This window comes from Podarcis muralis, chromosome 2, assembly GCF_964188315.1.
Source record: "Podarcis muralis chromosome 2, rPodMur119.hap1.1, whole genome shotgun sequence".
NCBI classification, from domain to species: domain Eukaryota; kingdom Metazoa; phylum Chordata; class Lepidosauria; order Squamata; family Lacertidae; genus Podarcis; species Podarcis muralis.
The window spans coordinates 67,609,472-67,752,986 of NC_135656.1; the positions used below are offsets into that span (position 1 = coordinate 67,609,472).

The 143,515-nt window shown below is 45.5% G+C and overlaps 4 protein-coding genes across 12 annotated transcripts in view; 2 read left to right on the forward strand and 2 right to left on the reverse strand.

Moving 5' to 3' along the window:
- The first annotated feature begins 5,295 nt into the window (after positions 1 to 5,295).
- Positions 5,296 to 23,676, forward strand: FAF2 (Fas associated factor family member 2). The gene is made up of 11 exons (XM_028718426.2): positions 5,296 to 5,416; positions 13,196 to 13,264; positions 13,712 to 13,846; positions 14,786 to 14,862; positions 15,405 to 15,543; positions 16,888 to 16,973; positions 17,066 to 17,157; positions 19,399 to 19,576; positions 20,437 to 20,608; positions 21,988 to 22,131; positions 22,893 to 23,676. Exons 1-11 carry the CDS (start codon positions 5,354 to 5,356, stop codon positions 23,073 to 23,075), a joined length of 1,338 nt encoding a protein of 445 aa, XP_028574259.1. The 5' UTR covers positions 5,296 to 5,353; the 3' UTR covers positions 23,076 to 23,676.
- Positions 23,677 to 27,162: 3,486 nt separating this feature from the next.
- Positions 27,163 to 88,119, reverse strand: RNF44 (ring finger protein 44). 4 transcript variants are annotated; one of them, XM_028718428.2, is made up of 11 exons: positions 87,979 to 88,119; positions 47,136 to 47,317; positions 45,823 to 46,039; positions 43,501 to 43,668; positions 42,983 to 43,156; positions 39,267 to 39,434; positions 38,574 to 38,692; positions 38,254 to 38,341; positions 37,852 to 37,973; positions 34,339 to 34,438; positions 27,163 to 32,006 (listed from the first exon to the last, which is right to left on the reverse strand). In XM_028718428.2, exons 2-11 carry the CDS (start codon positions 47,240 to 47,242, stop codon positions 31,944 to 31,946), a joined length of 1,326 nt encoding a protein of 441 aa, XP_028574261.1. In that variant the 5' UTR covers positions 47,243 to 47,317; positions 87,979 to 88,119; the 3' UTR covers positions 27,163 to 31,943. The 4 variants fall into 4 exon arrangements, with proteins under 4 accessions (XP_028574261.1, XP_028574260.1, XP_028574267.1 ...); XM_028718427.2 differs by lacking the exon at positions 87,979 to 88,119 and adding an exon at positions 67,608 to 67,976; XM_028718434.2 differs by lacking the exon at positions 87,979 to 88,119 and having other exon boundaries at positions 45,823 to 45,945; positions 47,136 to 47,286.
- A 6,796-nt stretch (positions 88,120 to 94,915) lies between these two features.
- CDHR2 (cadherin related family member 2) lies at positions 94,916 to 123,049 on the forward strand. 4 transcript variants are annotated; one of them, XM_028718420.2, is made up of 32 exons: positions 94,917 to 94,996; positions 98,777 to 98,841; positions 99,384 to 99,452; positions 100,490 to 100,629; positions 103,075 to 103,128; positions 103,654 to 103,743; positions 104,510 to 104,599; positions 105,332 to 105,457; positions 106,606 to 106,749; positions 108,691 to 108,766; positions 109,613 to 109,719; positions 109,820 to 110,053; positions 110,743 to 110,898; positions 111,411 to 111,578; positions 111,787 to 111,848; positions 111,977 to 112,217; positions 112,490 to 112,729; positions 113,107 to 113,176; positions 113,909 to 114,523; positions 115,569 to 115,640; positions 116,077 to 116,126; positions 116,617 to 116,768; positions 117,226 to 117,328; positions 117,423 to 117,511; positions 117,829 to 117,912; positions 118,339 to 118,416; positions 119,217 to 119,277; positions 119,663 to 119,787; positions 120,474 to 120,587; positions 121,205 to 121,279; positions 121,611 to 121,686; positions 122,535 to 123,049. In XM_028718420.2, exons 1-32 carry the CDS (start codon positions 94,977 to 94,979, stop codon positions 122,688 to 122,690), a joined length of 4,002 nt encoding a protein of 1,333 aa, XP_028574253.2. In that variant the 5' UTR covers positions 94,917 to 94,976; the 3' UTR covers positions 122,691 to 123,049. The 4 variants fall into 4 exon arrangements, with proteins under 4 accessions (XP_028574258.2, XP_028574253.2, XP_028574255.2 ...); XM_028718422.2 differs by having other exon boundaries at positions 122,538 to 123,049; XM_028718423.2 differs by lacking the exon at positions 103,075 to 103,128.
- Positions 123,050 to 124,707: 1,658 nt separating this feature from the next.
- Positions 124,708 to 143,515, reverse strand: part of GPRIN1 (G protein regulated inducer of neurite outgrowth 1) — a 30,010-nt gene continuing 11,202 nt past the window's right edge. For all 3 annotated transcript variants that reach the window (XM_028718436.2, XM_028718437.2, XM_077924644.1), the window contains exon 2: positions 124,708 to 130,068. In XM_028718436.2, the coding sequence (XP_028574269.2) occupies positions 128,254 to 130,017 (1,764 nt within the window). In that variant the 5' untranslated portion in view covers positions 130,018 to 130,068 and the 3' untranslated portion in view covers positions 124,708 to 128,253. The remainder of the gene's footprint in view (positions 130,069 to 143,515) is intronic.

A 143,515-nucleotide genomic window follows, 5' to 3' on the forward strand; every position in this document is an offset into this window, starting at 1 on the left:
ATGTATAAGGCAGAGACAATATCCTTCAAAGCATCCATCTCACAGTCTTGTTTCAACTCAAAGAACTTTGCACTAGTCTATCTTATTTGTTCATTTCATTTCTATACCACCAGGGCATTGTACACAAAAATCCAATAAAATTGCATCCCATAAAACAGTAAAATCAAAGGCCATAAAATCATGCCCTCACATCATGAACCACTGTTGTAAGTGGGACCATGACCAGGACTTCCCTTGGTGATCTGAAAGCTCAGTCCAGCAGATATTTGGAGAGGTGTTACATTGAGAACTTGGTTCCCAGGATGTCCAGGGCTTCATTCACCAGTATGAACTCCTAAATTGGGTTCAGAAGCTCAATAAGGATCAGTGAAATAGGATCCCCTTTCATAACACCACTCAAAACCCAAGCAACTGGATTCTGCACCAGCTGCAGTTACCAGACCATCTTCAAGGGCATCCCTATGCATTTATACCCCACCTTTCCTCCAAGGAGCTCAAAGTAGTGCACATTGTTCTTCTCCCTCTCCATTTGAACCTCAAGGTCACCCAGCAAGCTTCATGGGGTTTCGAACCCTGGTCACCCAGGTCCTAGTCCAACCCTCTAACCACTACACCACATGGGTGTAATTTGATTTAAAACATTCTTGGTGCTCTTTTCTTCCAAACTGTCCTTGCCTTTGCACTTCACTGCTCAATCAAGGAGGAGAGCAAAGGCAGGTAGCCGTTCTGTAGCCACTCTGGTTGTTGCATTAAGGATGAGAGCAGAGGAATGGAGCCACTGGATAAAAATTGGCTCAGCCAGTTGTTTCCATGTGGGGACATTCCAGCCCAGTGAACTTCACTGCTGCTTATCATCAAGAGTTTAGTGGCAGAAAAACTCAGATATTTGCCTGCCATCCCTCTCCACAAGTCACCTGGCGTGTTAGCATGTAATGTCATGTTTTCTGCAAAGTGGGGAACTGAAAAGGCCTTTTTCTGAGCTTGTTTATTATTTTTGTAAGCAAATGTTGGAATTACATAGATCAGCTTATCGGTGTACATAAATTGTGATGTACAGGACATGTATTGATTTCCCTATGCTTAGTTAGTGAAACCCTCCACAATTGCATCTATAGAGAATCCCACATGCATGGTGTTATTTCTCTGCAGTGTTGGATTGCAACTCAGGCGCTGGTGCTCAGTAATGATATGCTTTCACAAGCCTTAGTATGCATTCCACATCACGGCTCTGAAAGGCATAGCTGGCTACAGGCAAGATTAAATGACAATTGTATGTTACTGACCTCTAGTGGTGGCCTATTTTGTGACACATAAATATTATTAGTGGCAATATACTGTAGGGTTTTGTTTATAACAGGGCCTCTGGAATATCATCGGGCCTCATCTGCTGCCATCTTTCAAGGAACTCTCTAGGTAGTTAATTACTACTAAAGATTAGCTTGTTTTTTTTTAAAAAATGCAGTCAGTCATGTAATTATCAATTCACGTGCTGGACAGCTGGTGAATGGCACCCTTTGATGCCAACACACCATATGTTATGTGTTATATACACATAATACATTTAAAGAAAATTCTCCTACCCCAAGAATCCAGGGAACTGTAGTTTGTTAAGGTGCTGAGAACTGTAGCTCTGTGAAAGGTAAACGATAGTTCCCATGATTCTTTTTTTTTGGGGGGGGGAGGGATGTGCTTTAAATGTAAGCAATCAACATCTGGACAAATTTTCATTAGTTCACAAACCATAAAAATCACTGCATCATCATCATGATAATGACGATAATAATGATCTAAATTAAAAATACTAGAATGTGAAAGGAGACTTCCTAAGCTATAAGAAAATAGAAGTTACAATTTCCAAAATTAGTTGGCCACCAGGCTTCATGGAAATGGCTTTCAATTGGTTTGCCCACTATGAGCCTCTGATTCTCCTATCACTAATATAGGTGCATTTATTTATTTATTGTCTTCTGCCAAATGTTGGCAGGCACAACAGAAGTAACTATGATTTAGTTTAGATTCTTGCATTGCAGGGGGTTACACTAGATGACTCCCAGGGTCCCTTCCAGCTCTACAAGTCTATGATTTTATGAGCTACTCCAAGATCACCTTGACTTGCTTATCAAGATGACTGTCTGGCTTCAGATAAATAAAGGGTACTGATACCAATGGAAGCTTTCTTCCCAATTCAAATAGTAGCTTCAGAGGAGCATGTTTTGTCAATAACATGGCAGGGGAGGAATGGGTTAAACCTTCCCTCTGTATCTGCTGTGATTCAGGTCATTATCACCCTACCCCACACCACTGCTTTTTTAAAAATGTGCACATTACTTGCAAAGATGCATTTAACATCACAAGTCATTTGACCTTAATAGACCAGGAGTGCATAGCCTTAAAATTTCCTAATCTGACTTTTACATTTCTTTTTAACTCAGGAGAACCGCACTGCTACATTAATCATATGAAAATGGTGATTTGAAAGAAAAAGAAAATACGAGCCAGCCCCAATCAAGGTTGTAAAAATTATATATTCAGTACAACGTTCATAAACCTTAGTTATCACAAAAACCCTACCGTTTTTTTAGGCAATGCAAGCAATACAAACATGAAATGCAATGCATGTTAAGTACTTTGTCACATTTTAAATTTAGTATTTCCTTCTAACTTTTTTCCTCTGCATGACCTCTTCTCTCTCTCCTCTCCCTTTTCTCCGTCAGTTTGTTGTTGTTCTGTTTGCTGCTGCTGTTCAGCTTCTGTCTGCTTTCCCCTTTCTGCTGAATTCAACATCAACAGAACACAAAGCTTTCACTCTCTCAGAAACTGACAGCAAGAGTGGCCAGGTGCTCTATGCAAGGGAGCCAATGGGCTGCAAGAGGCATTGATAATCTGGTGCCAACTCACCCACATGTGCCACTGAGTCCAAGGAGAGGAGGAATAATGCAGATATATAGTAGTGCAGCCATCTGTGCCCCTTGGCCAAACTTTAATATTCCCACAAAGAAATGATAAACGCTTGCAAATAAAGGGCATTTGGAATTCTGCCCGGGGGGTTGGGGGGCTACAGTTCAAACTCCTGAGCTCACCTTTCATAACCAGAACTTTAGAAGCTACCCCAAACAGACAGGTAAAATATTGCAGACACTCCAAGTGTCCCTGTTTTCCAGGGCCATCCCTGATTTAGAGAAGCCATCCCAGTTTCTGATTTAATCCTGGAATGTCCCGCTTTTCCTTAGGACGTCCCTATTTTCATTGGAGAAATGTTGGAGGGTATGGAGTTATCTGACCCCTGAGCCGTCTGAAGGCAATCCTGTATAGGGAAGGGGTTTTTTAATGTTTAATTATGTTTTTTATATATGTTGGAAGTCGCTCAGAGTGGCTGGGGCAACCCAGTAAGATGTGTAGGGTATAAAAAGTAAAATTATCATTATTTTCATTGGAGAAATGTTGGAGGGTATGATATTGCTCATATCACAACATATGCTTGCAATAGCAAAGACTTAGGTCCAAGTTTGTTACCATAGGTATAGTGCTGTATCCAATAGTGGCACTGTGTCAGTGGAAAAAGACTTCCACTAATACAACAGGATTTTTCCTTAATCGTCCCCCCACCCCTACAGCAGCTCATACACCCTCAGTGCTGCACCAGTGGGGTTCCACAGGCACAATAGAACTTTCATTACCTCTTCTCCCCCCCCCCTCACTTCAAAAAACTGTTCCAGAGGGCATTCCAACCCTCCAGAGCTAATGTTGAGAGTGGAGTGGGGGGCTAAGGAGACAGGATGGGAGAAGCTCCATTACATGCACCTAAGTCTGGCAGTTTGTACAATCTGAATAATTCAAAGATGAAGAACCTGTGGCCCTTCAGGTGTTGCAGGACTACAACTCCCATCCTTGAGACTTTGGCCTTTGTCCATAATACCTGAAGTTCATGTGAGTCCAGCAGCACCAGGAGACCCACAGGTTCCCCTTTCCTGACATAGCTTCTAAGTGAATAGCTATCCAAGATAACGGTGTTTTCTATTGTGGCACCTAGCTTGGAAACTCCTTCCTTTGGGAAGTTCTCCTACCACCTTTATTCCTAGCAGCACTGTCTTCAAGCTTCGCCATAATGGCATTTCTATCCTTTTGCAAGTGGCTTTAATTTTTTAGTGCCATTTTATCTCTATTTTACTCTGCATTGCTGCGTTATTGTGGATGCAAATCGTTATATTATTGTAAGCCTCCTTGCATATTGTAGCGATAGGTTCTGGCTCAACTTTAAATCTGTTTCCATGCCTACATTATTCAAAATCAACACACTGTTCCGTTAAAAGCAGGCAGTGTTGCACGATTTCCCTTGCAAAACGTATCTGATACGGATGCTATGCGCTGTCACCGCACTAAATGCAAATACCCCTTGCGTTTCGCTCACTGGCAAACAACCATGTGGCTCTTCTGCATCCAGGGTGTAAAATGGAGATTCCAAATTAAACCGGAAGCCAGATGCGGGCGCGTGCAAATGTGACACATGGGTGTGATCACAGACTCGTAGAAATTGGCTTGCGCACACGACGAGCTTCCGAGTTTAGTCTGAAATCCATTTTTATGTCTGCGTTCCACCTGGCACGTGATTTTAAAACTCCCTCCGTCCCCTTTAGCGTAAAGATTCTAAAGCCCAAGCGCAATGTGTCTGTATCGCACTGTGTCTGTGCGTGCATTGCATGATTTGGGCTGGGAGGGAGCAATTTAAGAAGATTGACCTTTTGCTGCTGCTGCTGCAACCTGAGGGGCGTTCGTTTGGTACGGGGTTTTCTTTGGGGTGGTGGTGCGGGGCTGTGAATCCAAACCAGCCTCTTAGCCCCACTTTTATAAACTGCGGTACCAGCAGCGTGCTACATTGCAAGACTGTTGCCAGCTGCTGTTCCCCAACCACATCCCTCCATGCCGCAGCAGGGTAACAGGGAGCATACTTCTAGAATACTTTGAAACTAACACACACGCACACATTTCAGACGAAATTGTAAAGAGAATAAGTTCCTGTCCTCGCTGCTGCCTTTATTGCTGGGTGAGGAGGCTGCTGAAAGTTAGATTTCTCCAAAGTTTGGCAACTATTAACTTTTGTCTCAGAGGAAACAAAAAAAAAAATAAAAAAAATAAAGCCAACGAACCACGCAGCACCAAGAAGGAGCGGAAAATTCTGCATTATAACTCCCGCCTCCACAATCCCCGTGAGCTTCCACTAGCTACTCTAGAGTCTAGACCCTTCTTTTTATTTTACTGTTTGCGGCGGCGGCGCGCGCAGAAAGCGGTCGGAAGTTTCGAATTGTCACGTCACTTCCGCCGAGTGACGCAACTGCGGGTCAGAGGCAGCAGCAAAATGGCGGCTCCGGAGGAGCGGGAGCTGTCGGCGGAACAGACCGAGAAGCTGCTCCAGTTCCAGGTGCTGGACGCGGGCGCGGCCGGTGGAGGGGGGCGCGGCGGGCTGAGCCAGGCCGGCCGCCTGGGCGGGAGGCTGGGCCCCCTCTCCGGCCTCGCGTGGGTCCCCGGCGCGCCGGGCGGCCAAGAGGAGCGGGCGGCGCCGGGGATTGGGGGGCGGAGGAGAGCAGGCTGGCCGGCCTGAGGTTTCTGCTGGGCGGGGGGCGGCGGCGGCGGGGCCAGAGAGCGGGGCGCGGAGGGGGCGCTCGGCGGAAGCGGCCACGGCCTCGGCCTGACCATCGGTGGCCTGATGGCTGCCAGCCTAGGGAGGCCGCCGCCTGGACCTGCCTCCCACCCCCCTGCAACGCGGGTATGGCCGTGGGGTGGGAACCAGCGACGTATAGTCCGTGGGGTCGGCCTGCGGGCAGTTAAGCTTGCTTCGCTGTTTTGTGCTCTTCCGCATCGTACCATTTAAATAAATAATCACCGGCAAATATTATGCATTGTGATGGTTAAGAGCAACAAACAGGAAATGAGTCAGTACACCTGTATGGGGGAGGGACATCCCGGTTGCTAAGCTGATTATTAAAAAGGACCTTCCCTCCCCCCCCCCTCCGCTTTTTTATTTTTAAAGGTTGCTCTACTGAGAGGCGAGGAGAATCCCAATTACGAGCTCCTATAGCGCCCAGTCGAGCATATTTTCTTGGAAATAAATTCCACCGAGTCCAGTGGTCTCCACTGCCAAATATGAATGCATAAGATTCTGCCCTGTCTTAAGAACAGTGAGCAACATTTGCAATTCTTTGTAATTGTTTTTAAAAGAGATTGTTTCCTCCCTCTTCCTGCACTTTAGTATTCCATAGAGAGCCCTAAACTGTCTTGCACCACTTGGCATAAACAATTGAGAGAGTATATTTTGTACTTTCCTAAAATTAGAAAGCACTATGTTGGGGATTCATTCCCATGATGGCTTATAACTTAAACTGTGGTATTTCTTCACACAAGTGGCCTTCTGTTTAGCCAGGGTTGAATGCTTTGATTGCCATTTTGCTCTTTTTAAGTCATGGGCAAGACTGCCTCCCGCACCTTTGTGTTTCTATTAACATTATAACCTTCCATACATGACTGTAGTGGAGAATGCTAATACTGCTCTGACATTTTTAGAATGGTTGCAACTTTTAATTCTCTCACTGCTGACAGAAGTGGGAGGTTCCAGTAAGAATTATTGACGGTGAGTTGAGCATTTCATAAAAAATCCACACACTGTTGTAGGGGAGCTGGATGGAGATGGGGCTGAGGAAGAACAGCAACTACTCTGTCTCCCCTCCCCCAAAGCTCCAATTTCCTCTTGTTGTACCTAATATTTGACATTTCTTTGTTAGGGGTCTTAGTCAATTCTTGTCTTCTGGAGGAGGGTTTTGTGTGTGTGTTTTTTTGCCTTTTGGGAGAGCACATTGGGGTGAAAGCACTCCCTTTATTGTTTTGAATCATCACAATATATTAAAAATTAAATAAAAATGTAATGTTCACTATTTCTTAAATGTACTAACTGCAAGTCTAAAGTACCTATCCCACACATAGCAGTACTCTTCAAACACCCCTCATTCTTCAAAGTTTCCAATCCTTCTTTTCTCTTTGCTTCTAAAGCTGCTAAATTACCTTAATTGTACTACTTTGAAGAGATTATTAGGTTTAAGCCATATTCAGGCATTTGATAAATGCCACATACTTTGCAGTGTGTTTGTTGCATTTTGAATTGCCAGTTGGTAGGTGGCGGCACTTAGAGCCATAGTTGCCTTTGACTGGACTTAATGGTCCAGGGGTCCTTTACCTTACCTTACCTTACCTTTACCTCACCATTGATGTGAGACAGACACCACTGCACTTCACTTTTTTGAGAAAACAAAGTGAGGCAGTTTGGGGTAGAGGAATATAGTACTGAGCCAGTTGCACTTGTGACTGTTCATACTTGTCTGAAATAGTTAAAGGGATGGAGGGAGAACTGAAAATATTGCTATTAGATTACCACTCACTCGGCCCAGAAAAAAATGATACTATGACATTATAATAGGAAATAATAATAAATAAAATAATAGGCAAGTAGGTGCAATTTGTTGTTCAGCTGTTCACCTAGAACAAATGCTGAGCAGGTGACTATACTGCTGATCTGGTGTATATTGAATCTACGTGCATTTGAAATGATGGGAATTTCAAAAATATATGGTTTTGTTAAGACTTCTTTTAGAAACATAAATTGGCTATAATGGGGAGAAGAAAGTGACCATATATGCATTTAGTCTAAAGTAATGCATTTCCAGACCTTCCTTCAGAAATATTTTACAACAGGCGTGGTAACCCTTGAGCCCAGGAGATAAATGTGGCCTCTGTCTCTGACGTCTAGGCCTGCCTAGGCCATACTCCACACTGGCTCTGCTCCCTCCTCAAGTGCTTTTGTCTGGCTAGAATGTGTCCTAAGAATGTCTCTTGGTCGCCCAGATGGAGGTGTGTAGAAACTTCAGGTTTTTTACTTGGCTGGAATGTAGCCTGTTGTACAAAGATAAGATTCACATCTGCTGCCCTGCAGACGTTTGTTCTGGGCCCTGCCCATCGCTGTCATGCAACCTCTGGAAAGCTGCCCCTGAGGGAGTGTGGCCCTTGGGCTGAGAAGATTCTGCACCCTGTATTACAGTCTGCATATCACTGTTATAAGGCTCAGTTTCATGCATAGGTACAGTGTTCCAGATAAATGGAATTTTATTTTCTTTGTACATCCTATGTAGATGCTATTCTTGTCTCTGTGTATTTTCCTCATTGTTTAGAATGGAAGTGGTCAGCTCTGAACCAAACAAGTGTCGGATGGTGACTTGAAAAATATGTAAAACAATACTTAATTAGCTACTATTAAAGTAGAAACTTGGGGAGAACACTGAGAGGTTTGTTTTTTCCTGAATTTTATTTGAATTAAAGGGCTGACAACATTTTCTGTCAAGTCCGGTGTCACACGATGTGGGTGGAGGGAATGAGGCCCACATCTGTGCCTTTCAAAGTGAAAGTACAGACTGGGTCAGCTGTTGGCTAGTCTGATCTGTACCTTCAAAGGTATCCTTCAGTCAGGAGACTGTCCAGCACTGGATTGCCTCCTACCTATGGAGGTGTTGATTGGACTGGCTGACAGCTAGCCATGTATGTATGGTCTGTAGGTTCACCACAAAATTAAAGGATTTGGTGCCCATGGTAATAAGTGCTCTTATTAATAACTGAGAATTAAAACTTGGAACTTTATTGATAATACCATTGTATATCCCATCTGTAACTTAAAGTGAACCTGCAGCTGGTATCCAGAAAAACAACTTCCTTAAATTAACTGAGAAACTTTACCAAATTGTATCTGTCATCTATATCATGTTCAGTCTTTGATTGCTGCACTTGTACAAGAACAAATTCTTAGCCTGGCAAAGGCTTTTGTTCTGTTAGAGTCAGGTGCTCCTCACCTTGGAAACATAATTCTCTGGAATTTGGCACTAGTTTGGGAGTTAACAGCAGAGCTAGTTACAGGCTTCTTGGAAATGTTTCACTTGTATGACATAGAGCAAAACCAGACGTGATGTTAAATGTATGAATGCATTTAGCATGTGTAAGTTTTTACTAAATACCAATTGCAAGCCTGGTCAGGTTTGGGTCCATGGCATATGGGGAAGGTAGGGGAAGACGGACTTGTGGGATTTTCTGTCTCTAATGCTAAAATAACTTGACTGATCTTCGCTTTGCACTGAGCCACGTTGGATCAGGTAGTTCAGTGCCACTAGCTGCTTTGTGTCTACTGTGGGTCCACTCTCATTTCTGCTTGGCTCAGTGGGTCTCTCTAAGCACCTTCTGAATTGCACCTCAAAGCAGTAAATACTCTAGTGTTAGAAATATACATACAAAGGTATTTATTCATCGTCTTTATTAGTAAAATCATTTGTTGGACATTTAACCAGAAAAACCCATCAGAATGAATGGTACAGTTTACCACAAGGGGCATATTCTACTGCGATGTTAAACATTTTCATTTACTGCAAAACTACAGTGGTACCTCGCAAGACGAATGCCTCGCAAGACAAAAAACTCGCAAGACGAAAGGGTTTTTGGTTTTTTGAGTTGCTTCGCAAGACGATTTTCCCTATGGGCTTGCTTCGCAAGACGGAAACGTCTTGCAAGTTTGTTTCCTTTTTCTTAACACTGTTAATACAGTTGCGACTTGACTTCGAGGAGCAACTCATAGAACGCGGTGTGGTAGCCTTTTTTGAGGTTTTTAAAGCTTTTTGAGGTTTTTGAAGCTTTTCCAAAACTTTCCTGACACCGTGCTTCGCAAGACGACAAAAATCGCAAGACGACAAAACTCGTGGAACGAATTAATTTCGTCTTGTGAGGCACCACTGTAAAATGAACAAAAAGCATTATTTCAGGCAATTAAAATGCCTTTTTCGCTGTCCTTTGAAAATAGCTGGTGATATGCCAGTTATTTTCCATGGCTGCTGTAAAGGGGGTCCTGCTGTATGTATGCAAGAGGCCCTTCAAGTCACCAGTGGATAGGCGAAATTGACGACTGGAATTTCAGATGAGAATGCACCCATCAGATTTAGTGATCTGATCTTATAGCCATCTTTAAGCCATGGAATATATTTGCAGGAGTTAGCTAATACAGAATTGTTTCGGATTGCATCTTTACAAACAGTAGTGTGGGAAATGTTCCAGTGCTTCATAAATGTTGTGCAGTTCCATGGTTATAACACTGAAGAGGGCTTCTGGTTCCACTCTGCCTTAATAGAGGCAGCCCCCATGACAGTGGGAGATCATAGGCAAAGGAAAAACAAGGATGATTGAAGGTAAATCATCCTTGCAAATTCCCCCCAGAATTTGTTTCGGTACCTGGCTCTCACTCTGGCATGGAATGTGGGAGGTGCAAAAGCACTTTGTCTGCTGAAAACCCTCCAATGCCGCCATTAAGAAGCAGAGGTTCTCCTGTTAATTAGAGCTTAATTGGTCTAAAGTACAGGTGCATGCTAGAAGAGATGAGATCACAAACTGCAGAACAAACCAACTGCAAGGACTTTAAGGTTTGAATTTGAGATAAGACTTCATCTGATGCAAAAGACGGCGGGTGGGGAGCCTACGGTTTTTTTATTTAAAGTTTTCTTCTCTACAGTTACGATTCAGCAACCTTCCCCTGAATGTTGGTTCAAATTATATTTGTACAAGTGATGATGGAAGAAATTGGATTATAAATATGGTATATAACATCAAATGGAACTGTGTGTAAAAAGGAAAAAGGGAGGGAAGCTCTATTTTGCAACAAGTTTACGATGGAAACTTAGAGCTGACTCTTCCCCATCCTTTATTATCTACGAAGTGAACTGAATAACGCTAAGAGGACTTGGAATTTAATTTAATTGGAAGGATAACTGGCCATATATCTTCAGCTGGAAGAAAGGATGAAAGGAGTTTGTGAGCTGCCAAGGAACTGATAAAGTTCTTTTTTGAGTCATCTGCAGTTTGACAGACCTCTCTTCTTCCCAAGCTGAGAGGAAAAATGGTGAAAACAATTTATTTACTGGGACAGAGCAACTTTTGCAGCTGTTGTTAAAGTTCTCAGTGCAAAACAACGAAGCATGGGACAGAGCGATGGAGAAATTTCTGGAACAACAATTGCATATCAGCTCCACCCTAGGCATGATGCATTACAGCAACAAGTGGGGTGGGGGGGAGACATAACATCTTACAAGGACAAGAAGAAATGCTACAGACAGAATAATTGCCACACACGGGAAGAACAAGGATATAGTTTGAGTTCCTCACTTGAAGCTTTATAAATCATTTAATGTGTCAATACGAATAGAAGTTACTAATATTGCAGTTGTTGTATAAGGGATTATTATTATTATTATTATGACCGGAATGTAATTGAAACTAGTTAGACTTTAGAACGCAGAATTAAAGAAAATCATCAAATCTAGTATGCAGGGGGGGCACTTTAAATAAATTATATAATTCTGTATTTGCATGATTGGTATTAATAATTGTATTATAAATTGGTATTGTTATAATGAGGCTATTATTGGACTGTAATTTAAAACTAATAAAAATAGCATTTTTAAAAAAACACTGAAGAGAACAGCATTAGCAGTTAGTTTTGTGCCTGTTTTTCATTCTGACCTTGAGTAAAGTAGTTACAGATAACTGTGAAAAATGTTATACACACAGACACATTAGTACAAAAGCTGAGATTCCCAGAATGCCAAATTTGGCAGAAGATATACCAGGTTTGACACTTGCATGGCAATCCAGTAGACATGGAAACATGTAGGCTGTTGTCCCCATCTGTTGTAATGGTGGCTCTGAGGAAGAAAGCTTACAAGACACGACAACTGCATTATGTTACACCTATAGGGAGAAAAGAGGGTTTTAAAGAGGGATTCTTGCTAAATTGTGTATAGTTTGAAATGCCCAACCCCCCTATTGAGACCTGTATGAAAACACTGTTGTGTAGAGTTTGTTTTGTCACATAAAGCTGCTACAGTCCTTCACATACTTTTGAACAGAGAAAATTCTGGCATCGAATTTTACTGCATATTGCAGCAGTTCTAGCTGTATGGGAGTGCAAATGAGCTTTTGAACTTCGTAGATTGGTAAGCAGCAGTACCATTTTAAGCACACTGAAAAGGTCAACTGTCAGTCTAGAAATGTGAAGAAGCAGTAGGTGCACATGCCCATTCAGGAATATGTTTCAGAAAGGCATCTAAATTAGTCGAATTTTTAGGGAATGAGCATTGTAAATCCTGTTCCGAGGCTTATTTGTGAGACTTGCTCTGTCAGTGTTGTGAGAGGAAGAATTACGCTCTTCTAAGTATTATGCTGCTAACTAGGAATGTTATAAGAAATTATCTCTGAAGAACTAATTAGGCAATAATTCACTGCTTTGCAGAGCAAAGCTTGTTACTTCACATGTCCAGCACAATTGAAGGTTGAGCAAAGATGAAACAAGACCAGGAATACCAGCCTAACTAGCTGAGTGGAATGCTACAGCCCGAGGGCTTCTGTTGAATTATTTCTGTGTGCCTGCATGCATTCTGTTAGTGCAGTGTGGCATTACATATAGTGGCAATATATCCTTGGTTGAAAGCATACGTACTGTTATTCTGACGATAAATGTAGGAACTCACGTCTGCAAAGAGCAGATTGGAGATGAATCACAATTTGGACAGAGAATGCTAATAAATTAAAAGCTCAAAATAAACTGGAAAAAGAAGTGCTAATGAAAAGAAGTAAAGTGTTTAATCACAGTGCTGTAACTCTAGTCGGACTGTTCTTTAGAAATAAGAGAGCTCAGAGAGGTGAAGGCGAAATCAGAATAATTTTATTCTATTGATTGATTGCACTTATATCCCACCTTTATCTCCAATGAGTTTGAGGTGGTGTACATGGCTCTCCCCTCCGTTATTTAACCCCCGCAACAACCCAGTGAGGTAGTTTAGCCTGAGAGGCAGTGACTAGCTCAGGGTCACCCAATGAGCTTTGTGGCCGAGCCGGAATGTGAATCCTGGTTTCTCAGGTTCTAGTGTGACCAGCTGTCTTGTGGAAAGAGAATCTCAAGACTCACAAAGTTTGATGTTTGCTCCTTTTGTGAGACTGTTTACAAATGCCTTGTTGAATTCTGGTTTCCAAATGGAAGCGGCTTAAATGAGAAACAAAATAAAATTTGATTCAAGGACTGTATTGTTTATTGTTTTGACTTAAGTTCTTCCACCCCATTTCTTGCCCCCAGGACCTGACTGGCATAGAGTCCATGGACCAGTGCCGTCATACACTGGAACAACACAACTGGAACATAGAGGTACTGTCTCACTTGAGGCTTGCTTGCTTGTTACACTTGTTGCTTACCAACAGTAGATGGTATCCAGTGCTTTTTCTCCTCTGACAAAAGGCTCTTTGATCCAATATGCTTCTGTGGCACTTCCCGCTGGAGCAGGGGTGTGGGTGGTTGGGGAAGGTGGATATACAAAAGTTCCTTCCCCATTCAACTGATGGAAGCCTCTGGTCCAGTACTATGTGCCTCTGAAGTCAGGCCAAAGTCAGAGCCACCCCTGAAAAGACCCCTTCTTTTGTTACCATCCTCTGCACCACCCTTGCAGAGGGCACACAAAGAAGGACCTTGGATGAACAATGGGGATCCAGATTCTGCACACACAAAAACCGGATTCTGCAGCCTCTACTGATATTGATTATATTTTCTGTGCGATAGGTAAAATATGCTAACCAGTCCTTGTTACACCCTCCATAGGCAGCTGTTCAAGACCGATTGAATGAGCAAGAGGGTGTCCCAAGTGTCTTCAATCCACCACCTTCTAGACCGCTACAGGTCAACACTGCTGACCACAGGATCTACAGCTATGTTGTTTCAAGGCCGCAACCAAGGGCAAGTTCTATAACTGAGATTAGCTTAACTAGGGAAGCATGTGTTCTTTGTGGTCAGTTCTATGAAACAATAAAGCACCTACAGTGTTACCTCTGGATGCAAACGGGATCTGTTCCGGAGCCTTGTTCACATCCTGAGCAGAATGCGATTCGCCGCTTCTGTGCATGAGCATGACGTCATTTTGAGCGTCTGCGCATGCGCAAGCGGCGAAACCCAGAAGTAACCCAGTCCGTTACTTCCGGGTCGCCACGGAACCTGAAAACGCTCAACCTGAAGCGTCTTTAACCCGAGGTATGACTGTACAAGGAAAATACTTTCCTGCAGGTTTTCTTGGTAATGGAGAGCACAGATGTTACCTTGAATGGGGACCTCTTTTCTGTAAGAGGCTGTGTGGTTACTTTTGTTGTAAAAACAAAAAGCAGAACAGCAAAGGAAGATGATACTTAAAAGCCAAACATTTGGTAATTATTTCAATATGCCTCAAGCTGGGGTGGGGGAAAGGAATAGAAAATCACTTGCTGCTGATGAGAACCAACATCTAGGAATTGTATCTCTGAGGTTAAATAGCAAGACATCTGTTTCCAAATTTGTGCTAAAATATTTCATTAATATAGCTGCTTCAAGATAAAATAAAATTAAGCTGGTACAGTGTTACCTCAGTTTACAAATTTAATCCGTTCCTGAAGTCCATTCTTAAACCAAATCCGTTCTTAAATCGAGGCACGCTTTCCCTAATGAGGCCTCCCGTCGCCGGTGCCCTTCCACCGTTCGGCTTTTGTTCCTAGACCAAGGTAAAGTTCGCAAACCGGAACACTACTTCTGGTTTTGTGGAGTTCATAAACCGAATAGTTCGTTAACAGAGCTGTTCGTAAACCGAGGTACCACTGTACTTCAAAGGAATGGCGTGATAAGGACCTAACTCTCTCTTTGTCATTTCAGGGCTTGTTAGGTTGGGGTTACTATTTGATAATGCTTCCATTCCGATTTACATATTACACATTACTTGATATATTTAGGTAAGTGCACACTTGTTTATGTTTGCATATTGAGTTTATTGAGTTTGCATGTTGAGTTTATTGCTTTATTCTGAAGTTTGCCACTACTCCTTAGTTAAGGTAATATTCTATGGCAGATGTGGGCAGGAGACTAGATACTGGTTTACTTGTAGATTAGTGGCCAATTTCTGAAGGCCCACTTTGTAGTTCTCAGGCATTGATTAGGTCATTTATTTGTTTCTAGTCATTAGATGTTTGCAAAACAAAGTTTAGCAATATAAAATAAAGACAAGTTAGCACTGGAAATCTTGCAAACTTGCTGGGCTCTGGAAATCTTGGTATGGTCTAACAATGTTTCTAAACAAAGGTGTTTACTTGGAATATCACAATTTTGGTATGGTTGGTTTTTGTTAAGAAATCTTTAATATGGGTTTTTGTGTTGTAAATACAGGTGACAGAAACATATATAAATAAACAAATGTAAAACTGAAATCATCCCACTCGTGTTCTGAAGGTGCTAGAATAACCAGTAGCTGATATTTCAATTTTATACTCTTTCCTAGGTTTGCTTTGCGTTTCATACGCCCTGATCCTCGTAGTCGGGTCACTGACCCTGTTGGTGATATTGTTTCATTTATTCATATGTTTGAAGAAAAATTTGGAAGAATACATCCTGTTTTCTACCAGGGAACATACAGTCAGGTTGGTACAAGAGGATGTCACGAGAGTTACGTGGTGTTGTCCTGTCTTGAAGTGGAGATTCTTGGAAGAGTAATCTTGAGTTATCCCTTGAGGCAAAATGTTGCAGACATAGATTAAAATAGTAACCCGAGATATTTAATTGGAAGTTACGTTTTGTTAACTGTTGCCTATGTTACAATGTATTGGAAATGGAATCACTCTGCTAATACAGTAACTTCAGTTTTTCAATGCGTGGTTCTAGTAGTGCTAATAATAGAACAGTCTTCCTTGGGTGAAGACCATATCAAAGACTCACTACTTTGTCTAGCACAGCACAGCTGAAGAAGGAAAGCAAGAGTACAGCCACAGAGCTCCTTATCCAATGAGGAAGGTTTGCTGTGCATGATTTGGCAAAAAAATTAGCACAGTTCTAGTCTTTGTGCACATGCTATGATCTGATGATGATGATGATGATAATAATAATAAATAATTTATTATTTATAATTTATACCCCGCCCATCTGGCTGAGTTTCCCCAGCCACTCTGGGCGGCTCCCAATCAGTGTTAAAAACAGTACAGCGTTACATATTAAAAACTTCCCTGAACAGGGCTGCCTTAAGATGTCTTCTGAATGTCAGGTAATTATTTATCTCTTTGACATCTGATGGGAGGGCGTTCCACAGGGTGGGCGCCACTACCGAGAAGGCCCTCTGTCTGGTTCCCTGTAGCCTCACTTCTCGCAATGAGGGAACCGCCAGAAGGCCCTCGGCGCTGGATCTCTGTGTCCGGGCTGAACGATGGGGGTGGAGACGCTCCTTCAGGTATACAGGACCGAGGCCGTTTAGGGCTTTAAAGGTCAGCACCAACACTTTGAATCGTGCTCGGAAACGTACTGGGAGCCAATGCAGATCTCTCAGAACCGGTGTTATGTGGTCCCGGCGGCCACTCCCAGTCACCAGTCTAGCTGCCGCATTCTGGATTGATTGCAGTTTCCAGGTCACCTTCAAAGGTAGCCCCACGTAGTCCAAGCGTGAGATAACTAGAGCATGCACCACTCTGACGAGACAGTTCGCGGGCAGGTAGGGTCTTAGCCTGCGTACCAGGTGGAGCTGGTAGACAGCTGCCCTGGACACAGAGTTAACCTGCGCCTCCATGGACAGCTGTGAGTCCAAAATGACTCCCAGGCTGCGCACCTGGTCCTTCAGGGGCACAGTTACCCCATTCAAGACCAGGGAATTAGCACAGTTATAGTCTTTGTGTACATGCTATGATCTGATGACCTGGCACTACTTTTGTCACTTGGGCACAGTGCCAAATTGTCCAGATTTCATCTCTCTAAAACATCCTTATGTTTCTTCTCTCAAGGCACTGAATGATGCAAAGAGGGAGCTACGCTTCCTCCTTGTTTACCTTCATGGTGATGACCATCAAGACACTGATGAATTCTGTCGGTAGGTTACTTCAGATTTTGTTTAATTATAAATGGTGGTGTGAGTTCTGGGTGCGATTTCACGTGAGTTAATCTTGTATCCTCTCCAAACAGCAACACCCTTTGTGCGCCTGAAGTGATCGCCCTCATAAATACAAGGATGCTTTTCTGGGCTTGTTCCACAAATAAACCAGAAGGATATAGAGGTATGTGTTTTGATTACAACTCTGCCTTAACGTAACATTTTATAAACACTTGCAGCCCAGTCCTAAGCACCTTTACTTAAGAGTTACGGCCCACTCTAATCAGTGGTGCTTCCTCTATAGAGTAAGTATGCATTGGATTGCAGCCTTGAACTGCAATCTTACATGTTGAAAAGAAATGCTTTTGAACTGGTGGGATATAGTCAAGCAAATATGTTTAGGATCAGGTTGTCAAAATAAGCTGTCGTGTCTGTTTTGTATTTTATTCTGCCCCCTTTTACTATATGGGAAACAAACCATCTACATGAAACAGCTAGGAGGGATTTGCGGATGCCAGTCATTGATATGCTGGAGCCACCCAACTCTACAATGCTCACATGTGAGTTGCTTGTCACTCACATGTTGAAACAGGAGCAGGGCCACATTGTTGGATCTGCCCCCAAAGTTGCATTCCTAGACTATCAACATCTTCAGTGTGGAGGAGGAGCCCTTGCGTTATAAAAGATGGAAGTGCTGTTGCTTATTAGGAAATGAGTGTTGATTATGGAATAGAAATACAGCCCGTCTGAGGCACTCCCATTGAAGAATTGGATTTGTGGCCTGGGTGCGGTGCTGGATGCTCAGGTGGCAGTTGTGGCCAGGAATGCTTTAAGTGGATTAGCCTGATGTTGCAGCTATGCTTGTTTTGGAGAAGGCTGATCTGGCTACTTCACACACAGGATTTAGTCATAGGGAGTTTGGATTACTCCAGCATACTGCACTTGGAGCTGCCTTTGCTGAGTGCTGAGAAACAACAGGAGAATGCTTTAGTGCATAGTGTTAACTGAGGCAAGTGACTGAAACCATGGAGCTCCACTGCGTTGGCTGCTAGTTTGTTTTCAAGTCCATTTCAAAGTGCTGGTTGCTACTTTTAAAAGTCATGTGGATCTTTCCTGGTCACTTGAATCTGGGTTAGCCTTGCTCTGTGTACCTATACTGACTGAAGTATTGCTGGTTGAAAGGGACACAGGGCTTTCTTTGTCAGGGCACCCAGACTCTGGAAATCCCTGTCTTGGGCGACTTGTATGACACTTTTGATGATATTACAACATTGATAATAACCATGTTTTGTAGAATGTTTTGAATTATAACTGAATTGTTTCCCTTCTAAAACGCTGATGTTGTGATTATTGTTGTACTGATTTTAATTATTCCATTATATATTCCTGCATTGCAGGGAGCTCTGGTTGGCAGTACCCATGTGAAACCAGTACTAGTGGGGCTTGCATTTGGCATCAAATTTAAAAGGTGCAGATACAAGCTCCACATGCCAAGCAACCAGAAATGCATCTTAAGCCTCAGGATTCTTCCTTTGCACCCCACATCTGCTTCCCGGTGCCATATATATGTAATCGGGTATGGGACAGGTGGGCATGCCTTGAAGAAAATGCCCTCATATGCCAAATTAGGACCCCTACTAGCCCCGATTGGGCCTGTAAGCTGGAGGTTCCCTGCTGCTGTTACATTAACTTTGTGTCTTAGTTTAATGAGAAACTGGACAGGTAACATGCCATAGTGTGTGGAGGTTCATGGGCAGAAAACTGTTGAATTCTAATTATTCAGTCTGATTTCCCCAATTTCTCATTGAGATGACTCCCTCCTCCCTGCTTGTGAATGCGTTTTCATTTACTAAAGTCAGAACTATTGAGACCATTGCCTTAAGGTTCTGAAGGCTGCCCTGAATTATGATCACTTTCTATGATATTTTCTCTAGTGCCTCCTTCCTGAATTTTGAAAAGGGGTTTCCTTTTGTCTGATGCTGCTGACCATTAAAAACATAGGTTTTCTGTGAAGGTTGTATATATGCCGTTGATACCAGATCTCCAGTGTTAATTTGCTGTTGGACTAGAACCCCAAATGTTGAGAACTGGAGGCCACTTCCTCTTAAAAGTGTAGAAGAACTGTAGAAGCTGAAAGTTGGAATAGTCTTCATGTTGCATTAGGGAGAGGACTACAGCTCAGTGGCAGGGCACATGATTTCCCTCTGGAAGGTCCCAAGTTGAATCCCTGATGCCTGGAGATACAAAGATCTATGATAGCAGGGCTTAGAAAGACAATTCACAAAACCATAGAATGTCACTTCCAGAGTAGACAATAGTGGGCTAGATAAATAGTATGACGGAGTTTAATGCAGCTTCATCTCTTTGTAAATGCCCTACATGGTAAGATTGCAAATGCTGACCATATTGTATGCATTTGTCTTAGTGTCACAGGCTTTGCGTGAGAACACCTACCCATTCCTGGCAATGATCATGCTGAAAGATCGTAGAATGACCGTAGTTGGGAGGTTAGAAGGACTCATCCAACCTGATGACCTCATTAACCAGCTGACATTCATCATGGATGCCAACCAGACATACTTGGTATCTGAGCGCCTGGAAAGGTACTAGGTCAAAAACAAGAGATGCCATCTCCACTCTCCACCTTACAGTACTTAATTAAATCTGTGATTACCTTTTCTGTGGGAAAACTACCAACTGCTCAACCTGACTTAATTATCTGGGCATAGAGTAAAAGAGAAGAAAAATATATATCCCGTAAACTGCAGCTATCTGTTTAATTATATGACTCGTGTTCATATATGTTGCTGGCAGATTGCTAATGTAGGCTATAACAGATTTGAGATAGATTGCAGGCTTTCAACAATAGTGTGTTAGTATTGGATGGGAAGAGATTGCCTCTAGTTCTTAACTCTAGTTGGCATACTGCTGATTTCTGGCACCAGGTTGCTTTGTCACTAAGAAGAAGTGGACTGCTGATGCTGTTCACAGGGAGAGAAGGCTGTCTTCTTCGAGATACTAGCCATGGGGTATTTTTTTCCAGATTCTTGCTTGCGTCGCAAAGCACCTTAGGATTCAGGCATCATAGGTCAGCATGGGCAAGTTCCCAGTAGAGGTCCACAATGGAGGCGCTTGCTGCTCTGTGCTGCTGCCACCTACTTACTCCACTGAGCCAGCAAATGGAACAGGAGGAGCACAAGCTGTTTGAGGGAGAGGGCAAGCAGGAAACTGGTAGAAGCTGCTGCTACTACTTGGTATCAAGAAGGAAAAGGAGCAGCAGCAGCTGCTGTTCCCACATGCGAATAAGAAAATGCTGCTATGCCTAGTTGTAATGCAGAACCACTGGGACAACCCTCCTAGTTAGAAATACATCTTTCCCCTAGTAAAAATCTGAAATTTCTTCAGGCGTTGTTGTAGCAGTTCTTGTCAGGTTGGCACTAATACATTTCCCTTTTTATCTTAGAGAAGAGAGAAACCAAACTCAGGTCCTTAGACAACAACAAGATGAGGCATACCTGGCTTCATTACGGGCTGATCAGGAGAAAGACCGCAAGAAAAAGGAAGAGCGGGAAAAGAAGAAGAGGAAGGAGGAGGAGGTGCAGCAGCAGAAGCTAGCAGAGGAGAGACGGCGGCGGGTGAGAATTGAATGTGTCAATAGCAGTGAATCACAGGTCTCAGGTGCAATTTTCATAATAAGAATAGATGCCTCAGCTATGAATGCAGGTGGGAATGACTGGCTCTTGTAGACGGCCTTATATTACTGCAAATTTAGTACTGGCACTTTGGAAATGGGAGCAGTTACTAGTTTGTGCAAGACCACTCCTAGTTGGTTAGCCTGCATTTCATAGTACAGTATGAGCCAGGATTCAGATCCTGTAAATTAATCCATTAAAATTCTGATCAGTGAACAGTAGTTTATTTTAGAGAATTCAGATCATGTCACACACAATGTTTCTCTCTTTCTCCGCCCCATTAATACAGTTTATTTATACAGTGGTACCTCGAGTTACAAATGCTTCAGGTTACAAACTCCGCTAACCTGGAAGAGTTACCTCGAGTTGAGGACTTTGCCCCAGGATGAGAACAGAAATCGTGTGCCAGTGGCACAGCGGCAGCAAGAGGCCCCATTAGCGAAAGCACACCTCTAGTTAAGAACAGTTTCAGGTTAAGAATGGACCTCCAGAACAAATTAAGTTTGTAACTAGAAGTACAACTGTATTTATTTACAAGTAGCACGGTTACTTGCAGAATAAAGCAACAATGTTTAGTTGCCAGATCCATTTACTAGTTTCCATTCACTTGATGGTTATAATTCAGATCACTTTTTCGTGTGCCTGCATTAGAGTATGAGATTTCAAGTAAGTCTTCCTCTTCTAGAAGTTTCCCATTAATACATATTGTTCTATTTGAAAGAGAAATTATTTTAGAATACGTGCAAAAACAAATGTTTTAATAGGAATAAACTTTGTGTAGAGTTATCAGTTGAAGCTCATTACAGGCACCATTGGGTGGGAGGATGCCCTATATTCGTATTTTCATAATAGGCTTTCCATCATCCCAGGATGCAGTTCTTCACAATTCCCTTCCTTTGGACCAAGGCGCCAGAAACAAGTGTACATACTACACATTCTGCTGGAAGACTGATAAAGCTTTGGGTATAGCCTAGTTAGTCCCAACAGAGAACATCACTCAGCAAGAGTTCAAATGAGTGGTGATTTCTTGAGTGAACTTTTTGACTCCAAATGAATGCCCTAACTGGCTGGGTTATGCCTACTGATGAACGCTCCACACCTTCATGCAAACCTTATAAAGGCTCTTGCCAGAATTCTACACATTGGAATATGACTTGGCAATCTAATTTTGAGGCCCATTTGAGATGAGGCGACAGTAACTATTGATATACTTAGTTCCATTGACTGCTGCTGTGCTGATCTAGTGGCTACAGCTTTATTTGTATCTTGTCATACTGTTGGAGCTGCTGCCATTTATTCATATTTCCATTTTATCCCTGAAGACTCTGCAGGAGGAGAAGGAACGGAAATCTGAATGCCTACCACCAGAGCCGCATCCTGATGACCCAGAAAGTGTCAAGATCGTCTTCAAAATGCCCAATGACTCCAGGGTGGAGAGGCGATTCCATTTTACACAGTCTTTAGCTGTAAGGATGGGGCAAAATTTTGTGGCTGAGAATTATTTGAGAAGCAGAAATTGAGCTCTGAATCTGCTTTAGCAGCTGGCGATTCATACAGATAAAGGAGAGACCCAGTATGCAGAAGTGGAGGAATGGTGGAGCTGAGCAATGCAGTAATATCCTTACCATTTTTGCAAAGCCTCTTCCCTTAACCAATGGTCTACCCTTAAAGAAATACACCCTGGGTGACTCACTTTGCTTTCTAACTTATTAGGGATTCTAATCTGGATCTCCCATATGGAGACTAGGCTCTCTCTATGTTGCATCATGCAGGCCCTTAGGAAGAAGTGGGTTGAACCCAGAGTGTCCCTTCCATGAATATAAGGACTCCTTCAATTCACGCAAGACACCGAGATCCAATGGAGGCTCCTGCTGGAGGAAAGAGGGTGGAGATATTTCTAGTTACCCCTTCCCCTTATAGGCTCCAGCACCTCCCACACTGTTCATCTCCTCCACATTTCCTTCAGCATGAGTGTTCCATGAAAAGTTCTGCTCTTGGGAACAGTGGATATATGAAGAAACTTACTGCTCAAGTAACATTTTATACAAATTAGGTACATTGTGATTGCATGGAGGCCCCCCTCTAAGATGATCATGAAAAAATGGCCATCTTACTGGGTATTCTTTCCAGAAACACAGAAGAGTGTTGCAGTGTGAGCATCTGCTTTCTGCTCTCAGTTGCAAGGCATTCGGTCATTTGGTGAATAACTTGTCTACTACCTCCTTAGGTGATCCATGACTTCCTATTCTCTTTGAAAGAGAGCCCGGAGAAGTTCCAGATTGAGGCCAACTTCCCTCGCCGTGTCCTGCCCTGCCTTCCGACAGAGGAGTGGCCCAACCCACCCACGCTGCAAGAAGCTGGACTCAGCCACACGGAAGTTCTCTTTGTGCAGGACCTCACGGACGATTGACATTTCCCCAAAATACAGAGATGGAAAGAGAAATTCCTACTATAATACAATATTTTTTTTAAAAGACTGCTGCGTACACATGAGGGATCAGAGACTCTGTGGCCTGGGCCAGCCACGCCGTATGTCTGCACTGGCGGGAGAAACTGCACACTCACGCACACGCAACCCCTTTTACATCCAGAGGGCCAATGGGAGGGGCCACGGTTTGCCCTCCCGAGAGAGGGGGAGAAACGGCAGCTCTTGGCAAATATTGCTTTTATTGGAAATAATATACCCCAACATTCTGACATTAGAACACCCGACGTTTTGCCGCTTGTGACAGCTAAAGGACACCGTACCTGTGGGCCAGGTTGTCTTCTGCCCAGGTAGGGGAGGGATGGGCAGAGGGTCTTTTTTTCCCTTCCAGCTTCTCACTCTGTATAAATCTCTTAAATATTTCTTTTGCTTTGTAATGACCAAAGGAGAACGGGGGTAACAGTGGTTTTTGGTTTATTTTGTTTTATAAGGAGCTGGTTGACATTCTTAACCACAGGGGTTCTTCTCCAGGGTTGTTAGCCTGCGTAGTGTAATAAACTCTGCCTCTAGTGTGCCTGTGCTAACACCTCTGACTGTCAAGTGTCTTACTGGCCCAGATGATGGCCTGACCTAACCTGTGCGCATACAGCTTTAGTAGCGAAATTCCCTTGGGTCATGCTGCAGCAGCAATCGGGACTCGATACTGCCTTCCGCACAGCATCTTAGGCTTGCCTTGGCTCACTCTGGAGGAGTGTTTGTGACTGTGCCAGTGAGGGATATGTTTCTTGCAATAGCCACATGAGGTAACTGCAGCAGCGAAGGGAAGGCAGACAGAAAAGTTGAGCTAACTTATAGGACTGCAGACATTTTTGTTGAGTCAAGGTTGTCATTTTGTCAGTGTTAATGGGGATGGTATCTGCCTGCCTTAAGGACACTGCAAGTGTTAAATGATGAGCTGTGTGTTGCAGCTAGAGCCCACAGAGCTCTGAAAGGCAGCCTGCAGATTTGACAGATGCAGGCCTCTCTTAATAACTGCAGCTGTTGCCTGTATTAAGGCAGATTCAGTATTGTTGCCCTTTAGTGCAATGAGATGTTCATGAGGTCAGGAAAGCTGCCTTCTGTAGTCTTTCCAGCTAACAAGGAGTCTCTCAGATGTGTAATTTTCTTAGGCGTATGGAAGTTGAGAGTACAGACTTGCTCATGGAACTCGCTGGGCTCTTTTCTGTTTCCTTGTGATGGAGGAGCCTCCACTTGCTACTGTATATACTGCAGAAAATATTGCCTCCTGCGAATGAGCATCATTTGGAATCCGAGCTGGACTCATGAAATACAGTATTACTCTTATTTGCCAGACTTAGCTTCCCTTCTCTTTTTTTGATTGGGTCAGAAGCAGAAGAATACTAATTTTTCTGTCCTCCTTACTATATGAATCAAGAAAACTCAGTTAAGTAAGGATTATAAAAGGGAGATGAAAAGAACAGTCTTTCTGTTGGGAATACAGGTTCAAGGTGAACCTTGTGTGTGCTCTGTTCTTACACATATTTTTCCATAGGTATTGGTTCATCTGATGGTATTCCCTGCCTAAAGAATTCTCGCTACTCCCAAAAATTCAGATAATTTCTCAGCTATTGGCTTTATGCCTTAAAGTGGTTAGCATGTGAAATTCTTGGATAGAACAGACTGAAGCATAGCCCTGGCCCTCTTCTCTAGAGCATCTGAATGCCTTTTGGGCCTTTATCATAAAGAGAAAGCACAGCAGTGAGTGTGGATTGATGCCATTTTCCGCAGAAAGCAAAAACTTCAGAATGCTTTCACACCCCATAATGAATGATGTGCATAACTTACCCCAACCGCTACGTTATTTGTGAATCTTGCAGTTGCTCAATTCATTTTAAACATGCTGCATTGCATAACTTAATACTAATTACTTATCTAATTAGCAAAATTAGAGCATGAGCAAATATGATTTGGGGGAAAGGCAAATCACCTGCCAGATGTTCTAGTGGGCACTAGTGTTAAAAGATGTGGTTTGCACTGAAAATTTACTGCTTTTACACTAGTATTGCTTTTTGCCAAACTGGAACGAGTTAGTACTGCTGGAGTGAATGCAGGATGTAAAGGTTAGGTAGGTTCATTTTGGTTTGACCACTTGCTATTTTCTAATAGAAAGCTTCCAGCCCACACACACTCTAAGCAAGGGAAGAAAATCAAGTCACAGTTCAGTAAAGACTCTTGCGATACAAGAGTTTTTTGAATGTGCGAATATGGGTGATCCAACAAGCATCGTATCACATAAGCAAGTGTGACACAATGTAGGTGGGCAGGAGATGCAAATCCTACTGAGCTGGCAGTGGCCAACCAAGAAAGATCTTGGGAGTTAGAGTGAATGGCTCAATCAAAAATTGACCCAGTGGACAGCAAATGCAAGAACTGCCACTGATAGAGCATCTGATTTACAATGCAGCAGGTAGGGTTGGAAAAGACTCTGGCCCAGAGGGTTGCTTCCAATCAGTGTAGACAATTATGACTTGGTGTAAGGCTGCTTTTTGTGTTCCCTAAAACAGACCTATGCTATATTCTGCCTTCATGGTCAGTATTCCATGGTATACCAATTGCTGGGAATCTCAGTTGAGTCTGCTGGGGTTGGGCCAATGCCCCATCTAGCCTTCTATCCTGCTCTTACAGTGGCCAATCAGATGCCTGTGGAGAAACCCATGAGCAGGACAAGAGCACACTCCCAGCCTGCAGTTTCCAGCCAAAAGCATTCCTGCCTCTGTCCATGGAGGGAGAACATCGCCATTGTTGCAAGTAGCCATTGATAGCTTAATCCATAATTTGTCTAAACCTTTCTTTAAAGCCACCCCAAGTTGCTGGCCGTCCCTGCCTCCTGTGGGAGTGAGCTCCACAGTTTTAACTGTGCAGAAACCCTTCCTTTTATCTGTCCTGAATCTTCCAATATTCAGCTTCATTGGTTGTCCACAAGTTCTAGTGTTACGAACAATGGAGAAAAACCATTTTCTCTAGCCACCACCTCCAGTTATTTGGAGTTTGAGTGAAACATGGAGAGTCCTTAATGTAGCATGTTTAGCTTTAAAAACAAAACTGAATAGTAGATCACCTTGTTGCACTCTGTCTCCCACAATGGCTAAGCAGACGTCTCCAGAAAGTCTACAAGGAGACATATGCTCTGAATCTGGAGGTCTCCAATAGTAGTAATCACTACTTAACCACTGGTAGACCTCTCTGTGAATTTGTCCAAACATCAGTCATGCTTTTTAAAACAAAAAAACACAAGTGCTAACCATGACATTTAACAAACCACTGACACACTGAAAGCAAATCTGCAAACTACCATGGGCATTGGAAAACACTTACTTTGTTTGCCGAGAGCAAGTTGCTCCAGGTATCACTGGTGGCAGAGTAGACAGTATATTTTTAAAATGCTAACATTCCACTTCTTAGCTTGGGCTTGGTTCCTTGTGTCACAGAGCTGCAGCAGATAGGAACTACAACCCACACATCATAGAAGCTGTATTAGTTGAAAGCAAGGGGTGACACTACCCACATCAATCACCGAGAAGCTGGTGGGAATGCTAAACATGCTGCAACTTAAAAAGGTTGTGTCATTGTTCCATAACCAAAATTAAGATGGATGCTGAAGTTAATGTTTCAGGGGCACAGTAACTTCCCTGAAGCTGGCGAGGGAAAATTCATGTGCCTTCATAGCACATTCACTTTTTTATATTTTACTGTGGCACTGATAAGAGCATAAAGCAAATGAACGCATATTTTCTTTACAGCATTTTATCCTTCTGACTACTTTTTGATAAGAATGTGAGCTGGGGTCTAGGCCATGGCTCTTTTGGATGTGGGAAACTGCATTTCAAACCATTGCTCCATTCTACGAAGTCTCCAATTCTAACTCAGTTCAAAAGTTGGGGGTGAGGATGCCATTCATAGCTCCTTGGAGGAGGGTCAGGATACCTCTAATATTACTATTAGAAGACAAACAACAACCACCACCTTCCTGAGAGCACTGCCTCCACCAAGAGAAGAGACTGGCCTGCCCTCGTTGGTATACATCATACATTTATTAGTGAATATCCCTCTCAAAATCAGCCACAACATTAAAAAAAATAATGATTGCACTACTTGGTCAAGCAGAACTAGCAACTTTCATTTTAAAAAAAGTACAAATCTGTTAAAAATTTCAATCAGTATAATACACATATATATAATACAACATACTAGTTATGTTAAATGCTACAAACCAATATGATTCCAATGGAATGGAAAAAAAACAAACACTTTTTTAGAGATTTAAGAACCTTTTTTCTTCTCTATATATTAGCCTTTTTTTTCAAATACATACATGGGAAAAATGAGGTAACTGTAAAATGTGCAAGTAACAGAGCAAAAAAAAATTATATATATATATTTATAATATATATATAATATATATATATATAAACTTTCTAACACAGAACAAATGCCCTGGTGCCCTACAGGGAGGCTCCTCTCCTTGTAGGGTGAAGCTGAGCTATCCCTCTGGAGGGCACGGGACTGGTAAAAAAGAACAGTAAACAGTCCACTATCCCACCACAGGAAATCATTGGTAAACAGTGGCATCTACAGCGCAATCAGCAATCACAAACATCCTAAATAAATGTTTTAGTAATTTTTTTTGTTGTTTTTTGTTTTAAAATGATAATTTTTAGCTGCTCATTGGAATAAATTCTGCAGCACACGAGCTTGTGAGCTTTCGAGTCGCCACCAGAAGAACCGTAAGGCTTTTCTACCCTCCCCAACCCCAAGTCATCTTTCTGGGGGGCGCGGGGGGAAAAAACCCGAGATAGCAGGGGGGGAGGAGAAGAGAGCGTTTTTAAAACAGATGGGCACCGGCACTATTCTGATTGGCTATAAATATAGAAACACCTGTGGTTTTTATATACAGTAAAGACCTTTGGTTATTTGTGTCGCATGAAATAAGTTGTTATTGTTTTTCCTTCTTTAAAAAAGCTGTGAAACGAGGAGAAAGGCTGGGGGGGGGGGAGAGCGGAGGAGGTGGGTCTGACACAAGGCACTGGCTTGACATGTGAGGGAGAGGGGAGAACTGAGTGGTCACAGAAGGACAGGTACTCAAAAGGGGCTGCTGGTGTCTGTGCAGTTTTATATGGCAAGTGGCCCATTCCTTTGTGTGTGCGCACGCAGGCGCATGGGCCGAGACCTGGCTTAGATGTCCGACTGTGGCTATTCTAACCCTCTGGAAAAGTGGGCTGAGAAGGAAGAGATTTAAATTATTTGACCTGATCCAAATGACTTCGCCGTTTTAACCTGCATTATCAGCCAAAGTGCAAAGAAGGGGCTGAGCTGAGCCAGGTGGGGACTTAAAAAACATTCAATTCATCAGAAATTCGGGTGATTAAAAAGAAAGCTCCGGCCTGCCCAGAGCTCAACAGGTTCCTAACGGACTGATCTACCTGCAGGCTAGTTGCTCCTGCCAAAACAAGAGATTGCTACCCAGCTGTAGTTAAGCAGAAAATGCACCTTGCTACATCCTGTCTGTGTGGCTCGGCGTCTTTCTGCAGGACTTTGAAGATCATCCCTGGACTGGTAACGGAATAAAAGGTCCACGAGACAAAACGAAAGCAGGTTCTCAGGTCCCCAACCTCCTAGCTCCCCAGAGGACTTCCTGAATTCAAGTGGCTCCAGAACTCCAGCATCTGGGGTCGGGGTGGGGGGAGAGATTAGCTGTAAGCACCAATGGCAAAAGGCCTGGTGGCCCCAGCTACACCTAAAAAGACTTTCCCCTGCTTCAGAGGTAAGTATTGCTGAGAGCTCAGGAAAACAACGCAGACAGCTAGACTGCTCCTGCCCACTGTTTTAAGAGAGGCTACTTCCCCTCTCCAGCCACCATCTGAGCTCGGAGCACCCCACAGAAAAGAGCCAGGTTGGAAGAATCTAGCTTTCCTTCACAAACGCTGCTCCAAGGTTGGCCCAGACCAATCTGAGTAATGGGCCCATGGTTTGTTCCACCCGCTCCGCTCATGAGTGCCCCTCTGGCATTTGTGTGGCTGGGAGAATGGGATTTTGTTGGGGGGGGGGGGTTAGTTTTGTGGGAAGAGGCTCCAGTTTATGGATAAAGGCCCTGGGATGCTGGATGAGCAGGAAAAGCATGGCCCGCTCTCATCTGCTGCCATCCATTCCAAAAGGGGGTTGGGTACATGCCAGACCTCAGCTGGCAATTAAAGGCAGCAGGAATCAATGAACCCAGCTGGGGAGAAGATGGAGAATATGCAGGGGGGAAAGAGAGCTCCACCTTGTGGACGGTGGAGGAAGTTGAATTTTGAGGGAGCCACACTTGCCAGATACATCCCACTAGCTGATACAGGGACAAGGTTCATGTGCCGGGAAAAGATGCAGAGAGGGAAGGGGGCGATGGCACAGCAAGGAGCATGTCAGCGGGTGCAACTTCACCCACCTCTGCAGCACCATGAAAGAGAAGATGCACCTAACGAAACCCTCTCCTTTCTGAGGCCGCTACTAACCGCTCCCCCCACCGCCTGCCAACACTGACCCTTGCAAGCCTACCTCGAGGTTCAGTCCTGTATGTGCCCCCCCTCCCACAGCTGCCTCCTCCTGGCCCAACCAGGTTTCAAACCCATCTCTAATCTGGAGGGGGTGGGGTAGGGGGGAAGGGGAGGGAGAAATGCCCTGAAAAGCGTTGACGGTCCTTGTGAGGCGTTGCGGACATGTGCAGTACAGTGCATGGCAGTAATCAGCTGAGCACAAAGAACTCCCTCTTTAACCCCCCCACCCCATCACCCCCACAGCTGGCTAGAGAGTTAGCCAATACCAAGTTCCAAGCTGGTCATAACATGCATGCATAATTTGTGAACATTTACATTAGGTTTCATCATCCTCTCCGAGTCCTTCTTGCCAGGCTTCCGAACACAAACCAACTACATGGCGAGGGCTTCTCTCTCTCTCTCTCTCTCGGCTCCATGGTATAATCATGCAAAACAACTTTTATTTTTTTTAATATATATTTTTTTAAACGATCACAGGTTTCTGTAACAGGGTGGCAGGTCGGTTGCTTTCTTGCTTCAAACCAGCAGGTGCTTTTTTTTTAGGTAGGATTAGTGTGTGTGTGCACGCACACACGCAACACACACACACACGTGCACAGAGAGACAGGAAGGCACACAACTCGCATGTATGCTCGTCATGGCGAAACAGCCCACCCCACCCCACCCCACGGTGCCTGACCCAGAGCACAAGCATCAGGCCATGCAGGGGGCGGGAAACAACACTCCGTTGGGGGTGGCAGAAGGGGGGCCAAACTTCACTTGGGGCCCCCGGAAGGGGGGGAAGGGGGAAGGAGGAGAGAGAAATGGTCGAGCGAGTGGAAAAGGGAATGGAAACGTCTGCCTGGTCCTACGCAGAAAGGAAAGAAAGCTGATGCAGCAGTGCATCTTGGAGGGAGGAGCGGTTTTCGCCAGATGGGCTTTTCTCCATGATAGCTAGTGCAAGGGTAGACAACAACAAGATTAATAAATAATTCCCCATCTGCTCGCTGCCCAGGATCCTACCGCAGAGAGCTTCGCAGCGGCCCCGGCAGCTTTCAGGGGCTTAGCCTGGGGTCAGCACAGAAAAGCGGGCAGGATTTACAGTGGGACTAAAGGCTTCTGCTTCAGTCGGCTGAGCATCTCCCTCTTCCCTGCAGAAGGAAAACAGGGAGAGAGGGAGGCAGAGAAACACACGTGCCCTCCCCTGAGATATGGGGGAAACAGTGGCACAAACCTGATTTGTATATTTAGGAAGGGGGGGGGGGGTTGGATTTCATGGAGATGGGTGCTGAGAAAGAAAGGGGACCCCAAGGAAAAGAACTGAGGTGCAGAAGGGAAGAGAAGTAATTGTCAGCTCTAGCTAGAGAACATGATTCTGAAGACGGGCCTCGCAAAGAGAGCCTCCACCTTACAGATGTATGAAGCAGAGCCAGCTGCTTCACCACGAGGATTCTCACTCACTCAACTCACGCTTTCCTCCACGTCTTCTGAGGGGGAAATGGGTCTCCACACGCCCCTCTGCAATGAGAAGGGGAGCTGAGTGGGATGGGATATTGCTGGGCCTTGCGCAGGCCTGTTTCGCTCCACCACCACCACCCTGCTACGGAGCCCTGAATGCCGCCCAGCATCCCTGGCATGTAGGAAGGGCAAGATGGGGTGTGTGTGTGTGTAAGGAAAAGCCAGAAGAGGCAGCCCTGGGCCATGATTTGTGTGTGGGCAACCCCAAATGGTTCCGGGAAGGCTATGGGCCGCCCCTCATCAGTGCTGCAACCAACCACTTCCACTGCCTGCCACGCGACAACACTGTGCTTTGGGGGGCAAGTGGTTGGGGGGGTGGGATTGAAGCAGGCACTTCCTCCCCCATCTTTGAGCTGCTCTGCTTTTGAAGGCCCCGATCTGGTGGCGCCAGAAGTGGGGGTGGGAGGGGGACTAAAAATACCTGGGTCAGACAGCCACAACAAAACCAAAACAAGGAAAGGAGAACCAAAACGAAAGGAATGCCAGAACACCTGGAGAGTAAAATGGCGCAAGGATGGAGTCTCTTTGGAGTGCGGAGCACATGGGGAGGCCTCCCCCTAGCGAAGCGTGACACCGCGGAGCTGGCTCTGTCACCAGGCCCAGTCCATGCCACGGAGGGGTAAGGGTAGGGGGGTGTCATACATTGCTTATATTCTCACCACATCCCAGGAGAGTCCCCAGAGGCTTAAGCGTACAGGCTGGGCCAAGCCCCTGGGCCAAGGTCCGTATCCTGGAGTGAATTTGTGCAGCAGTGCGTTGACGAGCCTCACTCAGCCTCCCGGTGCACTTCTGAGGCGTCCGCCCGGCAGATTGGGCATGTGCGGTTTGCCTGCAATGACCAATGGCAGGATCAGGAAAGAGGGACGTGGCTTTAAGGTCAACCACACCCACTAGGAAACGTTTCTGCTTAAACAATCAGCAGCAGCAGCAGCAGCCTGTATCCATTTATCTGAGACCTGTTGCTCGTTGTAGGTTTGGCACTCTCTCCTAAACTAATGAACAACTAATGTTCAAGATGAACAGCTAATGAATGAAGGAATGGACTTCTCAAGGTATCAACTGGCACTGGACAAGGACAAGAAACTGGGCTCTATCTCGGACACAGGTGGGGAACCTTTTTGGGCTCCAAGGACCCCATGCCTTCATGAGCAACCTTCCAAGGGCCACATGCCAGCCGTGGGCCGGGCCAAAGGCCAAAGTGGCCAGAGCAACAGATGCAATTCTCACCTTTGTACAGCAGGCTACATTCTGGCCTTCCAAAACTTAGGTCTTCCTACACAGATCTCTCCATCCAAGGTGACAACAGGCATTATCTTAATGCAAGGATGGAGTCCACGCAGGCAAAAAGCACCTGCGCAGCAGGGCTGGCGAGAGGCATGGCTTGGGGAGAGAGGGCGTGGTCAAAGGGGGAATCATGAGGGCTGGTTGGCTGAATTTGGCTCCACAAATCTGAGGTTGCCCACCCCTGCTCCAGGGGAACAAGGTAGTTAAGAGCGAACCTCCTCTTCCAGAAGCCCTCCAGTCCAAACCTTTCCTTCTGACATAATTTCCTTTGGATCAGAAGCTAGGTAAAAAGCAGGAGGCTGACGGCAGGAATAAACAGGAAGGTTTCAAAACAGAGACAAGATATGGAGTGCTCCTAGGATTTGCACTGAGACCAATGTTACTTAATTTGTTCATGAATAATCTGGATTCAGCTGAGAAATAAAGTGGCCAAGTTTGTGGTTGACAACAGATTATTTAAGTTGGTGGAAGCCCATAAACTCCCAATAAAATTATGAATGAGATTCAATATAAGTAAAGTCAAGTAATGGTGGTGGTATGGCCACATTTGGAATACTATACACCACTTTGGTCACTCATTCTCAAAAAGGGTCTCATAGGGCTGCAAAAGGTGAGAAGTTAACAAGTGAAATTTACAGAATTGTGCAGCCACAAGATGTGGCAGTGGCCCAGGTGACTTCAAGAGGGCACAGGACAAAATTAATGGGAAATAAGTATATCAATGGCTAATTACGTGTGATGGTTCAAACAGAATCTCTAGGCGTGCCTCTGAATACTAAGGGAAAGAAAAAGAAAAAAGGCACTTTCTTTTGCACCCCATTTGAGGGCTTTCTAGGGCTATCTGGCAGACCACTGCTGGAAACAGAATGCTAAACTCAAAGGACCCACTGTCTGATCCACTAGACCTTTTCTTAAGTTTAAGGCCCTGCATACCTGAAGGAGCCTCTTCACTCCCATCATTCAGCCTGGACACCAAGGTCCAGCTCTGAGGGCCTTCTGGCAGCTCCCTCACTATGAGAAGTGAAGTTACAGAGAACCAGGCAGAGGGACTTCTTGGAAGTGGCACCCATCCTCTGGAATATCCTCCCATCAGAAGTCAAGGAGATAACTATGTAACTTTCAGAAGACTTCTGAAGGCAGCACTGTATCAGGAGGTTTTAAGTGTCTGATGCTTCATTATGTTTTTATATGAGTTTGGAAGCCGCTCAGATGCGTGGGGTATTAATAATAAAATTATTATTATTATTATTATTATTATTATTATTATTATTATTATTATTGATTTTCCCCACTCCCATATTTAAATTAGGATTCTGAGTCGCCTTACAGGTGCACAAAAATCATTGAACAGTCATTGAATTTGCACATAATAAAAGCCAGAGTCTCTACTTAAAGGATTTGCCTGCAATTTACCCACAATGTTGAATGGAGATTAGAGGCAGTGGTTGAATCCCAGATTTCACTCCTGCTGACAGAAGGGGGCGGAGGTGACTTTTTCCAAGTCACTCTTCCAAGTGCCCTCCAGAAAAACTGCTCCAGAGGGGTGCGAAACTTCCCCAGAACAGCAGGGGAGACTTCCATGGCCAGGAAGAGCCCTGCCACTCCTGCAAAGTCTCATCCCGCACCAAGCCCCCTTCCCCTTCACGGTGCAGTTGCAGTCAACAGCCAGTAGAGAGCGCTGTCAAAGCTGATTCCAAAGCTCTGGGTCTCTTAGATCGCTTGCACAAAGGCCCATTCCCCCCCTGTATGCCCGCCCCCCACTTGATGATTATGCACTTCCGAATATGCTCCTTGCCGATTAAGCCGCAGCATCCCGGACAGAATAATCTTTTAATGCAATGGTTCCCCAGTGATAGAGCAAGAGCAGCAGATGTTACCTTTAACCATTTGTCGATGCACTTAGCGTGGAACTCGTGGTTGCAGGGCAGAACTCGCAGCAGCTGCCTGACTTCGAAGTCGCTGAAGCACACAACACACCTGGGGAAGGGAGGGAGAAGGACCCAGTCAGTGCAGTGTCAGAAGAAGGACAAAGGAGCAGCACACCAATAGCTATCCACGGTCTTCAAGCACCGCAGGGTCCAGTTTCCCCACAGGGGCAAGATTCTCTGCAGGCCCACAGGAAGCTGCCTGATGCTGAGTCAGATCTACAGTGATGGGCACATGCTGTGCAGGGTTTCAGGCAGGATTCTCTCCCAGACCCACCTGGAGATGCTGAGGACCCACAACCGTCTGTCTAGGAAGCAGAGGCTCTGCCACTGAGCTTCAGACCTCCCACTCTTTGGGAGCAGTGTCTGCCACTGTTTCCAGCAGAATCTTATTTAGGTGCCCAATACATACTTCCAGGTGACACTGCATGATCACGCTAGGAAAAGGATTTCACCGCTCAACTCGATTGTACATATCAGTAAGGGTTGTTGTCTTCCACTGACAATTCACAGATCTGCTACAATCTGAACTCACTCCTCAAGAAGCCCTTCTATTCCTAAAGGTGGACAGATGTACTGCCCCTTCAAAAGCAGACCAAAAAAAAAAACACCAAAAAAACCAACACCACCAATGACTGGGTGAGAGTTCAGTTCCTCCTCACGTTCAGCTGCATATTATTATGAGTAGTAGTATACCGCCCTCGAGTTCCAGAAAAACATCTACTTCTCCTTCACTGACTATGCAAAAGCCTTTGACTGTGTCGACCACAGCAAACTATGGCAAGTTCTGAAAGAAATGGGAGTGCCTGATCACCTCATCCTGAGAAATCTCTATGTGGGACAAGAAGCTACAGTTAGAAGTGGATATGGAACAACTGATTGGTTCAAAATTGGGAAAGGAGTACGACAAGGCTGAATATTGTCTCCCTGCTTATTTAACTTATATGCAGAATTCGAAAGGCTGGGCTGGATGAATACCAAGCCGGAATTAAGATTGCCGGAAGAAATATCAACAGCCTCAGATATGCTGATGACACAACCTTGATGGCAGAAAGTGAGGAGGAATTAAAGAACCCTTTAATGAGGGTGAAAGAGGAGAGCACAAAATATGGTCTGAAGCTCAACATCAAAAAACTAAGATCATGGCCACTGGTCCCATAGCCTCCTGGCAAATAGAAGGGGAAGAAATGGAGGCAGTGAGAGATTTTACTTTCTTGGGTTCCATGATCACTGCAGATGGTGACAGCAGCCATGAAATTAAAAGACGCCTGCTTCTTGGGAGAAAAGCAATGACAAACCTAGACAGCATCTTAAAAAGCAGAGACATCACCTTGCCAACAAAGGTCCGTATAGTTAAAGCTATGGTTTTCCCAGAAGTGATGTATGGAAGTGAGAGCTGAACCATAAAGGGGGCTGGTGGCTGAAGAATTGATGCTTTTGAATTATGGTGCTGGAGGAGACTCTTGAGAGTCCCATGGACTGCAAGAAGATCAAACCTCTCCATTCTTAAGGAATTCAGCCCTGAGTGCTCACTGGAAGGACAGATACTGAAGCTGAGGCTCCAATACTTTGGCCACCTCATGAGAAGAGAAGACTCCCTGGAAAAGACCCTGATGTTGGGAAAGATGGAGGGCACAAGGAGAAGGGGACGACAGAGGACGAGATGGTTGGTCGAAGCTACCAACATGAGTTTGACCAAACTGCGGGAGGCAGTGGAAGACAGGAGTGCCTGGCATGCTCTGGTCCATGGGGTCACGAAGAGTCGGACACGACTAAATGACTAAACAACAACAAGATACCACCCTTCATCCAAATATCCCAACAGAAAAAAACAAAATGCATAATAAAATAAAAACAAACCAATAACCTTCCTTCTACAAACACATGTAAAAAGTCATAGAACAGCCAAACGCTTGGTTGAAGAGAAACATTTTCACCCGGCACCTAAAGATGTTTAATGAAGGCACCAAGAGAGCCACCCTGGGGAGAGAATTCCACAAACAGGGAGCCACTGCAGAAAAGGCCTGTTCTTGTGTTGCCACCCTCTGGGCCTCTTGTGGGGGAAGCACATGAGAAAGGGCCTCAGATTATGATTGCAGAATCTGGAGCAGTTCATATGGGTAGAGTTGGTTCTTGAAATACTGCGGTCATGAGCCATTTAAGGCTTTATAGGTCAGAACCAGCACTTTGAATTGGGAAACTAATTGGCAGCGAGTGCTGTTGGGCCAGGATTGGTGTAATATGCTCAAACTGTCTTGCCCCAATAAGCAACCACAATCAGTGCAGATTTTGGCCAAGACCTCCCCACCCCCATGCTTTGAGCAGGGGTTGGGGTTTTTGAATAGTCTTTCCCACTCTCAGGTATTTCTCATGGTTATTCATTTAAATGGTCCCCTTTTTTATTAACCCCACTACCACCAATCTATTATTCTTTCATACTTCAAAGACCACTCTGAATGAAAGGGGCCTTTGATTAGCAGAAGGTCAAAGCAATACTTGCAAATCAGGATTGTATATATTCTTCTCCTCTTGTGTTTTTAAATTGTTTTCAGTTGTTTCGATTCGGTGTTTTTGATATGGTAACTTTCTAAATATGATTTATAACTGACTGAGCTGTTTTATTAGCTGTAATTCTTTTTTTAATGCATATTGTGAGCTGCCCTGGGTCCTGCGCTATGAGAAAGGTGGGATAGAATGAAATAAAAAGAACAGATAGGAAGGTCACAAGGACCAGTCAATCAGCCCTCTGCACAGCTCGCTTGCCCTGGAAACAGGAAGAACCAGTTGCTCATGAGTTGGATTCGGTTTGGAAGTCTGTACGTATATCAAGAAAGAAAAGAAAGAAAAAAGGGTGAGTGCAACCCCCTCCCCACAACACATTTTAAGGTTAAATAATAATAAAAAGGGGCAAGCGTAGATCAACAACAGGCGTACAACTCAAGCTTCACTGTATGTTCCATAGGAGAGTCAACATGAATTATTTTATTTATCAATGTGACATCCCACTAAGTCATACACAGAGCAGCCCAACGGAAATCAATGGGCTGAAGTCCACTTCTTCCAGTGGATCCACTCATACTATGACTTAGTCGGGTATCACCCTAGAGTTGTTTATATTCCACCCTTTCACCGCAGTTGCATTGCTCAGAGAGACTTACAATCGTATGCAAAATGATTCCGAAGGAAACTCTTTCCCCAACTACTAGGAAAGGGACAACTAAAGATTGGGTCCCTGCAATATGAGCAGGAGACAGGCAGAACTCCCTGCTGCCACTCACATAAAGTGGCAATGACCACCTGTGTTCTAAATCCTGTGTATCTAGTACTAGTTACACCACCATCATCATTCCCCCTCTCTCTTTCACTCACACACAGAAACACTCATGCCTGCTATCCCAATTCAGCTGTGCTGCCTTCTATTCCCCATCTAGGACTCCACTGGAGGCCCTTTCTCCCAACACTTACAAGGTTTGCTCCGACTGATGGCTTTCTGGGTTGAAGCGGTAGGACGGAAGGTGTTCGATGTCTGCTTTGGTGAGTCCCCGGGGTTTGGCCTCTCCTAGCCTCTCGGCCAGGTTCAGTAATGCCTAGTGGAAGATTTTAAAAAAGAACATACATACACAGCTGATCAGCTTCCTTCTGGGCTCCAATCAGGCTTCCTCCTACACCCTGAAACCCGCTCTTTTCTTTCAACAGTACGTTCACCACAGGACGGTTCCTTCTCCTAGCACTGCTGCCACTTGACCCCATCACACGGCAAACCCTACCATCTTCCTGTTCCACCATGCAGTGAGGGTACCACTAACCAGCTGCTCTAGAGCCTTCCTGCCATTCCGATGCCCCCTAGGGAGAGGGAGGCCAACCTACCTCATAGTTTTCCATCTCCACATCATCCACATCCAAGTCCAAACTTATTGTAGGCCCCACAGCTGTTGGTGACACAGGAAGCATTGATCTAAAGTTCAAAGGCAGAGGGGAGTAGTCAACAGGAGCAGAAAATCGCACAGGCACACAAACCAAGGCGTTTTGAATGAGTACATGGGTAGGAAAAGGAGGCAAGTCCATATTCCCACCAAGGGGTCACGCTGAAAGAAAGGCAAGGCCCTCAGCCCTAGACCCCAGCAGCAAAGAGGAGGCTTCTTCCTCAAGCAGCACTTCCTCCCTCTGTTTGATCAATGGATACTCACAGGAAGTATGGCAGGAAGCTTGGGTAGTATGGAGGCGGCGGTGGGGGCGGAGGTGGCAGTGGCTGCTGCAATCTGTATCGCTGGGTGTTCAGTCGCCGGGGCATCATGTGTGGATATGGCTGTTGGAAACACCGGGAGGTGAGTCAGTTTGCTGCGTACTGAGATGGTGCTGACTAATCCCTAGGCAGTATATCCCCCATACCAAACAGGACACAAATAAAAATCTGCAGCTAGGAAAACAGAAACATTCTGCACCAAGAAAGGATGAATTCTGCAGCATGAAACATTATCAATCGCTGCAGATCTTCAAAGCCGCCTTATACAGGTTGTCTGTCTCCCCACGGAACAACGGCACACACATGCACAAGTATTTCTTACACGAGTGGGGGAGTTAAGAGCTGCAAATGCAAAAGGAGAGCTCCCAAACTGTGAAGAGTCATCCTTTCGTGAAAGGGCATCTACCCACCCACAGAGGCTACTGAAAAGGGCTAGCCAACTCTGGAGAAAGACCTTGACCCCTGGTCACTCGTTTTGCACCTCACAGTGTACAAAGGGTCCTCAGATGGTCAGCCCTGCTGAAGCACAGAGTTCCATTATTCCTGAGCAAACGAAGGACCCTCTTTAAAGAGGCCCTTTCCCCCTCAGGGGGGTCCAGTGCTTGAGGCCTCATTGCTATGATCCCAGAACACTCACCACGCCAAAGGGCAGTTCCTGGTGCAGTGGGTCATGGGTGTGTGGAAGGTAATGTAGTGGCACAGAAGGAGACAGTGCAGGAGTATGGTGGGAAGGAGAATAGGAGAAGCCTCCGATAGAGTGCTGTTCACCCCGGAGCTCCACCTCATTGTCTATCCTCTGCAGTGGCTGTGGAGAAAGCAGACAATATACAGGGCTAACTAGAAATGCTGCCATTCTTACTCAGGATAGTACAGAACAGGGTGGTCCAAGGTGCAGCCCTCAAGGCCTTTTTGGCAGCCCTCAGCCACACAAGAACCGCCTCCCCTGCCCTTGCACTGCCTTCCCAAAGCTGGGTAAGCGAGGCACTAAGCTTTGGAAAGAGGTGGGAGGGCTCTAGGACCTTGCCAGAACCCCACACTTCCTTCCCAAAGGCAGAGCAAGGGTGGGGGTGGGGAGAAGCATCCTATTTTTGCCTTGTTCCCCCCACGCAACAAGATTTTGTTCAGCATTCTGTATCTTGAATTCAAGTCCTGGAAGACCTGCTCCCTGTCCCGCAGGCCTTTTCCCACCGGGCCTAGGCAGGTGGAGCCCTGATGGACTCCAGCTACAAAAAGCTGAGGCTGCAGAACAATCTTAGGCTGCAGTGTTGTTTGAGAGGGTTTGTTGCACATTAATTGATGTTAATGTTCTGTAACTTCATTTTGGATCTTATGATTTATGTGACCATTGTTCCATTTTGGTTGTATATTTTTGATGTCGTGTTTATTGTTTATTACTATTTATCTATGTCTGCAGCTATGTAATTTTTTGTATGTTGTAAGCCACCTTAAGTATGGATTTAACTTTGGAAAGGTAGCATACAAATAAAATGACTGATTGATTGACTGATTGAATGAATGGACACTGGGAGAAAGTTCACAGCTCAGTTCAGTGGCAGAACACAGGCTATGCTTTCAAGAGCCCAGTGTGGCCCCCCAGCATCTCCAGGGAGTGTGGGGGAAAGAGGCCCTTCTGGAACCTGAGAAAGCTGCTGGCAGTGAGCGTGTAGACAACACTGGGCTACAAGGACTGAGGGCAGCATCCTATTGTAATTTTAAGATGACTACTGCCCCATCCAAAACCCTACATCAAATCCCTACTTTTGTAGTGTACACCAGACATGCTCAAACCACTAAGCCCTACTATTACTGCCACAGACCCTCTTTCATAACGATGCCCGCTCTTTTAGACCAATACTAAATCCTTGGCACTGCTCCCTCTGGCAGCAAGTTCCTAATGCTGACTACAGTACATGAAAAGGCATAGTGCATAGTGCACAGAGTCCCATACTCCTCCTAACTAGTAGCATCGCTGGGAACTGTTGCTCCAAATCTGTCATCTCCATTTCATTTAGTCACCCTCCTTTCCTTGCTTCCTCTTCAAAGAGAAGACGCTGAAGGATGGAACCCAAATTATACAGGCAGAAAATATAGGAAGGGTACAGAAGTCACCCAGGGCGGGAGTGTGTGCGTAACAGTGTAGCCTGTAAAAATCTATCCCAACACATGTAGGGCTCATATAAGTTTGTATGGATTCATCTGATCTGCATTAAATCTGCCAAACATATCAGAAGGCCAGACAGGTAACAGACCTCAAGCTTCCAATGCCCTGAAGAAGTTCTGGCCAGCCCTGCTCAGCTCAGGGCTCACTGGTTAGTTCTGGGGGTTGCTGCCTCAACTTCAGTTACCCATTTAAAAAATAGGAAGATTAACAGCCAGCCTCACAGGGTTCATTGTGTTGCATGTTGGGAGGATGGAATTGTGATGTAAGGCATTCTGGACACTGAACAGTTTATAGCAATGTATTATTTCAATCATATATCACCTTGAGCATTCTTATTAAAAATAGAAATGCAAATCATAAATACTGCAAGAAAAATGTGCATGTTAATGTTTTTATTTATTGAATTCATATACTGCCCTATAACTGGAGGTCTCACAGAATAAAATCAAAATATAAAACCACAAAATACATAATCAAAATAAAAACAACCCAATAACCTCCTCCTCAAAAAACAAAACAAAAAAACCCCTCACATTTAAAAAGCGCATAGAATGTCAATCAACTCAACCAAAGGCCTGGTTAAAAAGGAACGATTTTGCTTGGTTCCTAAAGGTGTATAATGAAGGCGCCAGGTGAACTTCTCTGGGGAGAGCATTCCACAGATGGGGAGCCACTGCAGAGAAGGACCTCTCAAGGAGGAGGCACACAAAGAAGGGCCTCAGAAGATGATCTCAGGGTCCAGGTAGAAAGAGGCGGTCCTTGAGATAATGCGATTCTGAGCCGTTTAAGGCTTTATAGGTCAAAACCAGCACTTTGAATTGGACCCGGAAACTAATTGGTAGCCAGTGCAGTCGGACCAAGATCGGTTTAATATGCTCAAACCATCTTGCTCCAGTGAGCAACCTGGCCACTGAATTCTGCACTAGCTGAAGTTTCCAAACCTCTTCAGAGGCAGCCTTACGTATAGCACATTGCAGTAATCTAACCTTGAGGTTACCAGAGCATATACAACAGTAGTTAGGCTATCCCTGTCCAGATAGGGGCATAGCTGAGACACCAGCTGAAGCTGATGAAAGGCACTCTGGGCCACTGAGGCCACCTGAGCCTCGAGCGACAGCAAAGGATCCAGGATTACGCCCAAGATATGAACCTGCCGCTTCAGGGGCAGCATAACCCCATCAAGAGCAGGCAACCACCCAGCCATCTGGTTGCAGTGCCAGGTCCAATCAGCTGCAGGTGATCAGTGGCAGCAAGGGACCGCTCCTTACCCCAACTCTTTATGCAGAACCCCCTCTTTGTTCCACCTAGTCACAACAGATGTGGCATATGGATGGAACTGCTGCCACAGAGGCACTAAGTACCGTCACTCCACGCTGTCCTACATGGTACATACTGAGCAAGGTCATGTGTGTGCTGATGTGTGCAGCCCAGGCTTGGCTTTGCAGCTAGCCTGAGCCAGACAGGATTCTAGGCAATTGACTGTGATACATTGGATACAGTGAAAAGGAGACCTGTCCATCATACAGACAACCTACCTTCAGTGTTCGAAATTAGCCAGGGACATTTTAAACCTGGCTTCCAGCCACTTACAACCAAGTACAATCAACATGAGTTTCAGGAAGCAAAATGCTTTTTCTGTGTAGCCTGAGCAGGAGCAGACACCATTAAGAAAAGGAGGTCGTCATAGGCCAATATGTATATGGACTGTCCCTGGATCAAGGGATTTTTCTTCTTTAAGTTCTCAAAGCTCTTAACCTAACTCAAGGTTGTCATCTGAACTAGTCAGATGTTTAACTGCTAATCAATTACAGCCAGCCCATTGTTTGTGGGGGGGGAAAGAAGACTTTGGAGCCGTCTTGCCCCAAAATGGCAACCAGATGTTCGGTTTTGGCAAATGAAACCTTGGTTTAAGGAGCCATTTGGCACCTAGCTTATATATGTGAGTTTCTACCATTGCCTACCTACCTCTGATGACCACTGGAAACCAGGTACAGTTCTCTCTTGTTACAACGGCAGTCCTTTGAAGACTGAAACCCAAGTCTTCAACTGTACGCTACGCTGGAGAACTGAGATCGCACCAGCTTTGATATCCCTCAGAAGAACAGAGCTGAGAGCATGGAGTGGGGATAGGACCCAGACATCCCTCCCTTCCCCCCGCCAAGCCCACCCTCCTGCCACCCCAAACAACTTACCATGCGAGGGTGCTGGGGTTGGAGTGGGACAAACTGGCTGAGGGGAGCCATGTGTGGAGGCTGGTGTGGCGGCACAGGCGGTGGAGGGTGCAGGATGTAATGGTCGCTGGAAATGAGCGGCGGGAACGTTTGGTAGGAGACAGGGAGCTGCTGCATGGCACAGGCCTGGATCAGCTATAAGAAGGGAGGGAGGGAAGGGAAGGGAAGGGAAGAGAGTCACCACTGAGAGTCACCATGAGAAGGCTACAACCAACTTGAAAGGCAGCTGACGTCGGTCTGGCTATAGAACAGGGTGGGGAGAATCCCATGAGCAGCAGGCTATATCCTCTCCTCTAAGATCGGCAGGAAACCTACGGGCCTTAAGCAGAATGTCAATATATCCTAGCCTCTTTTTATAGGTAAAAAAACCAGCCTGGCTGATCAGGTATCAAACCCAAACAGGCAATACCCCCCTCATGGCAAATCAGAGAACAAGACATTTAACCTTCGCTGCTCTCTCCCCATACCAAGAGACTCACGGGGGGTGGGAGGCAGCAGAGTGGGTAGTGCTGTCCGCTGAACATCACTGAGCATGCTGGGAGCTGCTGCGCACTGCAACCTGGGATGTGCTGGCCGGTGTGAATGGGGAAGCCTTGTGTGGTTACTGTGGTCACCGTGTAGGAGAGAGGGATGGCTCCCTGATGCACCTGGAGGAAAGAGAGCAGGAGCGGCAGAATCAAAAGTCACACCTCCTCACATGGGGATGTTCCCTCTGCCTTAGATAACCCCTCGCCTGCCACTGCCACCACCCAAGAGCCCACGGCTAAAGTATGCCGAAGAAAGATGCAAGATTCAGATAACCACAAAGTAGAAATTGATGAAATACAATTCATAAGATTAGTGTTCCAAATCTACAGCAAACCCACAACTTATGCACATTTAACTTGTGCACATTCAGCTCCACACACGTGGCAAAAAAATAAAATAAAAATTGAAATGGAGGCAGAGTTGTGAGAAAAATGGCTTTGACAATCCCACCCACCATTTAACCCAATGTAGTTTGACCATATGCAATTTTGGCTTTAGGCGTGATCGCTGTAACACAACCCCCACAGAAGTTGTGGGCTTACTGTACAAGCATGTCCAAGAATTTAAGAGTTGGGATGACACGCTCTCTGAAAGAACACTTCCCAGGCTGCTATGTGTAAGTTCTGGAGATCAAGGATGAGTTATATAGTACTCAGCTTCCTCTAGGAACCAGCACTGCAGCTGACAGACACTTGCAGCTTCTCCCTTGAATAACTTTCCCATTATGGCTCTCGGGGCGTGAGGGCAAAACTTTCTGTAGGTCACAGAATTAATATTTGAACCTATGACTAGCTCATTTCATCTCCCACTGGGAAGCTGCAGGACTCTGTACAATATATGAATTTCTAAAGCTCTGCATTCAAACTGACTCTCGGTGAAAATTTCCTGAGGTGAATCTAGTGACCCAACTACCCATCAAGCGTCTGGAATCCTCCAGGGCTTCTTTTAAGAAACAGTTAGATCTTGAACGCTTTTCCACATACTTTCAATTGTATTTTATCAATTACTATTTTGTGCCTTGAAATATATACATTCTGTTTACGACTTATCCTAAGTGGTTTACTTCTCCTGGTTCCAAGTCCCTCATTTTGGGATATGCGACATGCACAGAAAACTGGCATTTTTGACCCTCTGGTCTCCCGAAAGGTTGTGCGAGCTCCCAAACTGAGACATAACCCTCACACCGGGGGACAGATCTACAGTTTGTTTATTGCCTTTGATGAAACGATATCCTGAGTTTTATTTTCATTTTATTTTGCAGATGGTTAGCAATGCAATTTTATTTTATTTTTATATTGCACAGTGCAATGTGGAGAAGGATTTGTTATTTGAAAATGAATTGGGTTCAGTCTGCGCACCTGAAGGCCTCCTTCCTTCTTTCACTAGAAGATGTGTCATCACGTTGTTCCACCAGCCGAAAAGGGTCCCAAGTTGGGGTGTTCAATCCTTAGCCCACCTATTTTGCTTGTGATGGGTGGTTTTCAGATATATGTTATATATAGATAGAATGGAAGGGAGAACAGTGCTATTGTGTCCGTCCGTCCCCAGCAAATGGCCTGTAAAAAAGTCTTCCACAGCCACTGAAGTTTCGTTTTGTGGGAAGTCTGCAGGAACCCCATTGCAGGGACTTGCACTCCGTATTTGCTAGACACACCAGTCCAACCTATTTTGGATCTTACAGCCAAAAGCAGCACATGGTACAAAATCAAATTTCAATATGACAGAACGTTCATGTCCTTGGGTTTGGTTGCTTTGTCAGTCAGGAAATGGAAGTTCTGGTGGAGAGCAACATGGAGAGCAGGAGTAGCTAAGCTGTAGCCCTCCAAACTCTCATCAGTACCAGCCAGCATTGGCCAAGGTTGATGGGAGCTGTAGGCCACCAACACATGGGAGGCCACAGGTGAGGTACCCTGATGCAGAAAGATGTTGTTTCTCTGTGCTCAGGCTAGCAAGGAAGGTGCCAGCTTTTTGCTGAATACTGTTGGGAGTGGGCACCCGCTGCCAGGCACTCTACTGGCCTGGATACAGCTGTGCCAATCTCCACTGACAAAAACGGAGTATATCCAGCACACAATAGCCTTCCACTTCAGTGGCGGAAAAGTGAAGGGAGCAGATGTGCTTGCCCTGACCAGGTCTGCTGGTCCTGGTCAGCTTGGGATCTAGGCAAATCCCAGCCACAGTTTCTCCATTGGTGGGACAAGATTCCAGCCCTTGGAATCCGCAGAGTTTTGAGCCATCTACCCCCCCAACCCCTCCCCAGGCCTCATCCTTACCTGCTCATGGAGATCCACCATGAATGGATGCTGGTGGGGTGGGTGTGCAGCCGGGTGAAGCATTCGTGGTGGCGTATTGGCCAGAACGTACGCCGGGTGCTCATCTACAGGGGTGTGTGGCTGCTGGAAAAAAGCCGGGTGCAAGTAGTTCTCATCCTGGGCTAGGAGAGTTTGCAGAGGTCGCTCGCGTCGGCCCCAGTGGTGCCGGGAAGAAGGGCTGTGGAGCCAGTTGTGGGGAGAGAAATATAGAGGGGTGACCCCAGGGGCCAGCCAATTATCTGCACTGAGCTCTCAGCTACAAATTCACCCATTTTATTGTATGTGATTTGTTTTGTTTTAACAGCAGGGTTAGGCCAGAACAGCAACACAAGGGAGCAACTGTTGGTGGAGCAAAAAAAACTAGGACACAAGTTCAGTCATAACACTGAATACAGAGACATAACATGGAACAAAGCCTTGAGTGGGTTCCTTTGAGCGGAAAGCTAAGAGATAAGATAGAATCTAAATATATATTATTTTATTATTACTGCTGCATTCTTTCCAGGACTCTGGTTTGACCAAACCCTTCAGCATACAAAGTGAATCTGTTCTTCCCAGTATCTCAGGCAGGGCTGGGAAACCTGTGGTCCTCCGGATAATGTCCAGAGTAGCTGAGGCTGATAGGAGTTGGAGATCAGCAATATTGGGGGAGACAGGAATAGGATAAGGTGTCACATCTCAAAGAGCCTCCCAAACATGGCAGGTTCCCAGCATCTGGAGCAAAGCTAGCTTAATATAAGGCAAGTAAATTAATCCTAAAATCATTAAAACACAGGCTTGCTATGGAGGCCTTTCAACTGATGGTTCAACACCTTTCCGCTGGTAATCCTGGTCTTTCCTTCTGCACCTGCATCCTGGATGTGCATTGCAACACAGATGGCTACCTGGACTCTGGATGAGAGCAAAGCTTTAAGTTTGCTCAGGCAGTATCTGGATTAATTTTGTTCAGATACCTACACAAACACCTTGCATGTAAACAAGCTGTGCGTGTCAACGGGATAACACCAGATGGACAGTGCAAGGTTTTCTTCTCATTTAACTTCATATGAGAGGAAGATGGGAGCTGGCGGGTAAAGCAAATATGCTCCAGAAAATGTTGGCTTACATTAATATGGATTGCACTTTTGCTTTCAGAATTGCATAGGGAACCTTTTGGAAATTAGAGGGGACCACTTTCGCTATCCGCTTACATACAGGGAGACTCTGGCTTTTCCAGCGCTTGCCCTAAGAAACCTCCAGGTGATCTGCACAGTGAAAGAGAGGAAGAGTCGTACCTTCTCCTGAGGTGTGCTGGGCTGTCACAGCTTCCCCCTGAGAATCGTCGCTGGTCAAAGGGGACAGAAGGAGGCCGCCTATTCACTGCCAGTTCCCATGGTCGCATTGGGGACGTTGGCAAGGCAGGAGGGGGTGCTGGATCTCAGACTCCAAACACGACAGCACCCCGGTTCTTTGGGATCTGTAGAAAGTGGAGAAACAGCCAGTGAGCTGGAGCTTGGAGGCAAGGAGAGGCGTCAAGCAGTTTCAGTTCATGGCAACAGTCTCCGGATCAGTCGTGCCAACGCTAGGAGGCTACAGCACATCGGCAAGTGGTGGGGGAAATGCTTCATTAATTCAGCCACAGACCAGGCCTCTTCCCTAATTACATCTCCTCCCACAATGCACATGAGGTGCTCTCTCCGAATGTCTACTTCCTCTGCTCAGACCCCTTCCACCAGCCTCTACCAGTATCTCTCCATGTATCGAATTCTACCCCTGCCTCCAGGGCAGCAGAGGGTCTCCCTTAATCCCCACCACAGCTCTGTGAAGCAGGCTAGGCTGAGACACACTGACCAGTGAGCTTTGTGGCTGAGTGGGCATGTGGCGGATTTGCCTTTTGGCTCTGAAGCACCAAGTTCAAATGCTCTCACCACTACACCACACGGGGACACGCCTCTTCCAGGAGAGAATGTTTTGTGAATCGGACGCTGACCGAGAGGCATGCAAATGTATGGCATATTTTGAGGGGAGGGTTAATATGGAGAAGTGTTGCTCCCCCCCCCCCCAAACAAGCACAGGCCACTATTGCCAACCAAGTGCCAATCTATGCCTCTCTAATGGCGGAAGCAATCTCAGAAAACCACACGGCTCACAGCCGAGCCTGTTCCCAAAGGTGGGAAGAGGGGGCAAGACAGAGCAGAGCTCAAAGGCTCTGATGACAGAGCGGTGTGCGCATAAAGTAGCTGTGATGAAAGACCAACCCCCCCCCCATGGGAACTGCTCCTCGGCACAAGCTTTGTACTTTCCTGCCCCCATCTCATCAACGGCATCAATTTCATCACCATTAGTGGAAAGGCTGCACGTCCTATTAAGCACACAGCTGGCAAATGACCCAAACAGAGCAAGGAGATGCCCCCAACTGCAATGCTTCTGCGAACAGATGACTTTGTAACAAATCCCCGGAATTAAAACACAGCTGTGGTGCTTTTCTACGGGGTCCAGGCCTTGGCATGGGTGGACAGCGTAATACCAAGGTGTCTTGAGCACTGAGCACCACGGGCTGTGTGAGCAGCCCCAAGTCTCTTCAGAGAAAGAAATGTCGCTGGGCAGAGTTCTGTTCCCTTACAGTACCCTTGTTATTTTATTCATTCCCATGGAACACACCATGAGCAGCCAGAACTATGGACAGCGGGGAACCAAGCCTGTTTTGCAGAAGCCACCGGCAGGCTGGATGTGGGCAAACAAGGTGAAACACAGCCGGGACAAGGAAGCCTAGTGGTCCTGGGGCTTGATCTGGACAGGGCTGAACTCCCCTTTAAAAATCAGCTTCACTGTTTGAGAGTGCTCCAGGCCTCAGCTTCGATCCTGGATGGTCCATATAGTGGCTCTGGCCATAAGTGATTCTGCTCCACTTCAGCAGATGCCAGACCTGTCCAAAGTTAAGCATACAGTAGTAGTACCCATTAATACTGGATTGCTGGCACACACTTTTACACGGGGCTGCCTTTGAAGACCACTAAAAATAATAAAATAAAATTCTACCAGAATGCTGCCGAAGGAATTTTGAGCAGTATCAGGTTTTAGGGTCACATTACTAACAGCCTAGTACAATTTCATTCTGTGCCATCAGGTAGGGACAAACACACTCCAAAAGTATGGGGTGTGTGGAAGTCAGTTAGTCTCCCACAACTCCTTATTCCAGGTATTCCTTAAATGTGGGTGTTGCAGGACACGCACTCCTTAATTTAGGGAGCAATCTATGCTTTAATTTTTATGGCTTTGGGGAGCAATTCTACCCCTAACTGGAATGACTGAGAAGGCAAAAAAACAAAAACAAAAAACAACAACCCCAAAACACTCACTCTAGGAATAAAAGTAAACTCAAAACTGATGCTCAATGTTTTTGATATTTAACTCAGAACCTATTCTGTCCATTTTGTGGGGGAAATAACAGATGAAAAGACTGTGGGCAACATCTAAGTAAGTAGATGTGCTAGCCCAAGTATTTCCACTTGTGCCATGGAAAGTCTCCCTCTCTTCTCTACACGTTTCCCTAAATATGTTATGGGGCTTCCACTAACCCTGTGATAGATTTGGAGAGGGCACAGGGGTGGGAGAAGTTCTGTTGCACATGTGGGAATCCTTGCACGAATGCAGGCATAGGCAAACTCGGCCCCCCAGATGTTTTGGGACTACAACTCCCATCATCCCTAGCTAACAGGACCAGGGGTCAGGGATGATGGGAGTTGTAGTCCCAAAGCATCTGGAGGGCCGAGTTTGCCTATGCCTGCACTAGCAGATCTATTTAGTTGGATATTGCTCAATATGTTGTCTATTTTCATGTAATAGACAAATCACTCCCTTCCCTTAACAGTACCACAAATGGTAGCAGGGGTCAACAGTACCCCAAAGGCATGGGGAGGACGAAATTTGCCAGAAAACCCCCCACAGATGACACTGACTGAACCCATACAACTGCAAACAGGCCTGAGAAGTGAGCTAAAGTGGCACAGTGGTCACAGAGTTTTGGACAAGGACTGGGGAGATCCAAGTCCGCCTCCCCTTCCTCTCACTGGGTGTCCTTAAGCCAGCCACAATCTCTCAACCTAACCTACCTCACAAGGTTGTTTGCCAAGATAAAAGGGAAGAACCATACATGCTGCCTGGAGCTCCTTGGAGAGACGGGATGCAATTAAAATAAGCATCAACAAAACACTAGGATTAGGAAGTCACACAGGGCAGCAATTTGAAAAACAGCAACAGGGTTACCCTAGTCTAAGCTTCAGGAGAAAGTCCCTTTGCCAAATACAGACACACATATATAGACTCAAACCCAGCTACAAGGTAGGCAAGGTGAAGAAAAACGTATGGCAAAGTGATTGATGGCAGACACCGGCTCCCAGCATTGTGGAGGCAGTGGACTGGACTGTTCCCCTAACACTGAATGTAGCCGCCATATTAACCAGGAAGGCAGGTTATAGTAGTCTTATCAGAAAAAAATCTAGTTTGATTTGACTCTACAGCATGGGTGCAGTTGTTCTGATCCCATACTTCCACAGGGAACGAAAGGTAAAAAGCCTTGTGTCCCCCCCCACCCCCACAAGCCTGTCACATCTTCGCAGACCTTCTCCCAGCTGAGCAACGTAGTGCCACTGCATCCCTCAGAGTCATTTCTGATCAGCATATGGAGCAAGTCGGTGCCCTCAATCTTTCAGTGCTGCTGTCAGTGCCCTCAATCTTCCAGTGTCCCCTAATCTTCAGCAATTTGAGCTCGGCAACCTCATCATCTCCTTAATGAGTGCAGGCATGGCCCCAGCCAGGTCCCGAAATTCAGAGCTCCGTGCCCATACCGGGGGTCACACTCATTTGCTGAATATATACATACATATACATGCACACACTGAACTGTACTTTCCTTCCAGCCCTGATTGCCATAGAAACCTCCACGCCCAAGGTTTACCAAGCATATGGATGTTATAAAAAGCAAGCTCTTCCAATGGGTCTGCAGCCCCAAACCCCCTGCTGATCATCTCCCTATGATGCTTGCTAATCAGCTTTATTTGCAAACACACACCTAAGAGTCAGACGAAAATGAAAACATTTCTCAAGTGTCCCTGGTCATGGCTTCACATGGCCAGAGTTTTTATTTGCCTAGCAAAAACAACCTTCATAGGAGGGTGAGGGACGGTGGAGGGAAGTCACAAGGGTGTTTTAATATTTGTAACCTAAGGTGGTAGTGTAATATGAATTTTGTTTTGTGTCTATGTTTTTGTTTGTAAATAAAATTTTCTAATTAAAAAGGAAAAAAAATCTTCATCATTTTCTTAACATCTCTTCACTCTTAACCCCCTTTCTTAGCCAGAAAACTCCTACTGCCTACTGCATGGATGGAGGGTGGGGGTGGGGGGAGACAGAAGAGAGAGCGCTAAATACAGACAACTTGTTAAACACCTGGCTTTATTGTTTAATAAAGTAATGCTAAGTGAGTGTTGGCTGGGCTGCAGCACACTGCAGGCTCCCAAAGTGCATTTGAATTTGTGTGAATTGTGTATTTGTATTTTCCCCCCTGGCTCTTTTTGTTCAAAAATGTCTCCCAAACACTGTAATCCTCTATTTACCTTGGCAGTGACTAAGTTTATGGTCCAACTTCTTTAACCCTGGTCTTGCAGCTTTCAGAATATGCCCACTGGTAGAAAACCTTTCCCTGTTGAGGGCATTATTCTCTCAGGGGGTCATCTGCCGTTAGTGGGAAAGGTTCAAGTGAGTGGGGCACCCTTTCCCCCTCCTTGCCAGTCACACTGAGTTAGGCCAAGGGGAAAGGCACATGAGGCCACAAAAGAGCCTAGTGCGCTAGTTCCTGCTTTCAATATACCATATGGACTACCACTAGATACAAATGCTCTGGTTTTGTTAAGATGGCAAAAGGAAGTAAGGTAAAAGGTAAAGGTACCCCTGCCCGTACTGGCCAGTCTTGCCAGACTCTAGGTTTGTGCGCTTATCTCACTCTATAGGCCGGGAGCCAGCGCTGTCCGCAGACACTTCCGGGTCACGTGGCCAGCGTGACAAGCTGCATCTGGTGAGCCAGCGCAGCACACGGAACGCCTTTTACCTTCCCACTGGTAAGCGGCCCCTATTTATCTACTTGCACCAGAAGGTGCTTTCGAACTGCTAGGTTGGCAGGCGCTGGGACCGAACGACGGGAGCGCACCCCGCCGTGGGGATTCGAACCGCCGACCTTTTGATCGGCAAGTTCTAGGCGCTGAGGCTTTAACCCACAGTGCCACCCAATATTCATTAACTTGTACCACTTGTTTTAAATTTCTGTATTTGAGTTGGTCTGTTTGTGCTATATATTAATAAAAACCCTGCTGAAAAAAAACTGTGGCCCTTAGGTCATAGATTCCCCATCCCACCCATCTAAATCAGTTAGCTGCAAATTGCTTTTCAGACCACAACACATGCCGTGGTAAAGCTATTTTCTTTCTTTTCTTCTTATGGAACTCTTACCAGTGTTGATGCTAGAATCTTCCTGCTTCTTTAATGAACTGATGAATTGATTTTATAATGAATTGACTGCGGTGTCTCTCCCTGAGACGTGTTTTGGGGTTATGCATGGTTTATTATTATTATTATTATTATTATTATTATTATTATTATTATTATTATTGTTAATTTCTGATTGAAGTGTATTGTATTTTTATGTGCTGTAACCTGTGCTGGGACCTTCTTGTGAAGGACATCTTAAGAAATTTAACAAACTAATAGCAGCAGCAGCAGCAGCAGCAACAACAACAACAACAACAACAACAACAACAACAACAACAACAACAACAACAACAACAACAACATCATCATCATCATCATCATCATCATATTGCCACTCTTCAGTCCATGATTCTGAAGGGAGCATCACAGGAAGTGTTTATAAAAGATAAATGAGGTCGTATAGGCAAGATTTACAGTGCAATGCTGTAGACTGAATAACAAGCCTGTCAGATACTTGAGGTTGTGTGTGGACCTCCAGTTCGGCCACTATTATGATATGTTGGCAGCAAAGTGCCTTGACCACATTCTCCAACAGGCATTCCATGACTGAAGGCCATCCCCCGTTTCTTTCTACATGCAAAATCTGAACTGTCTTACAAAAAGTCCAGGCTGTTTGTCCATTGACTCCAATATGGCGAACTCTAACTGGCCATGGTTTTCTAAGGTCTCCAAGCAGAGGGAGGTGTCTCCCATCACTAGTTACCTGATCGTTTTAACTAGAGGTGCCAGGGACCGAACACCCAAGGGATATTCCATGCAAAACATGGGCTCTACCACCAAACTATGGCCCCATACTCCTGGGCTCTGCTTTCTGCCTAGCTGATCAGGTGGCAAAGAGTACCTATAGCCAGCTGAGGTTGGTGTGCCAGCCATGCCCACTGTTGAGGGAAGACCTGGCCACAGAAAGAGATTATTTATTAAAATAATTCATATATACTAGTTAATGCAGTAGCTTCTAAGCAGTGTGCAATGGGAGACATCATATATCACACACTTAACTAAGTTCAGAGAAAATTCACTTAAAATGTCTGCATATTTTAATGTAAGTCTTCACATGCCTTCATTAGATTCAGGTTGGATTACCGCAACACATCCTACATGGGGCTACCTTTGAAAAGTCTCTGGAAACCCCAGCTGGTCCAGAATGCACCTGAAAGGATGTCAGTGGGTGCTCAGGTAGCTCAGTTGGTTTGGGTGTGGTGCTGACAATGCCAAGGTTGCAGGTTTGATCCCCAAAAGGGACAGCTGCATATTCTTGCATTGCCGGAGGTTGGACCAAATGATCCTTGAGGTCCCTTCCGATGCTGTGATTCTATGAGCTATCCTGTTCTATGTCCATGGCATCATTTACACGGCTGCACTCCTTAGCAATACACTTCTAGGCATAATTCAAAGTGTTGGTGATTACCTTTAAAGCTCTAAATGCTTAGGTCTCAGGAACCCCTCTTTCCATATCATTCTGCCCGTTCCCTTTTCTGTGTCCCACCTAGGCTGGACACAGGGATGAGAGGAGAGGCCCTCTTTGTGGCTGCACTTAAGATTATGGAACAAACACTTTGCCCTGTGAAGCATGGATGGCCCACTCCCTTGCTCCCCCCTCTTAAAATAACTTCTTAATGTTGCTATTTAGTAATATAAAAAGGAAATGATGAATTTTAAAAAGCCATAATGAGGAGCAGATAGCATGTAATGCAACCGAAGTACTGAAAGTAGCCTGAGCATGGCATGCAAATGGTGTGAGGGTAATCCCAAGCAATCATTTCAGAAGGACAGATGAATGTGTATTGGTGTATTTGAGAGACACAAATGTTGTGCACAGGGATGGATCTAAGCTAAGCCAATCAAACTTGGTTCCCATTAGTTCCCTTGCTGTTTTTCCTCAGTTACGTAAGACAGTTTTGCTCTGCCAGGTCTTTGTTGTGTGTGGCAGATAATACAACGGCTGTTCCCGTCTCCTTGATTTATTCTTTTTTAATATTGCTTTTATTAAACAGCAATTTCAAATGTTGTAAACTGCCGAGCGGAACATTTGCACCAGAAGAAGAGGACATTAAATATCTAACTTGATCCCCACCCCCCATCACAGGGATTTGAGAGTGCACAAGAGGAAGTACGTCCTAGTGCATAAGTACTGGCATCAAGCAAGGGCAGCCAAAGTTGTGCCACCCAGATGTTGCTGGACTAAAACTCCCAGCATCCCCAGCCAACATAGCCAATGGTCATAGATGATAGATGCGCAACATTGGAGGGCACCATGTTAGCAATATATGGATTAAGACAAAGACACTGCCCCAAAATAACAAAAATAATAATCACAAGAATAATTCTGCTTTCTTTATTTTACATCTGTAAAAAGTGGAATGGCATAAACCTCCTATGTGTTACAGAGCACTAGGTTTATAGATTTAAAAAAGCAATCTGCACATATTATAAGGAAAAGACAGCACCCACCTCTCTCAAACAATGAGGATCATCTGCATCTTGTTGAAAAATCTCATGCCAACAGCCTTTAGCATAGCATCCCTATATATTAATCATACATACATCTCACTAATTATGCAAGGCTATGTGAGCATCACCATCTGCCCCAACAACAATGCCCACATGAGAAGCATGATTCACCCCCAGAGGCTCAAACCACAGGGGACAGAGCCACACACAAATCTCACTCAAGAATGATTTTCAAAGCCTTCAAGAGATAGCAGCAGAAATCACCATCATCCTCTCTGGAAAAAGAGGTAGTCTACAATTACCTACAAGTTGCTGTTGGACTGCAGCTCCCACCAGTCCCAACCAACATGGTTGTGTCAAGGATGATGGGAACTGGAATCCAACAACATATGGAGGGTAGCATATTGGCCAACCCAGCAGTCATGAGGATGGCAAGTTTATAGAAGAATACATGTTCCTTAGAATAAGCTGAAGGTGCTACTGTCCATCTAGCTTCAGAGAGAAGGACCTCTCCTTGACATTTGTTGAAGGAAAAAACAGGAATGCAGGAGACAGTTGGCTCACACATCTCAGAAAAAAACCAAGGAGTATCTTAAAAGCAGAGACACCCACTTCAACCCATCTCGCAAGCAAACAGCTCTTTAAACCCTCCTTATGGATATCTCTTGTACACTACAATATAGCTTCCTGGATCATGCATGATTAGTTTTGAAGGTTTCTGGCACCACAGGTCCTCTACCCACTGTAGTTAGACTGCTGCTGAAATCAGTCACAACATGCCAAGCTACACCCTTCCACAAGCAAATGGGGTTATTACAGTGTAGGAAGCATGGTGTATAAATTCAGGAAAATAAATATATGACATTTCACCAGAGAACAGGGGCTGGGAACCTTTTTCAGACATAAGGTTGCATTCCTTTGTTTGTGACCTTCTGGGGGGCCAGAATGTTTGTGGCATGGGAAACAAAGGCAAAAGCAAGCAGAGCAATGGAGGCAGCTATTAACTTTTGTGCACATCCAGCCACGCAAAAGTCTACACCACACCTCTTCATCTTCCGTCCAGGCAAGCAAGTGGCCTCATCACAGCTGCTCAGGAACACATTCCAGCCAGGCAAAAGCCCTCAAGGAGAGTGCAGAATGGGGCAGAGGAGAGGGTGAGGCCTTGGGAGAGTCTCAAGGGCCAAAGAGAAAGGCTTGGAGGCTGCACCTGCCCCCCCCCTCTGGCCTGAGGCTCCCCACCTCTACCATAAACACATCCATGAATTTCCACCTCTTTCTCCCATTTCTCCCACATATGAACATCCATGTTCATTGCTCACTACCTTCTGCAGGATATGAAGGTTTCCCTAAAGGAGCTCCTCTCATAACACTACTGGTCTCTCAAAGCCAAGTTATATTGCAGCCCCCAATACAACACACACAGAGAGAAATGGCAACCAGGGCAGGCATTCTTTTACACACACTTCTGAAGAAGTGTGCGTGCACACGAAAGCTCATACAAATAACTAACTTAGTTGGTGTCTAAGGTGTTACTGGAAGGATTTTTTTTTTAAATTATTTTTCTTATTTTGTTTTGTTTCAACTACGGCAGACCAACACTGCTACCTACCTAGAACTATGGAAGGCACCACATTGAGCCACATGAAATGGAAGTCCATCAACCTCACCAAGAAACTTGAACAGGTACAGACTGACATCTTCTTTCTGATGAAATGCAAGAACCTGGACATTATACCTAACGGTCTTAGAATTAAAAACCCTCTACAATCCACTTATCCTACATATCTGAAGAAGTGTGCATGCACACGAAAGCTCATACCAATAATTAACTTAGCTGGTCTCTAAGGTGCTACTAGAAGGATTTTATTTATTTTATGTTATTTCGACACACACACACACACACACACACACACACACCCTGACTCAGGTGCCCCAACTTCGTAAAACTATGGATCTGTTATTCTATTCTATTACTGATCAATTATACCCCAATCTAAAAAAAAAAAAAAATAAATTATACCCCAATCTTACCTCTGTTGGTTAAGAATATAAGACGATCCCTTTTGGATGAGGTCAAACACCCATCTAGTCCAACATTCTGTTCTCCCAGTGGCCAACCAGATGTCTATGGAAGTCCTCAAGCAGAGATTGTGCAACATTGTTCTCCCCACCTGCAACTAGTATTCAGAGGAAGGTGCTCTTCTATAATTATTCTGCTGCTGGCAACTGGGGACAGGGTCTCTAATAGGCAGCAGAAGGCTTGGAATGCCCCTCTTAACGCCAACCTCTTGTGGATCATTTTTTTCATCCCCCTAATGCTTAGGACAGCTATCTCGTACCAACTGCTATGTCTGCACAGCATTACAAAAACAGGACAATACTCAGGTGTTGCAGCAAGCTCAGGCCAACATCTCATACATGCCAGTGGAAAAACACAAGGTACCAACCTTTTCAGTACCTTCCTGGAACAGATTACAGTATTATAGCTGAGAGTTTGTGATGTTAAAGGTCCCACATGAATGCTCTGTAACAACGCACTAAACTCAAGGAGGCCAATGCAGTTATAATAGAGTTGGGGAAAGTGATTTGAAATGACCACTTGTCTAAAAGACAGAGGCTATAAAAGTTCGCCCAGTTATCCAACCTAGACCTTCTGGTTCAGCTGGAACACACAAGCAAGACAAGCAGCATATGGAGATGATGGCCTGTCTTGCTGATCAGCGTTGTCCCAGCCATCTGTCTGCAGCCACCTGTTGTCTTCTTGACTTATTGAATAAGAACATGCTTTTTGTGGGGGGGGGGGGTGCATCCTACACAGATCTGTGCTGTCTCTAGGACAGCAGGACAGCAGTCAACAACCACAGGGCTGAACAATCAGAGAAAGAAATATTTATTTGCTAAAAACAAACCCTGAGATCACAATCCTGCTCTTAACAAGGGAGCTGCAAACGGTTGTAGAAAGAGCATGTGAGCAGCAACAGCAGCAGCAGTTACGTTATTCATCCTTCCAGGGCAAATTCCACATTACCTTGAAAACTTGAGCATCAACTTAAAGTTTTCATACAACCCTGCAAATTTTCCGGCTTTGGATCCAATCAAACGTGGTACCTTTCCAGACCAGCTTTTTGGAATGGAAACTGAGGCACATGTTGACCATGTTCAGATAATAAGCCAAGATACAATTGTGCCTTTTGCCCAGGCATACACTTTGCCACATGAGCAAACCAAGTGGAAGTCTTCAATCAGCCATGCTTTCTTCTTTCCTCCAAATTGGGAAATGATGGTTGTTCACTAAGAAATAAGCCAGGATATTAAAACGTGGTTTGAAGGTGCCTTAATATCTTGACTTCTTCTGAAGCTGGCAACCAGTTTACCAGTCTGGGTGAAACAAAAAAACTATGAGTGGAATTCAACATAGGGCTAAGTGGGGTATATACAAAGGGAATGAAGACCACTCACAGTGGGGTTCTTCCCCCTTCTCTTCCTTCCTGTGACCCCTAAACCTGTTGTGGTGGTTTCCCCGGTCTTTGAGATCTGATTTTTCTTTGGGGGGGGGGAGCCCCACTGCTTAGTTGAATGTCACTCTCTGTTTAAATAGAGGTTTCCTGGTTTACCTGTAGAGGGTTTATGCTTGAGCAAAAGACCTTTTCATACCTCAGGCTAATAATGCCAGTGACCAATTATTGTCTAAAAGTAGTCAGAATTACACTTCTTTTGAAGCAACCACACTACTACCTTGTTTCTAGATGCAATTCAAGGCACTGGTTTTGCCTCCAAAGCCCCAAATGGTTTGGGTCCTAGTTACCACAGGGAGTGCCTCTTCTTACTTTTTGCCTTCCCAAAATTTGGGATCACCCAATGGGTCATATACACGAATACTACTTTGTATGGAAACAAGGTATTTTTCTGCACTCTCCATCACAATGTCCATGCCTCCCACTCTGACAATGTCCATGCAGTTCTACTTTGTTATGCCTTTAATACTTCTTTGCCTTCCTCTTAATAAAAATTAATTTCAAGATGACTTACAAATTAGAAATGCATTCAACACCCAACCAAAAACAATTCCCTCAGAGAATTAACCTTGTTCTTGCTGCACTGCGTTTCTTTTAGTTTTTATATCATTTCTGGTTTCTTTTCAATCGGCAATTTAATAGTTTTATCAGTTGGTTTTATTCATTTAAGTAAGATTTACAGAATGCTTCATCAAAAAAAATATCCAAGCGGTTTACATAAAATAACATTAAATGTTTATTTTAAAATGCAGGTAAAAGTCACAGATTTATTTTTTTTAAAAGCATGCATAATAAAGTTACATGTCTGGGCAGGCTTACTGAAACAATTAAATTTTTTGGCAGTCTACTAAAATACAACAGTGAGGGCATATCTATATTCAATACATCTTTGTACATTATATTTGTATACAATATATGTAATGTATTTGCAGAGAAAATACTTAAATGTATATTGCACACCACTGTGGGAACATGAGTTGGAAAGGTCTCTTCAAAATTATTTAAATAAATTGAACAAAAATGCCTCATTTCCATTCCTAGCTTGTGCTGGACAATCCTGTACATATGAGGCTGTCCTGTACCAAGTCAGACCTTTGGTCCATCAATTTCAGTCTGGTCCACACCACGGATGAGGAACCTCAGGCCTGAGGGGCCAAATGCAGTTCCGTAGGCCTCTCTACCTGGTCTGGGCTACATGCCTCACAGGACCTACTTCGTACCCTGCGTGTTTCTGCTTGGCTGAAGTCCTGGAATTTTGATGATGACACTTGCTTGACTAGATGGGAGACAAGGAGGGAGTGTGAATGTGTTCAGAAGCTAGCCTACTGTACAAAGGTGCATTTGGCACCTTCATCATACAGCTTCCTGTGAATGCTGAAGATGCATGCTTTTTACTCTGACTTTTCACACTTCAGGTGTGTATTTCTAGGGCCCATCTTATTTATGGTTTAAAAATATATTTTTTAATATTGTGTTTTAATGCTGTGAACTGCCCTGGGACCTTAGGCTGAAGGGCAGGTAATTAATAATAATATTTTATTTTTAAATATTATAGTAGTAATAATGATAATGATAATAATAATAATAATAATAATAATAATAATAATAATAATAATAATAATATAATTTACATCCAATACTCTGCCCAGTTTTGTCTCTAGCTCCATCCAACACTGGAATGTGGCCCTCAGAAGATTGTACTAAAAGGTTTAACAGTCTTTCAATGTTTCAGGCAGGGCTCTCTACCTTCTACATGGGAAGCAGATGTTGTACCACTGAGCTCCAACCCTTCTCCCGTCTATTCAGCACCAAGTCCACCCGAGTTACATTGGACTTACTCCCAAATAAGTGCTATAGGACAGGGGTCAGCAACGTTCTTCAGCCGTGGGCTGGTCCACCGTCCCTCAGACCATGTGGTGGGCCGGACTATATTTTGAAAAATAAAAATGAATGAATTTCTATGCCCCACAAATAACCCAGAGATGCATTTTAAATAAAAGGACACATTCTACTCATATAAAAACACACTGATTCCTGGACTGTCCGCGGGCCGGATTGAGAAGGCGATTGGGCCGCATCCGGCCCCTGGGCCTTAGGTTGCCTACCCCTGCTATAGGATCACAATTTGCATCTCCCTACTCAGGTCAATGAGGCTCGTGGCAATAGGGAACTGAATTCTTTCCCCTCTGTGCAGGGTTCAAAATTAGCAGGGAGCGAGGTGCATTTTGCGCCTGACTAATACTTAAGGATTACTGAAATGTATGTGCTTTGAAGCCTCAAAGTACATGTTAAGGATAGACAATATGTTAAGGAGTTTAACAATAAAGAGTAGAGTGTTTTTAAAACTGAAGTATGGTACCAATATTTTTATTGTAAATACCAAATTAAACATGTATTAACAATTTCTGCTAAAAATGTGATATTAACAATGTGCCACTTATGTGTATTGTGTATTTACTCAAGCTTATCAAAACAATAAATAAAAAGTGTTGCTGACACACACCCCTAGTGGTGACTAGACATTCTGTTTTGGCACCCACAACCCAGGTCCCAGGAGTCATTCTAGCTTTTCTATCCCAGTTTCTAACACCGCCTCTGTGACTTCAGCCCCAACAATGCCAATCTGTGGTATGAAGTGCTGTACTGTAAAGTGAAATATCCCACTAGGGTCTGCGACATTCAATTCTAATAGCTGGTTAACTCCGCTTGATAGTTATTTTCCTCTTCTGAGCTCAGATACACCCACAACTGAGTCATTTCACAGAATTCAGAGATGGTCTTAGACATTTTTGCATTTTGTGGGGTGGATGGTGGGGGAGAAAATGGCCTGAAAATGCTCTTTTGCTGATTGAAACAACTGTTCCCACATTGCTTTAAGTGCAAAAGCCATAGTAGAAAGCAAATACCAACTTGCTTAGCCCAGTTGGGCTAAGGTAGGATCTGAGGTAGGATTGATCATCACATTATTTCAGGACTAACATGGACACCAAAAGTGGTGCAGAATGGATCTCTTTGTTAACTGCCCCTGTCTATTATTTGCCTTTGCTTGTAACTGTTTGCACCTTTTATTCCTCATTCCAGTTTTTCCAGATTCAATCACTATTTCTCGCTCTGTCTTAAATTACAGGCTTGGACATCTAGAACAGAAAGCAATTTTTACAGAAGACAAACTTCTGCTGTTGCTTGGGAGAAGCCAGTTGAAACCATTCAAAATTTAAAAGGAGGCCCTTTGAAAATGCATCTGATGTGCTTCATGCATCTCTCTTGAAAGTGAAACATATCACAAACACCCTGCATTTTCTGCCTTACACTTCTGAGGCTTCCTGTTCCACTTGCTTCAGTGGTGCAATGCAATAACCTGGGGTCAGCTCTACGGTGCTGTGTGTGCTTTCCAGAAAACTTTGAATTGGGAAATTAGGATAATTTACTCAGGGTAGTTTTCAGTTTGTGTTCTAAGGTAACATGCTTATTATACCCGCATTTAGCAAATTGGAATTGCCGTGCTTGTCTAACATTTATTTGCAACTCACATCCATTCATGCTTATGAATGAACTTATTAAATGGAAAATTTTCTGCAAAAATTTAGTGGTACCGCGCGTTACATATGCTTCAGGTTACAGACGCTTCAGGTTACAGACTCCACTAACCCAGAAATACAGTGATACCTCAGGTTAAGTACTTAATTTGTTCTGCAGGTCTGTTCTTAACCTGAAACTGCTCTTAACCTGAAGCACCCCTTTAGCTAATGGGGCCTCCTGCTGCTGCTGCGCCGCCAGAGCACGATTTCTGTTCTCATCCTGAAGCAAAGTTCTTAACCCGAGGAACTATTTCTGGGTTAGCAGAGTCTGTAACCTGAAGCTTATGTAACCTGAAGCATATGTAACCTGAGGTACCACTGTAGTACCTTGGGTTAAGAACTTTGCTTCAGGATGAGAACAGAAATCGTGCAGCGGTGGCGCAGCGGCAGCAGGAGGCCCCATTAGCTAAAGTGGTGCTTCAGGTTAAGAACAGTTTCAGGTTAAGAACGGACCTCCGGAACGAATTAAGTACTTAACCCGAGGTACCACTGTATTAAGCACTGGAAAATGTTCTAGAACGTTTTTACACCATATCACTGACTCTACATATCGCATTTACAGTCTCAACATATCGGTTTGCACACATCCAAACACACGTTTGTCTTCCATGTAATCAAAATAGTCATTTCTTCCATGTTCATATTTGATTCCATGTGCAAAGTCGGGGTTGCATGTACAGCAATCTTATAAATAAGTCAACAATGGTTACTTGCCCACAACTATTTTTTATAGTCTGAGTGTCCAGACAGCATTTGCAATCTATCAACATCCTGAAACAAAAAACAACCAATTATCTTTGATTTTGCAAAAGCCTTCCTACCTAAGAGGCTCTTACTTGCCACAGGCAAGCAAGCAAGTGGCTATTTGCAAACTTAGTTTATATCGGTCGCTATCCAAACAGGCTATCGTGGCTCAGAAAAAAAGTTTAAACGCCCATTTTAACAAAAATACTATTATCAACCCATGATGAAACTGCTGCCTGCATTTTTGCTTGAATGACATGAAGACTTCGTTTAATGGAAATCAAGAACTAAAATTCTAGAGCCTGGAAAGCCAAATTTCCCTGACTTCAAAACAAATAGAATCAATTGTCCAAATAATACATTCCACGCAAATGTTATTGGATTATCCAGTTTAATACATCAAACGGCAACTCCATTTAGTATCAGAGGAAAGGGTAACAGGATGAGATATTGTCATACTCAACCCTAACTGCAAATAGCACAACAGAGAAAAAACAGAAACTTCCTTCCAGTTCTAATGTACAGGTGAGGAGACAGCAGGAGAAAAGGCTATTTATGACAGGGATTCTTAGAGAACTCTGTAGGGTGGAAAAGTTGCCCACCATGACATGCCACTTTTATTTCCACCAAAAAGCTGTCCATCAAGTGCATCTCCCAGACACACTCAAAGTCTTTTAACAAATATCAGTCTTCAATTTTATAAACATCTCTCAGTACTCACAAGGAATAGGTAAAGGACCCCTGGACAGTTAAATCCACTCAAATTTGACTATGGGGTGCGGCGCTCACCTTTGCTTTTCAGGCCGAGGGAGCTGGCGTTTATCCGCAGACAGCTTTGACTAAACCACTTCTGGGTGACGAGTGCCAGAGTGCACAGAAACGCCATTTACCTTCCTGCTGCAGCAGTACCTATTTATCTACTTGCACTGGTATGTTTTCAAACTGCTAGGCTGGCAGGAGCTGGGACAAAGCAACAGGAGCTCACCCCGCAGATCCGAACTACTAACCTTACGATCAGCAAGCCCAGGAGGCTCAGTGCTTTAGACCACAGCGCCACATGAGTCCCTAAACACAAGGAGTAAAACTGTTTCAATGCTGGGGAAAATCTGCCACTAGAAAGAAGGAAAAAAAAACAAAGAAAAAGACGCAGTGAGGCCATGCAGTCCCATGGCAGCAGATAACCAATGTTTTTCTCTTTGCTGCAAGTGAGGGTTGACAACAGGAATTCTATAGACATTGCTGTCTGTAGCTGCTTTGGGGATTGGAATACACTACTAGCATAAGGAGGCTTCTTTCAACGACACACTGAGCAGCAAGGGTGTGAAGAGTGGCAATGAGACACACTAACAGAGGTTGCTGTTCAGCTTTTTGTCCCTTTGCTGTGAGGAGGGGCAAAAAAGGGGGCAAAAACGGCAATTCTGGTATTGCCCCCCCCCCAAGGCACATCTAGAGTTTAAGGTCACTCTTCTCTACCATATCCAGTGGTCCCTCTGTGGCTGACTCATGGAGAATCCCACTGGCTTGAGACTGATCAACAGAACCAGAAGCAAGGAAGCAGCACTTTTATCACCACAACCATCCACTCTTCTGCTTCTCCCAATAGCACATCAGAAGCCATCTTTAATGATTCTACTCCACCTAACAATCTGCCAATTCATCTAAATATTCCTTGGCTGGCCATTGCCATAAAAGCTTCCCACTATTTCAAATGGAGTTAACTGACATAATAAGAACAAGATTTGCACTGATCAGCATTGTCCACAAAAGCATGGTCAACACTAAGTCAACTAGTGAGATTCTTCACAATAATGTCATGGGGCAACTATATACAATATTGAGTGGAGCACAGAAACTTCAGGAGGCTTCCTGAGTTGGAAGCGAGAGGACTAAGGATTCTGCCTCGCTTTGCCTACACTTCCAAAGGGACCAAGTTAACTTAAATACTTTTCTTCTAACACATTAATTGTGCATTTTCTCCACCATGTTACTACTCATCTAGCAATGATGTTCTCCGGCTCCAGACAACCAGTTCCCTTCACTGTAACCTCTCTGAATGTAGCACATTCCTCACATGCTTTTATATCACCAATAGTGAACATGAACACTTATAATATCCCTATGCCTAAGGGTATGGCTATTCATACCCAGAACAGAAAACCTGCTTTGTATGATGTGTCGTTTTAAATTTTTTTTACTGGACCTCATGATTGCAGATACACTTCTAGATATGCCAATAAATTTTCAACAGATGTTAATAACAACTTATCGAAGGTATTCAGTCGCTCTATTCCTTGCACAATTCAATGCCTCCCTGGCACATGCCACTTGTGCTTCACCAGCCTACATCTTACTCCTAACAAAACAAAAATCCAAAGTAGCAAAAAAACAAAAAACATTTAAAATAGTTATTATGTAAGTTGATGCATGCAAAATCCTGTACATTTATATCATATCTTCTAACAAACAGGTTTGAGCTGGGCAGAATTTGGGCCTCCTTAGTTTGGCTCCCCCTCCAAAAAAAATCCAAGTCCTAACTTTGGCTTCTCAGCTCTCGCTCTCTCTCTCTCTCCTTCCGTCTCACATCACAATGCAAACAGATTCTTCCATGATGAACCAAGGATCTTCGCTTCTGCCACCTGCAGAAACCTCCCACTTTAATCTGATCTACTTCCAAAAGTTAGCCAAAAATGTCTTTGCTTCCTGAGTATGTTTTCTATGCCCACTTCTGCTTTCAACACACTCCTTGAGTGCCAGTGTGGTGTAGTAGTTAAGAGCGGTAGTCTCGTAATCTGGGGAACCGGGTTCGCGTCTCTGCTCCTCCACATGCAGCTGCTGGGTGACCTTGGGCTAGTCACACTTCTTTGAAGTCTCTCAGCCCCACTCACCTCACAGAGTGTTTGTTGTGGGGGAGGAAGGGAAAGGAGATTGTTAGCCGCTTTGAGACTCCTGAAGGGGAGTGAAAGGCGGGATATCAAATCCAAACTCCTCCTCCTCCTCCTCTTCTTCTTCTTCTTCTTTTCTTTGTAGAACAGATGGGGGTGGAAAGAGCTACGGTGGTTAAAGTGTATTGACCAGGGTCTAGGAGAGCTGGTCTCAAATTCCCACTTATCAGTGAAGCTCATGGGCGACCTTGGGCCAGTCATTTTCTCTACATGTAACCTACTTCACAGGGTGGTTGAGAGGATAAGCATGAAATGCCGTTTCAGTGCTCACAGGGCAACAGCAGACACAACAAGCTTTGGGGGCACTATTCTGAGTGGGAATTGAGAGAGGTCCCTAAGCTCCCTTCTTATCTAAGAAGCAAAATTGTGAAAGGAACAAATACACTCTGAAATAAGGCCTAAGAAAACTGCCCTATCATTGCACACACCACCAGCAGGGAGACTGTGGCAGCAATACTCCTTTAAACACTCACAAGTAAGGAAGCCATGGGACAGGACTCCTTAAAAAGAAAAATACAAGAAAAGGAGAAAACCCAACCTTTTACTATGCACATGAGATAAACGGGAACATCATCAGAAAGCCAGTTCGAGTTTTAACTACTGCCCTCAAAGTACTAGGAAGCGTATTCAGGCAAGCCTAGAATTAATAGTTCCTGCTTCTTTTGCACCACTGCTCACTTTCATTCTCCACTTCACCTTCAGGAACTTGTTCTTAGAGCACAGACACCGGATCATCATTATCAGACACAATGGGGATCCAGAACAAACGGGCCACTTTTCCGTTTGGAATATTGTCATTTCCCCAGACAGCTGCCAACTCCTGTTCAGAACACATTCAGCACTTTAATTACCGCACTGCTATTACTGGGCTTACTCCAGACCGCTGGACAGAACACAGGCGAGGCAATGCAGTTTATTTTAATCCGCGGGTATTGTACATTTTCCTCTCTCCTCTGTACCCTCCACCCCTTGCTTTGCTCTGCCTTTTGCAAAAACACACCCACTTACCCACCCAAAATCATTTTAATGTGCTTTGGCCTTTGTAATTCTTGGTATCGAGACCCCAAAGGGAACAATTCCCCTCCCGCTTGGAGGACCTAACAATTGGGAATCGATCCGTTTGTGCCAAGGTTGGGGATCTGTAACTTTAAGAGCAGCGAGATCACAGGCCATGTGCTCCGTGCGAAACAAAAGCAATAACAAAGAGAGCGGAGGAAGCCTCGTCCTCCGGCCTGCCCCAGCCAAAACGGAAAAACAACGGGAAGGACAAGCAAGAGGAGCGAGGGAGAGGAGCACACACAAAGCCCCAATCCTACCCCCTGGTAGCAGATCCCAAGAAGGAGCCCCCCCCCCCCGCAAGTCCCGCAGAAAGAAATCAACCTCCTCGCCGCTATCAGACAAAGGCATCAACAACATCGGAAAGGAGCAGCACGTGTCACTGAAGCAGGAGAGGCTGCTGCCCTCCTCCTCCCCGCCTCAGCTGAACTCCCAGCAAGCCAGCACCCCTTACCTCGGAGTCACAATCGCCTCTTCCTTAGCCAGGAGGAAAAAAGACAGAGGAAACCGGGCCTTTGAGAGGGTGAGCGGGCTTAGGGGCTATTTCGCTATGAGGAACAAGGAAGGTGCCGCTCACCTTCTGCAAGGAAGGGGAGAGGACGATCTTAGTTGCACCCCCCTCCCCCGTCGCTGCAGGTGCAACACACCATCAAAAGCGAGGAAATGCCCCGGGCTGTGTTGGTGTTGGAGGGAAGCCGCAGTTTGCAATACTGGCCCACCCATGCCTCCCCACCCCCCGGAATTGCCGAGCAGCACCCGGACTGGCTTTTTATTTATTGAGTGTGGCTTAAGAGGACTTGACCCTCCGAAGCTTTGCAGCTCAACTGTCCAAGCTGCACGACCACCACCCCCTTCTTCTCTTTCTCTCCCCACACCCCATGCACCGCCAGCTTGCGGCTGAATGCATGCAATCACACCCCTCCGCCCCCGGGACCTACCTGCTCGGGGTGCAAATGCACCTAAATCACACACACCCCTCTTCTTCTTTTTTGTCTGTTCGTGGGCGCCTGCTCTGGGCTCTGGGCCCGCGCCCCCTCCCCCGCCGCCGCGGCTGTTTCCGGTCGCTTCTTTTGTTTTCTTCTACGCTCGGGGCGAGCGGCGACCCTCCCTGAGCTCCCAGCTGAGCCGGGCGAGGTAGGAAGAGGGTGCCCCTGGCCCCAGGGTCTCTGGCCCTTTAAGAACCGCCCGCGCCGCCAGGGTGTAACAAACGGCGCATTTTATTCACAACATTCGGAGCTGGGAGAGAAGAGAGAGGGAAGAAGAGCGCGCACGCGCGCCGGCCTCCAGCAAGCTGAGGGCGGGAGCGCGGGCCCGGGTTACGGACACGTGACCAGGCGCGCCGCCGCGCCTCCCTCCCCAGCCACAGGCCATCTTTGCGCAGCCGCGCTGCTGTCGCCGGAATCAGCTGCACGCGGCAGCAGCGGGACCTGCAGCTTGAAGAGGAGGTGTTAGGATGGAGCCATGGCAACTGGGGACGGATCCTGGAACACGTTTGGGATACGGTGTGCCCAAGGTGGGGGCGGGGGCCAGGGAGGGCAGAGCAAGGAAATTCACGGTGCAACTTTGTAATAAAGAAAGGAAAGGTGGTGGAACAGGGGTGGGCTTTGGTAATATGGCGAGGAACTGTGGCCCACAAAAGTTTAAACCACGATAAATGTCCTAGTCTTCTAAGATGCCACAAGACTGTTATACTTCCATAAGAGGCACAGTGCTCACTATCAACCACGCACTAGAGCAGCAAGCTCTAAAGATCGCAGCTCCTAGGGAATCATTGCATTGGCACTCTGCTACCACGTCTTCCTTGAAGCAGAAAAGCAACAGCGGCAACAAGGTAAGGTGTTACAACTCGGGTAGTCCCAGAAAGAGGAGGAGAATCAGGAGGGATCAGTTGCATAAACAGTGCATGCAGCCATCAGATTGCTTTCTGATATAATGTTCCTCTGAGCAAGTGTAGTAAGCCTCCCTCACAATAAAGATGCTAGTTATCCTTGCAGGCCAGAAAGCATTATTTCCCAGTGGCCCAAGTACTTTTTTTGTTAGCAGCAAGAACCCATTCCTACCTAGGCTTGGTTAGTACCCTTTGGGCTTCGTCCCCCCTCCCCCAGCCAATTGCTTATACCTAATGGGCTGAGCCAGCCCCAATCTACACAACAACACAATGCATGTCTGGGGACAAGAGGGTGCACTCCAGCATTAGAGTTGAAACAATTCTCAGAGGGGTAGTCATGTTAGTTTGCTGCAGCAAAAGCAGCAAATATTTGTATGGCTCCATAAAGACTTCTAAGAAAATGTCATGGCATAACGATTTGTAAGCTGAAATTGACATATTATGCATAAAGTGTAATCCTCAGTTGCAGGTATATGCCCACATGCTTGTAAGAAGGAAGAATTAAGCAGCGGGGTCAGGAGGAGATGAAATGCAAGAAATATTGATAGTGGTACTTCAATCAGAACAAGGGTTGATGCAAAATAAGCACAGTGCTGTTAAAAGAGATGTGATATGTGGTGAAAAAAATCATATTGACAGTGCTGATACACTACATGGGTACACTACACAGTGGGTGACATCCAGCAGTTGTTACACCTAAGAGTAGGTCTGCTGATTGATGAGTACTACTTAGATATCACTCAGTGATTGTTGCCTACAAGCACCCCTGCAGGATGCTCCTCTTTTGCATGAGAAATAGTAGAAAGGAGCACCCCAGATTTTATTTGCTGCTGAAAGGAAAGCAACCACTTTGCAAGCATTCTTGGTAGGCAGCACACATATTTGCATACTTGAGAGTAAGCTCACTAACTTCGCTTATTTTTCAGTAAACACATGGGATTTGGCTTAATAAAATTTGAGCAGAGGGTGTTTTTTTTTAAACCCTCTTATTTGAGAAATCAGATTTACAAGGGTGACTTGAAAGTACTTTTCATTTGCTCTTAGTATTACACGCACTTCTCTAGGGCAGTAGAACTAACATATATGAGGCAGGAGAAAAGTTGAAAAGGTTGGTGAAGGGTGGCAAAACAGCATTAGGTTACTTTGAACGGGGGGGGGGGGAGCAACAACCAATGGAACTTCTAGACATGTAATGCAAATACGTGACAATATACATACAGTGGTACCTCTGGTTACGTACTTAATTCGTTCCGGAGGTCCGTTCTTAACCTGAAACCGTTCTTAACCTGAGGTACCACTTTAGCTAATGGGGCCTCCCACTGTCACCGCTGCACGATTTCTGTTCTCATCCTGGGGCAAAGTTGTTATCCTGAGGTACTACTTCTGGGTTAGCAGAGTCTGTAACCCAAAGTGTGTATCCGGAGGTGTTTGTAACCCAAGGTGCCACTGTATCTGCATGGCATGCACGTACAGGGTAGCAAATACACATTTGCTGCCACATTGTACAAAGCAGCTCCAAGATAGGATGCTTGCATTCTTGACACTAGCATTATTCATCACAATCTGGGACAACTTGAATATTTACTAAGGTGTTCAAGGAGACTGAACACTAAGAAACTATGCACAGTATTGCAAGCCTAGTCCCTACTGGTTACTTTTAAGAACAAGCCGAACAGCTTACGAAACATCAATCAATATGGTATGATCTCACTTTGCAAGCCAATCTAATGGTGCAAGTTTTCTGCAGTGAGAAATCCTTCATAATTATATATTGAAAAACTTTGTACAGCAGAAAGCTTGTTGCTGTTGTAAGGGTCCCCCAAATCAAGAACAAAAATAAGTGATGTGTTTTATGTATTATACACTTTCCTATGGTCAGAAGATGGAAAACCATGTTTTGCATTGAGCAATATGTTAATATGAGAACATAAGAAATTATAAAGTGCTCAGGGTAAAAAGGCTTTTAAAAAGCTGTATGTTGGTATAAAATGGTTAGTGACAGGATAAAACATAACTGTGATACATTGGGTGCTATTCCACTATGTTTTACTTGGAGTAGAGCTATTGAAATTAATGAACTTAACTTATTCATGTTTGTTCATTTTAATGGGTGTACTCTGAACAAAAACCCATTATATTATACTAGACGCACAATAGGCCTGCAATCTCTCCTCTCTCTCTCTCTCTCTCTCTCTCTCTCACACACACACACACACACAAAATCACTGCATGTATTTTGGAAGTCACCCTGGTCAGCAATGAGTACTTCTGCCAAGTTACCTCTATGGCTTTTTTATAATGGTGCATCTCACGGACAAACCAGTCACAATGTTAAATGTGTGTAGATCTGCTTTTAATTACAGTGGTACCTTGGGTTAAGTACTTAATTCATTCCGGAGGTGTGTTCTTAACCTGAAACTGTTCTTAACCTGAAGCACCACTTTAGCTAATGGGGCCTCCCGCTGTCGCCGCGCCGCCGGAGCACAATTTCTGTTCTTATCCTGAAGCAAAGTTCTTAACCTGAAGCACTATTTCTGAGTTAGCGGATGGAGTCTGTAACCTGAAGCGTATGTAACCCGAGGTACCACTGTATTTGTAGAGCGGTCACAGGGTGGGGATGTCCATCAGGACTGGGACTGCAATGCAAGGATGGGAAAGTCTTTAACTCTCCCCCCATCATGTGCCACTGAAACTCATCCCATTATACAGTGAGGAAGATACCCATGAGAAAGCTCACACCCAGGGCCAAGAGCAGCTTCAGGGTCTCAGCCCTGGGAGAGGAAGTGTTTAGCTCTCCTCCTTGTACCTCACAGTCTTCCAGCTCTGATCAGAGCCATTTACCTAATATTAAAAGGACAAAAACCAGGCACATTAAATGCTGCCACATATCCAGTGTAATGCCTAGCTTGGCCCTCAAAATTTTCCACCCAGCAATAGAGCATTCTGACTTACTTAACAAGTGGCAGTTTGAACTCGTTTTTGAAAAGTTCCTAACCCTACCACATCTTTTTATGTAACTGTGCGAAGGGGCCCAAGAAGGAAGAAGCCAGACGACAAGAGGTCATGGATGTGTTTCAGAGTTTGTGGTAATTTCCCCCTCATTAATTTCCTCTTAATTAAATGTGAATGCTGGTATGCAGCAAGATTTATAAGCGTAGAGGAGTTTTCAGTGTTCTTTTAGCATTTTCAAATAAACAAGTATGATCTGGTAAAATATGCCTTGGGCCATTCATGTGTACATCGTTTCTTGCCTGTCTGGGAACCCTCCCCACTTTTATCCCCAAATTTACTGGGGGGATGTGGGGGAGAGGGGTGAAAAGAAAGCCTGTGGTAAGGACCATAGCCACCATTAGCCAGGGTGAGACAGCCCAACTCAGGCAGAAAATTTGGGAGTTATAACAAAAGGGGGGCCAGCAAATTGTCAATTCCTCTGGTTCGCAGCCAACAAAACTGTCCCATTCACACAAGGACATCCTGCAAATGGAACTTGGTTGGCTACAGCTCTTAATTTACTGCATTTTTATCCCGTTTGGGATTTTCTGCCTCAGGTATCAAAATGTCTTGGGCTGACTCCAGCTGTGTCAGGCAGCCACCAGCACTGCTGCTTCTAGTGCAGACGGTCTAGCAACCTCCCACTATTCAAACCGCAGGCTGTAAACAATTTAAGCTTGCCCTCACTAATCCCCTTCTGCTGCCCAGGAGCCAGTCTATGCCACCGCCTCCTCATTTTTTCAAAGCAAGGCTAAGTCTATGCCACAAGTACCAAAGGGCAGCGACAGTGTTGGGTTTTAAAGCCAACAGGGCTGGGGGACCATATTCAGCTCAAGGGGTGCATTCCCTTGCGTGGATAAGACCAGGGACAACAGCAGACAGAACAGTGGAAGCAGTGCCTTTGTACAGTAGGCGAGACTGCAGCCACACAAGAACCAGAAGTCTCTATACATACTTCAGTCTTTCATGCAGGCAAGCAAGAGGGATCAAGAGTTCAAGGACACATTCCAACCAGGCAAAAGCATTCAAGAAGGATGTAGAGCAGGGCTGGAGAAGGGTATGGGGTGGAGGGCAGAGAGAGATCCCTGGAGGGCCACATTCAGTCCCTGTGCCTGAGCTTCCCCATGCCTTCCTTTAGAATAAACTAGACACACATCCATATGAATTCTCTCTTTGTTGCAGGAGCAATGCTGCCATCAGAATCTGTAAAAATAGGAGGAAGGGGGGGGGGTTGCCTTTGAGAAAACAAATGTGGCGTTGAGGTGTCTTAGCAACTAAGACGTTCATTTTGTTCAACCAAAAAGGATTCTTCTTAGCAAAACCAGAAGGGAAGTCAAATCTAAGAAACCTACACCTAGTTGTTACAGAGGTGGTCAACTTCAGACAGGAGGTTGGAGTTTACATGGGTAAATTGGCTATTGGGGTCTGGGAAGCTCCCTGCATATGGGTGGTAGACTTGTAAATCTGGGGAACTGGGTTCCCGTCTCCGCTCCTCCACATGCAGCTGCTGGGTGACCTTGGGCCAGTCACACTTCTTTGAAGTCTCTCAGCCCCACTCACCTCACAGAGTGTTTGTTGTGGGGGAGGAAGGGAAAGGAGAATGTTAGCCGCTTTGAGACTCCTTAAAGGGAGTGAAAGGCGGGATATCAAATCCAAACTCTTCTTCTTCTTCTTCTTCTTCATCTAAGCAGCTCACAACTAGAAGTCTGAAATGGTACATACCAGACAGGTCTAGCACCTCTGTGAGAAATACAACAGTGTTGCAAGCAGGGTTGAAGCAGAATCTTAGGCATATATCCTGCATACTCTACTTCCATTGTGTGCACTGAAGACAACCAGGAATCTCCAAAAGGGGTGTTGCCCCCCCCTTAAAACTGCCATACAATATGAGCAAATTTCCCCCATGACCATTCAGAAATATGGAGAGAAAGAGAGAGCTCCCACAATCACTATTTTTATCCTTGCTGCATTCCCCATAGGATGAATAGGCAAGATCTGTTAGGGGAGGGAGGTATTTAAATGTTATGCAATTGAGTGACTTCAAAAATTCATCAAAACATAGAAGCCGCAGTTGTCTCCCAACAGGAAAGATAACTGAAAATGCAATATATACTTTTAAAAAGGGCGATTAATGTATTACTTTGCATGATTTGGAGAAGAGGAAGAGAAAGAAGACTTAGGAACATATTAGATGTCAGCTTCTGTCAGCTTCTTAAGAACAACCTAATTTCACTAGAACATGTAGACAGCATGTACCCTTCTACTTTGTGAGCTTTGGAAGAAGACAACCACTACTACTTAAAATGTATATAGCACTTTTCATAAGAATTTAAACTGTTTCACATCATTGTATTAATACTTGGAGCAGCTGGGTGAAAAAGGCCAGCGTTACTGCCCATGTCTTACTAATGCAAGCCTTGGCTAAGGAAAGTGGCTTGCATCCTACACACAAGATGATGCACGGAGATACTTAAACAAAAAATAATAATTAATGCAGTAAGTTCCTGGTTATAATAGCTAATTAACATCATGAGCATTTCATCTCCAACACCACTCATGTGGTTTGTTGGTTTTGTAGAAAGTATTTCCATTTGTTTGATATGTTTTGATAACCACAACAGTGAATGGCTTGTGAGGAGAGTTCCCACAGATTTGCTTTGTTTTATTTTTAGAAATGTTCTCCTAGAACATACACTGATAACAAGGAAACAGGTGGCCACATTCCACATAAAATGGGCTCAACTATGAATATAGTTCATAGTTCAGGCTTGGCACTAAACCATGATGTAACATTAAAACTCTCTCTTCCTTCAGTAGGGTCACAAAGGGTTCAGAAGCCTGTTTCAAACCAGAGTTTGGATTTAGGTCCAAATCTTGAACTATGGTCAATCTTAACTGCTGTCAGCTGGAAAAAGCCTGCTTCATAAACTATGGATTGACATTGGCTTACTTCATAGGTAAGAGCATGGATAGGCAAACTAAGGCCCGGGAGCCGGATCCAGCCCAATCGCCTTCTAAATCAGGTCTGTGGACAGTCCAGGAATCAGTGTGTTTTTACATGAGTAGAATGTGTCATTTTATTTCAAATGCATCTCTGGGTTATTTGTGGAGCCTGCCTGGTGTTTTTACATGAGTAGAATGTGTGCTTTTATTTAAAATGCATCTATGGGTTATTTGTGGGGCATAGGAATTTGTTCATTCCCCCCCCCCCCATATAGTCTGGCCCACCACATGGTCTGAGGGACAGTGGACCGGCCCCCTGCTGAAAAGGTTTGCTGACCCCTGGGTAAGATTAACCAACTTTGCCATGTTAAGATGACACTGCAAGCTCTGGAGAATCTAAATGGGAAGTACAAGTTTCTGAACTTATCCTCATGGCAAAAGGAAGAGGATGCAAGTCCAAAGCTTGCCGAGGCTCAGTGTCACCGCTTGCTGAGGATTCTCCTGAAGACCTTTGTTATGCCAACAGGCTCATGCAGCTGTTTACATTTTTTTCAGTAGCCAGTCATTTCAATGCCCATTTTACAGCGTTTCCCACTGTGTTTTATTGTACACCGCCATGATATTTTGTATGTGTTGGCAGTATATAAATACTTTTGAAAATATAAATATATATTAGGGACAGCAATGTTGCTGCACACCACGCAGCAAAAGTGGGTATCATGGATTTTTACCTAAATAACAATAATTACAGAGATATGGCCCGTTCCCTCTGAGCAACTTGAAAAAGATTGTCCCTAAAAGCTAGCGCTTAACTACAGAAAGGGTGAGACCCACTTGACGTTCACTACTGTCAGACCTAAGCAAGGTTGTCACCTGGCCAGTTTGAGACCTCGAGTCAGAGTATGGAAAGAATTGCAATGCTAGGGGCAGTACCTGCCACAGATGGAGGTGATACCAAGGTGTATGAACTACAGAAGTAACAAGATTGAGACTATTTCTAAATATGTAAATGCCAGTACATAAGGACATAAGAAAATGCTTCAGTACCAACAGCCAGCTCACAAAGCTATTCATAGGAAAAGCTTTCAGTCATTATCATCTGTGCAGGAGCTGTAACACCTTCATTTTTGCAGACACCTTTTCACCTATCACAAAAAAGCAAACTCACTTTTGAACCCCAATATGCTTAAACATGACTGTTAAACAGACTTATTATTTCATTCATGCTATTGTACAAAAGTGTATTCTAAGTAGCTTACAAAACAAAGACTATGATATATCTAGATTAAATACAAAAGCCTGAAAAACACTAAAGTACAAAATCGGCTATTAACAACTAAGGCATTAAATAACAAAAGACAGGCAGCAAACTTCAGATAGTCTGGATCCTGGTGATGTGATAACTGGGCAAAATGCACATTTTGGATGGGGTCTTGCTCTTTCCTGAAAGAGCAGGTTTCTGGGTGCTCCCAAATTCACCTTTTCTTCTAGAGGTCAAGCTGACCTCAGTAACTAGGAGTGCCTTTTATCACCTTTGATTGATAAAACAGCTATGGCCATTTATGGACCATGGCAACCTACTACTGTCATCCATGCACTGATAACCTCCTGGCTGGATTACTGCAATGCACTGTGTGTGGGACAGCCTTAAGGTTGGTCCAGAAGCTGCAGCTGGTACAAAATGCAGCAGCTTGACTGTTCACAAGAGGTTGTCACCATATTACCCAACTCTTGAAAGATTTGCACAGGCTGCTAATTAGCTTCTGGGTCAAGTTCAAGGTGTTGGTTTTGATGTACAAAGCCCTACACAGCCTAGGACCAAGATACCTGAAAGATCATCTCACCACTTGTGTGCCCAATAGATCACTACGCTCTGCAAGCAGGAGCCTCCTGCAGATACCATCTTATCAAGAGGTCCATTCTGCATAATATAGGATTATTATGCCTTTCGTTTTGTGGCACCTTCCCTTTGGACTTCCCTCCCCTTGAGGAATATGATACAACTACAATCTCTGTTGTCTTTTTCTAGTGCCTGCTGAAGACCTTCCTCTTGCAACAAATCTTTTAAGCCAAGATCTTCCCCAGTCTTCATCTGTACTGGAATAGTTTGGATTCCTTTGGGAGAATGGTTGGGATATAACAACATAAATAAATAAAATAACCCCAGAAAATTGCATACAGCAATCAGTTTACAAAGCTGGAGTACATACTCAGCCTCTCTTAACAAAAAACACAACTAGTCTACACACAGCAATGGGAACTCTCCTTATGTCCTTTTATGCCACATTCATGTTTTTTGGGCTCATCACAGTATCGGTGTGGTTTAAACTTGGTCCCAAATTCAGTACTATTTGTGTCCGCAGAAGTTTTGGGGTGATCATACTGCTTAGTTTCCAATTGGAAAGCTTCCTGCTGAATTCCTATAATTTTTCATGCCACAGATGTTTCAGGGTTGGGTGGTTTTTTGGGGGTGGAGAGAGGTTATCCACCCTCTCTCTATAGCACTATAGCTCAATAAGTGTCCCCCTTCCAGATGCCAATAATGTGTAACATTAGGGAAACATCACAGAATAAAGTTGAACAATGTATGGACAGTCTAGTATAAACCTACAGTTAAAGCACTATTGTTGCACAATACGCCCTCAAAAAACCCACCAAACCCACAGTGCCAGACAAGCAGATTTTTCTTAAGAGGATAAGAAGTGCCTTGCTAGATCAAATCAAGGTCTACCTAGACTAGCATTATTTGCAAGCATCCTGGCAATCAGGCACTAGCTGATCCACCAAAGAAAACCAGATCCATCTTCCATGCCAATCAAAGAATTGTAGAGTTGGAAGGGACCCTAAGGATCATCGAGTCCAGGCATGGCCAAACTTGGCCCTCCAGATATTTTGGGACTACAACTCCCATCATCCCTAGCTAACAGGACCAGTGGTCAGGGATGATGAGAATTGTAGTCCCAGAACATCTGGAGAGCCAAGTTTGGCCATGCCTGATCTAGTCTAACCCCCTGCAATGCAGGAATATGCAACTGTCCCATACAGGGATTGAACCTACAACCTTGGAGTTATTAGCACCATTCTCTGACCAACTGAGCTATCCAGCATCCTAATATATATCAGTTTTCAGGAATCCACTGTTAACGAACTGAGCAGACTCCCCTCTTCCCATAGCAATTATACAAACACTCTGTAAAGCAAGAATATGCATCTCAGTTTCCTCAGAAGCTGGAAACAGAAGTCACTCAGTTCCTACTTTCCCTGAACACAACCTCCTTAGGAGACCATCTGCTGCTGCAGACATGTGCCACTTCCCATGACCCAGGTATAAGGCCAGTTCAGCAAAAGGATTAGACTGCTTGGATTCCATCAGCATTTCTTAAGAATTCTCTTATCTAACATGGATTGTATTTAAGCTCTGAGTTCACAGAGGAAATGTTCAGCCCAATCTCTCCCTTACTTCAGCAAAAAAACAATTTATACCAGAACCGCTCCATGGTCAAAAATATTTTATAGGTCCTAATTAAATGCAGGTGGTGGGAAATTGTCTTTATTTTTGCCCTCAAACATGGAGGTCTCCTCCTCCTGTTCCTATGTGTCATGCAAGTCAACATTTATCCAATGCATTTTATTGCTTGATAATAAACAAACAAACAAACAGACAATAATAATAATCATTTATTATTTATACCCCACCCATCTGGCTGGGCTTCCCCAGGCACTCTGGGCAGCTTCCAACAAAATATTAAAAGACAGTAATCCATCAAACATTAAAAGCTTTCCTAAACAGGGCTGCCTTCAGATGTCTTCTAAAAGTCTGGTAGTTGTTGTTCTCTTTGACATCTGGTGGGAGGGCGTTGCACAGGGTGGGTGCCACTACCAAGAAGACCCTCTGCCTGGTTCCCTGTAACCTGGCTTCTGGCAGTGAGGGAACTGCCAGAAGGCCCTCGGCGCTGGACCTCAGTGTCAGGGTAGAACAATGGGGGTGGAGACGCTCCTTCAGGTATACTGGACCAAGGCCATTTAGGGCTTTAAAGGTCTTTGAATTGTGCTTGGAAACGCCTGAAGACTTATCAAGTCACTACATAGTGCGGGGACTATAAAAGGAAAACCAATCCTCGGGTTTTACATCAGAAGGACCTTCCAATAGATAACCTAGATGCTTTGTGGCAAGCAGAGTCCTTAAAGGAATACAGAAGAGGTACCCCAAGTTGGGCTGCATAAATTCTGTGCAGGCACAGGGAAACCTATGTGATACAGAGCACAAAATTCCAGCTTTTTAAAAAATAGGTAAGTCAAAAGACAAACCTTGGGGACGGCAAGGATAGATTTGAAAAGGAGGTGGGAAAACCTAGCGTAAGAACAATTGAGAAGTTGATTGCTAGTTCCCTGTTCAAAACACATCTTAATCAGTAAATGTAACAAGCAAGGAAAGTTTATATGCCCCTGAACCCTATTATCATGTATCCCCATGACTGGGAGACTAAGCTCTTCAAGACTGACAGTGATTTGCTCCAATCAAAAATGTTCTTGCACAGCTTGCATTAATTGTGTGATGACTACAGATGACAATTACAAATAAGGAAGTGAGGGGAGGGGATCCCATAAGCATTGGGCAGCTTCAAAGCATTCTCCTGGAGGTTTGGGTAAGTTCTAACTTGACATTTCTGCATGCCTCTTCAGTCTCCCATGAACAGGAGAAGTGGGACAAATTAAACAAAATATAATGTAAATGTGCTCAATATTATTTTCCTTATGCAGCTTGCAGGGTTTGGGCTTTTTCTACATGAAATCTGGGAAACCTTGCCACATAATTATTATTTTTTTAAGTGCACACAGCCTTCACATTTAAAAAGGAGAAAAGTGTAAACATTTATCCTGGAACTCTTGCAGTTCACTAGTTTAATAGAGGATCCTGCCTATGCCAAGTAGTTCTTATTCCAGCAAAGCAGTGGGATGTGTCAGAATAACTAAGGAAATAAGAAAACTGCCTTTCATTAGTCAAGGCCCAGTGCAAACAGGGTGGCATCTGCTGGTGTTATTTGCCAAGCACATGGGCTCATGGTAGCCAGCATATCTCAACAGCAACCATCCACGTTTCTAGGCTTCTTTAACCATCCCACACTCATCGCTCTTCCAACGGGTTCATAAAACGGGGCTAATCGAATCTCTCTTAAAAACTCCCTTCCACTTAATACCAAGAAATCCACCGTCTCATCCTGCACTGCACCCTCCTCTCTCGTTAGCAAGGCTTTGGGCTTTACTGCCCAATCAATTCCCTGCAGTGGGGCAGCATCTGTCACAGGCAAAGGGAACAAGGCAGTCTCAAGGAGCAAGCATTGCCCCTGCACAAGCCTCAGATCCTCCTCCCCTCCCCTGCTCTTGTTTGTTATTACACGTTGCCTGAAAATGGGAGCCATAAACCATGTCGTTCAGCAGCAGCTGCTGAAGGGAGCGTCACTTCTACCGCCATTTTTTACAAGCCAGATTTAGTGCCCAATGAAAGGGGAGACTGTGCCATTTATCCTTTTATCAGACTTCAGCATTAAAGGGGTGGGGAATACCAAAGCAACAAGCTCCACCACCACCACCACCTCCTCGGCTAAAGCAAGTTGTGCTCTAACAAGTAGGGAACACGTAACCCCCTCCCCAGATCAGCCACTGACAACCTCATGCCCGCCAGATGTTATGGACTACAGCCATGCTGGCTGGGGCTGAAGCAAGTTGGGATTCCAAAACATTTGGAGAGCACCAGGTTGGCAAATGCTGTAATTGATGAATGATGAATGGGGTCATAAGCTATACATGGAATGGTGCATGGGGGTGAACCGTGAATCCAGACACTTCCTCCAATTGCATCTGGAATATTTAAATGTGAACTCTAAATATGCCACACCCCATCACTTTTCTGTAGGTGGCTGGAGGGATCATATGAGTATGGTCTGCTCACATGAACTCAAGTTCATATGGCAAGGTTTGTGCACAGTGGAGTGGATATATAAGCCAAAGGCTCACTCCCCTCCAAGCCCCATCTCATGTATAAGTTACCGTATTTTTCGCTCTATAAGACACATCAGACTATAAGACGCACCTAGTTTTTGGAGGAGGAAAACAAGAGAAAAAAATCTGAATCTCAGAAGCCAGAACAACAAGAGGGATCACTGCTTTCGCTGCGCAGCGATCCCTCTTGTTGTTCTGGCTTATGGGATAGCTGCGCAGCCTGCATTCGCTCCATAAGACGCACACACATTTCCCCTTACTTTTTAGGAGGAGAAAAAGTGAGTCTTATAGAGCAAAAAATACGGCATAGCCAGGCCATCTGTAACCCAACGCCAACATGGACTATCAATACAGTTGCTCAGAAGCTACAATACTAGTCTGCTCTTCTCATAGGAACAGTGGGATACAAATGTAGCAAATAAATTAAGTTTAACCAGCCTTCCCAGACCTGGTGTCCTTCAGATATTTTGTACTACAACTCCCATAATCCTGGACCACTGGCCACAGGTGACTGAGGCTGATGAGACTTGTAGCCCAAAACTAAAGAGCACCAGGTGGGAAAAGACTGATCTACCTAATAGCGTAATATATTAAGGCTCTTTCTCCCACATCCTTTGTAGTCAGACACCTAGCAGCAAGGGGCTTCTCCAGACACTTGTATTATTAGCCCTCACTCCCGTTAAGAAAGCACTTTCCTTTGACAAGTGCATATACCACACCTTCGCCCAGGTAATTTAAATAAGGCCAGAGCACAAAGGCTATTGTTGGCTACCTTCACATGCTCCCAAACTGCTGGAAAGCCAAACCTGGAGGGGCACAGCAAATGCAGCTAAGGAACAAACTGTGCCTGACTATTGGGAAAGAAGGGACAATAAAGTTGACATCATGGTACACAGCAACTAGCACTAGATGGGAGGATAGGAGGGGAAGAAGGGAGTGCAGCGTAGGGGACAGTTTTCCTGGCACTTAAACTCACTGACACAGCATTGCTGTGGGCATGCAAATAAGGCTTAGGAGAGCTAGGCCCATGGGGACTGGGTGCACATCCTGTACAGGATGTGATGTGTACATGCTGTACTGGCACATGCCAAATGAAGGGGAGAAACTCAAGATGAATGCACACTCACCTGCCAGTTCAAACCAGCCTTCTAGACAGGCAGGCCCTGAGAAAATACCGAGTGCATTTGCACAGACTATCTGAAATATTGAACACCTTGCAGAGTGCTGACATGACAAGTGTGCTAGCTTCTTTCCATATTGTGCCACATTTGTTGTGCATGACAAAGTTCAGAAGGGACGTGGTCTCTCTCGGGACAGAAGAGGATGAAGAAGCTATGGTCCCTCCAGAGATTGTTGGACTCCCATCAGCCTCAGCCCGAATGGTCAGTGGTCAAGGATTATGGAACTGGAGTCCAACAGCCTCAGGAGAATCAAAGGTTGACCATCCCTGTGCCATAACCACTAAGCACTCTCCACAGCCCGCATTGTGGGTAGAGGCTGAGGGTGGCATACAAGGGGCCCATATGGCTGCCAACACTGAAAGGATGCAGTCTATCGTGAAAACAACAAAAGCCACAGCTATGCTGTTAAGAAGGAGCATTTCTGAAATATCCCTATCAAGCCGGTGCAACAGGAGGCTCAGCTCTGTTTGGCATTTCCTCCAAGAGGTCTCCTGTTAGGCTGTGCAGTAAAGTTCTCACAGCTCTTTCCATTCACTGCCTCTCCCATCAGGACTGGCAACAGAGATGAGAATTGCAGGCAATTCTATCAGGTGTCTCCTGGGAACTACGGTAAGCAACCTACAATCTTGAACCAGGCTGAAGCAAATCATTCCCCATTCAGTTACCGTGCCAGCAGTCACCCCACAGTTGTTCTAAATCATGCCTGGATTTCCCCTGTCCATTCCACAACCTCTCCGGCAAAATTGAACTTCATATCTGTTTCTTCCAACAAAGGCTTCCTTAAGGCTTTCCACAACTTCGGAAGACTGGTAGACACATATACACACAAGACACCAAGAGAGGCCTGTTACACTTTTAAAGACCAACAACTTTATTGTGGTATAAACTTCTGTGGGCTGCAGTCCACTTCATTCAATGCATAAAGTTTTCTTTTTAAGGAGACAGAAAAATAAGAATTACTTTTTAAGCTAAAAACCAGGAGCAAACCATAACAGAAGGTCCAGATTCCAACTTTGATGGGCGGCATCCTGAAATCAAGCGGCCAAAGATGACATATAATAAAGCTCAGGGAGAGGCAGTGGGTGCTATTTGTATTTTAGCTTCTGCTATGAACCCAGGCTTATGATTTTAATTGTGATGTGCCTAATTACCCACATAGCACTACAAAGCCACCAGAACCCAGAACACTCACCCTCTGACAAAGTGCAGAGCTGCAGCTGCTTTCCCTATTTTGCTTGACTGGCAGTGGGGTCAGATGACAAAACATTTCTTCCTAAGTTCTCTGTTACAGTAGTGTAAAGCACATTTGCACTAAGGTACTTGAGAGCAAAGCATAAATCTATTCCTCATCTCCACCTAGAGAGCCATAAAGGTATTGCTTGCAAACGGTCAGTACTTTCTGGGATGGATCTAGGGCCATGACCAATCATTTGCTCCATGATATGGGGGTAACCGGCTGGTTTGTTACCCCATGGCAATGAACAGTGGCAGCACATTGCTCTCATGTCATTTGATTGCTAGTCAGGAAAAAGCAGCATCTCTGTTGAGCAAAGGCAATTGCCAAGTTGCCGTGGGGCAACAGATTCCCACTGTGTTAAGCAATAGAGCAATAGGGCTAGCCTTAGAAGGGGATGAATTCCTCAGGTAAGGTCTCCATACTTTGTGGGCATTACCTTAGCCTGGTATGTTGTGAGTGGGAAAGAATTCAGAACGTGGTGGGTATTGTGGGAGGGAGGTAGAATGCCATACAGACAGGTACAAAATATGAGCTGCTCTATGGTAAGGATTTTCCCAGTAGTGATGTATGGAAGTGAGAGCTGGACCATAAAGAAGGCTGATGGCCGAAGAATTGATGCGTTTGAATTATGGTGCTGGAGGAGACTCCTGAGAGTCCCATGGACTGCAAGAAGATCAAACCTATCCATTCTTAAGGAAATCAGCCTTGAGTGCTCACTGGAAGGACAGATCCTGAAGCTGAGACTCCAATACTTTGGCCACCTCATGAGAAGAAAAGACTCCCTGGAAAAGACCCTGATGTTGGGAAAGATGGAGGGCACAAGGAGAAGGGGACGACAGAGGACGAGATGGTTGGATAGTGTTCTCAAAGCTACCAGCATGAGTTTGACCAAACTGTGGGAGGCAGTGGAAGATAGGAGTGCCTGGCGTGCTCTGGTCCATGGGGTCACGAAGAGTCGGATACGACTAAACAACAACAACATGGTACAGATGGAAGGGCCATCAATCAACAGATGCCAACAGATACACCAACCAACTCCTGGTCCACGTTCCAGGCCATAACTTAACTGCTCATGTATTTTCACTGAAATAAATGTAGAATTAGTACTTCAAACAACAGATTCTACATCATGTATATCCCTGAAGAGTTATGATATAGGACTTGCTAATATAAACCAGGTATTGTTAGACTACCACTCGCCTCAGCCTCAGGCAGCATGACATATATAATCAGGGATGGTGGGAGTTACAAGCCCCATTCTTGATCTAAACAAACAACAATAGGCTCAAGATAGGAAACCTTTTAGCACTTTCTTATGATCTGTATCTTTAGTATCACAGGGTGGATAAGAGGGGGAGGAAAGGACTGAGTGTAGGCATTTGACATTTTCTTGATGCTGACAAAACTTCTTGCAATGCGCTTAGCTAAATCTAGAACAGTTTGTGTGGTACTGTTTGTGTGGAAAGTCTGTTTGTTGGCCTACCTTCTGCACTGTGTGTGGCCACTTAGGAAATTTATAAGATCAAGCAAGCCCCAAAATATAGACTTGGCCTTTTGTATGTGCAAGTAAGACCAAAGTCATTATTATGTCAAGACCTCTCTATCACACAGCTAGTTTTCAAGGCAGGATTTTTTAATACACATGATTCAGAGCTGCCCTCTATGCAGTCATTTCATCTAAGAGTTGCTTATTTTTAAAAGAATTTTTTTTCAAAATAATATTTGTTCAAGCATCAAAAGCATCTTATTTACAGATCACTTCCTAGCCAAAATTCTTGGAACTGTTGATAACATGCTACCATGTCAAACCACAATCATTAAAGAGTAAAATCCAACAAAAGAGATATGATTATTATTTTTTCCCTTTAGAAGTGCAACAACTGATACTAACTCAGGATGAGACCCAGCCAGGCAAACATTCTCTGGAAAAAATATTATTGTTGTTGTTGCATGTTTTGCATAGTACTATGCCAGCTCTATAGCAGTATTTTGCTGTTCAACTTGTTTTATTTATTTAAAAGTTTATATATCCTGCCTCTTTTTCTAAACAAAGCGAACACGCAGCAACAACCAGAATGGCTAGCAAACATAAAACAATGAAAGCACTCAACAACCATCACAGTGGCCCACAAACCCAATTTGCCAAACCCCCCAAAAGTCTTGATAGAAAAGGCTGGTTTTCACTAATGTCAAAAGCACAGCCATTAACAAGCCAGACATTCCCCGCCCCTACAGAAGACATTGCCCAACAAAGGTGCCACAACAGGTTAAGACACTACCAAACTAGAGGGAGGGTGAAAGCCACACATTTATCTAAGCATGTGAGGAGATGCACACAGGAAAAGCCAATCCTTAACATTTGGGGGGGAAAGCACAAATCAAAACCAATTTACTTCTCTTTTGTAGGTTTACCTATGTGCTCACTTTGTCACTGAGATATATGAAGTGGAATAAGACTAAGTGAGCTCTGACCCACAAAAGACTTGCGTCACAATAAGTTTGTTAGTCTTTATGATGTCTCAGGAGTCTCTGTTCATTTTGCTGCAATGGATTAACCCAGCTACTCCTCTGCAAATTCTCGTAAAATATGGCAAGGACTCACTGCTGCCAAATGATGCACAACCGAACAACAGAGAAATATTGAACAAACCACTTTACTGTCACGAGGGGAATTTCAACCAGTATGCCTTTGGCTTTTCCACAGCATGCTCAACTTTCTATCTAGTACAGGGATGGGGAACCTGCAGCCCTCCAGGTGTTGCTGGACTACAGTTTCCTGACCATTGGTCCCTGATGGCTGGACTGGTGGGAGCTGCAGTCCAACAACATATGGAGGGGCACAGATTAGCCACCCAATTCTAGGATGCCCAGTCCTCCATTAGTATCTTGCCACTAGTCTTCTTGTGTCATATCAAAACTTACACAGTTCTACTATTCCCATTTTTATCTCTTCCATATTTTCTCAAAGCCTGACACAAGTCACCATACGAGGTGGGGGGGGGGGGCGGGGAACAAAGTACAGAATTGGAATTGGGTAAGCACAAGAGGGGATCCTCTTTCCTAAAACACAGCAATGATAACCGTCTTTGTAATTGCAACGTATGATTCTGTGCCAACCAACTCCTTGGTGATTTATTCGTGGGGGGGGGGGGGGACTGCAATTGCTAGTCACATTCTGCTCCTTTTTTTTTTTGCATGCATGCATGCATGCATGCACAGTTTATTTTAAAAAAAACCACAGAGAGCAGTGCTATATATATTCGAAAAATAATAACAAGAAGAACATTAAATGAGAGATTTTGGTACAGCCTCCTGATTATGCACCTGAGCTGATCTGTACCATTTTCCTGTTACCTTAGCTTCAGTATAGGAGTGAAGAGCTGAGATACTTATTTAAGGATAGGACTTTGCCAAAGCCATTACTGCTGCTTTCACTGGGAGAAATAGTGGGTTAAAGAGCCCAGCACCTGGTATGCTAGTGAATCAGTGAGCAAGGCCAATGTTGCTGACCCTTCAGCCCTTGCTCAGTTGAAAATATGGCCCCCATTAAAAAAACAAAAAACAGTTGCCAACCAGGAATCTATAAAATACAACAGCAACCACCTTGAACTACAAATCCCATCATGCAACAGCTCTCGCTCTTTGCCAGAAGAATAGAATATGATATTCTGTTAACTTGTGCCTTCATGTTAAGAAAAGCTACATCTTATATGATGCAGTACAGAAGGAAGGCATTTGCACGTTTGCCAGTATCCAAGAGGAAAAGGGGGTGGGGAGGCAGAGCCAAACGTTTCTCAAAGTCCAGAAGAGACTTCATTGCATCAGTTCATTAGTGTTAACATAGACAAAGGTACCAAATGCGCACAGCCCTGACCTCATAAGTCACTCTAACAGCGTATAAATAAATGAAAGACGTGTCTGTAAGGGAGTCCTTCCCTGCGGTGTTTTACAATCTACTACACACACATACAGGGTGGTAGTGTACAAAAACTTTACTGGCACCGATCCCCACCCCCTGCCCAACCCCAGTAGTCACGCCAAGAGTTCACACTTACTGAAAAGCCTTCTAAGTGATCCCAATGAGATCTGCAGCCTCCTGGCCAAGCAATGCATTGCGTTAAATCGGTAAAGTGGGTGGTGGTGGGAATTTCACAGTGGCGGTCCATGCCACGCCCAACACAACAGGCCCCTTGAGTGCGCTTGACATTACTGGGTCGCCCAACACCATATCCAGGCGCGACTAATCGCCCCTCCTCCGTCGCCCAAATGACCAAGGCAGGTCTCCGCCGCCACTCCAGGCCCCGGCGCAACTCCAGGCGGTCCCTACGCCCTCCCTAAACACAACAGCCCTTCCGCTAGGCAGCCACGACGTTCCCGCTGCTCCCCCGGCCTAGACGCTGCAACAAGCAACAGCCTCTCCTGCAGCCAGGGGATCTGCAAAGGACATCTCCAGGGATCTTAAGTAATCGGCCAATGCATGCGTTCGGAGGGGGGTGGAGGTGGAGAGGGAAGGCGACGACACAGCCCCATAATTCTCTCGCTGTATGTCCCGATCCGTCCCCCCAGAACAAAGGAGCCTGCTGCCCTCCGGCTCCCTAGCAGCCTACGCTGCACAATACTCAAGCGCCAGAGGCAAGCCGCCCCGGGAATGGGGGAACGCCCTCCTCTCTTCGCCCCCCAACAAACCCCCGCGGAAAGGAACTGCTCCCTACATCACCCCTGCAAGCGGGACCCGCCCTTCAGGCCCCCATCGCCGGGGTAAGAGCGCCCGCGGCTCCCGATCCGGTTCTGCCTAGGGCTCGGCTCTCCCGCTTCCACACCCCCGGTTACAAGGGGAGAGAGAGCGCGCGTTCACACGCACACGCACACACCGGCTCCGTCCATTCCGCCGCTCCCCGGTGCAAGCGGCTCCTGCAGTTACCTCCGCTTCCTCCCGCAGCCTCCGCCTCCCAGCTGCCTCATCCCCGGCCAGCCGCCTGCCTCTCCCGGCGAGGATTGCGAAAGAAGCCCGCGAATCACCGCCGGCCTTGCAGGTGCAGAGCGCCCGCCCCGCTTGACCGCCCGCTTACCTGACGGCACCCGAGCCTCCTCTCCCCCGCCGCCGACTCAGCCACCTCGCATAGCCGGGCGCTGGGAGCCCCGCGGGCTCAGTCCTCCTCCTCGGAGGTCCCGGCTCGGGCCCGTCCTCTCGGATCCGCCTCCTGCTCGCCACCGCGCGCCTCGGCTTCCCAGCCCCTTCCCCCCAGACAGCTCCCCCGATGGAACCGGCCGCTGTGCTCAGCTCGTCGAAGAGGAGGAGGAGGAGAAGCGGCAGCGAGGGCAGCAGCAGCAGCAGCCTCCCCCTCCCGAGGAAGTGGGCTCGTCCGCAGCGGTCTCCATCTGCACCTACGGGCAAGGGAGAGGGAGAGAAGCTCGGGTAGAAGACCGTATTGCTCCTAAAAGCCTCGGTCCCTCGGCGCCTCCGGAGGGCTTCCGACGGCTGCGCCCGTAATGCGCCAAAAGCACGCGCCTCTCGATCTGCGGGAGTGGAGGGATTGCTCACTGGGCACCGGCGGGAATGCTATGGAACGCGCCGGAAAAGGAGACGGCCGTGGAGAGCAGGAGAAGTCTCGAAAGCGCCGGCGGGCGGGAGAGAGCGCCTTTCAAGGCCGCTTCGCTCTGCTCTCTCGCGGGCAGGGTCGTGCAATTGCTCTCGGTGAAATGCGCCTGAGAAAGGCGCCACAGCCCTCGCCTCTCCCTTTAGGGTTCTTCCAGGACGGACTGTCCCGCCTAGGCGTTTAAGGGGAGCGTTCCCAGCAGCCATTTACCGGGCTCAAATGCAGCCATTAATAACACACCACCGCCTGCTTGCCGGTGCGCCAGGTATTAAAGGCACAAAAAAGCCGGGGGCGGGAAGAAGTACATTGAAAAATTGGCTTCCCTGCCCTCAGCGGGGCAGAATTCAAGGGGTTCCTCCTGGCTAATGGTGAAAAACCTCTGAGGGGAACGCATCCCCCCTCCCCCCCTGCAGCTGCCCACCCGCCCAACTCCAGGCCTTTGGAACGTGGTGACTTCAGCTGTGGGGGTGACTTCTGCCCCACTCCCCGTTTCCACATTGGAACCTCCAAAGAAGCGAATGGAATAAGATTCCTTTCTCTTCAACACATAGAGGGGCTATGTGATGTGTGAATGTGCATGCACTACATTCCCTTTTGCCTGTTTTCGAAAGGAGTTGCCCAATGAGGATTTCACCTCATTAGTCTGTGAGTCTGAGCATGGCGGCCTTCTGAAGAGGGAATTTCTCTGTTTATATACAATGCGATTAAGTGGCCTGCTACTAGCATGAGGTAGATGTTTGTCCCCCTCAGCTAGGGCAATGGTGGGGAGGGGGAGAACTATGTTTGCAAGTATCTCATGGTGAAACCCTGATTGCATGCCCTAGTGGCTGTCTCTAGCCTATTTAAACATTTCAGCTGCATGTTTGGGCCACCATTGTTGAGGGAGATTGTCATAGGATTATAGAATTGTAGAGCTGGAAGAGATGACAAGTGGGGCTTGAACCCACAACCCTGAGATTAAGAGTCCCGTGCTCTACTGCGGGGGACGCGGGTGGCGCTGTGGGTAAAAGCCTCAGCGCCTAGGGCTTGCCGATCGAAAGGTCGGCGGTTCGAATCCCCGCGGCGGGGTGCGCTCCCGTTGCTCGGTCCCAGCGCCTGCCAACCTAGCAGTTCGAAAGCACCCCCGGGTGCAAGTAGATAAATAGGGACCGCTTACTAGCGGGAAGGTAAACGGCGTTTCCGTGTGCTGCGCTGGCTTGCCAGATGCAGCTTTGTCACGCTGGCCACGTGACCCGGAAGTGTCTCCGGACAGCACTGGCCCCCGGCCTCTTGAGTGAGATGGGCACACAACCCCAGAGTCTGTCAAGACTGGCCCGTACGGGCAGGGGTACCTTTACCTTTACCTTTTTGCTATACTGGGACAACTATCCTGGAGTGTTAAAAAGTCATATGAATAAATTCATACAACAATATAGAGAGCTTGTCTACTGTGGGGTTATTAATATTAATATTATATATTCCCCTTTTGAGTTAGAAGCCATGTGCTTTCTGACAAGGATAAAGATACAGCTGATGCCTCAAAGAAGCCACTCTGAGCGGTTTGCCCAATACAATGAGCTGCCCAGCGCACATGCTATCCACTGCCACCATGTGCCCATGAGGGGACATTGCAGCACAGTTTTCCATCCCCAAGCAGAGGTTGCTTTGATCAGGGGTGAGCCTACTAGGAAGATCAGAACAAGATGAGATCAGAGGCTCCCATTGGTCAAGGAGTGAATAACGGGGCCAGTGTGGTCTGTCATATCAGATATCTTGTGTCACAACAGAGTAGCACCAGGTAAAAATAATACAGGCTAGTTCCAGAAAGTTACATTGCGTTAAAACAGTTACAAATACCTAAATAGTTACATTCCTAAACAGTACTACAGTACTTTAATTTCCTAAACAGTACTACTTTAATTAATGTGGAAGCAAGCCCCACTTAAATAAATGGGATTTACTTTTGAGAATACATTTATTTAATAACTACGTTCTTTCCTATTTCTTACCTACCCTTCAGCATAAGATCACAGGGTGTGTTACTACCATATCACCTTAAAATACAATGAAACAGTTCAAAACAAACCAAATAATGTACATCAGACAACAGCAGTGGTTCCACAAAAATCACAAACATCTTAACTATCCAAGACACACCTGCTGTTCGTGTCTGTCATTCCTTTATTGCTGAGAGACAATTTGATGCAACTGCAGAGGGGCATGCCAAATCAAACATTAGGCATAAATTGATTGATCCTGAGTGATTTTATTGTTATTTTACTCTTTTTGTAAATTGCTCTGGGAATTGTTTGACTGAAGGCTTGTATCTAAATGTAACAATATGTGTATGTATGGGCAAGCATTTCAAATCAGACACCAGGGAAGGGCTACATGGGTGAGTGGCAGAGCTTTGCATACAGGTGGTCTTGGGTTCATTTCCTGCCATCTCCAATTAAAGGGACTTTATTTAGGTGACAGACTGAGAAAGACCTCTGCTGGAGATCATGATTACTGCTGCTTAGTAAATCACAGAGTCCAAAAGTGCAGAGCAGCTTCAACATGTACAGAGGATACTTGTTCTTTTAGATGGGAGTGAAAATACTCTGCTACTAAAGGGCAGAAATCCCGCAAGTATGAAAACGACCACATGGCAGGAGTTCAGCAGGAAGCTCTTGAGGTTCCAGTGGAGAATTTCTTGTGACCATGACAGATTTCCCTTCGCAATTGAGAACATAAAGCATAGCTGTATCACAGTCGAGATATAACAATGCCGATGTACATAACAGCATAAAACGTATCTCTGCCACACACATGCACATGCATAAACATTGGTGGCAAAACAGGGGTGATACAGACGTGCTGCCTTACCACTAACCACTTATGGTCAGCTCTGCTCATCCTGAGGTTGTTGCTGCCTCAGGCTGTGCACAAGAGATAGGAGGAGGAGGAGGAGGAGGAGGAGGAGGAGAAAGGGGATGTGCATAGGATGTACATGCCCTGTCTAGTTCTGATAAGGAAAGGAATGTAGGGGAAGCTGCTCGCAAAAACTGATGTCCACAGATACATAATGGCTTTAAGGAGGGTGGAGAATAGTTACTGAAACAAGCAAAGTGGTATCTTTTGCTTAAAAAGTAATCCAAAGGCGCAGCAGCACAAAGCCTCCAAATGTCTTCCATATCTATCTGACTGCAGTTTTGCCTCTGGCATATTTGAGCATCCTCTGGAAGCTCCAGCTTTCACTTGCCCATTCTCCTATATCAGACCACTGAATCAGTCACTGACCCTTCTGTCCAGCCAGCAGATCCTGTGCTGAATCTCTAGGTGACAGTGCAACCCAAGCAAAAGTACATCACCCCTTATTGAGTTGAGGATTATTTCTAGGTAAGCTTGCCTTGGACTGCAACCTTAGAATAGGTGCATTTGGCTTTGCTGAAAAAAACTGAAAACTGTCAATAAGGTCCTTCATGCACATAAATGACTTTGTCACCTTAGTTCAGGGATGGGGAGCCCCTGGTCCTGCAGATGTTGTTAGGCTGCACTCCAACATCCCACACCACTGGTTATGCTCACAGGGCTGCTACCACTCAAAGATGGATGTCACAAAATTCCACCATGTGGTTTCTACAACTTCTCCACCCAAAGAGACCTCCATGATACAAGTCATGCCCAGGGTCAGCCAAAAATAGAAGATTGAAGGTCATCAGTCTAATGTCAGTACCTTTTCACTTTTTAGGTGTACATTGTTTGAGAGAACTAGAGACAGCAGTAAGGTTTGTGTGGGAATTCAGAACAAAATTAGACTGCAAATTCAGACAATGTAATGCTTTGTATTCTAAATGTGTACGTTTTGGCACATGGAAGGTCTCTGGGTCAGTACTCAGGAATTACTATTATGAGCTGACTTTCTAAGTCATGCACCCCCAAACTCGGCTCTCCAGATGTTTTGGGAATACAATTCTCATCATCCCTGACCACTGGTTATGTTAGCTAGGGATGATGGGAGTTGTAGTCCCAAAACATCTGGAGGGCTGAGTTTGGGGGTGCCATTTCTAAATTAAAAAAACACCGCATTCTCCAGAACCAGAAATTATATTTCTAAAGACATACAAAAATTCTAAAGTGAGGTAGAAGTAATTGAAACATACATTTGCTGCTTTCTGAGGCATTAGTTTTCAAAGTAATGAAACAACAACAGCTTATTATTTATTGTTTAGTTAAGATCAGGTTTTGTTTTTGTAATATATCATTCTATCTTGCATTCCAATTTTTGTTACTATATTTAATGCCTGGAATTTTAGCACAATTTTTAAATCTAATAACTAAATTTGACTTGATTGGTCTGGTTTTTTGTTTCATTTTTAAAAGGTAAGTAATATGCCGGGATCCTGCAGACTGAGAACTGGGAATGCTCTCTGCACCTAGAAAGCAGGAAGCTGTGAGAGGCCAAAGGCCCGCTTGCACCAGCAGTGAGCCTCATCGCCTGTCTCTTTGCCCTCCCCCACCACTGCTAAGGATGCCCCTGCTGTGTCCTTGCTGGTCACAGCAACAGGAGTGACAGTACATTCACTAGCCCAAATAACACATCATCAGGCTGACACGCTTTCCTTCACTTCCTCCACCCTAACCCATCTTCTGCTTGAATGGAGATCACACAATCCTCATTTGTTCCTGTAAGTAGGTCATGGGGGAGGCTGCAGCTACTCTCTCCCGCCTATGAACACACAGATGCCGGGACCCTGTCTGGTGAATCCTCCTGCTTGTCAGTTTCTTTCAGGCTGAAGTCAAAGGCATAGACCAGCAGCACCAAGAAAGGGGGTTCATCTGCCCTGCCAGAGCGCAGGCATCCCTGGCCCTATGCAGGGCTCCCAAATGCAAATCCTGAGTGTGGAAGGGACCATGAGGCAGGATCAAGCTCAGGAGCCTGGGGTAAGATGGTAGCTTTCTCCCCTGCCTGTCCCATGGGTAGAGCTGTCGTCTTGATCTGCCTTGAACAGCTCCACAGCAGGTAGAAATCCAGCTGTTTCACCACATTCAAAAGCAAACATCAGGGAAGCTGGGGCTGTTGAATTTCTGCCTTATAGGCAGCTATGGAAAGGGAGAGGAGCCCAACCAGGAAATCAAACCCAACCAAGATGGTAGTCCTAGCACTGGTGACAGCAGCACTCGCATCCTTCAGAAGTACCACAGATGCGCGTTAAAAGAGCATACTGAGCCTGCAACTTTTTCTTACATCCTCTGCACGGGAAGGTCTTATGTGGTGAAGGGAAGGAGAGGGGCTCAAAGGTGGGCTGTTGACTCGGGGAAAGAGGGGTCTCTCCAGGAAGTCCCACCTCACAAGTTGGTGCTTTCATAGGTCACCTATAAATGCAAGGTTGCTGGGATGCCGTATGGTAAAAAGTGGTCAGAAAAGCAGCTCACCTCCTCTCTCTGGTCCACCCCACCCTTGGCCCTTCATTTCAGCAGCACGATAGATTAATCCATCTCCCTCAAGTGATTCTGCCCCCCCAGTAGATCTCTCTACGTCCACTCTGTAGTGTGGCCTGGATGTCACACAGCAGCCAACGAAACAGATACTCCAACTGCTAATGAGTCATCATCATGCATAGGCAGTGGCTGGGCCATATAAAGTAGTCTGGACCAGAACCTCATACAGAAGTGGCAAGAACGGAAAAGCAGGCTTGTGTTTGTTTATTAATTTAAGGCAGTGGTGGGGAATAAGGTGCCCTCTAGAGGTGGTTGGATGCCAACTCCCAACAGCACCAGCCAGCATGGCTAATGGGAGCAGAATTACAAGAACTGTAGTCCCAACAGCAACCGGAGGGCCACAGACGTCCTCACCCTAATTTTATGTATTTATAAACAGTATTCCAGGCAGATCTCAGAAAGTAAGTTTATAAAAGGTTATTACAAGCACTGAGAGACAATTTGTTTGTTTAGAATAATCTGTAGGCACTTCTTCTCCTATCCCCTTAGCAGTGGTGTCCAAACTTTTTTCAAACAGGGCCAGATTTGATGAAGTGAAGGGCTGTGGGGACCGACCAAAGGGCCAACCAAAGTTGTTAACCTTTTTTTTAGGATTGAAGTTATTGAGGTTTTGGGGGGGGATTTTACCCTAGGAAATAAACTGCCACAGAATTAGGCCCCCTAAATGGACTTTGGACATGCCTGCCTTAGAGCAAGGTGTTGGGAATGAGACCCCTCAGGCTGACAAGCTGTCAGTCGTGTTGGATGTGGCCTGTGGCTGGGATATTTCCTTTCCAGAACACCCAGGAAGAATGACATCATGCTCACCTTCTTGGGGGGGGGGGGGACTGACGTCCAAGCCTCAAGCAAGATAGATGATTTGTGACATTGAGATACCGGAAAGTTGGGCTGAACGCCTGAACCACTAATTTCAGTTAATGATTGATCAACTAATTTGCAGCAGGAGCCAAAGTCTGAGCGAAGTACTCAGATCTCTGTCGCCTGCAGCAGAACTGAGCTGCTTTCTCATGGTCCTCCAGGAAACAAGGTAAGGGGAGGGGGCTGTTACGTGTATCATTGGTTGCCCATCAGTGCTGTGACCAGGGGAATTACAATGACATTAGGGAATTCTGCAGCACCATGTGAAAACATCCCTGGTCCACTGGAGAATGAGTGCTCTGCATAGATCAGCAGGTGCCAGGCCCTGCGAGCGGCTGTGGGGCCTGGAAAAGCCTTCTGCGTTAACAGGATGGGGTAACAATGAAAGCCAGAACTGAGGGTGAAAGGGCTGGATCATGGATTCCTGCAGGCACCAGTGTAGACTGAAGGGCTGTTCATTTAGGCCACCCTAGAATGATGGCAAACAGTATATGGCTGCCTAAGCCTATATTTTGTAATGGCATCTTCTGTTTAAAGCAGATTCATAAGCTGTCAGTTTCCATCAGTTGTGCTGAATTAGGGCTTTCTATGGCCTTTCAAGGGACGCGGGTGGCACTGTGGGTTAAACCACTGAACGTAGGGCTTGCCGATCAGAAGGTCGACAGTTTGAATCCCCGCGGCGGGTTGAGCTCCCGTTGCTCGGTCCCTGCTCCTGCCAACCTAGCAGTTCGAAAGCACGTCAAAGTGCAAGAAGATAAATAGGTACCACTCTGGCAGGAAGGTAAACGGCGTTTCCGTGCACTGCTCTGGTTTGCCAGAAGCGGCTTAGTCATGCTGGCCACATGACCCGGAAGCTGTACGCCGGCTCCCTCGGCCAGTAAAGCGAGATGAGCGCCGCAAACCCAGAGTCAGCCACGACTGGATCTAATGGTCAGGGGTCCCTTTACCTTTATGGCATTTTAAACTGTGTGTGTCGGCATTGTTGTTTGTTACTAGTTTATGCATTTTTGTGTTTTTATAATGTAAACTGCCCTGTAATTCTTGGATGATGGGCAGTATAGAAATTTAATAAATAATAACAAGAAGAAGAACTTGCAGCTGAGCAGGCAGGGAAGATTTTGTAAATTGGAAGAGATTGAGGAGTTTTCTTCTTCTTTCGGTGTCATGATGGAGCCATGTAGCACCTTGGAAAGCTCTATCTGAGCTCCTTGGGTGACATCTATGCCATACATTTATGCAACTTTAACACGGTCTGCCTGGTCACAACCTGTGGTGGTTATTGTGTGAGTAAGGTAAAGGTAAAGGTACCCCTGCCCGTACGGGCCAGTCGTGTCCGACTCTAGGGTTGTGCGCCCATCTCACTTAAGAGGCCGGGGGCCAGCGCTGTCCGGAGACACTTCCGGGTCACGTGGCCAGCGTGACGAAGCTGCTCTGGCGAGCCAGCACCAGCGCAGCACACGGAAACGCCGTTTACCTTCCCGCTAGAAAGCGGTACCTATTTATCTACTTGCACTTAGGGGTGCTTTCGAACTGCTAGGTGGGCAGGAGCTGGGACCGAAAGACGGGAGCTCACCCCGCTGCGGGGATTCAAACTGCCGACCATGCGATCGGAAAGCCCTAGGCGCTGAGGTTTTACCCACAGCGCCACCCGTGTCCCAATTGTGTGAGTACTTCTTCAAAAATCCAAATGTACCACCAGGCCCCACAAGTTTGACATCACTACCCTACCATGTGTGTACATTGAGGTTTGCTTAGTCCACTTGCATACTTTTTTAATACTTGGGATCCTTGGGGTCTTTAAACTTAAAGAACATAATTTCTTAAGCACATTTAAATGTCAGCATAGCAGCTTGTAGCTTTATGAATCCTGGAATTATTGTTGTTGTTGTTGTTGTTGTTGTTGTTGTTGTTGTTGTTGTTGTTGTTGTTGTTGTTGTTGTTGTTTTGTGAGGATTATTTGGATGAACTTGAGCTAAACATTGAACTGAAGTGAACCAGGTGGGTTCATTTTTGTAAAGGGATGAACTGGAACAAGTTCCTTTTTTGACAAGGCGAACTTGAAGTAGAACTAGTTACCATACTTTTTAAAATGGACATTCCAAGCTCTGCCTAAAACTTTATGGGAGATGGTGAGACCAGTGTGTGTCTCCATAAATTTTTGTGCGCAAAGCATTTTGGTGACATGTGGTGCATATTTCGGAGGTTTTGGAAAGATGAGGTAGATTTACAGGGGTGCATAGAAATTCCACTCTCTAGCAAGTTCAGCATATCTCCCACTGCACAGTCAGTAAAGGAACTAGATTCCCGCAAGGCTCACAGGTTGGCAGCCCCATCCCTGTGGAGGAAGGATGTAATGTTTGACAGTCAAAGGGCCATCCATACAAAGTTATGAATACAGTTCCTGTAATAGGTTTCATGGTAGGTCAGAGTCCAAGCCTAGCTAGGAAAGAAAAATAGTGCCTTTATCTGGTCCCTAATCCAAAGAGTTTATAGGTGGGGCAATATTGTGGCTCAAAGTATGGTCTAAGATGGGGAACCTGTGGCCATCTATATATTGTCGGATTACAATTCCCATCATCCCTGACCATGGGCCATGCTTGCTGGGGCTGGTTTAAGGGAAGAGATGATAGATAGACTGACAGACAGATTTAATTCTATCAAAGTTAATGGGTCTCTATAGACCCATTATTCTTAATGGAGATATAGTCCCATCTGCACTATACATGTAAAGCAGCATCATAACACTTTAAATAGTTATGGCTTCCCCCAATTCCCAGAATGTTTAACAATCAATCCATCTTCACAGGGAACTCTGGGAATTGAAGCTCTGTAAGGGGAATAGGGGTCTCCTAACAACACGCCGTACCCTTAAGGAACTACACTTCCCAGGGTTCTTTGCGGGAAGCCATGACTGTTTAAAAGTGGTATGGTACTGCTTTAAATGTCTAGTGCAGATGGGGTCATAAGGAGATGTGCAGCTCACAGTGTTCCCGGTCACTAAGAAATACCTTAACTTCTAGCTTCCACTGTTTGGTCCAGTGAGTACAAAGCCATCTGGCACATTTAAGCATTCTATTAACATTTCATTGTATCAAATATAGTCACTGAGTATTGCACCGGCACACTATGCTTCACCACACCCTGGGGTCTCTGTACTTAGTCCAGCAATACATGGGCCCTCTCCTCAGCTTGCATGACACACAGCGTCCGTCATCAGTTTGGCTTGGTTATGCCATGTGATTTGATAAGAGGAGAAACTGTGTTCCTGGGATAAGCACAGACCTCCTCACTTGTTTATGAGTTACTAAGATAACAAGAGATAGCAGGTTTCTGTTGCCACTTCCTGGATATGTTGCACTTTCTCGATCAATGCCACCTGCAGAACCAAGTCATTTATGGCACCCAAGAGGCCTAAATAAGCCTATAAAATGTGGTCAGTGAGGAAGTCCAGAGTATGAACAGTATTCTATTTGTATCCTCCCAGGCATGTTTTCCTCCCTGATGCGTGTTTGCAGTATGCACAGCACCATGTTTTCCAAGGGAAACCAAGCTCAACAGGCTTGTGGGACCATGCAGGCCACTAGGAACTGCTTGTGCATAGTTCAATTAAGAAACTCACTGCCACAAGAGGTAGTGATGACCACCAAATTGGATGGCTTTAAAAGACAGACAAATTCATGCAGTGTAAGGACATCAGTGGTTACTAGCCACCATGGCTCTGTTCTACCTCAACTCACAGTGGGTGTCTGTTTCTGAAGACCAGTTGCTGGGAATCGCAGGTGAGGAGAGCACCATTGCTTTCAGACTTCCCACAGGCATCTGGTGAACCACTGTTGGGCTAGATGGACCTTTGCCCTCATCCAAGAAGGCTCTTCTTATGTTCAGTGATTGGGGAGAAAGAAAGCATATCATTACCAACAATTGATCCTTCCCTACGCTGTATTTACAGGTCTGTTTGCCCTAGCAGGATGCTTTGGCTATCATGGGCAATACTCTCCATGTTTCTGGCAGTAGGTAAGATTTTCCATGTTGAGGGTTATCCATTTGCTACAAAGGCTTCCCTGCTCTCTGTGTGGAAACGGTGTGGTCTTGTGCCTAGTCATCAAGCCTCCCAACTTGGTGGTGGGTGGGATGACTTCCTCAGAAGGCTAGGGCTGCACTCTTCAGTGCTGCAGCTTAAAACCAGTGGCATTTACATACAAATTCATAGGACTGGGTTGTAGAGGTCTAGAACGGCACCTGTTTTGTTTACTGATCCTTAGTATTTGGGGGTGGAGATTCAGCTAGGTGGTACATTTCCCTAAGTCTTACTAGTTGGGATTGGAGCATAGCTACATGGGCTTCCTCTATTAAAGGAAATCTTTCCCAACACTGAGTTAATTGGAAACCCATACTGTTAGTTTTTATGAACCGTAGTGTGGAGAAAGTCAACAACAACAACAATGGCAGGAGATACTCCACAGAGATTGGGATGGGAACATGGAAAGAGAAGACTGCGGAGGCTGTCTTTGGCTCCATGAAAAATGTTAATGCCCAGCCAACTGTTTTCCTTACAGCATCAGGGAACACAGCACCACGCTTCGAGATGAACAGAACCTTCTCCTTGCCAGAGGACACACCTATAGGTGAGTAAAGGGAAGAATGCTCACCTGTAATGCAGGAAGTAAAGGGAAATGATAACACTTGTGAGAATGGTGGAAAGAGAAGTCCTTAGGTTTCCCTTTGTCTTACCTGCTCCTTGGCTCGAATGGGAAGATGAGCAATGGATCCTTGGATCCTTTTTACTGGGGAAGCTATCAGGTTTGGCGCTTGGAAGTAGTCCTGGATCTACTACTGTCACTAGAGGCACATGGGGCCTCCATAGCAAAGAGTGCTTTTTACCAGCTTAGGTTGGTAACCTAGCTGCACCCCTTGGTGGAAATAGATAACCTGGCATCACCAATCTATTCTCTGCTGATCTCCCTCTTGGACTGAAGCAATGTGTTATATATATCCTTAGAAATGGTCTGGAAAGCTCAGCTAGTATAGAACATGGTAATGAGGTTGCTAATGTAGCCTGACTCAGAGGTGCTGATTTCAACTAATAAAAGCATTACATGGTTTGGGACCTCAGTACCTGAAGGAACACTTCTTCCCATATGAGTCTACCTGGGCTTGAAGATCCTCTATGGAGGGACTAGATGTTTGCTGCCTTTTCTTTGCTGGTAGTTTAACATGGCTCATTGGGGTTATTATCCTCTGAATGGGGATCCTGTGATTATTTGGTCTGTCTAAAGTGGGACTTCATTCTTGGTTTCTGCTTTGTGATGCTGATCACACGAAGCCAGATGGGTGGGGTATAAATAAATAAATAAATATTATTATTATTATTGTCTGTTTTTGTTTCGATTGCAAATTTTCTAGAGGTGTCCTGCGTTAGGTGACACAAAATTTCAATAATAACAAATAATTCAAATATGCAGGTCAACGGATAGGAAGGGAAGAGGAGTGAAGGAAGCTAGAAAACATTCTGTTACTGGTTCTCCTTTGAAAGGTGTGTCCCTACAGGGATGACGGTTCAGAAAAAAGAGGTGGTTGTTGTAATGATGTCATTCTGACCTGGGTGGTCTAGCAAATCCTCCTGCTATCTCTCTCTACTTCTGGTACTCCTTTCTCATTGCAGGTGCCTTTGTTTTAAGGCTGGTGGCTGTGGATGATGAAGGGGATGTTTTGACCTATAGCATAAGCGGCAGCGACGCCCACTACTTCAATCTTGACAGTAGATCAGGCAATGTGACGTTGAAGCAAAGAGTGAATTATGAGGTAAGAATGGGGCCAAGCAAATGAAGGAATTCAACAGGGAGAGACAGAGCAAGCAGGGAAAGCCAGTGAATTTTCCCCCATCTGAACATTTTGCAAATGAGCTCTTGTAAAGGTTGCATAGGTGTCAGTTGATTGTTGTTTACTGGAAGAAGGGCATGAACATATATCACTGATTCTGGCCTGACCAAACTGGATGCTGATTTTGTTTCCATGCACAATTCGGAGTGCTGGCTTTGACCCTTAAAGCTTTATATGGCTGAGGAGGACCAGTATACCTAAAAGACCACCTTTCCCCATATGACTCTGTCTTGACAGTGTTTCAACACCAGCCAAATACTTATTTTTTTTCATGGGCATTTGGGCAGCACAAATGCTCTGATACTGTATTGTTAAATTTGTTTTTTTGATACGAAGTTAGTTAGTTAGTTAGTTAGTTAGTTAGTTAGTTGGAAATTGGGAGCTCTTTTAGTGGGAAGTGATTCATCAGTTTAATAATCCTTAACCTTAACTTTCCTGTAGACCAGCGAAACTGTTTGTTGTACAACAACTGCTGCTTATTTTTCTACTACTTTTATCAGGCATAGGCAAACTTGGTCCTCCAGATGCTTTGGGACTACAACTCCCAATATCCCTAGCTAACAGGACCAGCGGTCAGGGATGATGGGAATTGTAGCCTCAAAACATCTGGAGGGCTGAGTTTGCCTATGTCTGACTTATATGTCCCAGCAGTTTCCCCTCCCCTCCTGTACGAATGCTATGACACTTTCTGTAACCTCCCAGCAGGTCTGATTGGGCAGAAAAAGAGATAATAGAGAAGGTATCCCATCAAGCATGGATTTGGGGATAAGACAGACAGATACTGACATGCATGTATGAGTGTTTAATATGACCATACCCAGAGTATAAGGCAAGGCCTCTTCAGCTGTTTCACCATTAGGTCAAGGAAAGCACCTGTATCGTCCACGGAACTAAATTGCCTTTAACATTGTCTGCTGAAGATGTTCACCAAGCTAATATTCAAAAAAAGAGATGGGAAAGAAGGTGAGGGTAGCAGGAAGACTGGTGCTAGCAGAATCCTGTTGAGGAATGCTGATATTGTGTCAAGTGAATGTGGAATAAATGGACGCATGCAGTACATTTACACTGATATTTCCAAGACCAAAGAGCAGCCATATTTCCTGAATGCAAGTCATTTTTTTTTGTAAGAGCAGACCTGCAAGAACAAAAGCTTGTGTTGTACTTTGAGTCCAGGCAGTTGTTGCTCTGGTATAAGCAATGCATATATAACTAATTATTATAATTATTTAAATATTCTGATTTTGGTACTTCCTTGCAGACTAGACTCTGCAGGAATTTTGTGGATGTCACCCATTTTGCTTTTACTCACTACCACCTGGGCTCAAATCTACATGTTAAATTAAATCTTTGCTGTAATCTGAAATGTAACCAAGGTGAGATATTCTCAAGAACACCTGGCCCATGAGCTTACCAGCTATATCTCAAAATAGAAGCTACCTTCCTTCCTACAAATGACATTATGGTTTTACCTTGGTTTTAGATTTCAGCGAGCAGAGATATTTTGTTTGTTCTCCAGCTACCCGTAAACAAAATGCCTTAATAATTTCTTTGACCCCTGAGAACCAACTGAATCTTGTCAAAATACAACAGTGATTTTAATATCTGCTTAAGTAATCTTCACCTTCAACTTTCAAAATCTTCTCTTCTTCTTCCCCTGACTAACTTTCCCCCATGGTTTAACATTATCCATTTTGTAATGGAATATTCAGGCACACTAGCCAAAACCCATATAGTATATAGTATATTTGTGTTTATATGAGTATTTGTGCATTAGTGGTATGTGTCAGATTTGGATGAGTTATGAATCAATCATGGGGTAAAATGAGGCACCTCAGAAGGGATTTTGGTCTTGCATGGGCAAAGTGGAGTCTGTACGAGGTTGCACAAGTCAAAGCAGGGACCCCTGAAGTGCTCTGTGATGCCTTGGTGATTCAGCTGATCAATATTTGCTAAAAGTGAAACTATGTCTCTAAGCTTACCATTAGCCAACTTGGTTCCCCTCCAGATGTTTCAGGTCAGAACTCCCATCAGCTCCAGCAAGCATGGCCAGTATCCAGGAATGATAGGAGTTGTTGTCCAAAACATCTGAAGGGCACCATGTTGGGACCTTCTCTAAATGGGGTGAACAAATTTCAGCATGGAGGGAGAGCAGAGGGAGCACTCCACTGTGATGGGCAGGTCAAGCTTGCAATTAATGGCAGTGATTTTATTCACCAGGTGGACCCCTTGCTTCAAGAATTCCCTGCCTCTTTCAGGCATGTAAGAAAGGAGGAATTCTGACTCTGGGGGAAAGTATATTAATAGGAAAGTGGTGTTGTCATCATGCCTCTTTTCCAATGTGCTTCTGCTTTGCATTTTCCCTTCCAGGACATACAAATTATGTTTCTGGATGCCCAAGTGACGGATGGGAAAAGTGTGCCGGTAAGTGAAGAAACATGCCAGGGAAAGATAACACTGGTTCTAAACAAGGAGCAGAGATCCATCAGGGGAGACTGCCTGTGGAATGGGATATGGAAGGTGGCTCCTGTCCCAGTTCTTAGGTGGTGGTGGTGGTGGTGGTGAGGAGGAACAACCGCTGGACTAAACTGGGAGTCACCAAGCAGCTTTCACTAAACCAATGTCTGCTGAGGTCTCATGTGCCTACTTGCAAATGTAGGGAAAGCTCAGCACAACCCTGTGTCAGGTGACCAGAAGCAAAGGGGAACAGGCCTCTTGTACCTTCAATAGTTGTGTAGAAGAGATGAGCTTGTCTCCATGATGAGCGGTCCCTGATGAAGCTGCCTCTTCTACCCTACTATAGAAGGCTCAGGAGTCCTAGTCCTTCTTTCCATCTGGTAACCTTTTCCCTAAAGCTCAGGTTTCCTCCATCCTTGTATGGAGTTCTTGGGTGCTGAAGCCCCCCTACCTTGTCTCTTCACATTACTGTCTTTTTTCTTCCTTCAACAGGTTGAAATGAGAATCACAATCATTGTAGAAGACCGGAACAACAATAAGCCAATATTCCAGAATGAACCCTATTTTACTGATGTCCCAGAGGTACCTTTGGCCACCTGAGCTCATGCCCAGACTTCTTTTCTTTGTGGTCCATGGCATTCCACAGCTGGCGGAAGACAGTGGAAGCAATGCAAATATCCCATCCGTTTTATAATTTAAGGAACCTGTCCTATCTGGGTGGATTTGCAGGGCAGCCCTCTCTGTGGTCATAAGGACAATTCACAAAGTGGCTCACTGCAACTGCATGCACCTAGTGGCACTTCGGAAACTACTTGGGAGGAGCAGCTTCCCACTCAGTGTGGTTAATTTCAGCTGACCACAATTATACTATTACCGCTTCCTAGGCCAGCATGCATGTACCAAACTAAGGGATCTGTTTGTTTGGGTTATCCCTGTTTTAAGCAAGTGGGGTTCCAGGAACTTCCAGGAACTGAAGTGCCAATAACTCATCTGATGGAAACGTCCACAGCAAAGGAGCTAAACTAAGGGATAAGGCAGAGGCGTTTGCTTTCCCCAATATTTAGGCTTGATCAGATTCCTCTGTGAATCAAAGCTGCATAATGTTTGGTACTTTCACTAGTTCCTTCATCAAGTAGACTACAGTACAAGCAAACAAACTACTGAAGGTACCCAGTCTTGCCAGTAGTGTCAATAGTATTGTGTGACCAACTGAGACACCTCTCTGGTCAGGACAACCTAAGAATCGGGGAACCACTGCAATTTGTGTCTATGTGGAAACAGGAGCCACAATCCTAGTACACAAGCACCAATTTATCTAAACAGATTGGTCTGATGCTCTCTCTTTCAGAATACAGCAATTGGCTCCTCAATCTACACAGTCTTAGCTGTGGACATGGACAGTGGAAACGCTGGACGGGTATCCTATTCAATTGAGGAAGTGAGTGTCACATTGTAAATACAGATGCAAGGTAAAAGGAACTGCTTTACAAAGAATGAGCTGCCCCAGTGCTTTCTAGTCAGCCTAACAACAACATCTCCCCAGAGGCTCAGACAGAAATATTTTTCGCAGCCAGTTGCCTGAGATCAGTTGAAACCTGAGATTTTATACATGCAGATACACTTACCTCATTTCTCTGTCCTGCTTGTCGTCTCTGGTAAGCATCTGGTTGGCAACTGTGGGGAACAGGATGCTGGATTTGTACAGGTCTATAATCTGACGCAGCAGGACTCTCCTTATGTAATGGCTAAATGACAACTAAACATGTCGATTCCAGGGAAGGAGTCCTCCTTTCTAAGCAGGGTGAGGTATCCCACCTCAGGCAGGAGATTTAGGCTGCCATTAGAAGGCATCAAGTTTAAAATTCATTGAGGTTCCTCCTACATTTTTACCATCCCTGGTGAGAACCATTTGGATGGTCTTCCTTGTGCCTTCTGCTGAGTGTTCTTCCAACCACTCTGAGGATTTTTGTGTGTGTTGAAGTTGTGGGGTGCAGATGTACCAAATAAATAAATAAAACCGTCACCACCTGATCTTTAACACTTGCAGGGATTTGCCATGAGGGTGGGGGTCCGGGGGGGGGGGAAGGGTCTGCTGTTTTGCTCTGGGAAAAGCTCTTCCTTTTTTGTTCTCTCACACCTCACATTTTTATACCGCATGTGCCGTACACAGGTCAACCCAAACGATGCAGAGAATCACGACCTCTTCTACATCCACTACAATGGCACGGTGTTCCTGAATGGTTCATTGAGCTACAATAACAAGAGCACTTTCTACCGAATCAAGATCTTTGCCAGGGTGAGGCTCAGATTGTGACATGCTAGAAGAAAAAGGGAGGAGAGGGGAGGGCAAACATCACCTTCTCTCTGTGGAGCATTTATCAGAAAAAGAGAAAGGCAGCTAGCTACCACGGCCAGAGCAGCTATGGGCAGAGCCGCCAGGCCCTACCATTAGGCAGAATGAGGTGGCTGCCTCAGGTGGCAGATGCTAGTAGGTGACAAGTGGCAGCAAAGTGTTGGAGGTTTGTGGAGGACACAGAGCCATCACCAGCGCTGAGGTAAGGAAGGTTCAGTTGGCAGTCCAGTTCAGCTGGGCAGGTTGTGGGATGCTGGTGGTGGCAGGAATCTTGTCATTCACCTCAGGCAGAAAAAGTGACAGGCCAGTCTTGGCCAATTTATATTTGTGGAGGCCCCATTAGCTGCTGGTTTTCAAGGCTTTGGGGATATGATTCCCCCTTTGAAAGCATGCTTGGTGCCAATTATTTTGTCATTCCAGTGCCAAGTAAAGGCTTACCTGTGGGCTAAGGCATTTTTCGTATGTTAGTGCAGTTCCAGCTTTTCAGATGCATGTGAAAAACATATATTTTTGGTCTGGTACTCCCCATTTGTTAATGCTTGGTAATATTGTGCAGTATTTTGATATTTTTAGATGGTGATATTTACATATACATTGTCTATCTTTGTCACGGTCCATAACTCCAGCAGTTCTACGCTGAATAAAACTTAATTGAAACCCACCCAATGATTTGGCTAAAATTGGGAGGTGCTTTTCTGTTATTTCTTTCATAATCTAAGCACCAGTTGATCCAAAACCAGATTTTCAAGCAATGAAGAAAGATTACTAACAAACACTTCTGCATCAGCATGTGCTTTCCTCAGTATTTTCCATCCTCTTCCTTTGGTTGCTCTCCTTTTAAGATGCATTAGAAGACTTGGATATTTGTAGTACTGGTAGCAGTAGCAACAATTACATTGAAAGAAGTTGGAAGCAAATAAGAGTGCCTACCAGAAAAGGGTGTTGTTCCTTTACTGTGCAATGAGCAGGAAGGGTTTACTAGGTACAAAACAGTATGTATTGCTGCAGAGAAGGGATACGTTTTGGGTAGGTAGAGAGAACAGAGTTTAAGTGATCGTTCTATCTGTGTGTCTCTCCCTCTCCTTCTCTAGGATAATGGGGGATTATTGCATGGCCAGTTCATCTATCAGAACAACACAGCCTATCTGTCTGTGACAGTTGTTGATGTGGCTGACCTGGACCCTGTATTCCTGGGAGCACCATACTCAGGTTCTGTACCAGAGAACTGCCCTCTGGTAAGGGATGTCTTCAGTTCTCTAGTGTCCTCCTGACCCTCAAGTGATGGAATCCTGCAGCTTTTGGCAAGGCTTTCTTTTGACATGGAAAATTTGCAGCTTTTCCATCAAATTGTACCTTGTTGCATCTGTCTGTCTGTCTGTCTGTCTGTCTGTCTGTCTGTCTGTCTGTGTCTGTCTAGGACAAGCATATGAGTGTGGTAAATATGTGGGCTTAACCCTAGCACTTCAAGGGGAAACAGTGCCCTTCATGGCAGCAGTTCTCAACAAAGCAGCTTTGAAACTTGGCCAGAGCAAGAAAGAAAGGAACATGGCATCAACTGTGGAGTGAACACAGGTCACTTTTGCAACTCACTCAGGGATCAGAGTAAGGCAGCTGGGCAGCCCCAATGGCCGATCCTTCTGCACCTCTCCCAGCTTTGGAGGGCAGAGCAGTGTGTGTGTGTGTGTCCCAGAGGCTGCCCTGCACCCTTTTAAGCCAGCCTGCTACATTCAGGTGCAATGGCGGATGCTGCTGCATGACCAGTGTTGAAGCTGAGTTGAAATGCCAGTCTAGTTGGCTTCTGTCCATAGAACTGGGTGGAAGTTGTGGTGGTGGCATCTTGTCCTTTGCTTTAGCCAGGCATAGGCAAACTCGGCCCCCCAGATGTTTTGGGACTACAACTCCCACCATCCCTGACCACTGGTCCTGTTAGCTAGTGATGATGGGCGTTGTAGTCCCAAAACATCTGGAGGGCCGAGTTTGCCTATGCCTGCTTTAGGCAAATGCCTTTAAGGGGACCTTGAGTTCTTTTGGGGTCGTGAGTTGCCAAGCACTTGAAGTTGGCAAGCAGGAACTTCATACCCATCTAACATGTCTCTGATGAAAATAGGGACGTCCCATTCCATAATGATCGTTTTACTATTTATACCCCACACATCTTACTGGGTTGCCCCAGCCACTCTGAGCAGCTTCCAACACATATAAAAACATAATCAATCATTCAACATTAAAAAAACCCTTCGCTATCTGGGATTGCCTTCAGACAACTCAGTGGTTGGATAACTCCATACCCTCCAACATTTCTCCAATGAAAATAAGGACATCCTAAGGAAATACAGCACGGGACATTCCGAGATCAAATCAGAAACCGGAACGACTTCTCTAAATCAGAGATGTCCCTGGAAAATAGGGACACTTGGGGAGTCTGGAACTTAGGAACACAGGAAGCTGCCTTATATTGAGTCAGACCCACTGGCCCATCTAGCTCAGTATTGTCTGCACTGACTGGCCGCAACTCTCCAGGCTTTCAGACATATTGGTCTCTCTCAGCCTTACCGATAGATAGATAGATAGATAGATAGATAGATAGATAGATAGATGATAGACATATTTTTAAAACTCTGTTTATATGCTGCTGTGATATAAAGATATAGCACAGCAGTTTACAGCAATATAAAAACATAAAATTAAGCAATAAAGTAATAAAAAGTTAAAAGCAAGTTAAAAGCAAATATAAATTTGAAACAAACATCAATAGACCATTATGGGGAATGTACTCATAATTGCCTGCATAGGCCTAGTGGAGCAGAAAAATTTTCAGCAAGTGTTTAAAAGTTGGCACAGAAGGTGCCTGCTGAATCTCTTTTGCCAGGGTGTTCACCAGGCTGATGAAATGAAAGGCTCAGTTTCTTGTCAAAGGAGCCTCCCCAACCCATCGAATGACCAAAGATGCTCCTGCAGATAATCTCAGCAATCACTCTGGAATACAAGGGTGCAGGCTATCCCTGAGGGACCCTGTACCCAAGTAGTTGAGATGTTGAGGACTGAATGTGGGGCCTTCTGCTTGCAAGGCAGATGCTCTGCCACTGAGCTACGGACCTCAAGGCCTGCCCTTTCCCTACTCACTGGGGGGTGGTACAAAGCAGGCCCAGCACTCACTGGCCATTTCCTCATCCTAGGGCACATCAGTGGTGAAGGTGCAGGCCATTGACCAGGACAAGAATGTGAATGACATCATCGATTACAGCATCATCAGTGAGTGATGGAAGGGTGGATCAGGGCACAATGGGCCATGAAGTGTGCAGACGGTACTTAGAGTTCCTGAGATCCTGTATCTCTCTTTGTGTTTAGGTGGTTTATGTAATGCCGGGCGGTGCTGAGGAGGTGATTGATAGGGTACCAACAATGAGGGAGGGAAAGGCCAAAGAACAAATGGGCTGACAGCTCGTAGCAAATGGTGAAAGGTCTGCACAGCAGTTTAGATGTTCTTTCTGTTCCAGTGGATCACTCAAGCTCTTCCCACTGAGACTGACAGTATAAGCAGCCATAATGAGCTACCATGGGCTGGTAGCTACATCCATGGTACCACAACCCATCAGGTTGTGTTGGTGATTTAAAGTTGTAAGGTAAAGGTGAAGGATCCCTGACAGTTAAGTCCAGTTGCGAACGACTCTGGGGTTGAAGTGCTCATCTCGCTTTATTGGCCGAGGGAGCCGATGTTTGTACGCAGACAGTTTTTCTGGGTCATGTGGCTGGCATGACTAAGCAGCTTCTGGTGAAACCAGAGCAGTGCATGGAAACGCCATTTACCTTCCCGCTGGAGTGGTACCTATTTATCTCCTTGCACTTTTACATGCTTTTGAACTGCTAGGTGGGCAGGAGCTGGGACCGAACAACGGGAGCTCCCCCCATTGTGGGGATTCGAACCACCGGCCTTCCGATTGGCAAGCCCAAGGCTCAGTGGTTTACACCACAGTGCCACCCGCGTCCCGATTTAAAGTTGTGTCTATGTAGAAAACAGCGTGACTGGGGCTCCATTCCAGTGTGGTTGATGACATGTGTCCCTACTCCTACCCCACCATTCTTTTCCCTCTGCCCTAGCTGCCACTAGCTTGTTCACGATCAACAATGCCACTGGAGTCATTACTGTGAGTGGCCACCTGGACCGAGAGGGCATTCCAGGTGAAGAGGTGCAGCTCCAGGTTGTGGTGAGTAGCAGGCAGTTGTGGGAAGTGGTAGATCTCTCTGCCCTCCGCCCCGGTCCAAGGCCTCAGTTTCTCTCTCTCTCTCTCTTGCTTCATTTCTCAGGCTCGGGAACGAAACCTCAACATTTACCAGCAGGTGGCGCAAGTGAACACCACTGTGACCATCCAGGTCACTGACATAAATGACAACAAGCCTCAGTTCTATCTGTGCGAGGACTACGCAACCTGTGACTTCACAGGCCCTCCAGAAGTTGACTTTTCCGGTGAGATTGAGGAACACGCTTCTTCCAGAACACCTGTGGCTGGCCTCAACATTGTGGCCTATGATCCTGACAAGGTGAGCAGGAGAGGAGAGTCTGTGAGGCTTCTTGTGGGTGGGATGCAAAGCTCAAAGGACAAGGAGATACCAGGGATGATTGATGCCAGTGCTATCCTGGGATGCTTTTCGCCTATAACTAGCATGTTAGTGTTGGGCCATTCATACCATGCAGTGGGAAGGTGGCTCCTTATGATTTTTGACAAGCATCTGCATCGCTATAGAAGGAAAACAGGTGAAGATGGAGTATAACTCAAAACATAAGCCAAAGGTCAATCTGAAATGTCTCATCCCATATTGTAAGATGTTAAAAGTATATTCAGTAGTGTGCCACAGTCGGTCCAAGACCATTTGTAATGTTCTTCAATATGAAATTTATATGGAGAATATACTATGTCAACAACTGTAGTATTTTAGCTACTGGAAAATTCAAGGGTAGGTGGTCCTAACACAGTTTTGTAGCTGCTATCTTCTATTTCTAGTCTAGGGCAAAAGACTGTAATATATCATTGTATGTGCCTCCGTGTGTGTATGTGTGTAGCGTACGTGTAGTCAGTATGTGCATTTGTGTGTGGTCTGTGTGGGTGCATGAGAGTGTGAGTGGGGGTGGGGGGATGACGGATGGTTGCTTTTGCTTTGGCCATGCCGAGCACTGGGAGGCTGGCTACTCCTGTTTGATTATCCAACTCTCTGACTTCTTCCCTACACAGGGCTCCAATGGCACCTTCCAGCTGTCCCTGCGAGGTCCAGATGCGTTTGCATTTTCAGTCTCACCCCGGAAAATCGTGAATGAAGGCACCGTTCAGGTCCTTGTAAGCAATTCAAGTCTTGTGGACTATGAAAAGACACCTACTATGACTGTGGAGGTGAGTGAAACAAGGGTCAGGGAGAGTCCCATTCCCTTCCTGCCAAGAACTGGGATCTTAACTCAGCCGTTTGTTCGCTAAAAGTAACTGAATCTCCTTCTAGGCCATTTCAGTGTAGAAGACCTAAGTGAGGATTATGATCAGACACCCCAGAAGGTAGCTTTAAAAGGACTTCATTCTGCTGTCTGCTCAGAGCCTGAAGCCGTCAGGCTGTGTGGGAACTGTGTAGTTAGCACTGTGTGATGGTCATCTTATTGTAGAATCAAAGCATCCCCACCAGCTCTGGATTCTCATCAAGTATGAGCATCCTATTATACCTGGCTGGCTGCCAAGGAAATAGGCCCACGATGTAGACATTCTTTGAAGCCCAGTAGACCCTGTTTAGTTCCTTCCCACAAAAGGCGGCAGCATGGAGTTTAGTAAGAGTCACTCTGAAGCCACTTCTGCCCCCATGACCATGACCGTGACCATGCTTGGGCTGAGGTTTACTTGGCTCCTTCTAATCCTGGCAGATTGTAGCAAATGACACTGGAAGGGACACCGATTGCTGCTCCTTTGCCATGGTCACCATCAATCTCACGGATATCAATGACCACAGACCTGAGTTCAACCAGAGCGAGTACAAACTTTACATACTGGAGGAGAGTCCACCTGGCACCGTTGTCTCCTCTAACATCACGGTAAGGGAGTTCTGCAGCTGCCTTGGGACCAGGAGGTGGGGGCAGAGAGCTCTCTGTGTGATCAGATCAGAAGGACCTATTCTCTCTGATGTGGCCAGGTGCTTCATGGCCATGTTGAGAAGCAGGCATCTTGGGCTCCCTCCACATCCCCAATGGGGAAGTCAATTAACAAAAATAACAGTCAATTTGATCCTTTTGCTTTCTTCAGGCTACTGATCCAGACAGTGGAAAGTATGGAGAGATCACCTACTATCTGCTTCCTCAGAGCATGTATGTACATGGGGTTGCTAGAGAAACAGAGGGAGGAACAAGGAGAGCATTGTGGCGTAGGCCTACTTTTGCTGGGAGAGAATTAGAATATCTCAAAACTAAGGATGTGTCTTTTCTCTGTTACGCAGCCATTCCACGTTTACAGTGAATGCAACAAGCGGGGCAGTGCTAGTGGTGAATGGCTCTAATCTGGATTGGGGAAAGCGTTCTGTCTATTATGCCACCTTGCAGGCAGTGGATGGGGGCGGTCTGTCTGGATCCACACAGTTGGAGATCACAGTAGTTGACATCAACAACAATCCTCCAGTTGTGGTGGGCTCCTACAATGTCTTTGTCACGGAGGGCCAAGAAACCCGTGTCCAGATCCAGGTAATTTCAAGGCAACATTTCCCCCTTTATTGGACCTGGGCATTGGGCCTCGTTCCAAATTAGGCTGCTGTGCACTTTAAAGAAGTAACCCTGACATGATTTACTCATAGGACAACAAGTAATTACTTACTCCTAGTACATGCACCTGAAAGTTTATGTGGCAGGAGACACCTTCACACTTAGGGCTCACCCACACTTCCCATGTGGCTGAAGCAAGCAGGATCTTACTTCTTCTCATTGTTGGCTGAAAATTCCCTCAACTCACTTCCCAGGCCACCGACCAGGACGATCCAGAGACCAATAATAGCCGCTTGCAGTTTGAGATTGTGCCTGGTGAATTCAGCAGCAACTTCACTATCGACCCAAACACAGGAGTGCTGAGCAGTGAAGGGCCCTTGGACCGAGAAGCCATCCCTGCAGAGCTGGAGGGCAAGATGGTGGTGACAGTCCTTGTGCATGACTTGGGCATCCCTCAGTTGAACGACACAGTGAACGTCACCTTCATCGTGGAGGTAATGGTGCACCCTGTCAGGGCTCTGGAAAAAGGAGACTTATTGGGGTCTCAGAAACTGTGTCATCCCTGCTCTGTCATTGCTGCGAGGATGCCCTATATTATCTTGAGTACAGAGAAACATACAGATGAAGCTGCCTTATACTGAATCAAATTATTGGTCCATTGAGCTCTGTGTGGTCTACACTGACTGGCAGCAGCTCTCCAGGGGTCCAGGCAGGGTTCTCTCTCTCAACGCTCCTTGGAGATGCCGGGGAATTGAACCTGAGACCTTCTGCATGCAAGGCAGATAATCTACCACTGAGCTATAGCCCTTCCCCTAAGTGGATGCTTGGATATGGAATTGCCCCATTACCAGTTTTCCCCTTTTCTCTTTAGGACATAAATGACAACGCACCCAGATTCAACAGCTCCTTTTATGAATTTTCCGTTCCAGAGGGCTTGAAAGGTACAGTGAGCCAGTGATCTTTAGTCCAGAGTGGAAAGGAACTAGGATTAACCTGGGACAACAACATGATGCAACAGGAGAGTCTGGCAACAGGGGGAGACCTTGGGGTCTCAAATTTCAGTAGCCCCCAATGCAATGCCAAAATGTGGTGCCTTCCTTTCCATTCTACATCATAGTTGTGGTGCCCCCTGAGGCACTCCGAGGCTCTGCACTCAGTGCGCCCAAACCTGTCGCTCTCCCGTGAATCTGCCTCTGTTGACAAAAATAGTATGCACAACAAATAGGGGGACCCAACTTATATCTAAATAATACCTGTATTGTACTATTAGGTTTTCGACCATATACAAAAATGTTATCTGTTTTGGCAAGCAGTCTTTTTCAAGTTCTTAAAGATGAATGATAACTTCTGGTTCCTTTGGCAGAATGGGATTTCCTTAGGAAATTATAAATAATCATTTATCTGTAGAAATTTTAAAAACCAACCAGCCCCTACTTTCTAAAACAGATGTTTTTCCACTGATCTGTAGTATTTATTGCATTGATTAGCAGTGGGGAACAGGAAGATGTGGCAAGGCATTAAATAGGAAGCATATAATGGCATTTCCTACTTAGGAGGTGTTGCTTTTCATGAGCATTAGAAGTGTAGAGGTTGCATTACTTTTTAAGATCTGTGGGACTGCGGCAATGTGGTGAAAATGTTGTTATTCTTTCTAATTAACCTTTCATCTCCAGGAGTCTTTGTGGGGAGTGTGGAGGCTACCGATGCTGATCAAACAGTGATAAACAACCGTATCTCATTCTACATTGAAAGCAGCGCAGGTTCAAATAACTTTATGGTGCGTTCGAATCGCCTTGGCTCTGGCTGGTACCAGGGGATCTTGAATCTGGACTCAGATGTTGCTCTTGACTATGATCGGCTGCAGCAGAAGTTCTTCAATCTGACCGTGCAGGCGGAAAATTCAGACTTTGGGGGTACCATGGATGTTGTCACCGCTGTGGTGAGGGTGAACGTGCTGGATGTCAACGACGAGTCCCCAACCATCGAGCCATCTCCACCACGAGACATTGAAGTTTTGGAGAACGTCACCCTGCATGAGTTAGTTGTCACGCTAAATGCCACTGACATGGACACCAACCACTCACTGGTATTCCAGGAGTTAGCTGTAGCCTGCTTCAATCGTTCAGTCAATGTGGGCAATGTGTGCCAGGAGTGGTTCCTTCTGGAGCCCAATGGCTCAATTTTTGTGAATAGTTCGGATATAGACTATGAGGCCTGTGACCTGGTGGAGCTCACATTGCGTGTTAAGGATGAGTTCACTGAGAAGGGAGACCCCTTCAGTGGAAATGGTAAGACATTAGGATGAAGACTTGGTTCTGCATCCCCTCCGAATCTTGAGCTTTACAGCTTCCTTCCTTTTCTCCAGCAGTCCTACTTTCTCTTTGTGGCTAGGATGTAGCATAAGGTCCTAGCTGGAGTTGCTTCAGGGTGCCATGCTTGTTCGGTAATGGAAATAACATATGCTCTAGTCCCAGCCTCCCCTCAGAGGCGGTGTGCATTGTATATAGAAAAGCTGCTGAAGGAAATGAGTGAGTGGAATAGAAAGTTGGTACCTGGGCAAACTTTCCAGAGTCTCATCTACCTTGTTGTACAGTTGACTTTAAAAAACATGTTGTCATTGCATGAGGAAGCAGCTAAGTGTGATGGTGGCACAACAACTCAACCTGTGTTCTGCTGGGGGTTTTTAAATAAAGCACAGGGTCCTAGACTGGGGAGATTATGGAGGGGGAGGGGCTGAATTTCCACCACCTGCACTTCTCCTCCTCCCAACCCCAAATAATCTTTTATCTGCAGCCATTTTTCTCCCAGAAGGGGTTACTTGTGGTTTGGGAGGCCCACTGGGAGAAATATGGCTATAGAGAACCTGTTTTAGAGGGGAAAGCATGGGTGAAAGGCTCCCATTCACATTTTCTGTCCCCGCAAGCTATCTCTTTAAGTATCTGCCCTGATCCCCATTCTTTTAGATGGACAAAGTGTTTGAACACTAGATTCTGTCAATGAAAGGACTTAATTGCCATAAGCTTATTTTCTTATCTCTGTGGTTCTGCTGCTATTGCATCTACTTTGGATTTACTTTGTGGGAGGAATGTCATTGCTAATCTGGTCCCAGCATCTTCACAGCTGGAGGTTCCTTAGCACTGTAGAATGGAGGCAACAGAACAGTGAACTAATTTAGTAAGCTATGTGAATGGGCTGTTTGTTGAAGGACGTGAGAGACAAACCTTGATAGGTGATGCAGTATTGTGTTCTTCACTGGGAGCAGGGTGGAGTCTGCAGAGCCACTTCAGTCAGTAACTAGTGCTTCCTCTGTTGTGCCTTTTCTTCTTCCTACAGAGACCCTGAGAATCTTAATCACTGATGTGAATGACAACCCACCGGTGTTTGTAGAAAGCACCACCACCTTTGGTGAGAGCAATATATGCAAGATAAATGTGCTGCTACTGCCCCCTAATGGATAGATGGGTAGATGGTGGTGTATGAGAGACTGCATCAAAGATTCTCCTCCAGCTTTGTCCTCTTTGGATAGAAATTCCTCTTGCCTGCTCTTTGGGACTGAAATAATTGGATTCCCCCCTTTAATGAATTAAAAGCAATCATAGCTCTCAGAAAGCTCCTCCTTCCATGGGAAGAGTATCCTTTCCTTCTCCAGTAGTGTCAAATAGCAGAACTTCCCCAGTCAATTGTTAAGGGAGGAGCAGCTGGTTGCCTTCCTGTCTAACATTAGCCAGGACAAAGGAGGCTGGAGCTAGAAGTGAGAGCAAGCTCTTAGAAAAGACCTCTGTCCAGCAGGCCCTGCTCTTTGGCACCCATTCTTTGATCTGTATCTGGTGTTTTGTTGCAGTGATAATCCCAGAAGTCTCTTCTGTGAACCTGCAGGTGGCTGTGGTCAAGGTGAGAGAATGCAATGTTGGAGCACATGTGTGTATGGGTGTGTACTCATTTGGGTACACAGTGTTATGTATTCTGTGGTCCGTGTTTGCCTGAGCTTGAGTCTGGACTAAGGATTCTGAGCTCCTGTGTTCCGATTCAATACATTATGTCCAATCACAGAACATTTCAGGATTTGGGCCTCTGCCATTGGCCCTTGAACTCTGAGTCGTGATTCACAGCTTGAAAGTTTAAACAGCCAATCATGTTGGGAGTGGGAGTGGCCCAGGGTTTCAGGAATGTATATAAGCAGTTGCTTTGCCCCTGTTTCCCAGTTATGTAGTTCAATAAAGGTTCTTGCTGTTATCACTGTGTCTTGCCTCGTGGGAACCCACCTACACTTCACACAGCTCCTTCCTTGTGGTGGGAACTGGCTCCTAGTTCCCACAGGCTATGTGATGTGGGGTAGTTCAAAGAAGCAGCAACAATAGTGTCCTCCTCCTCCTCCTTCCAGGCTAAAGATGCTGATTCGGGTGTGAACAGAGTGATTTCATTTGCCATCTCCAGGGTACTTTTCATCCCAGACAATGGACCCGAGCAGATCCGTGAAAATCTTTTCAAAGTGGAGACAACAGCAGAGAAGGACCTCTACATTGGCAGCATCCAGTAATTGATGGGGTTTTGTTGTCTGGGAGCTTTGTGGAGACCACAAGGGTGGTCACTGTATTGACAGGGAGAGAAAATCCAGGAAGAATGGAAGCCAAGAGGAAAGTGTAGCATTGCCAGTCATTTGATCTTGGGGAAATTCTGATAATAGCTTGAGCATGACCAATGCAGCTATACTCCTGGCATCCTATCTAGAAAGAGAGTGTTGCTTCTCAGCACAGACAGTGATAGCAAAATAGGTAGCTTAAATGTTAACATTAGCCTCTCACTTTCTCCTGTTTGGGGTCTAATACATGTTTTATCTGGTCTCCCTGTGATCTATCCCCAAGCTTGGAGCAGTGTCCTAAGGGCCACATGCACAGACAGGACATTGTGGAACTAGGGGCTGGTCTGTCCCTGTACAGACTCTGGGATCAGGAACTCAGTCCCTCTGATATCAATTCCTCTGTTTCTGCAGAGTTGCCAGCAGCCTTGACAGTTCATTGAAAGGTCAGTATCGGGTGACAGTGGAAGCCAAGGACCACGGGAACCCTCCACTGTATTCCTCAGTATCACTGGACGTAAGACAGCTTTCTGATCTATCCAGATTCCTTTCGCAATGCAGACATTCACCATGGCTTTCTTCTGAGAACATTTGCCTCTCTCTTTCTCCAGATCTACACCGTCGACCAGAGCTACCGTGTCCGGCTGGTGTTTGATTCCTCCTTGCAGGACGTGCAGTCTAATTCGGGTGAAATCAATGTGTATGGCATCTTTCCCTTCCATTCAGTTGTTTGATACAGGGACATATCTATTGTATTGCAATTTGAATTCCATGGAAAATACAACATAAGAAAGGAAAGAAGCACTGCAAATATAATTACAAACTGAGGGCTTTGTGTGCGCTAACAATTCCTGTTCCGCTAATGTTTTCAGATCTAAAGCCGGATTCTGAAACTTACTGGCACCATTACTATCTCATGCCCCAGGGTGCAGGGCAAGCCATGCACCACAGAGGAGCCGACCCCTGAACATGAAGTTAGAGACACTTAGAGACACTCATTTTCTGTGCTTCTTCCAGGGCTCTGACTATAGCTACCCAAGCAACTGTCTATGTAGCAAACATCAGGTCCATCGAGGATTCTGGGAGCTCCAGATCTGACAGGTGACTGGGACAGAACAAGATGAAAGGAAATGAGTGAAGCTAAAGGGAAGACAGTAGTGCCTGAGAAGCATGGACGAAGGGGGAAGTACTTGTGATGTACAGTGTGGCTGTATGGTGCTGGTAGGAAGTATGTTTGAATGTCTGTAGAGTAAATGGAGAGGGGTAAAGAATATTTGCGGATTCATGTCCTCCTTGAGGTTCCAAGCATTGAGGTTGCATGTAGCCAGTGTGACAGATGATGTTGTTGACTCTGTAGTGCTGATTCATCAGGGGTTGGCTGTGTTGGCAAAGCCAGTCAGGTTACCCAATAATTCCCTGGGGGTTGGCTCTTTGATCTGTAAAAGGTCTAGGAAGGGGCTTCTGGCAATACCCCTTCCCCATCCCCATACATGTCCATCTTACACATCAACATCTCAACTCCTCTAGGGCTGTGGCGAAGACAGCAATGGAGGCCTATTTCGTCTATAGCAATGGCACAGCTCTGATGCCTGGAGAAGTACGCACGTAAGTGATGCATCACGGTGGAGCTGGGCTGGGTTGAGGAGCCCAGGCAAAGGTCAGTGTGGCCTTCCCCAACCTGGTGCTCTCCAGATTAAAGCATTGTAGTCTAAAACATATCCCATCATCCCTGACCATTGGCCAGGCTAGCTGGGGCTGATGGGAGTTGAAGTCCAAAATATATGGAGAGTGCCGGGTTAGGGAAGGCTGAGCTTAAGAGCATGGGTAGGAGGAAAGAGGGGAGCATCAGAAAGGGGAAATATGTATCTGCTCTGGCAGACGTTTGCATGGCAAGGAAGTGTTTGAATTATGAGGGGAAAGGTAAGGATGGCTGACCCCCTCTGACTTAAACCCAGTTTGAATGAAATCATAGCCCTCCCCAGGTCTTCTAAAACCAGTAGTTAAGAGGCCAGGCTCCCTCTTCCCCCCACTCCCAGTAATTTGAATCGGGGGGAAAGTTTCCCCTTGGGATGTAGTGATGGCCACCAATTTACATGGCTTTAAAGAAGCACTAGCCAAATTCATGGAGGTTAAGGCTATCAGTGTCTACTAGCCACCCCAATGGCTGTGTTTCATCTCCACTGTCAGATGCAACAGACCTCTTTATACCAGTTGCTAGGAATCCCAAGTGGGCAGGAGAGTCCTGTTGAACTCATTGTCATTCTCCTGCTTGTGGGTTTCTTATGAGCATCTGGTTGACCCCTGTGAGAACAGGATGCTGGACTAAATGGGCCTTTGGCCTAATCCAGCAGGGCTTCTTATATCCCAAGGAACACTTCATGGACACCTTTCTGTCTTCTTTCCAGACTCATCCAGAGAAACCCTGGGGAACTCTCTCGGTTGCTCAAGCTTGGCCTATCCATCATTGTGAGTGCACATTTCCTGCTCATACCCCCAAACACTGAGGAGCAGCTCTAGGGTCTCTCTGAAGTAAGGTGGCAGTGGTGGGGCTTGTCAAAGCTCCAACAAGAGAGCTCTGTCGGGATGGGTGCATCGAAGGCTTGGTGTGTGCCCCTGGCAGGACAGCAAGCTCTACCTTGCCAGGGCAAGTGAGATGGCCATGGAAGAGATTGTGTGGCTGGAGCCAATGCTGGTGGAGAAATAGGCACCCTGGCAGAATGGCATGCTCTTGCACCACAGCTGGGACTGGCATAGAAAGAGGTGTGCACTGAGGCTGTAGCCAGGGCATAACTGAAACATCATGTTGTAGATGCTTGCTGAGCCAGTGTAGTGACACTCTTGTGTATCCCAGGGCCCTGTGGAGGTGACGCAGTCCAACAAGGAGAATGAGCTGTTCGCTGTCATTGCAGGGCTGGCTGTGGCTGCGCTTGTTATCCTCATCGTCATGATCCTGATAATCATAGGCATGAGGAAAAGGTACAAAAGTGCCCTTCCCCTTATTATGGCAGGTATACGAATGTACTTGCTGCAGCTGGTTCAACACTGCCTCTATTTGTTTCTGCACACTCAACAAAAAAGGGGCTGGTGTATTATTAAGGGCTTTTTTGTGGGGGGTGGACAGGGTTGTTGCTGTTACTGCTGTTTTTTCATCTATTTCATGTTATGATTTGTGTGGAAATGGTTTGCTGTTTGATTGATGTGTTTGTTATGTAATTATGTAATTTTTCATGTTGTAAGCCACTCGAGCATGGTTTTAACTGTGGAAAGGCAGCATACAAATGAAATTCTATATGTATGGACACATGCTGCACTGCATCAGCACCTTCCCAAAAGCCAGCATAGCCTGCATCCCTCACGTGGTTCCACCATTCTGCTATTCCGCATGCTTGGTTTTGTGGCATTCTCATGGTAGGGCAGCATGTTCCCTGGCCTGACCAATAGCCATGATGGCTAAGTACTACTTGCAGAGGGAGAGTGCCTCTGGCTACTAGCTGCTGGAGATCATGTGTGGTGGGAGTTTTGGCCATGCCCTACTGGAGGGCTTCCCATGGGCATCTGGTTGCCTATGGTGGGAACAGGATGCTGGGCTCAATAGGCCTTTGGTCTTCTCCAGCAGGGCTCTTCTTAGGTTGTTCACTCTTCTTTCTCATTTCTTTTTGCAGTTATGTGAGGAAGCTGAGGGCCTTAAAAGCCCTGAAGGTGGCTTCAAAGTTCTCACCTGGTGACGTGGTACAGGGGCCTGCTATTCCTGGGACCAACAGATACAACACAGAAGGGTATGCTTTTGGGGTGGGGCAAGGTTTGCCCTAGTAAAATGGGTGTATCCTGGATTGACCCGTGGAGGGGCCAAATCAGGAAGAAACGTAAGCGTGTGCTTACCTCCTAGTAGACCCCATGCCCTTTAGTTATTCAAATTTGTGTGGTTAAACTCCATGTGCTGAACTGGTCCTGTACTGAATTTGCAATATGATAGAAGTATGTCCAGCATCTCCAGACAAATTCAGAAAAGGATTGATCTGTGGCTATACAGTGAAAAGGATGGGATTTGATGCCCAGGGGGATATCCATATTTTTAGCCAGTTTCTAGTGAATTTCCTTCTTTGAAGTGTCAAACTCTGCTGTACATGGGTAAGCAAAATTAAGGCGGAAGCTGCTAGCAGCCTTGACTTTGGTGATACACATTTTGTGCAACACAAGGCTGTTGCTGCGCTGTGTGCATCACACTGACAATTGTTATCAATTATGCATTGCATGTGATTTTGCTGCACTGAGTGGTCTTGTGGTTCCCTCCCCTGTCTGGCATTCTGTGCTGTCTAGTCAGCTGCATGATAAGATTCTGGTGGGCTGAATTTGTAGTGATTAAGAAACTCACCACTGGACTATTCTTCCTCAGGGCTAACCCTGTGCTTGGTTTCTCCTTGTACCCCTCCCTGGACCTGGAGGAAAACGCCAGCTCTGAAGTGGCCAGGTATGCCTACGAATCCTGTCTTTCAGTCTCACTTCCTGTGTATGAACCAGGTCATGATTGATTGAATGAAACGGACTCGCCCTCCAAAGGCCCTCTTTCATGCATTTCCCCAAAGGTCACATTTGCCATGGGGCTGCTGTCAAAGAACTGAGTTGGCCACACACCCATTGTAATGTTTAGAATGACTAACCACGTAATGCAGGGCCACCACTTTGCAAGCCCCTGTTCCCCTCACTTCACATCCCTGGCTCCCGCTGGTGGGGGCATGGAGACTGGCGGCTAGGGGTGACAAAGAGCTCCCTAATCAGCCCATGCTGCTTTCTCTTTACAGCCTGAACTCCCTTGATGAGAACATGGTTGATGCTCCAGAGGTTGCTCCAGAGGTTGCTCCAGCCGCTTACAAAAGGGTGAGGACCCTCAAGCCTGTCACTCCCCACAGGACATTCTCCCAGCCAAAGCATGTTCCTGACATTTGATGATGACGATGACATACCTTTCAACTTTTTCCGATGCAAAACCAGGATGCTCGTCTTCCGGGGCACGCTCCCGGGCGAGTCATGTGACACATGCCCCTAAAAAGTGCCTCCCTTGTTTCATTTTTCCTTCTCTTTTGAAGAGCCCTGGACTGTTAATCCAAGTGCCAGACAGTGGCCCTTTATGACCACCATCAGGCCACACACCCTGTAGATGACCCAGTGTGACTTTGTCACGAGGCACATTCCAGTCAGGTAACCTATTACTGGTGAACCAGCCATACCTGTCTTCAAGTTCAGCGAGGCTCTCATGGGGCGTCTCATCTTGCAGCACCACTGTTAGCAGGCCTCACAGGGGCCTTCCCAATCCACTGGGACGGGCAGTAAGAGGTATTGCGCAGGTATTCCGTGTACAGCCACGGAAAGTGCCTTCTGCAATGTTTGCTGCAATGTGCTTGGCTCTCTTCAAGTGTAATGATAGGCCTGGAAAGACCCACTACTATGCTGTAGTAGCCTAGCTGCAACGGAGCTAAGATCAAAGGTATGTCAGCAGACACACACCCCAGGCTACCTCTTCAAAGTGGATCTGCTCTCTTAGACCTGATATTCAGCTTTCACATGCAGAGGTTCAGGTTCCTGCACCACAGGAAATGACTGCTTATGTGGTCAACGCTGCAGTTCTTGAAGTGACAATCCACCCAATAATCCAAGGACACAATAGCAAATAGGACTTTACAACATAGATGAATCATATTCTAATCTCATACTCTCTTTCATCCCAGCAGGACAAAGCAGATGCTGTACACCAGGAAAATGGCCAGAACGAGCCACTGAAAGCTGCCTTAGAAAGCCACAAGAAAGACAAGCCAGAGCAACTGGGACACTCCAAGCAGTCTTTTGCCTTCGACAACACCTCTTTGGACACCAGTGATATCTGATCACACCCTGCTTCCTCCTGGCAGAGGAACAGACACTTATGAGCAGGACTTGTATAGCAACATTGGCTGGGAGACATTGCGTCAGCAACTGTAAAGAAACTCACTGGGAATCCTTTTTAATCCATGACTTATGATTGTCTGCAAGCCTGCATCCTAGGCAGAAATGAGCCTGGCCCAAACTAGAGAGATCACACTGAACAACAAGAAAGTGGAAGAGGTGGTAAGTGCTTACCATGCTAGGCAACACCAGTATTTTCATGTGTTCAAAAGGTACGATGCAAAATGGCTTGTGGGTTCGTTTTTTAAAAAAAACAATCAAGCAGTGTATAAATTTCATGAAATAAATAACATAATAAAAATTCCACCTCTCACTGGAAACAGGGCAGGGAGGGAATGGGGATTTAGAGTATTAGGTTGTATCCAACCGAACCTAGCACTAAGAGACGGTTTGTCAGCACAAGGATTTCTGCTTGCACACTGGGGTGTCCCCCCTCCCTGTGCATCCCCTAAATATGTTCACTCAACACTCTGGATAAGGTTTGGGAAGGGTGCAGGGTATGGGAGAAGGGGGCAAGTTTTGTTGCACAAGTGGAGATGCATGTATTGAATATCACCCAAAGCTACTAATCTCTGGGCATAGAACCTGTGCTGTGCAGTGCTACCACTATCCCTGCTAAGGTGATGTATCTTACCTTGTTTTTCAAGAAATCATGATAGACTGGTGGCCAGGTAGCGCATTCAGCTTCCCATGTATCACCAGTGACAAAATAACAAGCCACTGTCCTGATTCAGCTCCTTGTATCCTGGGCTCACTTTTTCTTTTACTGGGATAATAATCCAAGCTTGAGTATTCCTCTGGAAAAGTGTATTGTGGGGTTCTAAGGATAGGGCCTATATAATCCTAGTTGTAACAGCTAAAGTCCTTCCTGATCACCAACTAACTTGCAGCTGCTTTGGAGGTTATTTGCAGTTATTTGCAGATCCAGGATCTGCCTAAGGTATCACCTCTTCACGACTGTAAGGAAGGTGCTAGGTTAGGAGAAAAGTATATTGCCCAGTCAAATGGCAAACATATTAATGATTGCAAAACTAGAAGTGTGCCTCTCCTCTGCTTTTTGCTTGACGGGCATTGTGAGTCTGTTTGGTTAACAGATAAACCCTTTCCCCCACCCCTCAGCCCATAGTCAGTGCTTTCTGAAGTAGGCTTTGAATTGGTTTACCATTTGCATGGCTGTGTGAAGCATGTGTACCTTCCCAATATATATTCAGCAAATGAGGGAGCGTTTCCCTCACAGTCTGGAATTATTATAGTGGGAAACCGTAGTAAGATGCTGAAGCTGCTCAGACAAACAAACAGCATCCAGATGAACAGGTGAATGAATGAATGCGTTCTAAGATATGCCAAGGTCTACAAAGCCATGGTCTCTGAGCTTTTATCACCATCTGCCGTAAGCTGCCAGGACACAAGCATTTTCTTCAGCTGTGCCTACAGACTTACACCCACATAAAGACACTGTTGAAGGCAATGCTTTTGAGGCAGCTATTCAGGGAACTGATTTTAGTTACTATGAAAGAGCAGCAAAATGTTATTTATTAAAACTTTACTTTTACTCCCATAGACAGACACTTGTAGGGTTTTCTGCCTCAGGTGCCAAAATTACTTGGGTGGCTTTGGTCATTATGCACCTTGATGGGAAGAGGGCGCCACCTCAGGCAGCAAAAAGGCTTGAACTGTCCCTGATAAAAGAGCCAGCAAGCTTGAATAGGGGGAGGACCACAGATCTCAGCCCCTTTTACAAGCCGCCAAGATATAGCTTTGTGAAAGCCCATCCATGTAGCACTGCAGTGTAGTTCCCCACCCCCACCCCCACCCCCCAGTAGAGCGAACCTGTTCTGAGCTGGCAACAGACTGTGAAGAAAACAACCCTTCTCCCCTCCAAAGCCCTTGACAAACACAAAAAAAGCCCTCTTGGGCAGGGGGCATATTGAGGTGGTTGCTTTTTTTTTTTTTTGGAGAAAAAAATTTATTATCCAACAGCCAGTTTTACAAGTTTGTACCCTAAACAAATAAAGAAAGGGAGGGGGATAGAAACCAAAAGGCAAAGTTACTGTCAACAACTCATCATTGCTTGGTACTTTAGATCCATATGGCACGTGAACACCATACTGAGAACAGCACACAAGGCAGGGCATAGGAATGGGAAGGGTCCTCGGCAGTTCTGTGAATGGCCCCAGTAACCTGGGGTGGGGGTGGTACTGTCTACATGCTCAGCATCCGACATCCCAGGGATGCTGCCAGCAGTTGGATGCAGGTTTGGGTGCAGATGCCTGCACCTTGTGGCCTGACATGTCTCAGATGGGATGCCTCTTCCCAGCTCCTCACTTGCATGGTTCTAGATGTGCCTCTTGCAGCATAGCACTGCAGAGTTGGCCACGTCCCTCTTAAGAAGAATGCTGGTGCCAGAAACTCAAGTTTCTCTGTGTGTAGACCTACTAGCATGCCAGATCCACAAGGCACCTAAACTCTAACAGGGCTTGGCTCCCATGTCTTGCAACAGGAAGGCTACTTGTGAGCACTGGGCACTGTAGAAACCCCTCTATGGTCAGTTCCTGTACATGTCTACTTATTCCCAAAGGGGAACTGCAATAGACTGATTCAGAGCTAGGTTTGGGCAGGCAGAGCTCTTGCTAATACAATGACAGTATTGGACCAGTTCTTTCCCCTTTTCCATTTGTGGAAGTGCCTTGAACTGAATTTGTCACGAATGCTTGTGTCAGCCAAGTGAACCAGCACATTGATACCACTCACTGGAATCTGGTTGAGGTGGAGATTGTACAGTACACCCTCGAGAGAGAACAGCTGGAAGTTGTACCTCTTCTTGCAGACAGCAGACAAGCACACTCTGTCTCTTCTCCATCTGTATTGGTACACACAGGTCCTTTTAAAGAGCCAACAGTGTGGTTCTTTGTTTGTGGAGAAAAGTTCTCTCTCCCAAGATCTGCACATGATACTGCTGGTTTGTGCTGCCTAGGGGCAATCCAGATTTAAGGCAAGCCCTTCCCAGCTGAATGGGATGGCATTAGAAGGAAAAGCCCCGCAGCCACCAGCTCCACCAGAACTTTCTAGCATGTTGGTCAGCTTCACCATGTTGGCCAATCTGCATTGCAAGAGCAGAATGCTAAACCTGTGTGCGTCCAGCTGGCTTTGGACCTCATCTCCCATCAGGCCCATCCATCAAAGCCAGTGGTCTAGGATGATGGAACGTAGTCTAACAACACCTGGAAGGAAGCAGGGCCCTCATCCCAGATATAAGAGAGCACTGAGGAACAGCGAGATTCTTCAGGCCTAGATCCTCTCTTCACAGTGTTGCAGTTAGGATGCTGAATGTTGTTACAACTAAAAGGACATAAATTCTGCCCCTCTGTGGGGAAAAAGCCCCAAACTTCCTAGCACCTGCATTTATAGTAGGACTGCTTTTTGTTTTTAAGTGGGGTTGTTCCTTGAGGAGGAAATTTGGCTGAAAACTCCCATCCTGCTTGCCTTAGATGCACACTGGGAAAAGCTGAACCCAAATGTCCTCCTTCTGGGCAATGGTTAAAGACACAGAAGCCCAGCCAGATAAAAAAAAACTTCGGAAACTATAATTCACAGAGAGGTGAGGAGACTTGTAAACAGAAATCAACACGAAATCTTCTGGCAAAATCAGGGTAGTACTACAAACGGCAGAGGTGCTCTCCAACTCTATCAAAAGTGAGTGTGGGTGTCAGTTTTTGGCACTACATTTCACAACTGAAAACATCCTTGAAGGAGGTGTACCTAGTGCAGCTACTCTGGAGGAAGGAGCTCCCCTCCAAAAAACAAGTCTTGGTTTCCACCGTGTAAGTGTCCCCTGCTCTCTTTTTACACAGTGTCAAATAATCTCTCATCTATGCCTTCACAGATTTCATTTCTTAGGGGTGAAAGCCACAAAACCCCAAATCCCAATGTATAAAATATTGTTGGGAGGGGGCGGGGAATGGGGGAGGCAGGAAAAGGAAATCAGCATCTTCAAGACACCTTCAGAGAAACAAGAACCTGATTTAGAGTAAACACAACAGAGTAAAGAGTGTTTTGTAAAAGCCCCCATATTCCAACACATATGAATAAAATACCCCACCCCACCCCAGATCTCTTGAAAAAGTCAGGAACATAAAAATTAGCCACGTTTCTGATGGCAACAGGCCTCTTTGCTCCCGGGGGGCAGGGGAATAGCAGGCTATGACACGCACGCTCACATGCACACAAGCCAGAGCACGCATCGAGCCACACTCTCGCACACAAGACGCGGGACCTTCCAAATCATTAGTTTCTCAGGCAAGTTGGTCGGGTGGCGGCATCAGCCTGTAATGCAAGATGCCACCACTGGGACTCAGCAGGGCCCTCTAGCAAAGGGAATGGAGGGATCTGAGGGACCTGCCTTGAACAGACTTGCAGGGCTGCAGGCAAAGGTCGAGAGTGCAATTAAGAGGAGATTAAATATTTCATCCAAATTCTCTCCTGCACTAGGATGAGCCTGGTTACTCTTATTGCACTTTTCTCCCAGCCCCTGCTTTCTCTTGAAATGGTCCTTTAGAATAGGGAAGGCAGTCTGGTGCTGGACTCAAAAGGCAGTGGACTCTCTCCTGTCAGGGATTATTTAGCTTTGATTCCTGCAACTGGGGGGAGGTTGGACTAGATGCCCCTCAGGGGTCCCTTCCAACTCTACAATAATGCCCCAAACTCGTTATATTCTGTGCAATGTAAATGATCAATCTCCACAGCAAGAACACTCAAGTTCTGTGGGCACCATAAAATTATGCAACTGAACAATATTAGGTGAACTTGCTTATTTTGTTTAAAGTTGTTCAATTGGATGGCTTTCTCAAGACCTGACACATGATCATTCAGCCAAAATCACCTTTAGAATGCTACCATGCTGCTACCCCTAAGTTAAAACATATACTGTACTGCTAGAAATAACTGTGAAGATTTCAGACTGTGTCTTAACCTATTGGCACTGGGAGGGGGGAATCCCAATCTATGCACATGTTCTCTAAAAGCTGCGATCTGGCAGCCCCTACTACTAATCCATTCTAGACCCAAGATAGGATACTGCTAGTACAGTGATCTCCACAAATGCTACACCAAACTTTCCTAAACATGGGTCTTCAAAATGTCTGAGAGCCGTCTCCAGTCTGTAGCAAACAGACAAGTTGCTGAGAGCCCTGCATATAATCATCTGAGCTTGGCACTGTGAAGACTACATGTCCCAGGATGCAAAGCGGCACTGCCAAGCGTGCGTGGCAGTGTAAGCGCTGCTGGCTGAGACATGTCAAGTGCTTCAGAACTGGGCAAGGTGCTATTTGCTTGTAATATATAGGGTTTGGCCTGCATTTCCAGGAGACATCAGGGGTGTTGAGTGCCGTAACCCTGGGGACTTGAGAGATTCAAAAGGGACCGTCCCACACATTGCCTGAGAAACTATGTAACATTTGCACGCTCCAACTGCTATAAGAAAACCCTAGAGTTGGCCCGGGCCCCCCTTCACTCCACAGTGGGTCCTCCTCGGGAGCAGCAGCGGGGCCGCCGCACATTCTGCAGGAGTGCCCTGAAGACGCTGGGCTGCCTCTTGACCTCCCCCTTGGGGGGAGCCCCCTTGATGGAGCTGGCACGGGTGCTCTGAGGTGTCATCACCATTTGCCGGCCATGCTCTTCAATCTGCTTCTCCAGGTGCTTCTGGATGGCCATGCCCAGCACCTCCACCTCCATGGAGGCGCCGTACACTTCCCACGTCATGCCCTTCTCGTCCCAGCTGACCTCCCGCACCGGCTCGGGTGTCTCCTCCTGGGCCCCTTTCACGTGCACCTCAGGGTAGGACGCTTGGGGAGATTTGGTCACGGGAGTCATGGGCCCCGTGGCCACGGACCTGGTCTCCACCGGGATGGACACCTGCATCTCTGCATCTCTCTTGGCTGGCTTCTGCTCCGGACCAGGGCTCTTCAAAGAGGAGGCCCCCAAGCCCCTTGTGTGGAAAGTGAAAGCCGAGGAGCCGTCGGGCGGGTTGATGGGGCTGACGGCCACCGACACCAAAGACACGCGATTGTCAACTTGAGTCCCAGCGTCGTGCTGGGGGGGAGTGACCTCAAGTGAGCAGGTTTGGGTGAGAAGTTCCACAGACCTCTTCTCGACGTCTGTTGTGCGCTCCTCACTCACAGCCACACTGGTCATTTCTGGTGTTTGTTGTTCCTGAGCTTGGTTTTGACCCTTGGACTCAGAGGGTGTCACTTCTCTGAGCCCTTCCGCCTCCTTGGTGGCTTCACCTGGGGTTGTTTGTGACTCACCTGATGTGCCCTTGGCTTCATGAGGAACGGCAGCCACAGGGTTTCCTGGCACTCTACTGGAGTTCCCAGCTGTGTTAGCCTCCGGGGCAGGGAACCTCACTTCCCTGCTATGGTCCCCCAACTGGTCTGTTTCTGTCGCTGGTCTGCCTGACTTCCCTGATGTGGCTTCAGCTGCCAAGGGGTCTTGAGTAAACTCCTTGGGAGCTTCTGATGCGAGGGGACCTCCGTGTCCTTCACTCAAGTGGTCCGCTGCTTCACAGACATCACTGCTGAAGAGTGATAAATCTCCCTTGGAGGCACCTGGCTGTCCTTGGCTTGTGTTTTTCAGGCACGTGGGAAGTGCAGGACCCCCCTCGGAATGTGCTGTTCCTGCTTGGATGCTCTCAGCCTCAGTGGTTTTTTTGGTTGGTTCAAGAAATGCCACATGTTTCAGGGAGGCTGGTGCACTGGAAGGGTCCTTGTTGGTTGGCTTTAGGCAGGGCTCTGCCGGGAGATGCGTACCGACATCTCCAGGAACAGCTTTACTTTCCAGAGGGTTGCAGGTATTGGATAAGCTACTGGGAAGATCCCTGCAGCTTGAGCCCTGCTTGCTGTTGCGCCACAAGTCATGATGGGCTGCCTGTTCCCCGTCCTCTTCCAAGGTGGTTCCTCCAGCCATTGCATCTTTCAGAACCACGGTACCTGTGTCAGTGACTAGTTCCATGGAAGGCTTTGTGGCTACAGCTGGCGCCTTCTCCTTCTGGTCTGGGTTGTCCACCATGGTGTCTTCTTGGCTGCCGTCTTTGGTGCCAAGGTCATTCACACAGCAGTTCCTCATGGTGAGATCTCCTCCGTCACATCGGGTGTGTTGGAGACAGCTGTCTTTCTCCTGACTGCAAGGTAAGCTGCTGCTGGGCTGGGGAGCATCTTCTGGAACTGCATCTTGCTTCAACAACTGCAACGCCTCTGGCTGCTTAGCACTGCCCATCTCGAGACAAAACTTCTGCCATGCTATTCCATGCACCTCTCTTGGAGGACTCTAAAAGGGGAGATAAAAAAGGGCGGGGGACACACAGTAAAGTTATGCCTATGCTGGAAACTCACTCAAACACACCATCAACTCCAAGCTATTCATGTTTGGAGCCTTCTGTGTCTAAGGTGCCCTGGTATACTCTAGGTGTATCTGGCACATGTGTGGGCTTAAGACACAAGCACAGGATCTGGTAGCTGAAAAAGAATTTGGCATCCTGAAGATTCTCAGAAGGGTGTTGGGGGTGTTTTTAAAAAGCAAGTTTCTAGTCTTCATATCTGCAGAGAAAGAGCTTGGAAAACAGGCAGGCATTTCCTTGGGAGGGTTTGGGAACCAGGAAGGTGTTTTTCCCCTCAGATTGGGATATGGAGCAACAGGGCACTTTCAGAAAACCCATTTATTGAGCGTCTATTCTGATTTGTTTGCAGGGAGGTGATCTGCTATTTCAAGAGCATTCTCTCCATTTTTGGTGGGGATGTTACCAAGCACCATCCTACACTTTCCAGTACATTCCCATCACTTTTCTTACTGCCAAAACTTTTGAGGGAAGCAAATTTGTTGTGCCAGACTTCCCAATCAACTGGAAATGGGCAACCTGACTTTTTTGGTGAGTGATTTAATCCCACCTGAGAGCACAATAGTCTTGGAAGCGCCCTTAGTATTGTGGATCTGGGCCCATCTCCCACGGCTACTGCTCCTTGTCCACAGACTTCCAATTCTCCACAACCCTTTACCCCTCGATCCCTTCTTATTTTTCTTCCTCCCTTCCATGCCACCTTTGTGCTATATCCAGGTAGTGCACAGTTTACTTGGTCAATTCATTATATACTCCTTTGAATAATAGCTGAACTACTTCTACAACTTCTGAGATTTTTAGGGTGGAGGTGCATCAAATAACAAAGAGAAGGCTCATTTTTGCCTTGTGTTTTCTAATGTGTCGCCTCTTGAATGTAAGGCCTCATCAGCACTGAACGTTTAAAGCAATGTCATTTCACTTTAAACAGTTGTGGCTTCCCCCAAAGAATCCTGGGAACTATAGTTTGTTAAGTATGGTGAGAGTTGTTAGAGGAGACTCCCATTCCCCGCACAAAACTACAGTTCTCAGAATGGTTTAACAATCAGTCCCTCTTCCTGGGTAACTCAGGGTTTTGTAGTCATGTTCATTTATTTCAGTGAGTCTGCGCTGAGTAAAATGTAGTTCAATACCACCCTAAGCACTTCATAGTTGGAAGCCCCCCCCCGATGGGTCCAACCCCCTGCAATGCAGGAATATGCAGGTGACCCATATAGGGATCGAACCTGCGTCCTTGGTGTTATCAGCACCATGCCCTAATCAACTGAGCTAACATACACTATTTCATCCACTAAGGTAGATCAGTACTGTTATCCTCATTTTACAGGTCGGAAGCTGAAGCTAAGAGAACATTAGTTCCCCTAAGGTCATATACTAAATACACGGCAGAGGCAGGATTTTGACTAGTGGTTTCCTCATTCACAACTCAGCCTTGTAGCCACATTACAACATTAGTCCCTAGACTGCAGCCACCTTTGCCTAAATGGTACAGGAAGTATCCATCACATATGGACAATCATATATTCAAAGGGTAGCAGCTGATTCATTCAGCTAATTGGGTGGGAGATTTGGTGGAGGAAGTTAAGAGATTTGAAAGCTGCTCAGCCATGTCACAATTCAAGGAACTTGATTCCACATCCCCGACAAAAAAATAGCCATATAAATGAATGAACAAGATCAGGTCTATAGTCATTCCAGTGACACAAGCAAATTACATGCCTCTAACTAAACTGCCAGCTGCTGTGATAATCTCCTGCAACATTTGCACACACAGGCTGGCCACATGATTTGTGCGCATATATTCTGGCACCAAAGCCTGCAGAGATTCCATGGCGACAACGGAGAAGAGACATTTGGTTTGGAGGTGGTGTGTTAACAGCAAGCAAATAGTAGAAATCCCATTGTAACCACATATAATCAACTGCCGGCACCCACCCATTAGAGGATGCTGCAAACTCTATGGGAATACTTTTGAGATTGCTTAGAGCCTTGGCCACGGCAACTGCAGGAGTAAAAGAGCCTGAAAATATAATATAAACAAAGACATTATAACTTCAATTACACACCTCCCCAAAAAGAACGGAAAGGAAGAAAACAGAATTTATAAAAATTGTAGCGGAAGGTTCAACCTCAGCTCTCCAGCAGTGGGACTAGCAAGGCAGCTCAAGACCACGTGCCACCTGAGATGACTTTCTTTGGCACCTTCTCTCCCTCTCAGGTGCACTCTCATTCCTATGGCTGTTCCTGATGCCAAAGCAGCAGCAGTGCCACGGCAGGTTGAAAGTAGATCTGCCAGCTGGGCTCATTATGTACCATCTGCATGGCTGGTGTGTGAAAATGTCAGCATGTGAAGGCGAAGTGAGGGGCAGGGTAGGTATGAATATAGGTGGCCATACAGAATCCTGACATATATGGGTGGGTCCCAACTACCTACTGCTGGAATTAGAGTACGGGGAGTGGAATCGAATCTGGAGATGGAGCCTGCCTAATTTCATTTGGGCCAGGAATGGGGAACTTGCAGCCCCCAATATATTGTTGGACTTGACTCCCATCATGTTAAGGAAAATGAAAAAATTATCCATGCATCAGCAGAAATTGTACCCCACCCCATGCAGCTACAGGCATCTTGTGACTATCTTGTATGTGTTGCTGGGCAAACTAGCATGTAGCACCAGGTAGATAAGGGCTCAAGTTAAAGGGGAGTACAGGAAAATCTGCTGGAGAAGTGGAGACTGTTGAAAGAATCCTGTGAAAATGTGAAAGATTTTGAGAAGAGCCCATCTGAGGAAAGTGGGTCAACCTGCAAGACTTCTGGACTCAGAGAATTCGGGCAGTTGCAGGACTTTGTTAGCAACTGGACTTTGCACTTGCTGTGTGGACCTCTGTCTCATGAAGGACTTCATAAGCTGGAACTCTCTCTGGGCTCAGAGAGTGAAGACTTCTTGTAGCAACTATGTGTTTACATAGCTCCTGTGGTGAGCCCAACCGCCCAACTGAACTTGTTGTTGTTTAGTCGTTTAGTCGTGTCCGACTCTTCGTGACCCCATGTACCAGAGCACGCCAGGCACTCCTGTCTTCCACCGCCTCCCGCAGTTTGGTCAGGCTCATGTTTGTAGCTTCGAGAACACTATCCAACCATCTCATCCTCTGTCGTCCCCTTCTCCTTGTGCCCTCCATCTTTCCCAACATCAGGGTCTTTTCCAGGGAGTCTTCTCTTCTCATGAGGTGGCCAAAGTATTGGAGCCTCAACTTCACGATCTGTCCTTCCAGTGAGCACTCAGGTCTGATTTCCTTAAGAATGGATGCGTTTGATCTTCTTGCAGTCCATGGGACTCTCAAGAGTCTCCTCCAGCACCATAATTCAAAAGCATCAATTCTTCGGCGATCAGCCTTCTTTATGGTCCAGCTCTCACTTCCATACATCACTACTGGGAAAACCATGGCTTTAACTATACGGACCTTTGTTGGTAAGGTGATGTCTCTACTTTTTAAGATGTTGTCTAGATTTGCCATCGCCTTTCTCCCAAGGAGCAGGCGTCTTTTAATTTCGTGACTGCTGTCACCATCTGCAGTGATCATGGAGCCCAAGAAAATAAAATCTCTCACTGCCTCCATTTCTTCCCCTTCTATTTGCCAGGAGGTGATGGGACCAGTGGCCATGATCTTCGTTTTTTTGATGTTGAGCTTCAGACCATATTTTGCGCTCTCCTCTTTCACCCTCATTAAAAGGTTCTTTAATTCCTCCTCACTTTCTGCCATCAAGGTTGTGTCATCTGCATATCTGAGGTTGTTGATATTTCTTCCGGCAATCTTAATTCCGGCTTGGGTTTCATCCAGCCCAGCCTTTCGCATGATGAATTCTGCATATAAGTTAAATAAGCAGGGGGACAATATACAGCCTTGTCGTACTCCTTTCCCAATTTTGAACCAATCAGTTGTTCCATATCCAGTTCTAACTGTAGCTTCTTGTCCCACATAGAGATTTCTCAGGAGACAGATGAGGTGATCAGGCACTCCCATTTCTTTAAGAACCTGCCATAGTTTGCTGTGGTCGACACAGTCAAAGGCTTTTGCATAGTCAATGAAGCAGAAGTAGATGTCTTTCTGGAACTCTCTAGCTTTCTCCATAATCCAGCGCATGTTTGCAATTTGGTCTCTGGTTCCTCTGCCCCTTCTAAATCCAGCTTGCACTTCTGGGAGTTCTCGGTCCACATACTGCTTAAGCCTGCCTTGTAGAATTTTAAGCATAACCTTGCTAGCATGTGAAATGAGTGCAATTGTGCGGTAGTTGGAGCATTCTTTGGCACTTCCCTTCTTTGGGATTGGGATGTAGACTGATCTTCTCCAATCTTCTGGCCACTGCTGAGTTTTCCAAATTTGCTGGCATATTGAGTGTAGCACCTTAACAGCATCATCTTTTAAAATTTTAAATAATTCAGCTGGAATATCATCACTTCCACTGGCCTTGTTATTAGCGATGCTTTCTAAGGCCCATTTGACTTCACTTTCCAGGATGTCTGGCTCAAGGTCAGCAACCACACTACCTGGGGTATATGAGACATCAATTTCTTTCTGGTATAGTTCCTCTGTGTATTCTTGCCACCTCTTCTTGATGTCTTCTGCTTCTGTTAGGTCCTTTCCACTTTTGTCTTTTATTATGGAAATCTTTGTACAAAATGTTCCTTTCATATCTCCAATTTTCTTGAACAGATCTCTGGTTTTTCCCATTCTATTGTTTTCCTCTATTTCTTTGCATTGCTCGTTTAAGAAGGCCTTCTTGTCTCTCCTTGCTATTTTTTGGAAATCTGCATTCAATTTCCTGTATCTTTCACTATCTCCCTCGCATTTTGCTTGCCTTCTCTCCCCCGCTATTTGTAAGGCCTCGTTGGACAGCCACTTTGCTTGCTTGCATTTCCTTTTCATTGGGATGGTTTTAGTTGCTGCCTCTTGTATAATGTTACGAGCCTCCATCCATAGTTCTTCAGGCACTCTGTCCACCAAATCTAAATCCTTAAACCTGTTCCTCACTTCCACTGTGTATTCATAAGGGATTTGACTTAGATTGTATCTTACCGGCCCAGTGGTTTTTCCTACTTTCTTCAGTTTAAGCTTGAATTTTGCTATAAGAAGCTGATGATCTGAGCCACAGTCAGCTCCAGGTCTTGTTTTTGCTGACTGTATAGAGCTTCTCCATCTTTGGCTGCAGAGAATATAATCAATCTGATTTCGATGCTGCCCATCTGGTGATGTCCATGTGTAGAGTCGTCTCTTGTGTTGTTGGAAAAGTGTGTTTGTGATGACCAGCTTGTTCTCTTGACAGAACTCTATTAGCCTTTGCCCTGCTTCGTTTTGAACTCCAAGGCCAAACTTGCCAGTTGTTCCTTTTATCTCTTGACTCCCTACTTTAGCATTCCAATCCCCTATAATGAGAAGAACATCCTTCTTTGGTGTCACTTCTATAAGGTCTTGTAAGTCTTCATAGAATTGGTCAATTTCAGTTTCTTCAGCACCAGTAGTTGGTGCATAAACTTGGATTACTGTGATATTAAAAGGTCTGCCTTGGATTCGTATCGAGATCATTCTATCATTTTTGAGATTGCATCCCAGTACAGCTTTTGCCACTCTTTTGTTGACTATGAGGGCCACTCCATTTCTTTTACGGGTTTCTTGTCCACAGTAGTAGATATGATAGTCATCCGAACTGAATTCGCCCATTCCCGTCCATTTTAGTTCACTGATGCCCAAGATGTCAATATTTATTCTTGCCATCTCATTTTTGACCACATCCAACTTACCCAGGTTCATGGTTCTTACATTCCAGGTTCCTATGCAATATTTTTCTTTACAGCATTGGACTTTCCTTTCGCTTCCATGCATATCCGCAACTGAGCGTCCTTTCGGCTTTGGCCCAGCCGCTTCATCAGCTCTGGATCTACTTGTACTTGTCCTCCGCTCTTCCCCAGTAGCATGTTGGACACCTTCCGAACTGAGGGGCTCATCTTCCAGCGTCATAACTTTTATATGCCTGTTGTCTTTGTCCATGGAGTTTTCTTGGCAAGGATACTGGAGTGGCTTGCCGGTTCCTCCTCCAGGTGGATCACGTTTGGTCAAAACTCTCCACTATGACCTGTTCATCTTGGGTGGCCCTGCACGGCATAGCTCATAGCTTCTCTGAGTTATTCAAGCCCCTTCGCCACGGCAAGGCAGTGATCCATGAAGGAGCAAACTGAACTTCCATGGTGCATATACAACACCCAACACACCATGCCTGACCACTGGCCATGCTGGCTAGTGATGGTGGGAGTTGAGAGCCCAGCAACTTCTGGAGAGCCACAGGTCCTCCATTCCTGGTTTAAGCAGAAGATACTGTTTGGTTGGCCAGCTGCCTTTTATTTTTGCCAGCCTAGAAGCTCATACTACCCACTAGTGACAGGTCTACCACTGACCTTTCTACGGCCAGCAAAAAAGAAAACAGTGCATGCCAAAAAGGCAGATAGACTTCAAACAACACTGAGTCTGAAGCAACTACTGAACCATTGTTGTGAAGTCTAGCCCTACTCATTCTCTCCCTTCATCATGCTACATTCACATAATAAAGGGAAGCACATGATCATTGGCTATAATCAAGAAGGTATGGAGTAAGAATAAACATCAAAATTCCACACCGACAGCCTAAATTCTCCAGAAACATTTTTGCACAATTTTCCACAAAGAGATGCTCAGTTCTGCAACTGCATAACTTATATAAATTCCAACACATCCTCAAGCTTCTCTCTGTAGTCTCAAGAACTAGAAACTTGCTTTAAAAAAATGAAGCATGAGATTCTTAGGTCATTGGTTTCTGTGCCCAACTTCAAATTCCGTAATTGCATAATCACAGAACACACACAGTCTTGTCTATGCAGGTGGAATATGTATTGTATTGGTAGTAGCTAAATCTTTATAACAGAATCCAAACTGATTATTGTTTTGCCTTATAACATGCTGAGACTAAGAGCCCATGCACTCTCATTCTGACTCCATTTTAAATGGTTCCATATGGAGCTTGTCGCCATGTGGGGAGATATTTGTATGCTGCCATTCAGAATACTTTTCACAAAAAATGGCAAAACCTAAGAGATCTGCCTGACTCTCAGTGGAAAGTTCCCTGTTTCATAACTATCTACACATTACTTGCAAAGCAGGAAAGACTTAGGGGAGGGATGTAGCAGAGAAACAGTTGATGGAGAAAGGATTAAAAACCTCCCCTTTTCTGCCGCTTCTCTGCTCTCATTTTTTCTTCCCCACCCCCCAAGGCGGATTTCAGTCTTCAAAATAGTGCTGCGTCTGGCTCAGTTAACATATAGCTTAGTCCCATCAGAGAACATTGGCAAAACCAGGGCCTTTTTTTCCAGCCAGAACTTGACAAAACTCCGTTCCAGCGCCTCTCAGGTGGGGGTCGCTGCTATTATAAGAGAACAAAGGAGGTGTTCATGGTGTGTTCCAGCACCTTTTTTTCTAGAAAAATAGCACTGGGCAAAACAATTTCCTAGCTGCTTGGTTTTAAGATGGAATGGGTTCTTGGAAGAGGAAAGGGTTTTCAAGAAATCCAATTGGCAGGCACATTACCTACAGCCAAGTGTCTTCTACACACATAGGATAGACCAGTGTTTCCCAACCTTGTGCCTCCAGCTGTTTTTGGACTACAATTCCCATCATCCCTTGCCACTGGTCTTGCTAGTCAGGGATGATGGGAGTTGTAGTTCAAAAACAGCTGGAGGCACAAGGTTGGGAAACACTGGGATAGACCATGGGTAGGCAAACTAAGGCCCGGGGGCCGGATATGGCCCAATTGCCTTCTAAATCTGGCACGCGGACAGTCCTGGAATCAGTGTGTTTTTACATGAGTAGAATGTGTGCTTTTATTTAAAATGCATCTCTGGGTTATTTGTGGGGCATAGGAATTCGTTAATTTTTTCTTCTTCTTCAAAATATAGTCCAGCCCACCACAAGGTCTGAGGGACAGTGGACCGGCCACCTGCTGAAAAGTTTTGCTGACCCCTGGGATAGACAATCAAAGCAGACAGACTCTCATACCCACAGTCCTGTGCTGATGAGACACAACACAGCGCTCCACCCCAAACACATATTCCACTTAAAGCAGTGTTTGCCTAGGAGTTCCACTGGGCAATCTTTCTTGCTTTCCTGCTGATCCGGCAGTTATCCACAGCTGAAAGGCTCGTCTTCAGCTCAGTGAGTAAGCCTGCCTCTCTTATCACTTTATTAACTGTGGCACTCCTTCCCTGTACACTCCAGCAAGCGCTATTCCCCAGGGTAGGGAGTCTGTAAGTCGGGCGAGGCACCTCATTCACCACTGCTTTGTCACACATGAGCTCCTTCTCTACAACCCCACTCCAAGGGAGCCACGTACTTGACTCTGAATCCAAGAAGATCTAGGAGAGATTCTTGGGCTACTTATGTTTTCCCCTGGGAGGATATCATCCACAGGGACCACTACATCCAGTTGCAGAACCATGTGAGTTAAGCACTTTGGCACAATAAGTTCTCCTATGTTTTATCTGCACGCATTCCTCCATGCAATGAAAGCACTGCGTCAAGATCTGCCTCAGCTGTCGTCAACCTGGTGCCCTCCAGCTGTTTTGGACAACAATTCCATCAGCTGTGCAGGCTATGCCTGATGGGAGTTGTAGTCCAAAACTGCTGGAGGACACCAGGTTAGGAAAGGATGATCCACCTTATATTCCAGTTAACGGTGGTGAATGCTCAAAGTTATGCTTCCATGTATCCAGAAACTTGTATTTGGAGTACTAGAGAGTATTCAAGTCTTATATGTCCCCAAACCTGTGAATATAATACAAACATATTTCTCCTCCTACTTTTTTATTTTATTTATTTAATAAAATTTATATACTGCTTGACTGTAAAAAACCTCAAAGTGGTTTACAAGCCCCCCCACTAAAATCAAGAAAAAATTATACCCCTACTTACAACATACAAAAGCTGAAATACTAAAACAGATTAAAGTTACCTCAGTTTTCTAAACACCTGGGTAAGTTTGCCTAAACAAGAATGTTTTTAGCAGGCACCAAAAAGAGTACAGCGAAAGCGCCTGCTTGGGAGTTCCAAAGTGTAGATGCTTCCACACTAAATGATCAAGCTCTTAAAAATATGGAGCGGGTATCATGTGGCACCTATAGTAGTGCTAATTCCTCTGATCGAAGTGGTTGACCTGTTCTGCCAAAGCTTTTAGGATAAGCAAGTCTATCAATATTTATACCAGGTTTGGGGAACCCTTGGTCCTCCAGATGTTGCTGAGCGACAACTTCCAGCAGTCCCGGCAATCGTGGCCAATGGCCAGGGATGATGGGAGTTGTAGTTCAGCTACATCTGGAAGACCAAAGGTTCCTCAAACTTAATCTAAAACTTCTCCCACTAGTGGACATGTTATGAACCCTCCCTTCATCTCTCTGTGCATTAGTTATTTCCCTTCCACCCACATTTATTATGGGCAATGGATAGGACTGGCATGCACTCTGCAAAAAATTATTATTATTTGGTGCCACATTCTAGAAATAAGCCCTAAGCCTTTGGACATCTCCTTTTCTGGCAGACCTATCTTCTTGGCTCCAGTAGTCTCTCTAGAGTTGGATATAACCCAAATACATGCAAACACAACTCAAGTACATGCAATTGCAACCCAAGTGGACATCCTTGCCTAAGACAAATAGAGGCAGAGGCTCCAGTCCATCTACAGAGACTGCCAGAGTAAGAGCAAAGGTCTGCCAATAAGTGAAGCTCTCCAAAGGCATATTGCTACACTGGAACAGAATTACATTTTCAATTGCACTTAGAAAATACGGTTGGGAGGGGAGTTGCCAAAATATAAATGTGTGCTTCATCTGCATATTCATTTGCAAATTGTAGATGCTTGCATATATTTGCTTAGTCAAGTAATATCTTCTGCTGATCGTAAGGACAAGGAGCTATGTGGGGTAATGAAAGCCCATTTCCTACTCACTGGGAATACCAATGATCCGCTTTCTGGCTTCTCCAATTTTACCAGGTGCTGCCCATGCATTTTCAAGTCTATCTTTGCAGCAGTGAGGACTATAAACTTACTTTAGGAAGGAAGAAAGGAAGATTGATTTTCAGGAATTTTGTAACCAGTACCATATTCCAATCACATGGAATAAGGTAAGGGTAAAGGTAAAGGACCCCTGGACGGTTAAGTCCAGTCAAAGGTGACTATGGGGTTGCGCCGCTCATCTCGCTTTCAGACCGAGGGAGCCGGTGTTTGTCCACAGACAGCTTTCTGGGTCATGTGGCCAGCATGACTAAACCACTTCTGGTGCAACAGAACACCGTGACAGAAACCAGAGCCCACGGAAACACTTTTTACCTTCCTGCCACAGCAGTAACTATTTATCTACTTGCACTGGTATGTTTTCAAACTGCTAGGTTGGCAGAAGCTAGGATAGAACAATGGGAGATCACTCCATTGTGCAGATTCGAACCACCGACCTTCTGATCAGCAGCCCTGAATATAGTAGTATTGGAAGGGAAATTGTGAGACTGAGGCCACATTTACACCACACACTTAAAGCATTATGGTACACACACACACAACCACGGTATATACATACATTTCTTTGTGTGCTGCTTCTCCACAGATACCATTTGAAGCAGCCACGGCTCCCCTCTCAATAATTCTAGGAACTGTAGTTTTTTAAGGGTGCTGAGAGTTATTAGGAGACCCCTATTCTCCGCTGAGTAACAATTCTCAGAATGGTTTAATGGACAATCCCTCTTCACAGGGAACTCTGCGAACCGTAGCTCTGGGAGAGGAATAGGGGTCTCCTAAAACTGCTCAGCCCCTTTAACAAGCCACACTTCCCAGGATATTTTAGAGACAAGTGGGATCATAGTGTTTTAAATGTACTGTATGGTGTAAATGTGGCCTGAGCGAAAACATGCCAGCACACACCTAGATTTTCCTTCAGACATGGCAAGAGTGAGACAGTGGTTTGGCTTCCCCTTGCAAAAAGGAGAACCTGCTTGTTATCTTCTGGTTGTCTTTTACTTTCTCTAACAACACACCTTTCCACAAGCAGTGATGCCACAGGTATGTGCAGATGTGCTTAATTTGCATAAGTGGATTTCCCTGCCATGTAAACAAAGCAAAATGTAGGCACCAATCCTAGACTTGGAAACAAAGGCTGTGTACAAACATGCATAATTTGAGCTACAACCTTGCTGTGTTTTGTTTAATTAGACCATCCTCCCTGCTGAATTGAGCTCTGAGGAAAGAGGTTCCAGGAGTTTGCCGCAGGAGACAGCTGTGCAGAGGGCTAAAAGGCTGACACTTGTCACGGAACAAACCCAGCTCTTCTATCCCCTTCCTAGACTAGTTTTCCAGCTTTTTAATTAAAACAGATAACACCTTGAAAATTAATTAATTAATAGGAAGAATTACGCCTTTTTAATTGAACAAATAATGATTTTTTTTTGGGGGGGGGGAGCTGGACTGCCACCCTGGAAGATGGGAAATGATAATAGATTCATAGAGTTGTAGAGTTGGAAGGAACCCTAAGGGCCATCTAGTCCAACCACCGGAAATGCAGGAATCACAAGATGACGACAAAAATAGCATTTGAACTACTGTTACATTTACAGTTTTCATTTATTAAATTTCTACACCACCCTTCATCTGAGGATTGCAGGGCAGTTTACAATATAAAAGCACAAATGTACATAACAGAGTAGCAAACAACACAATATTTACGAGGCTGTCCTAGAGATCCACCAGGAAAAAATAATTAAAACTTTGGATTTTACGCTGGCAGGGTTGTGAGGTACAAGGAATGAGGAACATACTAGCATATGTGGTGGGAAGTAATTATGTACACAAGTTCTGGAATCAGATTGTAATGGAGACTGGTATTATTATTATTATTATTATTATTATTATTATTATTATTATTAGCAAACAGGTCACCTTGGAGGCTAAACTACATCTCTTATCCAGTTTTGATGGTGCCAGTGCTCATCTTATTTCTCAGCAATTAATTCTATATCTGTTGGCTGCCGCTTGTCTCTCAAGTGTGGAAGGACGCATCTTGTGATTTTATGGATTTGGATTTTGTGTGTCAGCAATCTGGAAGTCATTGACATGGCAGAGTGGGAAAAATCATTCCCTGTTAATAAGGAGATTCCCTATTGGTAATAAACTTTCAAAAATCTGGGGTTATGGAGTTTCAAAGGACACTGGCACCATATAAGAGTGTTCCAGGAAGATTCCATACATGGTTTGCAAGGCTCTCATAAAGATCATCTGCAGTGCCTCAGGCTTGACGTTTGGAAATAAGTCACTTTTGGGAAAGGTTTCGGCCTCACTTCCAGTTAGCAAGCCATTGCAGAAGTTTACAATGAAGTCATTCTCATTGGATCTTAGAAAAGTAGCTATCCATGTAAACTAGTCACTGTGGGGTGGGTGTGTTTATTTGAGGGAGGGGGTTTGCCAGCTGCGCTTGCTGGCTGCCTCCACTCGACCAAAAGGGGCCTGTCATACAAAGAGAAGCCTCTTCTTCAGCAGTTGTCCTGCGTTGCAGGGGTTGGACTAAATCACCCTTGGGGTCCCTTCCAACTCTAAAAATCCACAGTTCTATGAATAATAACAACAAATCCTGTTTCTAAGCTACATCCAAACAGTTAAGTGGCTTCTCAAAAGAACAACTACTTCACTGTAATGTGATCTTCCATGCGCAGGCTGAGCAAGTGTGGGTCAACGGCTTTGCCTTCAGGGCTACAATCTGGGAGTCAGAACAGATAAGAGGCCTTCATGAAGGAGAGTAAAAAAGTTGGTGCCTATGTGTGTGTGTGTGTGTGTGTGTGTGCACGCGCACACACACACACACACGCGCACACACACACACACACAGAGAGAGAGAGAGAGAGAGAAGTTTAACTACATTTAGGCGTGGGGAACAATTAATCAGTTAACTTAAAGATAGCAGAGATACACAGAAAACACCATGGCAGGTGGGGGTGAGGATGGGGAAAGCTGAAGATATTACATCCCACTCTCTTTTGGTCAATGGCTTTGTAGAAATGCTGTTCTCCAGTGGTACCACTAAGCAAGTAGGCTGCCCCAAAAAGGTGGGCTTGCCAATGGATTGTGGAGTAAAAAGACTTCAGGCAGTCCTGGATCTAAAAAACAAAGCCCAGTGCACATAAACATTCACCTTCTTAAAAGAACTATTTCCCCTCCTCCATCTAGTCACATGGTAAGTGGAAGCTGAATCCATGCAGTGCGTATGCCTTCACCCTCAGGGGTTGTAGCTAAGGAACTCAGCTGGAGCTTTTCACCGCATTTCATTATATTTC

What these genes read in the sequence shown, in the direction of transcription:
- FAF2 (XM_028718426.2), top strand. Translation starts at nt 5,354, where the DNA reads ATGGCGGCTCCGGAGGAGCGGGAGCTGTCGGCGGAACAGACCGAGAAG. An exon ending in AACACAACTGGAACATAGAG is followed by an intron (nt 13,265 to 13,711) that starts GTACTGTCTCAC and finishes CACCCTCCATAG; the next exon opens with GCAGCTGTTCAAGACCGATT. An exon ending in CAGAGGAGAGACGGCGGCGG is followed by an intron (nt 20,609 to 21,987) that starts GTGAGAATTGAA and finishes TTATCCCTGAAG; the next exon opens with ACTCTGCAGGAGGAGAAGGA.
- RNF44 (XM_028718428.2), bottom strand. Translation starts at nt 47,242, where the DNA reads ATGCGACCATGGGAACTGGCAGTGAATAGGCGGCCTCCTTCTGTCCCC. An exon ending in CCAGCACACCTCAGGAGAAG is followed by an intron (nt 46,040 to 47,135) that starts GTACGACTCTTC and finishes CTGGCTCCACAG; the next exon opens with CCCTTCTTCCCGGCACCACT. An exon ending in TCTGCTGCCTCCCACCCCCC is followed by an intron (nt 43,157 to 43,500) that starts GTGAGTCTCTTG and finishes CCCTTCTTATAG; the next exon opens with CTGATCCAGGCCTGTGCCAT.
- CDHR2 (XM_028718420.2), top strand. Translation starts at nt 94,977, where the DNA reads ATGGTCCTCCAGGAAACAAG. An exon ending in GGGAGCTCCAGATCTGACAG is followed by an intron (nt 117,913 to 118,338) that starts GTGACTGGGACA and finishes CAACTCCTCTAG; the next exon opens with GGCTGTGGCGAAGACAGCAA. An exon ending in ATCATAGGCATGAGGAAAAG is followed by an intron (nt 119,788 to 120,473) that starts GTACAAAAGTGC and finishes TTCTTTTTGCAG; the next exon opens with TTATGTGAGGAAGCTGAGGG.